Source organism: Malaclemys terrapin, chromosome 1 (assembly GCF_027887155.1).
Source record: "Malaclemys terrapin pileata isolate rMalTer1 chromosome 1, rMalTer1.hap1, whole genome shotgun sequence".
Lineage (NCBI taxonomy): Eukaryota > Metazoa > Chordata > Testudines > Emydidae > Malaclemys > Malaclemys terrapin.
In genome coordinates, this window is record NC_071505.1 from 188,573,798 (window position 1) to 188,679,014 (window position 105,217).

Sequence of the window (105,217 nt, forward strand, 5' to 3'; positions counted from 1 at the left end):
CATGCTATAAAAACTCCAGGTGGGTTGAAAATATCTACTCAAGCTCCACTCCAGACAGCTCCAGCTGAATTTAAGCCATGGTTATAGGGCTAGAAATGTGAGCTTTATCTCATAGGAAAGGGAAGATTCCCAGCTTCCCAATGGGACATACAGCCCAGGAAGGTCCCTACATATTAAATCATAAAAATGTGAATGGTTAAGTATAGAAAAGCTATTTTAGGTCATTTTAGAAGTTTTTATGTCTCCCTCTGAGTGTACATTGGACTCATGATTGCTGAAGCACCTGGCTTAACAGGCAGAGGGATAAAAAAATATGGTACTTAAAACATCACTGTCCACTGGTGCCTTGCCTATCTTATCACTCCCTTCATTGCTAACAGCAGCAGAGCTGAACCAGTGCTATCCACTGAGTGAAATTTTAGGGAAAAAATCCCAGCGTAGACAAGGTTGTTGAGTCAGTCAGTCAACTGAGAGCAAGGTAGAGAGTCAGGCAAATTCCACAACACATTAGGAGAACTGGTTCAGTTACAAGTAGTTGCTTCAGAACCAACTACCATCAATGCCGTTCATGCATGGCTAGCACTAACATATTTTTATCTTATTTATCTGAATTCAGTAAAAATTAGTGGAGTGCTCACAACCACAGGCAGGTTAGTGCAAAATTTAATTTGCTTTTATCTGCCTAAGACCAGGGAAGCATGAATATAATGTATGTGGTAATCAACTGGTGTACTCTGTATGCGTGTAAGAAACAACGAAAGAAAGAAAGAAAGAGAATTTTCTGTTAGAGATGGGCCTGAAATTAGGATATGTATTCAGAGCCAAATACAAACTCTGACAAAGTTCAAACTGGTCAGATATGATGTTCCAGTTTGGCCCACTTCAGAGAGATGCCAGAGCTGGGAAATTCAATCTGGATCTGGTCTGAACTCCTGCAAAGATTGAGGTGTGGGATTGGAATACAATCTGCAGTGCTAGTTTGGTCCCATCTCCTATTACATACTCACCCGTGTCATCTAACAAATAAGTTGTAGAGTGTGATTGTGCATACTAAGCTACAAACTGTTAAATGCTCATGCATTCCCACTTTCACATTTATCTCTGAACACAACACCAGTGCAGGGAGTTGATTGCAGATGCTTCCTTATCATATTTCCAATATTGTTTCTATTCTCCTTCATGGTGGCAAGCCTTAAAGGGGCTGCAGAACTAGTGCCCTAGCTTAATTATTACTTAATTCATCCCAATAATGTCAAAAGGAGATGCACACAGACTAAGCCATTTTCAGCAATTCCTTACTGATGGGCTTAAAAGAACTGGAAAGAATATTTGAAGGCAGTATAGAACATTGTAAAGGCAGTTTTTGGATCCCTTACTTTCCACTAGTTTTTTTTATTCCTGCAAAAGAGACTGCAGTCCCCCTAATATTTTCCGAGTGCTCATTTAAATCTTTAATGGGACAAAATGGGGGGGAGGGGGGACTCTATCTGCGAAACTGGACATTAAATGAAGCAATAAAATATTTGCTAAGAGAAGGATTTAAATTAGCAGAGAAATCAGGGAAACAAGATTGCTTTGATACGTGTGTTGGTATTGTTTCTTAAAACAGATACACTTCAGCTGAATTCCTTACATCCTGAGTTTTGATCCTGGGAGGAAATCTGTAGATTGGTTGGGTTTTCCTCAGAGACCCATAAGACGGGCTAAAAAGCAGTGCTCTGCTGGGTTAGACCAATGGACTCGGCAGATTCTGCTTTGCTAATGATCGTGTCAAAAAGTCTGAAGTAGAGAAGGAAGAAAAGTGTGGTGCTCGCTTCGGTGCCAAGGGGCGGAGCGGGGTTCTGGGAAGGCTTGATTGAGCTTGGTGAAGACACCCGGGGGACAAGTACCCACGCGAGGTAAAGCGTGCGCGTGTGAGGGCAGGGGTTCTCCTGTCAGACAGACGGGGACGCCGCGCACGGGTGCTACCGAGCCCGCCACACTGTGGCTAGGAAGGAGCGCTGAGCTCGGCGCGCGAGGAAGCAGCGATGTGTGTGAATCAGGAGGGAGGTGCCGGGCCCTAGAAATGCCCAGCCGGGGGTGGAGAGAAGGGGGGGCACTTCGGGATTGACTCCCGCAGGCTCTCACGGTAGCCGTGCCTTGGGGAAAGGCTCGTCCCTTCCCCTCACACACACATACGCAGCAAAGCGCTGTGCCAGGGACTAGTAATTGCTGGGACTTCCTCTTGGGGGAAACTGCGCGGAGGCGCGGGCTCGGTCACGGCGGCTCTCGGCTCCCTCCTCCCCGCTGGTGCTGTAGTCCCGGGAAGGACGGGGCGCTTGCAAGGGAGGTGGCTGCTGGGGAGGATGCGCTGCCAGCTGGGGGCCGGGTTCATCATGTGACTCTCCCGGGCTGCAAAGACCCCCCCGCCTCCTCCCCGCACCATGAGTGAACTGGATGCTGGGCAGCATCCAAGCCGGAGACAGGTAGAGCCTGGGCTGCTTCTCAATCTCCTGTATTGCGTGTTCCTAGTGGGGACCAAGGAAATCGAGGCTCTGACAGACTTCTCAGGTAAGGCAGCATGGCCATGCCCTGCCCGGGGCTGGCAGAACCCTCCTGGGGCTGGGAGGAGACAGGGACACTGAGTAACAGGTGGGCACCTCACTAGCATGCACTGGGGGAAAGGGGGTAGCTTGTCTGCCTGCCCAACAAGCAGGGTGCCAGGCCAGGATCAGGGGGTGTGCCTAGGAGGGGCTCCTCAATACAGTGCGTGCCCAGCACTGGCTCATCAGTAAGGTGCATGGCCAGGATTAGGGTGCCCAGCTCTCAGCTCAGCGAGATATGTGCACAGGGTGTGTGCCCAGCAGGGATGTGTGCATAGGATTAGGGTGCATGTCTAGGAGTAGTTAGGTGAATGTCTGGGAGGGGCTCATGAATAGAACATGTGCCCAGGGTTATGGTGCACCCTGGAGTGGTTCCTCACTAGGGTGCATGCTGGGGATTAGGGTGCATGCTCTGGTATAAAGGTATAATGATAGATAGATAGATAGATGAGAAGACTGGAACGTTTTACTTTGGCTAAATTGTCTGATTTACATTTTCCATTTGAGCTATTCAGGTCATAAAGAATAATTTTGGAATCAGTGAAACTTCTAACTGTTACCATTGCTTTGGAAATCACATTTAGGAATTTAGTTTTAGCCTTTGGGCCTGCACTGGGCATAGATGTTAGCTGTACAAAGCCCACACTTAGACACAGGGCAAAGATTAGTCAAAGGGAGAACACTGGCTACCTCTTCAACACAGATCAGTTAAAAGAAGAGACCCATTAACTCTGTAGCATTGAGCAAGATCATGCCCATCCCGACAGGCTGTTAGGCCAACACCACAAAAGTTAATAAGAGCATGATTCAGACCTTCTGGTGCTGTAGAATTACTCAAAGAGGAGGATATAGGAAGAGGGAGTTAAGGGTTCCAGGGAAGTGGCATGGGAAGCAGTGTGACAACTTTAACTATTCAGTACCATCAATCTCTTTTCAAGTAAAACGATGAGAACACAATTTGGTAGCGAGTAAGGGCCTGTGCCAAAGTCCATGGGAGTCAATGGAAAAACTCTCACTGACTTCCATGGACTTTGGATCAGGCCCTAAGTGAAGATATCATACAAGGGCAGTTCTGAGACTAGTGGACACACCAGTCCCCCATCAAAATGACATGTGGCTGATAATGCAAAATTTAAATAGCTTTGGAAATTGTACTGATGCTGCTGCTTATTTTCAGCAGAAAGAAGGGACAAAATTTCTATTGAAGATTACTATTTCTGTTTAATTTCTTTTGTTATATGACATAGGACATTTCATTGTTGTTATGAAAGTACTTAGAAGATCAGCTGTTTGTCTTTGCATATTTAATAATATGCTTAGTATTCCCCTCATAGTTGCAACCTTACCAAACTGTAAGCCAATGTTTTCTCCTATGGCAAAAGGTAAACCTCACAATTAAAAAGCAGAGTCTAACTTTCCAAATCCTAATCAGGTTCCCTGGGACAAAGTTAATACATCATCAATAATATTAATACATTATTATAAATATTAACATCGTTAATGTTAATACTCTTTAAAATGCTGGTGGGTGGTTGTGCAGAGGCTGGACATGTTTATTTTCTCAAATGTAGGAAACATAGTTTGTACTATTGTTTCAAATTGAATAAAAGTGAAAATCCTTTTCCTGAACAAGCACACCTAAATTGTAGAGAACAAAATAACAGATTTATATGTTATATGACTACCCTTAGATTCCTTTCACATGTAAAAGGCTTTTAAATACTTGTTATCTTACTCTTAGGTGTTTTGTGGCTTGACTCCCAGTTATTGGTAGTAGTATTGGAGTTACTAATGTAACTGTATATAAGTAAGAAAAAATAATAGTAATAGAGTTCACATTTTCCATTTCTAATAGCAACTGAATTCAAAAATATCCCTAGATCCTCTCACAAAAGATTATTCAAACTTGAAATTAAGTTATGTAGATAAGGAAATCCAAGATACATTTCAAAAGTACTTATGTATTCAGTATTTCATTGTTCATAGAGCTATCCAAATAAATGAAATGAATCAAGACAATCCCCCCCCCCAAACCCAGAATCCAGCATTACAAATATGCCATACAGACAACTGTGTAAGTAAAATGTAGAAGAGCCTCTTAATTGCAATCTATTGCCAGCAGGAACTGGTGACATTTGTAGGCATTACAATCTGCTCACATTTTTTCTTAATGCAGGCATGTAATCCGTAGTGATAAAGAAAAAAATCAAAATGTTAGCAATCCCTTTAAGGGAAAAAAGAATGCTATCCAGAACAATCCAAGCAGGTTTTTCACTAGCTCCGAATTAGTGAAACTTACAACAGGTAGTGCAGGCCAAAAGCTGTCAGAAAATTCTCAAGAAGTAAGATGAAACCTGTAAATGCCATCCTGAGTCTGCTTAAAACTAATATACCTGTTAAGGAGCTGCAGGCTATGCAACAGCAAACACAAGTACTGAGCTTCTAAAGTTGCTGACTTTCCTTATACTTTCCCTTCCTTCCTCAGCAAAAGCACACAGTAGATTTTCTTAAGCCTTGTTGAGTTTGTGAAAACAAATCTGCCTCTCTTAAAGAGACAGTACACTATTGGCACAAAGACTCGTAAGAAACAAAACAATCTCTCTCTGGCAGAGGTGAGCTGTGCCTGCTGATAGGCTCCCCTCCTCTCTCCCCCCCCCCCCCCCCCCCCCCGTGTCCCCTCTGCTCTCAAGGACAGATGTTAAAAGAAGCTGTGCTGATTTACTTCAGCTGAGGAGCTGGCTCTCAGTGTTTTGTAATCCACATGCATGTTCACTTTTTGGTAGGGTGACCAGACAGCAAGTGTGAAAAATCGGGACGGGAGTCGGGGGGTAATAGGAGCCTATATAAGAAAAAGCTCCCAAAGTCGGGACTGTCCATATAAAATCGGGACATCTGGTCACCCTACTTTTTGGAGAAGGTGAATCCAACAGCAAAATCTCCATGCGGCCTGGTGCGCATTTCCTTTTGAAAACCATGTCACAGCAAAAGAAACTGAAAGAGTCAAGGGGTCATTTAAGTGTTCCGTACAGTTGGATCCAGTAGTGAGAGATTAGTGATGCACACAGAGTTGGAAGGAAAGTTGCTTAAGCTTTTTCTCCTCTTCACAGATCTTGAGCTTTTATACTCAGATTATCAGGTGGCATACTTTCTTGGTTCACTGATCTTTTCACTCTATGTGATTCTAGCATCAGATCTCTACCTCAGCAGCCCCAAACTGGGCTGTCTCTCTCTCCTCCTTCTCCTGGCATTCTGATGATTTCCTCTAATCACTTCCCAGCCTGCTGTGAGAGCCTGCATGAAACAACAGTACATTTACCCTTTCCCTTTTTAAATACATTAAATTGTGCTGTTAGTACTAACCTGGAAATTGTTCAGTCGTTTGTTGGTCACAGGACCTAATTCTCCCCACCAGGGGCGGCTCTATGTATTTTACCGCCCCAAGCACAGCAGTCAGGCGGCCTTCAGCGGCACACCTGCGGGAGGTCCGCTGGTAACGTGGATTTGGCGGCATGCCTGCGGGAGGTCCGCCAGTCCCACGCCTTCGGTGTTCCCGCCGCCAAATTGCTGCCGAAACCGCGGGACCGGTGGACCTCCCACAGGCGTGCCACCGAAGGCAGCCTGACTGCTGCCCTCACGGCGACCGGCAGGGCGCTCCCCGCGGCTTGCTGCCCCAGGCACGTGCTTGGTGCACTGGTACCTGGAGCCGCCCCTGCTCCCCGCACATGCAAAGGTTTGGAGCATAGAGTTGGACTTATACAATGGAAAGATACACAAAAGAACAATAAGAATGAGGAGTACTTGTGGCACCTTAGAGAATAACAAATGTATTTGGGCATAAGCTTTCGTGGGCTAAAACCCACTTCATCGGATGCATGCAGTGGAAAATACAGTAGGAAGATATATATACACAGAGAACATGAAAAAATGGGTGTTGCCATACCAACTATAACGAGACTAATTAAAAGACTTTTCTTTTTGCTGTTACAGACTAACACAGCTACCACTCTGAAACAAAAGAACAATGACATTTTAGGCAAAACAGGGAAGGTAGGGGTTTATTTTTTAAAAAGTGTTCCGGTCATTTTCAAGAGGGTCGCTACAGTAGCTCAATGGCCTCCAGAACTATCCTGCTTTCTCCATACCTTACAGGGCCAGCCCAAGCTGCTTACCACAGCCTTGACACGGTAGAGGCCCGAGACTACACCAGGGTCAAGGCAGTCATCTCACATGCTTTTGATATCATCACCAAAATCCACTAGCAACGTTTCTACCAGGAAAGATTTCCCCAGGGTGCCAGTCTGCAGGCTATGACCCAGCACCTTAAGGAACACTGCTGGAGGTGGCTTCAACTTGACAAGCAAACTGGGGAGCAGATCAAGTAGAGTTGGAGCAATTTACACAGATTCTCCCCACCAGCAGCTGGGAATGGGTGTTATGACACCAGTGGGGCCTTGGCCGATGCAATTAGGTTGGTGGAAAACTTTCTGGGGGCAGGTGGCACCACAAGAGCTGGGTGGTGACCAGAAGGCCCTAGACACAAGGTCTCCCTGCAGTATGCCTCAGTGAACTTGGGATTCTACCCTGACCTGCAACCGTTACCCAGCCACAGCTTGGATGGGACCTGGGAGTCTGGGCTCAGGGGCCTGAGCACCCGAAGGAGAAACCCAGCCCTGATGGGGAACCATCCAATGCTGGGAAGGGATAGAGCGAGCCCCCCGACCAAACCCTGCTTCTTGTGCGAAAGGCCTGGCCATTTCTGTCAAGAGTTCCTCTACATGGACTGCTCCTATGGGCAGGTCTGGATGGCGGATACCCAGGCCAGAAAGAAAGGGCCAGACAAAATCGTAATTCCTGTGCAGGTTAATGGGGTGGCTGTGCTGGCGTTGATAGGTTCTGGGTGTAGCCAGACAATGGCCCGAGTACATCTAGCCAGGCTGGGAGACAACCTACACACCATCTATCTACAGTATGTCCATGGAAATATACACCCATACCCCACTAGGGAAGTGCAGCTCATGATAGGTGAACACTCAAGGAAAGTGTGGGTCAGGGTAGCCCCTGCACTAGTTTACCCAGTGATTCTGGGTCAAGACCTGGAAGATTTTAAGAAGATTATAAAGTCCCGGGATAATGACCTGCTGAGGGAAGAAGACCCCCAGGGAGGGACCCCTGAATCCCTGTGGTCAGGAAACCTAGCTTGAGTCAGGGATGAAGAGGACTCCAAAGAGAGCCTATCACAACTGGAACCACCACCAGGGAGGCAGAAGGCCCCCCAATCTGAAGACTGGGATTTGCTCATGGCCAAAATAGATTTTATAAGTGCGCAGGAGGAGGACCTGACTCTGAGACGGGCATATGAGCACCTCGTCACAGGCGTGAACTGGGAAGTGACAGACCCATGGCTGCTGCAACTATGCCCTCACTTTGAGCTATGGGAGGAGAGAATGTACTGGATGGCCAAGAATGCCCAAACAGGGGAAATATGGGTGCTAGAGATGGCACATACAATACCCTGTGGGGGTCAGATTGGGCAAGAGAAAACCTTCAACTAGGTAACCCTTAGGTTTTACTGGCTGGGGATACATGGAGAAGTCAAGGATTATTGTGTGTCATATCCCGAGTGCCACCTGACCAGGTCCACAATACTCCTGAAAGCCCCGCTCATCACCCTCCCTGTGGTTGGGACCAACTTCGAAAGAATCGGCATGGGTCTGGTGGGACCGCTCGAGAAGACGACAACCGGGTACCAGTTCATTCAATGATAGTGGACTATGCTGAGGCCATCCCCCTTTGAGCTAGCACAGCCACTCACATCATCCCCGACCTGCTGAAGCTATTCACCCAGGTCAGAGTACCAAAGGAGATCTTAACCAATCAGGGGCGCAATATGACATCAAAATTGACGAAAGAGCTATGTGATCTCTTAAAGATTAAGACCTTAAAGATGTCAGTCTATCACCCTCAGATGGACAGGCTAGAGAGTGCTTCAATAAAGCCCTAAAAGGGATGCTGAGGAAGTTCATCGCCTAGGACCCACGACATTGGGATCAGTTGCTCCCCCTCCTTTCTACTATCCGTGAGGTGCCTCAAGCTTCCATGGGGTCCTCAACATTTGAGCTTCTGTATGAGAGACTACCCCATGGGGTGCTAGATCTCCTCCAGGGGATGTGGGATGAGCAGCCACCACTTCAACACAGTGTGGTCCAATACATAATCTGCCTGCAAGAGGATTTGGAGAGGTTAGGGGCATTTTCCCTGGGAAAACTTGTTGCAGGCCCATGAGGACCAAGAATGAGCCTACAACAGAAGGGCCCGGATGACAGAGTTCAGGCCCATGGATAGGGGTCCTGCTGCTTTTTCTGACCTCAGAGTCGAAACTGATGGCTCAATGACAAGGCCCATTCAAGGCGCTAAGGAAGGTAGGGGCAAGTAATTATGAGATACATCAACCCGCTAAAAGTCTGGCTTGAGTGAGAGAGCCTCCTTATAGCATCATCTCTGCCCGAGCTGGAACTCGGCTCACACATGCCCCCAGGACAAGACACTGGACTGATTCCACTGGGAGAAGACTTTCAGCTGGAGTAAGAGCACTAGCTGTGGCAGTTGGTGGAAGCCTTTGCCTCGGTGTTCGCTTCGCTACCGGGGCATATGCACCTGGCACAACATCACAGATACCAAGCCAGGGAAAAAGGTCCAGGAGAACCCCTGGCTCCTGCCAAGGAAGATGTGTGAGGCAGTCCACTAGGAACTGCTGACAATGTTGAAGTTCAGGCAGGGCCAGCTCCAAGTTTTTTGCTGCCCCAAGCAAAAACATTTTCCCACTCCCCCCACCGGCCCCGCCCCAACTCCGTCCCTTACCTGCCCCATTCCAACCCCTTCCCCAAATCCCCGGCCCTGCCTCCTCCCCCGGGCACGCCGAATTTTCCCTCCTACCTCTCCCTCCCAGGCTTGCCTGGGGGGGGAGAAGCAGAGCGGCAGCGCACTCGGGGGAGCAGGCAGCAGTGGAGCGGAGGTAAGCTGGGTGGGGGAGAGCGGTTCCTCTGCCCCCCCGGGTTACTTCCTGCGGCCGTCCCCACACCCCCACTGCCGCAGCTCACCTCCGCTCCGCCTGCTCCCCTGAGCACGCCGCCACCGCTCAGCTTCTCCCCCTCCCTCCCAGGCTTGCTGCAAAACAGCTGATTCACGTGGCAAGCCTGGGAGGGAGGGGGGAGAAGTAGAGCGGCGACGAGCTTGGGGGAGCAGGCAGCAGTGGAGCAGAGATGAGCTGGGGGGAGAGCGGTTCCTCTGCCTCCCCCCAGGGTTACTTCCTGCGGCCCTCCCTGCGCCCCTCCCCCCCCCCCCCCCCCCCACCGCCACAGCTCACCTCCGCTCAGGGCTGGATCCTGACTTTTTGCCCCCAAGCAAAAAAAAAAAAAGGAGCCGGAGTGCCGCTCCTTGGAAAGTGCCGCCCCAAGCACATGCTTGGAGCACTGGTGCCTAGAGCCAGCCCTGAGTTGGGGTAGTTGAGGAGTCCCATATGAATGGAGGAACCCCATTGTGCTGGTACTGAAAACCAACTGGTCAATCTGCTTCTGCATCGATTTCTGGAGTGTGAATGCTATATCAAAGTATGACGCGTACTCTATGGCCCGGGTCAATGAGCTACTAGACAGACTGGGGGCCCCCAAGTATATATTTACCCTTGATCTAACAAAGGGTTATTGGCAGATTTCCCTAATTGCCTAATCACAAGAGAAGGCCGCCGTCTCCACGTTGTTTGGATTATACCAATTTAAGATCATGCCCTTCGGCCTACATGGGCTGCGGCCACCTTTCCGTGCCTAATGGATCAGGTGGGGGGTGGGAGGCCCACAAGGTCTGCAAGACAATACCCCAGCACCGGATCTGAGGGGGGAGGCTGTGTGACAGTGTGTATAAAACCCTCTCTGGACAGAAAAAGGTTAAAGAGCAGCTCTGAGCTCAGGAGGCCCTGCCCCTCCGCCTTTGCTGAGAATGCTCCACTGGAGGTGGGGTTTAAAAGGAAGCTGGACAGCTCTGTTGGGCATAGACAGGGCAGGGAGAAGGACCCACTCTGTGAGTTGTGGAGGAGGAGGACGTAGCCAGATCCAGACCAGGAGAAGGCATGCTGATGAGCGACAGCTTTTATGGGTCGGAGGCGGGTAGGCAAGCCTTGAGGTAGCGCTTGCAGGGACAAATTGCCACATGCCCTGGGAAAGAGGGAGGTAAGAAGTGGCCCAGGAAGGCTAACTTAAGGCACCCCAAGATGAAAGACGCTGGACAGGCCTCACAGGGTCCTGAGTTGACACCTGGAGCAGGAGGGCCTGGGTTCCCCTACCCATCCTATTGCAACCACTAGGTGGGGTGGCAGCAACCACTAGGTGGCGGACAGCGAACCCATTCACCACCCTCTTCTCCCAAACTCTGCTCATGTAATATTTTTGCTGGATCACCTCACAGTATGAAGGCAATATAATTTACACAGGATTTGTCCCTTCCTTTTTCATAAGAGTCACATTGGTCTTATGGCTATGGGTGGAATTTTCAATCTCCACACATTTTGTTACCACAAATCAAGGTTAGACATGGTTTTGCCTTTTCTGTAACCCCTCTAGGGTTATGTAGTCACATATGCTTGTTCCCACAGTCTTCCTAAGTCTGGCTTTCAAATACAGAAATAGGGTTTCTCTAGGTATCTCTTCATTTGGTGAACAGTGTTATCTGAATAATACATGTCGTGAAAATCCATGTCCCCAATGTCAGGGTTCTAAACCACTTAATTGGATAGAGAAGGCTGAGTATCAAAAAATGTAATGCCACATTTTGGAAACAGGACATATCTCATGTAGAAGTTGTCCACATGGAGATGTAAGATACATTGGTTTAAAGATCTACATAGTCTGTATTTCTTTAACAATTGTTTGATGCAAACATGCTTCATCCTGTATGTATCATGAACTGCAAAATAGAGAATATTTATTCTGATGTCTGCTATCCTAATGCCATTTTTTTAGTGAAATCACATCCATATATTTAAATACTGGGAACTGAATGCCAAGGGCTTGAAAAACAAATGTAGGGTCAGCTCCAATGCCCAGTAAATATAATGGGACTCTTTCTTTCCATTGACTTCCATGGGAACCAGATTGGGTCCGTGGCTAGAGAGCTCTTTTCTTCTCTCTTAGCTATTCACCAGAGGAAGTCTAAGGCCCCAGTTCTGCAAAGCATTTAAGCACATACACAAATTCATCCCTATTCAGCAAAACACTTAAGCATGGGTTTATCTTTAAGCCTATGCTTAAATGCTTTGCTGAATAGGGATGGTTTGCTGAATCAGGGCCTAAATCAGAGGTCCCCAAACTGTGGGGCACACCCCCCTACGGGGACACAGAGGAATATTTGGGGGCACGGTGGGACCTGGGCCAGCCCTATGAGGGGCGGGGAGGGAGCACCACCCAGCCCCACTCCACCCCCAGCTCCACTCTGCCCCCAGCCCTGTTCCGGCCCCACATCCAGACGCAGCCATGCTCCCAGCCCCAGCCCTGCCCCCATCTGTGGCCCCAGCCTCGGCCCCCTTACCCCTGTCGTTCCCCCTCCCCCGGAGCTACGGCCCTGCTCCCTACCCGGCTCCCTGGGGGGGGGGAGGGGCACAGACAGGGATGGGGGGGCATGACTGTGAAGAGTTTGGGGACCATTGGCCTAAATGCATATTATTTCATCAGTGGTAACTTGCAACTTTCATATCTGAGAATGGGTCAAAATCTACTTAGAAAAGCGAAGACTTTCTATTTTGCTAAATCACCCCATTTTTGAGAGCCACCATCACAAATGCTTAGTTATTTGCTCATTAGAGAATGCTGGAATTGTGGTGGGTCACAAGGGTTTCAAGGAGGTTGTGGTCATCTGACCCTTATATATGGAATGACCTCCTTACCCCAATTCATCAATCAACCACCCTCTCTTCATCCAGATCTCTTCTGAAAACCCATTTCTTCTGTGTAGCCTCCAAGAAGTAAGTCTGTAATAGAAAACCAAAAGAATCTTAATGGAACCTCAAGATATGCACACATCAAAAGGGAGTAATTGTGAGATCTTCTACCTGGGTTGGAGAATTATTTTGGGGGGTGGAAGAGGCAAAAGAAGCAGTCTATAGTTTTGCTAGCTCCAACCCTTTTTGTTTTAGTCCACTCACAAAGACATCTGTTTTTTCAAGAGCAGTTCAGGCAGAAATAATCACTGCTTTAACAAATTAGGCTTGGTCTTCTACTCCAACAATAGAGAGCAAATGGAGTCAATGAAAAGTAAACAAAAACACTCAAGAAACATCAGCTGACCATGCAATCCTCCCGCACAATAAGTTTCCATTAATTTCCATTAATTAACACAATCCAGATTCTCATAAAACACAAAGAAAGCAAGTGAATGCCATTTTATTTGGGGCTTTTAGTAAAGTGGTAAGAATTTTGATGGCCACATTGATGCAGCATTTGTTTTGTTGACTTACCGTGTTAGCAGAAGATAGAATTCTGTATAAATCCACTGAGTAAATTCTGTTGACTCACTGTGGTAAGTGATGCTTGGAACTCAACCAAAATAGTAAGAGAGATGGTAAGAGATGTAATTTCTTGATATTGTTTGAAAAGGTTAGATGCAAATGTTGGTTGCTATATTTAAAGGAAAACATTTGTTCCATGTCAATAAGAAAGGGACGCAAACTTCAGAGTTCTGATCTGAGCTGGTTTGAGGTTGTGGGATGTTGGATTTGGTTCTGTGAAATGTGAGGACTTAGTTAGATGTGGGTGTTTTCTGTCAGGCCCATCTCTATATTTTTTGAGTTTGCGTTTTAGACTGTTAACTCCTTGAGGCAGGAACTTGTTTTATTTTTGTGTCTTCTAATGCATTGAGCATATTGTTGGCACATAACAAATGGTATATTCTGTAAGTCAAAGGAGAAGCAAATTTCATAAAACAAATTTGTTGATTAGCTTCTCCTGCCTTTATACTACAATTCAAGCTGATAAACTTCTCAGTGGGATAGGACTTTCAGGTGACCTCAGCTTTATTAAGGAAAGTGGTACTAATTCCAAAGAAATACTAATCCCATTTCTTATGCAATATGTTTCACATTTCTCAGTAACGTTCTCTAGGTTTATAACCAACCACTGCCCAAGAAAATGCACTTTAATCAGTCACCAACTATCAGATTTTTTTCACCTTCCAGCCGATCAACAATTATAATTAAAATATTTTTCTTTGTCACCAAACATAGAAAAAATATTGTATTGTCTTAGAGAGAGTTAGAGAGGCACAAGTAGGCATGGTTGTGCCTTATTTGTTCAGCATTGTGAGTCACTTCATCTGAATTTCTGTGCATTTTAAGAGAGTTGTTTAAAAGATCCATTGTGCAGCTTTTGGCAACAAAAAGAATACCAGCACTGTTTGGACACTAATTTAGAATTAATTTTAAAACATAAGTTGTAACATAAGGCCAGATGCAAATATCCATTGAAGTCAGTGGAACAATTCCCAAGGATTTCAGTGGGCTTTGGATCAGGGCCCTAAAGAACTGTAGAATATTTTTTTAAATTTATCTTTGTTTTCTTTGTTCACATGCTGGAAGACACAAGTTAGATTTTCAGAATCACTTTGCATTTTTGGACCATAGCAGAATTTTTGGTCTTTCAGTTTATCCAACCTAAAGTTGAATTGAGTAAAAAAATGAGAAGCCAATTGCCGCGCTAATGAAAGTAATCCAGCCATGAACATAGCTTTTCGGCCTTGATCTAGCCCAGTGTTTCCCAAACTTGAGACGCCGCTTGTTTAGGGAAAGCCCCTGGCGGGCAGGGCCAGTCTGTGTACCTGCCGCGTCCGCAGGTTCGGCCGATCGTGGCTCCCACTGGCCACAATTTGCTGCTCCTGGCCAATGGGGGCGGCAGGAAGCGGTGGCCAGCACAGCCCTCGGCCCGCGCCGCTTCCTGCTGCCCCCACTGGCCTGGAGCGGCAAACCGCGGCCACTGGGAGCCATGATCGGCCGGACCTGTGGACGCGGCAGGTAAACAAACTGGCCCTGCCCGCCAGGGGCTTTCCCTAAACAAGCTGCATCTCAAGTTTGGGAAACACTGATCTAGTGTACTGTTAACTGACATCTCCTCTGCTGGGGGGATTGTAGGCCACCCTTGCAAGGGAATGGATTAAGTGATCCCATTCCTCACCTCTAACTCATGTGATCCTATGTCATGTGAATTTTAGAGGGTCAGATATAAACTAGGACTGTTTAAACCCCACAGGGTTTCGTTCACAATGGTGTTTGCAAACTGAACCCTGCATTGTGTTTCTTGAGGGATTGACCCCCACAAGATTGCATGGAGATTCAAGTTTACAAACCCAAATTTTCAAAGGAATATTTTCCTCCAGACTCTATGATCCACCTACTTAAAATCTTTGGGGTGTAGTGGTTTCCTGCTATCTCCTGGACATGGTTGCCCCCTTCCTCAATCTTCAGAAGATGATGTCACCAGCTATGTATTTCTTTCATCTTTTATTTACCAGAGTTCTAGCCAGAGCTACTGCCCTCATATACTTGAGGGTAAGATTGAGGTCTTGAGGCAAGTTCATTCCTGATGTAACTCCATTGGGTCCTCTATTTTGGCTTCAATGGAGTCACCCCATGATGAATTTGGCCATTGAAGTTTGACATGTAATCAGAGTTATGATATGTCAGATAATTATGATCCACAAGACATGTTCATGAAATAAAGGAAAATAAGTGTTTTCCTTTAGGAAGATGCATGTTGATAAAATATTTTACTGTAGCTAGTGACTATAATCTTCATCACTAGAGTCTACTTGGATTGCTGCACCTATGGTAAAACACTTATTTTTAATATTTGCTTATGAAAGGCCTGCTCCTCCAGCTCTCATTGAGGTCAATGGCAAAACACTCAGGATCTGGTCCTAACAAAGCAACAGAGTCAGAACTTAAGATCTGGAACTAGCATTTGCTGGTTGCACCTCTGCTGAGTTCTGGACTAGACATCTGAGAACAGAGAATTCTGTGGTCACCAGTTTACCATTGTGCTTTCAAAGCGAACATCTGCCCATTACAAAGGGTTAAGATAACACCAACTGCTGGCACAATGCCTAAAATTAAAAATAAGATGATTATACAAGCATTCTTTCCCTTGCGTGACAGCACAGCCTCTCATGCTGCCACTGTGGGAATGGGAATCTCCAACCCACGCAGCTCTGGGGGACTCCATAGGGATTCCAGAAATGTTTACAATCCACAGTGAAAACAAAATGATAGAGTTAGCTCCATGTTGCAAGTTGTGGAGAAGCGGGGGAAAGAATCGTATCTGAAAAACTAAGGAAATGGGAAAACTTAAGTAAAGCTAATGAGTATATGCAAAAATAAAATCTAGCAAAGTGGGCACTCTGGCATTATGCTCAGTGCTGTACAGAATGTGGAGTAGACAAGGTCCCTTTCCAAAGAAGATTACCATTGAATAAGATTATTAGACTAAGACTTTTTAGGGTGACTTGAACTATGCATCCTGGAAAACTGCTTTGGGGAACTTGGGGGAAGAAAGAAGCAAATTATGGAACAGACAAATCGGATTGCTCTGAATTCCTGGAAGTAATGTTTTTCATGGAGGACTTTCCCCTCTGTCCTAAGCATTAATATTAAAGAGAACCCTCTATATCTATAGAAAGAGCTTAAAGAACACCTGGGTGATGGACTAATAAGAGTTACGTTGACTCTTTGGTAGCTGAGAGGTCCCTTTGTGAAGAATATTAGCTAATTTATAGGCAATGAGAAGGAAGGTCCCTCGCTGCATACATCACAATCAAAAGAGTTAATGTACACATATAGATCCTGATTCTCCTCTCACTTTCCCACCTGTACCAGTGTAAAACTGATCTACACTGGCATAAGTGAGAGATGAATCAGGCCCTTTATGTCTGCCACTACTAATTTTTTTTCCTGGAAACAGAGCGGATGAGAGGAGCATTCCCATTTTACCTGCCAAACCTGTACTAGACAAAGCTTTCTTTTATCACTGGACACACTGCTGCCATCTCCAGCACTCTCTTCTTGCATAAAGCCTACTTCTATAACTGGTTCTTTTTAATTCTGGGTGGGGGGGAGGTTTTACACTACACACTCAGTTCCTCTATGTGCCTGACTGTTATCTTTTATTATTGTTATTAATATATATTATCTGTATTGCAGCAGTGCCTACAACATGCTAGGCTCTATCTAGATCAATATGAAGACATCACTGTCCTTAACCAGAACCTTAACTTTGCTTTGATGGGCAGAAACCTTGAAGCCGTCTCTAACCCCAACTTTCTTTCCCTCTTCATTTTCAGACCAAGATTGCATGCCAGTTTCAGCCTGCTCAATTGCCACCTACTTTGCATATGTACAACAAGCATGTGCATGCACAAAAGCAGGGATTTTCATGCCCACAGAGTTAAATGGCAACTATCCATATAGCTATCCAGTGCACACGCTCAAGTCTTTGATTTACACATGTGTATGTGGTAGTGTCTGCCGTAAGATGTCATGCACTTGAACACACAATCTCAGTCTGAAAATCAGTCCTCTAATTTCTTGAGTATGATTGTTCCTTCTTTTACATTCTTCCTAAATGCTTCTTCTTCGAACTTCAGGTGTCCAGAACTCTGCAGCCAAATGACTTTCTCACTCCAGGAAGCAGGAACAGTGTGTAACAACCTAACCCTCTGTCATTTCTGATGGCTTTGTAGTTTTTTCTAAATCCAATGTATATTGTCTCTCCATGGACATGTATTATGCTATCTCTCTATGTTTGCTTGCCTATTTCCTGTCTATTTCACTCATCTCTTCCACTATTGTCTTCCTCTCTCTTACCTCCACAGGTAGGGAATCACTCATTCATTTATGCTGTCCCTTTTATGGCCCTTTCCCCCTCATTCATCCCCTCGAATGACTTCCCCACTTCAAATTTCACCTTAAATCCTTTGTTTTATTGTAATGAAGATTAGCTTTCTCTGAAAACGGTGTTGTGACATCATGAGTGGAGATCACTGTATGCTACAATAGTACTGTATCGTAGCACAGTGAAAACGAGCCAAGTAAACCTTAGCCACTTTCATTTCAGCACTGCAAAGGGATGAAGCTGCAGTACATAGTCTCTGCTGTTAGCTGGATAGAGCCACCAGAAATGGTCAAGCAGCCTGTAGAGAAATTATAATTCTTGGAGCAATATTAATCGATTAATCTAACACTGCTAAATAGCCCTGCAGTGTTCCTTGTGGGGCAGCAGTTGCCACTGCAGGCCAGCTGAAAATCAGTCACTTTCTGGTAACTTAGTGGGAGAAATCCTGGCCCCTTTGAAGTTAATGGGAGTTTTGCCATTGACTTCAATGGGGCCAGGATTTCATCCTGTCTCTCTACCTATCAATAATGGAATTTTATTGCTGGGTAGCTGGGTAGCTATTGCTAAAAAATCACCCATGAAATCGCAAGTGTCCAGAGATAATTCTTCAAGAACTGACTAATATCTCAGGCTAGGTCTACACTACCCGCCTGAATCGGCAGGTAGAAATCGACCTCTCGGGGATCGATTTATCGCGTCCCGTTGGGACGCGACAATCGATCCCCGAATCGGCACTCTTACTCCACCAGCAGAGGTGGGAGTAAGCGCCGCCGACAGAAAGCCGCAGAAGTCGATTTTGCCGCCGTCCTCACAGCGGGGTAAGTCGGCTGCGATATGTCGAATTCAGCTACGCTATTCACATAGCTGAATTTGCGTATCTTAAATTGACTCCCCCCTGTAGTGTAGATGTACCCTCAGTTGTAGTAGAGCTTATCAGTGGCTTAATCATCACTGGGAGAGTTCTCCTCTTCTGAATCTGTCGATCCTGCCCATACAATTTTTACTGGCTGTTGGCACAATTCTTGGAAAAACTGCAGGGGCTGATGGAGATTTATAAAATGGATTAGCTTTTCGGGACTCCAACAATAATATGTGTGGTATTTCAGTCTATTTTGATCTGAAATGAATTAGCATCTCTTAAAAAACAGAGAACAAATTACTATGCTAATCAAGCTACATTGAACTATGAATTATAGCCAATATAATAAACTTATATAAAGGCCTGATTCGGAGAGCTGTTAAATGCTGTGGGCCTTTCATATTCAGGCTCTAAAAATAAATGTTTGCAGAATACATTCTTGATAAAAAGGCATTCTATTAGTAAACAGATTACTTTTAATATGTGCCAGGTATTATCCTCAGAGCTCATGATTATGTTCTGACAGTGCCATTCTTCACTAAGGGTGAAATGCACCCCAGTGCAGTGGGCCTGCGCAAAGCTTATGCATCACTTTAACTTTATTTCGAGAGAGATAAGTGGTGCACAGGTCTTATGCTGGCCACCTACACAGAGGTGAATTAATCCCAAATGGAATGATATTGTTCTGGATAAGAACAAACTAATGAATTCCAATGCTTTGTATTGTCAATTACAGTATTTGTGCTATTTTATGATGCACTGGAATCGTAAGTGAGTATTTCCAGACATTCTGATGTTTACATTTGTAAACTACAACATTCCCATTTCCAGACCTTCAAACTTAAAAATAAAATTCTCCCTGAATTTCCTGACATTGAGTTTTTTAAATTAACTGCTACAGCATTCTAAGAATGTTATTTTAAATTGAGAGATCTATTTACAGTCTTAATTCTATTTAAGCAAGGTTGGTGTTTTGGGGCTGGGATTGTCTTTATGGTTGATCAGTGCCATGTCCTCTTTACAATAAGAAGTGACAGTGAGGCGCCAACTTGCCAAATCTCTAATGATCTCTTCCTAGCTAAAGCTCAGACCCAGTACTCCACCTTCATTCTCCTCGACATGCCAGCCGCCTTTGACATCATCAACCATGCTCTTCTTGACATCTTGTTCTCTTGGCTTGTATAACTCTGTCCTTTCCTGGTTCTCCTTTCACCTCTCTAGTCACTCATTCAGCATATTCTTTGGAGGATCCTCCTCATCTACCTTCCAATTGTCTGTGGGGATTCCACAGGCTCTGATCTTGGTCCTCTTTTCTTCTTCCTCCAAACCTTATCGCTGGTCATTTTATTTGTAAACACAAATTTAACTACCATCTCTATGCTAACTTCTAGATCTACCTCTCTACTTCAGAATTGTCTCCTTCTGTCCAAATTAAAATCTTGGCCTAGTTACGTTCACAGCATACACACAGAAAAGCCAAACAAAAAAAATACTGCTCACAAAAGTGTAACACTGCTTTATTTCTTAGAATGCAGGTAACATAAGAGAACCCAAAAACAAAGAGCAACAAAGCATGCTGCTCCCTAAACCAACTCAGCTGTCTGGCTGCAGACTGATTGCTGCTCTCAGATCACACACTTCACTACAGAGTTCCCTAGCCTGCAAGCAGGACCAGGAACCCTTCATTCATTCCTCACACTCTTACAGTGATAGCTTGCAATTTCAACACAGTCCTCAATACACCAGAGGCCTCTCTTTCAGATATCCCGTCATTGATGTCTAGCCGTCAGCTCAAGCTCAACATGGCTCAGGTCAGGTGGAGCTTTGAGACTGCTGGATGTGGAGGCAAGAGTGTGACTGGGGGGACTACAGCAGCTGTTGCAGCACCCGGGCTTGGCCTGGGGAGCAGGTAGGAACCGGGGTGATCAGGCCAGGGCTGGGAGCAACTACCCCTGGCCCAAATCCCCAAGATCCTTCTTCCCAACCTGGTGCCAGCTGTCTCCCTCCTCCAAATCTTCAGTAGCTCCCTTCACATGCCATGCAGAGCACCACCCTGCTCCCCCTCCTATCCCTGGCACCCCAACTGTCTCCCTCTCCCCCACAGAGCACCCATCCTAACGTTCCCCAACATCCCAACTTCCACCCACTCCCTCTGAGTCTCCCCGCTCCCCATGTTAGTACATTTAGGTTTCCATGTGCACCTCCATCCTTCCCATTCAAAGCGACCTGCTACCTTTGGATGGTTTTCCTAGTCCGTTGCTTTGTATCCCTCCATTGGCTCCCCCTTGTCAATTGCATCAAACATAAGCTGCTTGTTGTCTTTTTCAAGGTTCTTCACAATCAGTCCCCCCATCCATCATCTCATCCATCATCATGGTGTCGATGCTTGCCTCCACTCACCCGATAATAACAGCCTTCACTGCTGACTTGTTACATTGTCAAACAAGCACCTCTGTGCTTTTTCCCATGCTGCCCTTTTTGCTTCGGAGGTGCTCCCCATAAATATTCACAAAGCTACCTCATTGTCCCCCTTCAAATTCCTCCTTAAAACTCTCCTTTGCCGTGATGCCTACAAAAAAATGGACAATGGTTAGGTTGCTGGTGTGCTAAAACCACACCTTTTCATGCTGGTCAATACTGTGTCATTATTTATTTGTGCTCCCTCATCTGTCTGAATCCAGCTGTTGTCTCTAATTGTATACTTAGACTGTAAACTCTATGGGGCATGGATATCTTTTTGTTATGTTTGTACAGAGCCTAGCACAATGGGGTCATGGTTCATGATTAGAGCTCCTAAGTGCTATGGTAAAAATAATTAATAATAATAATAATTAATAACATAATACTGTAGTTCAATCTGCATGTATTTCATGCTTTATCTATGTAGTGAATTTTAGTCAGAGTTCTTTGTCAACATGGTGGACACTGTAACTAAGCTGGTCAATTCTGGAAGAAAGGATTCAGCTTGGATTTCACATATGCTTTTTGAGTCCTAGTAAAAAGTTGCATTCAGTTACTGACTTGTGTTACGCAGTAGGTCACACTAGATGATCACAATGGTTCCGTCTGATCTTAAAAATCTTTGAACCTATAAATCAATTTATGATGCTGTGATTCAGGCTTAACTTCTGAGTAGGTTTGTACAGATTTTTAGGTTACTTTATACACAGTGTAGCCCATATAATGCTTATAACTGTATGCTTTGAGCCAATGGGAAAAATCATTTTCCTTAAAGCCCCAGCTGCGGGAGTCATGTTATTACATAGGAATCTCTACTTTCATTTGTGGGCAGGGGGAAGGGAGAGGGAGGAAAAGGATGTTTCTAGCTCTCATGTTTCAGAAAAAACCTTGAAAATGTGAACCCTGATGTCTCAAAAACCAGAAGAAAAATCAAAAGAACCCAACATTTATTATTTTTTAAAATCTTGATTTTTAAGCATATCTCATGATTTTGGGGGCCTGACTTGTGAGTTTTGTATGCTCGGGTTCTGCAATACTATCCCCGTCAGGTTGGCTATGGCTCCCAGTTTAGATGAGTTTTTAAAATATACTTTTATAGAACATACAACCAATAGAAATACTTCCATCATATTAAACAAAAAAGAGACATCTTGTAACACAAATAAACATTCCCCTGTAATGTTTGTAATAATTCAGACAACACTGCAGAGCCTGTATCAGAACCCAAACCTAAACAACTTGACTCTAAAGCAACGTGAAACTGACTAGTTGCCTTTGTTCATTGTCCCAGCGCAGAGAACTGCAAAAAAGTAAACAGACATCATAAAGACTGGCAAGTCCATTCAATTGCTAAAATGATCTCTCTCTGAATAATCCCAGCTGTTATTAGTTAGAGAGATAAGGACATTTTTTCTAATCTGACATTGCCCTTTGGTAGGAGTAGTTGCCTTTAGGAAAATTGGTCTCTGCACAGGATTATGTAAACAATATAGAAGCACATTTTGTCACTGAGGCACAGGCCGGCATTAGAGGTGTTATGAAGTCACACTTCCTGGGGAAGTTGAAGGAAGCAATTGGAAACTGCTACTGTCTGCATGGTCTGCCTGGGAGACAGCAGCTTTCCTGGGAATGTTAGTCCCCTCCATGAGCCAGTGGATGGAAAGTGCGCAGAACCATGCCCCCCAGGCACAAATCAGTGGAACTGAGTCAGCATGAGGGGGAGGTATGCTGCACTTTGTAAAGGACTGCAGTGACTTATTTCCTCCTGGAGTTAAGGAGAAGCAGGGAGATAATTGTGGCTTTCTGAATCACCATCCCTTCCCAGGGTTGCTGTGTGCACCACCCCTCCTTACACAAGGCGAGACATTCAGTCTCAGTATAGCCTCTAAGAGGTGAAAGGCTGTGTGTGTAGTACTCTGTGTAATAATAAAAATGCACGTCTACATAGTCTACCATGTGAGTAAAACAATCCAGATACCAGTACGTCACCAGTTTTCTTATCAAAGGTTAGCAGCCAATTTCCATGACTATTTTTATCCTTTATTGTGTGCAAATATACAAGCATTTTAAATGCCACTTTGAAGGCTGGAGAGCACGATTTCTTTTTGTGTCAGTCCCTTTAACATTATTTTCTGAGTGAATTGCACCTGCTTATATAAAATCAGAGCAGATTTTTAAAAAAGCATTTTGAGAACTGAATAGTTGTGGTTGTTGCAGAAAGGTGCTTAGATACTGGATTAGGAATTTGCAGGATCAAAGGTGCAGTTAAGATGCCAGGGAACTCATCCAAATCACACTGTCACTAATATTCTTTAGGGAATACTGGGCTGTTTTGTACACAGCACATTTGGTTCCAAGTAACTTAAAACCTAAAGGATTGAAACGATCACACTCTGGGACCAAACCTTTCATGGTGTTGAGCATCCACGATGCATGTTGGGCCAGGTATTCATTCACACTATGGCTCCTTTACACCACACTGGTAGTGTAAAAAGTCCGTAAAGTAGCAGTAAATTACATTTAAGGCCCCTTTACAATATTAGAGTGGTGCAAAGAAGCCACACTGTAAATGAGAATTTGGCCTATCCTCAGTACAAGCCCAGCACCTCTCAGGAGGCCTCAGCACCTTTTGGCATTGGGCCCACAGAGAAGTGTCTCAGGCAGGGAAGATACTTCATTTTTGTACAGTTTGAGTAGAGAAAAGCTCTTGTTTAACGAGAACAGCAGAGTCCAGGGAAGGGGTAGGGACGGTTTTGTGGCCTGCAGCATGCAGGGGGTCAGACCAGATGATCATAATGGTCCCTTCTGACCTTAAAGTCTATGAGTCTATGAGTCTATGAGAATGTTTTAAAAGAGAATGTAGAGCCTGATCCTGAAAACACTTTTTCATGTGAGCAGCCTCGCTGACCTGAAAAGGACAGCTCACACAAGGGAGGGGCTGCAATGATGGGGTGAAATCCTAGGCTTCCTGAAGTAAATGCCTAAGCTCCCATTGACTTCAACAGGGTCAGAATTTCACCCCATGTCTTTGGTGCTATGGGAGATGCCAGACTGACAGCCTGGCAGACTCATGTAGGGTGACCAGATCACAGGGATGAAATATCGGGACGCAGTGGGGAGGCGGGGGGCGGAGCAAAAAAAAAAAAGCAGTTTTGCAGGGGCCGGGGGCACACTGCCTTCCCTGCGGAGCTGCCCGCCCAGGGCGCATGCGGCGTGTCCCGCTGCCGGCGGGGAGCCCCGCGCCTCTCCCGCTTGGCTGCACTCCAGCAGCTCCTTCCCGGTGGGGCGAGCCACTGGAGTGCAGCCAAGCGGGAGAGGCGCAGGGCTCCCCGGCAGCAGCGGGGAAGTTTATCGGTTCGGTGGACCCCGGCCGGCTCCTTGCCCCTGTCCGCCGGCCGCCCCGCCTGGGACAAGTCTCGCCCCCACAGCCCCTCTCCGCCACGTGTCTCTGGCGGGCGGCCCACGCCTCCAGGCTGTGCCGCCCACCCGGGCCCTGCCCGCTCCGCGCTGCCCCGTGGGCTGCAGGGCTGGAGCAGCCTCCACGCTGCACTGCAGCGCTCCCGGCCCCAGCCGGCCATGGCCCATGCGCCCAGGCTGCTGCACAGGGGTGTCTCCTCCCCAGGCCCGGCTTGGGATCTGAGGGGGCGGGGCTGGGGCGGGGATTTGGGGAGGGATCTAAGGGGGGCAGCAGGGGACGTGCGCCGGAGCGGAGGGCAAAATTGTTTATTTGTCCAGTGTCCCAACCAAACATCGGGACAAACAAGCAAAAATCGGGAAGTCTGGTCACCCTAGACTTATGCCCTCTGTTTACCTTACAGTAAAGACAGTGCAAACTCCCCCATGCCTCAGACTTTTTCTGGACTTACCAATTCTAGTCATGAGAGGGTAGTTGAGTCTTCATGTCCCTACATCCCTTGGCCGGTATGCTGAGATTGCCAACAAAGGTGTCAGTTCAGATGTTTGTCCTTAGGAATTAGATGAAGAATGCCAAATCATTTCACATAAGCCACCACACAGCCAGAAGATAGCAATGGCTTTTGCTGGCTATTAACCTACATTAGATTTGATGCAGTGACCTAGATGTGAAGGGTCTCATATCTCTTCTATAAGCCATCTATTCCCTTATGAAATCTATCCCTAGGGCAATTAAATATAGAGGCTTGATTTGTTTCTAACCAGGGGTTTTCTACCATAGGCTCTGATTCTGCTCAAACTGAAGTCAATGGAGCTTTCAATGGAAGCAAAATTGCGCCCTTAGTGAGTTCTAAGGGTGAAAAAAAGTCAAAATTAACAAAACTAGGGGAATAAAACTTCAGAAAATACCAAAGCAAGACTGTTGGCTATTTTTAGTGGGTAAAGAGATGACAAATCAAGGAAACTAGATGACTTAGAAGTTTTCAGCATATGAGAATATCGTTTTGAGTGTGTAACACTCTTTAATATTATAATTCCTGTCTTTCTAGAGGTGCAATTGTTAGTAACTTTTTTCATGTGTCTCAGGGGTGGCTGCATTTCAGTAGTTAGGTGAATCCCTACATAAGTATAGGTTAATATTTTCAAAAGCGCTTTTGTGCCTTAGAAACCTAACTCTCATTTACAAAAGTGATCAAAGCACTGAGGAGCCTAAACCTCACTGAAAGTCAGTGGGACTCTCATGGGCATAGTCCCTCCACCACACCTCCCTGGGATTCGATGGGGTCCTGTACTCAGCCTCTTGTCATCCAGGTCTGGAAATGGAAACTCAGCCCTCTGGTTGGGGTCTGCCGGAGCTTGCTCCTTCCAGGGCTTAGGAGAAAAGGAACAAAGGAAAGGAAAAACAAATGAACAGGCTCAAACGTCTCGCAGGCCTCCCTTCCATAGAGGAACCTTTGGTGAGTTGCAGTCAGCATTTTTGAAAATCAGTCAAACAGGGCTGATTAAAAAAATGTTTTAAAATAATTCATGCAAATTTTGGAAAAAATGGTCATGGAAATTAAAGATGTTGATGAAATTTGACACTAAAAAGAATTTGACTATCTCAGAGTTGGTTGAAAAATACACCGAAAATAATAAAAATTTGCCCCCCCAATTTTTTCCATTTCAAATTTTGATGAAAAATGACAAAATTAAACTTTGGTAAATGTTGTCCAGCTCCGTCTAATATTAAAGTAGAGCCCAGATGCTCAAAGGTATTTAGGCACCTAACTCCCATTGAAATCCTTGGGAGTTAGGCACCTAAATACCTTTGACGATCTGGACCATAGGAGCCTAATTGTAGGTTCCTAGTTTTAAAAATCTTAGAATCATTATGTTTACAATATCATTTACTCTCCGTGACTAACAGTCACAGTGGAAGTTGCTCCTTAGAGCTCTGACCCACAACATGTCACTGGACCAGTCGTTAACACTCATGTTGTCATGTTGCAACCACTATTATATATTTGCAACAAATCTTGTACAAAATGTGGCATGTAAGATATCTATAAAAAGGTTATGATTTGCTGGTTATGATTATGCTATCTGTATCCATGTATCATTTTGGTATTTGAAGTTATGAATATTAGCTCTATACCTGGATTTCAAATGTTTGCTCTTGGGTTAATGCCCAGGAAGTAGTTAGCCAGCACGTCTTGGAGGGACTATTCAAATAGAGTGGCCCATCAAAAGGACACTTAACTCATAATGGACCATGGGAGGCGCCTATCTCCACTGAGTGGACTGTCCTGTAAATGTGCTGTCTGGAATATAGGTAATGGCTTCCTGAAATGACTGAGTGAAATTGGGCATGAACATGTGACTTGCCATGTGACTCCAAACACTATCTGATCACCTGTGATTCTCCACTAGCTGGGTTGAGGTTTTTCTTTAAAACAATGGGTTTTCCTCCACATGGCAGAGAATATAAATGGCCCTGGAAATCCCTCTATTTTGCCTCTTTCTTGCCCAATCCTCTGGACTATACTAATGGGAGCATTCTAACCAATGGACTGAGGTCCTTCCAATGATTTGGAAGCAACCAGAGACTTATTAATTCAGCAGTTTATTCCATAACTGCTACAAGCCTGAGCCAAGAACTTTGCAATTACTGTATGCATTTGACAGGTTTCAGAGTAGTAGCCGTGTTAGTCTGTATCAGCATAAAGAACGAGGAGTATTTGTGGCACCTTAGAGACTAACAAATTTATTTGGGCATAAGATTTTGTGGGCTAAAACCCACTTCATCGGATGCATGCAGTGGAAAATACAGTAGGAAGCTATACACACACACACACACACACACACACAGAGAACATGAAAAAATGGGGGTTGCCATACCAACTCTAACGAGACTAATTAATTAAGGTGGGCTATTATCAGCAGGAAAAAAAAAACTTTTGTAGTGATAATCAGGATGGCCCATTTCAAACAGTTGACAAGAAGGTGTGAGTAACAGTAGGGGAAAAATTAGCATGGAGACATAGTTTTTACTTTGTGTAATGACCTATCCACTCCCAGTCTTTATTCAAGTCTAATTTAATGGTGTCCAGTTTGCAAATTAATTCCAGTTCTGCAGTTTCTCATTGGAGTCTGGTTTTGAAGTTTTTTTGTTGAAGAATTGCAACTTTTAGGTCTGTAATTGAGTGTCCAGAGAGGTTGAAGTGTTCTCCAACTGGTCTTTGAATATTATAATTCTTGACATCTGATTTGTGTCCATTTATTCTTTTGCATAGAGACTGTCTGGTTTGGCCAATGTACATGGCAGAGGGGCATTGCTGGCACATGATGGCATATATCACATTGGTAGATGTGCAGGTGAACAAGCTCCTGATGGTGTGGCTGATGTGATTAGGTCCTATGATGGTGTCCCTTGAATATATATGTGGACAGAGTTGGCAACGGACTTTGTTGCAAGGATAAGTTCTTGAGTTAGTGTTTTTGTTGTGTGGTTGCTGGTGAGTATTTGCTTCAGGTTGGGGAGCTGTCTGTAAGCGAGGACTGGCCTGTCTCCCAAGGTCTGTGAGAGTGAGGGATCATCCTTCAGAATAGGTTGTAGATCCTTGATGATGTGCTGGAGAGGTTTTAGTTGGTGGCTGAAGGTGACGGCTAGTGGCGTTCTGTTACTTTCTTTGTTGGGCCTGTCCTGTAGTAGGTGACTTCTGGGTACTCTTCTGGCTCTGTCAATCTGTTTCTTCACTTCAGCAGGTGGGTATTGTAGTTTTAAGAATGCTTGATAGAGATCTTGTAGGTGTTTGTCTCTGTCTGAGGGGTTGGAGCAAATGTGGTTGTATCTTAGAGCTTGGCTGTAGACAATGGATAGTGTGATGTGGTCTGGATGAAAGCTGGAGGCATGTAGGTAAGTATAGTGGTCTCTAGGTTTCTGGTATAGTGTTTATGTGACCATCGCTTATTAGCATTGTATGCATTTGATTCTTTTAACCAATTTTAACTCTCATCTTTCTTTCTTTCTTTCTTTCTTTCTTTCTTTCTTTCTTTCTTTCTTTCTTCTATGAATAACCTTTAGATTTTAGATACTAAAGGATTGGCATCAGCATGATTTTTGGATAAGATCTAAGTTATATATTGACCTGGGTGTGTGGCTGATCCTTTTGGATCAGAAAAACCTTTTATTTGATGAGACTGGTTGTAAAGAACCACTCATCTCTGAATCCAGTGTTTTTGGTGGTGATATAAGAACTGGAATGCCCAAGAAAACTGCTTTTATGACTTCTTATTAGCCAGTGTGGTGAAACAGAAGTTTACTTTCGTGGCTGGTTTGGTGTATCCTATGGGGGATTAGCCACTAGTCTTGGGCTGTATCTGCCCTATTTCTCAGCAGTTCGTCCTGAATTTGGCATTCTCAGTTGTGACCCACTAAGGCACAGTTACAGATGTACTCATATAGAGTACAGAAAATGCAACATGGCTTCAGTGTTCTCACCTTTTCAGAATGTTTTTCAAAAGAAGCAGATTGGTGAGAGTGGATAGTCTAGGTAACAACATCTTCTGTGTGTCTCACAGATAATCTACCAGATAAGGACTCATTAGCTGTCCTCAGTCTCCTAGAACTATTTGTGTATTTCTAGTGAATGGGCACATGATAGATAGATGGTAGCAGTGGCTGGGATTTTCAAAGACCCTAAGGGAGATCAGCACTGAACTCCTATTGAAAATCTGGGGGAGTTATGAATATTTTAGGGCTCTTTGAAAACCCCAGGCCAGGTGCATATAGTATCATGCCGTTATGTCTATTTACTGTAATAATTTGACATTAAACTATTTAATAATAATAATAAAATCCCATACTAAGTCTCTTTTGTTTCTTGTTCCTTTTCGTCACTTTTTGCCTCTTCTTTACTGTATATCATGGTGTATTATTTTTCCTCTGATTGTTGGTTCTTTCCTTTCCCCCCCTTCCTCTCATTCCTTGCACTGTGTGCTTTCCCTCCTGGCCCTATGTTCATTCTCTCCTCTCTCAATAATCTCTCACACCTCACTGCACAAGCACATAAATCCTTTTTCTACACATACCCTTTCTTCCCCAAATCGACTCATTGTATTAACAGGCAGACACACATCCAGATCCATCCCTCTGCTTAATCTCCTTAAAGAAGTGTGAGTAAGTTGTCTTAGTGCTGGGCTGGCCCTAGCTGGTGTGTCTGGCTTATAAGGATATGTCTACCCTACAATGGTGCTACAATGGTACAGTGCTGTAGTGTATGTAGACATTTACTACAGCGATGGAAAAATTATTCTGTTGACCTTGCTGCTTCTAGCAGGGGTTAAATTGTCCTAACTACATCACACAGGGCATGCAATTTTTCACAGACCTGTGTGATATAGCTGGGTTGACCTAAGTTTTAGGCATGGACCAGGCCTGAGAGTCTGTTCCCCAGTTCCTTCTGTGGAATGGAGGGGACCCAGAAGCAGAAGATGTTTTTCTATCAGTTCTCCCAGAGAGGATGGGGAATCTTCTTTACATCTTCTCTGGTGCGTCATCTTTCCTTCCACTTCCTTGAAGGGCGGGTCTGGTCGGGCTCTTTCTTCTCTCTTCTCTGCACAGACTAAGATGAGGAGGCCTCCAGGAGCTATGGACACTTGAACAGATTTTTCAGTTGGGCTTCAATGTTGGAACTTTAAAATTCCTCACGCTCTTTTTAGTTCACGCTGGAGCACAAAGCCCTGGAGCACATGATCTTTGAACTGAGGGCTTGTCTACGTGGGAAATCACCTGGAATAGTTTTTGAGGAATAATTATTCTGCAATAGCTGCTTATACGGCCACTCTTATTTACACTAAAAGTTTCTTTTTATACTTTAGCTTAATCCACCTCCAAGTCTGTTTTGGAAGTAGATTAAGCTAAACTGCAAAATGGCACTCTTAGTGCAAAATAAATGTGTCCACATGGGCAGTTAGTACAGAGTAGCTGTTGAGCTTTACATTCACACTCTTGTTTATTTTGCAATAGCTTTCCCCATGTAGACAAGCCCTTGCATGCAGATCAACAGAATTAAGGACAGGGAGAGCTATGAATAAAGACAGAGGGAAGGCATCGGTGCAGGTAGGCCTCAGAATGATTATGCTCATTGTTTCAGTGTGTGTTGTTCCAGATAGCTACTCACAACATGTGGGTAAATTAAAAGCAAGGGATCTCAACCTGGGGTACGTCACCACCCTGCCCTTCTCATGTTGCTAAATGGGAGAGAGGTCTCAACATGCAGAAGTTGAGAACCACTTATCTACAGTTTCACACCTCAGTGCCATGCCTAAAAGAAACTGTGGCAAAGTAATATATTGTGCCTGTTCAACACATTCTGTTGAGACTTACAATTTGGTTATTCCTAAATCAGACTTCTTTAATCATGTCTTAGGCATGTGTGTTTATTGACATCTAGAGCCATGACAAATGTGAACTTTTAAAATAAAGCTGTTTTTGAGATATAAGAGCACAGAAAGCTTCTGAGTAACTTTCTTAATGTGTAAAATCCACCATTTGTTGTGCTCTGGTAACTCAAAAATGGCCAAACTGAATTTTACCAAACTTGCAGAAAGAAAGAAAGAAAGAAAGAAATGCTTTTGAGTTAGTAACAAGAATGAACATTTTCAACCCAAAGGGTTATTATTTTCAGATTTATAAGCATGTGAAAAAATGGGCTGATAATTAAACTTCCTTCTTCTCATTCCAAACTTAGTGCTGCAAGTGGAGTTCTACAAGGGCTTAATCCTAAATTCACTGACATCCGTGACAAAGCTCCCACTAACTTTAATGGTGCAGATTCAGAATTGTAGTCGGTTTTTTGTAACAGTTACATTCTGGCATTCTCAAATTTCCCAAGTAGGCCAGAACATAAAAAGTGGGGCTAGCTGCTAGATGTGGCCTAAACTCACCAAATCTGTACATCATCTATGAACAACCAACCTTAATTTTAAAACAAAAAATCTAAATGTGGAAAGAAATATCAGACTGTACTAACAAACATACAGTATTCAGCTGTTATCATGGTAAGGGATTTCCTGTTTTCCCCCTGAAACTTCTTAAAAGTTGTTTGTAGAGAACTGAATTGTGTATTGAAGAATTAAAATGACTCAGTTGTGTTATTTAGTTTGATTTTTAAAATTCTGTTTCTCCTAGTTTAAAACAAATAACTCACTGGAAGCGGTCACTCATTATTAAAAATGTTGCGGATGTTTTTATCAGGAATATGTACTGTCTTGTTGCTATGGGGTTGTAGGTTTTGATTTTTTTAGGGAACAAATATATAGAATTTCATGGCCATATAAAGATAAAAGTTCAAATGTTAGGCTTACAAACTTCCAAGTGCTCCTTTAAATACCACTGTTGTATTCACATCAACATAAGGGTGTGTTAAGACTGGATAATTAAAACAGAAGATAATTAGAGATAATTTTTAAATGTAGCAAATGGGACATTAGTCAAACAACTCTTTTTTAAAAAAAACAACAACTGTGGTTCTGATTTCTTGGCCATTTCATTTAATTATTCCCCTATTTTTATTTTATAACATTTTCTTTGTTTAAATTTAAATGTGAGAAGAAAAATACTTAGGGGTGCTGAGTGCTGAACATGCATTAACTTTCAAATGTGTGATGTGGAAGGTTTAAAATATAGGAATTTGTTGCATTTTAAGACAGTAGGGAACATGGTCATGCATATTACCCGAAATCACATGGTAAATGCAGCTGTTATGACTAGGGTTACCGGGTGTCCAATTTTCGACCGGAACGCCCAGTCGAAAAGGGACCCTGGCGGCTCCAGTCAGCACTGCTGACTGGGCCATTAAAAGTCCGGAGGGCAGCGCAGCAGGGCTAAGGCAGGCTCCCTGCCTGCTGTGGCTCCGCGCAGCTCCTGGAAGCAGTGGCATGTCCCCCCTCCGGCTCCTACGCGTAGGGGCAGCCAGGGGGCTCGGCACGCTGCCCCCACCCCAAGCGCTGGTTCCGCAGTTCCCATTGGCTGGAAACCATGGGAGCTGCAGGGGTGGTGCCTGCAGATGGGGCAGCATGCAGAGCCTCCCTGGCTACCCCATGTGTAGGAGCCGGATGGGGAACATGCCACTGCTTCTGGGAGCAGCCTGAGGTAAGTGCCGCCTGGAGTCTGCCCCTCTGACCCCCTCCCGCACCTCAAACCCCTCATCCCCAGCCCCACCTCAGAGATCGTACTCCCAGCCGGAGTCCTCCCCCACGCCCCAGCCCTGATCACCCTCCGAAGCCCTCGCTCCCAGCCCAGAGCACCTTCCTATACCCAAACCCCTAATCCCCACAGCAACCATTTAAGAGTACGGTAAGATTACACCTCAGTTTAGGACAGGAAATAAAGAATACCTTATCCAATTGAGACTGCAGGGGGAAATAGATCAGAAAACTGAGGAATAACACCTTGGACTTTTGAGAAAGTGCCTTGGGATCTTTAATGACCACAAGTTGCCATAACCTAGCTTCAAGCCTCATCTGAAAAATGGCATCTCCAGCAGCACAGTACCCCCTACTGGAGCATTGGTTTAGTACTGACTCAGTGGGAAGGGTGCCACCTACTGGATCACCAACAAGATTGCCTGTAGCATCTGGATATTTTTGAGGCCTGATCCTGACTAGGTTGTAAAGGCTGATAAGCTCATAGTGTCATATGGTATGGCCATGCTTACAATCCTGATTTTATGCCCTTTCCAGAAGATGACCACGGTTTTCATATTACCTAAAGAGTTTATCATTTCCTGTACTAATTGTAACATAGCTAAATATTTTCTAGGTTACCTAACCAAACTTCTGCAAAATCACTCTGTGTATGCCTGTGATGGCGATCGTTTGAGCCTGCAGTGTCCTCGACATTCAACAATAAGTGTCCAATCAGCATTTTATGGGCAAGATTACCAAATGTGCAGTACAGAGCAGCCTGAAACCGCGATGAAAGACCCCTTAAACTGTGTGGCGTCTACCACTTTGCAGGTATCACACATTGTAGATGATTTTTAAAAAGCAGAATGTTTTTAGATCAGATTTCAGTTTTGTGACCCATATTCTATGAAAATGCCAAGTATTCACAATGTTAAGTGAATTCCACAATGTTTCAACTGGTATATAACACAAAATGGCACACTTGGAAGCACTCATTAGACCAGCAGAGATATCAGGTGAATAGGTTTTATTATTCCTGTAGGCTTGAAAAAGATTTTCAGGGTTCCTTCTATACTAACCTCCCCATTTTTCCACACTTAACCCCCCATTTTTGAGGCCCTCAACACCCATCCTTTTAGCCAAGCCGATCTGGTCAGAATAGTCTTAATCAGTCTCAAGGACCCCTGACATGAGGCACGGCTTACCCCAGCAGCTGAACATACTGAGCCAAATTAATCACCCAGAGTGTCAGATAACAGCACTTGAACCTGGATCACCAGCATGGCAAGGCTGAGAAAACTCTCTGGCCACAACAACCTACTTTATCATAAATTTGACAGGAATATTGAGGGTTACCAATAATATCCTAGGAGTTGCTTCACATACAGAGTAGAGTATGGCTTACACTGCAGTTCATTACTTGCTGTCATGGGAATTTCTTTACATAAGTTGAGGAAGTCCGCCCTTCGAGTATAGTCAAGAGCTTGTTTCAGCACAGTAAAGAAGGGCTAGAGTTCCTCGGTTAGGCTATGCTTCAGCAAAGCATTGTCAATGGGAACTCAATGGGATTTAAACATATGCTTAAAGTAAAGATGTGTTTAAGAGCTCTACAGAACAGGGGTACTTTGCAGAATCAAGGCCTTAGTGCTTATAGCTGTTCCATTTAGGGTGACCAGACAGCAAGTGTGAAAAATCGGGACAGGGGGTGAGAGGTAATAGGAGCCTAGGTAAGAAAAAGACCCAAAAATCGGGACTGTCCCTATAAAATCAGGACATCTGGTCACCCTAGTTCCATTGCTTCATGTCAGCAGGGAATCTACATTCCATCCATTAATAATAGTATTAATAAGTGATTTAGTATAACATCCTTTTATAAAAACAGTGTTGTGACACAGAGTTTTAAAAACGTGGCTTGTCCATGCAAACTGCAACTAACATCTAAAGATATTCCATGAATGACCTTGGGGCCATGTGAAAGTACAGCTGTCCACTAAAAAAATGTGGGGCCAAATGCATCCTTGGTGTCATTTCATTGACTTCAGTAGAGTGACACCCATGATTAATTTGAGTTCTTGAGTCCTGAAGGTCTCTGGGAGGTTTCCATGAACAATTTTTCTTGAGTACACTACACATCTCAGCTGACAACTGCATTGTAAAATAATATAAATTTTTACAGATCTTTTCCTTTTTCACTGTTCAGAACTACAGATGTGAAAGTTAAGTGTCTGGCTTTGCATCCCAGAAAGCTCTGACTCTGTCAAATAGAAAAGACACATACTGTAAACGGAATTCTTGGAAAAGAACGCTGATGATCTCATTCTGTCCCTCTCTGTGGAACACGGTCTGAGATCTGCATAATCAAGCATAGTATTATCTTACAGAAAGGAGAAAGAATAGCTGGCATTTTATACAGTAGCCTCCTAGTGAAAGGATAAAAGCAAAGTTAGATCTGTCCCAGTAGGTTTATAACCTTACTAATAATGCTATCTAATTATGATAATATAAGAAGATGGATGTTTTTGCACAGCTGAGTCAGTGCAAAATGTGAGCACTCTTTGTATAAAGAGATACCACTATAAAGAGATTTACAGATGATGGTTCCGCTCAGGTGTAAACAGATGCAATGTTCATTGAACTCAATGGGAGTCAGTTATGCCCACTTGTTCAAGAGCTAAATTTCTTCTGATTTTGTTTAACTGACTCTTTCCTGAACAATTCCAATGAAGGTGTGCCATTTGACTTGAAACATTTTAAAAGAAAAATTGAGTGACCAAACTAAGTTCTCAGTCCTTTTTCTTCTCCTTTAAACAATTTAATAGCAATGTAATGCTCATGAAAAGTGTTGGATTTAAGTCCTTTTTCGCCACAAAAAGGAACAAAAGGGGCCAGAACTTTATAGGATCATTGTGATATGCTGCCAATGTGCATCATTTCTGTTCCGGAGGGATTGTGTCCAAGGATGATGATAGTTCAGCTATTGGCATCTTTTCTGAAAGTGGAAACAAGAGTGTCAATTAGTGCAATTGTTGTGATTTGAACACCTGGTTTAAATTCATCCCTGGTGTAAATCCATTGAAGTTGGTAGAGCTATGTCAGGGATGAATTTAGCTCCTTCTGACTAGAAACTGGACAGTAATGGTCAAAGCATTTTTACATTGGCACCTACAGCTATCAGAGAATAATGCTTTTCAGTCACTACTGTCTTGGACTGGATTAAGATTGATGACCTAAAGAGAATATACCAAATATCACAATTTGCTGCATTATTAAGCATAAGAAACCATGGAGATAATACAGATGACTCAGAAATAATGTTTAAAAATCCCTGTCTACATTGGGTTTTTTACCATGTTTTGAAAACTGAGTTTTAAGAACATAAGAACGGCCATACTAGGTCAAACCAAAGGTCCATCTAGCCCAGTATCCTGTCTTCTGACAGTAGCCAATGCCAGGTGCCCCAGAGGGAATGAACAGAACAGGTAATAACCAAGTGATCCATCCCCTGTCGCACACTCCCAACTTCTGGCAAACAGAGGCGAAGGGACCCCATCCCTGCCCATTCTGGCTAACAGCCATTAATGAACCTATCCTCCATGAATTTATCTAGTTCTTTTTTGAACCCTGTTATAGTCATAGCCTTCACAACATCCTCTGGCAAAGAGTTCCTCTGCGTTGTGTGAAGAAATACTTCCTTTTGTTTGTTTTAAACAAACTGCCTATTAAACTTGGTTTAAACACAGTTACACCCAAACTTAAACCCAAACTGTTTTCAGACATGATTCGGCATTGCAGAATTGTATTAAAACTGGATTCAAAACCATCTTTGGCAGTGTTTACACTGTCCTTTTTTCCTTAAGATTTCCCACCATTGCTACCACTGATACAGCTCCAGCTCCAGCAGCAGTAGCAAAGTGTAAGTGCTACTGTAAACAGCTTCTGGCCTGCCAACCACCATGTTCTTTCACCCTGCTCAGAGCAGTCTAGTTGACAACATGGTTATAACATTGTAAGCCTTTCTACTCTACTCCTCTTACCCTTACAATTACTGATTACTTGCTGGAGCAGCTCAATAGGAATAGTGGGATATTATTAGAAAAACCAATTGATGTAGATAAAGGTCTGAGTTTTTTAAAAACAGTTTTAAAGTAGCTTGGTCACATCTATACTGGCTAACCAAATCAAGTCTGAAATGGATTTAGGCCCTGATTGAGGAAGGTATTTCAACATGTGCCTAACTCTAAGGACACGAGTAGTCCCTATTGAGTCTACTCATGTGCTTAAAGTTCATCATGTGCTTAAGTACCTTGCTGCATCAAGTCCTTAGTTTGAACTGTGTTTCAAAGGAACTCACCCAGGATTTTCAACCACTAATCAAAGCCCAGCACAGACATGGTCTTATTCCTGTCATATATCTTTTTTTTTTTTTAATGCATCTATGACAAAAACCCAGTGCCACTGAATAATTTCTTTCATGTATAGTAAAATACAGCTAAGAGTTTTTGTTGCTGTATAGCTTCATATCTTGTTTTCAAGACTATCCTTTTTGCCCGTTGTTCTAGAAAGTACTGGATGAATGCCAGAACCAGAGAGCCTGCCAACTCCTTGTCAATAGTCGGGTTTTTGGACCTGATCTATGTCCAGGAACCACTAAATACCTCCTTGTCTCCTTTAAATGCAAACCTAGTAAGTAATTTCTACAACAGGCGAGTTCATTTTTGTGTTTCATTTGTTTTGGTTATAATGCCAGTGCAGAAAGCTTTGCATAAATCTACATGAAGTTTTCGGATTTTAAGATTAATAGCAGATTGTATTTCTACTTTATCTTAGCTTTCCATCTTGTCTGCAATATTCACATGCTTGCTACCAATGTAACTGCTAGTATAGTTTGTCAGAATCTAAGACATAAAGTTAAAAAAAAAAAAAGGCTGAAAAAGCTCATACTTTAGAGAGGAATATTATGACCTTTTTCACAAAAAGTGGTTTGGATTAAAAGCATACAAATGTCAAAAGGCTAGATACCATGGTGATGAGTGTGGGAAAAAATGCCTAGATAGCTGGAACAAAACCTCAGAATCTTTTGAAGTTCAGCCATAGCCAGTTTTTGTGCATAACAGAGATTTGTTTTCAGTGGACACATAAGAATAAATATACATGATAAACTATTTATATTTCAGTAGAACCTCAAATGCTGGTAGGTTCTTACAACAAATGTAAAGGGACAGTCGTTGCCTCAATGGGCACTCATTGTACAAACACAAGAGAAAAATAGGAAGGGTGGAGAACAGGGAAACAACAATCAAGAGTTTGGATTTTTTTTTTAAGTTTTATCTTATTAATTAGAAGAGTGAATTCCAACTCCCCAGACCCTAGCCATTATTTGCTAGCAAATTTTTTGTATAGTAGAAATGGGTCTTCGAGAAGGTATTTGCATTTTCAGAGGGTAGTGACTTTGCCACGCAGAGAAGATATTCCATGTATAGAGAGAGCATCATCGAAGCACAAGGGGGATTGTGGAAGGAGCAAGGAAACAGAGCATCAAGACTGGCAATAAGGAACAGGAGAGGGGAGAGAGGGGGTGATACAAGATACAAATAGGTGAAGAGAGACTGAATTGTGTAGGACCTCAACGTCAAGGACAGGAAGCTCAGATAAGGAATCACTAACTGTGAAATAGCACCAACACATTGACTCCCATCACTGATATTAATAGGTGAACCTGTCTTCAGAAAAATAAACATGTGCCTGCATACTTACTTTCTAGGATTTCTATCTGTTATATTTGTATGTATCCTGGATATTATATTTAGGTCTGTCATTAAAAAGCATTTTCATTTTATGGATCTCAGTGGATTGGGATTTTCTTTGTTTTTTTAAAGTCACTTGATATTTTTCATCTACTGTAGTGCAGATATTTCATATATATGATTGACTTTGTGATTTCACTTTTACAAAAGCTATCTAAAAGTATATTTAATGGAGTTTCCTGTCTGCAGAATTGCTTTAAGTAATAGGTTTCAAGGTGAGTGCGAACAATCTAATCTATCTCAACATAAGATTTATACTTCTCAGTATGATATTAACATTCTTAGGCCTGATTTTGGAAAACATCCCTATATTCAGGAAAGCTCTTGTGCATATGCATAACGTCAAGCCCCTGGGTCTAGACAGGGATAAATAACCTGTCCAGGTCAGCTGACTCAGGCACCGGGGCTGAAAAATTGCTGTGTAGCTGTTCGGGCTCACACTGGAACCCAAGCTCTGGGACACTGCAAGAGTGGAAGGTCCTAGACTTCGGACTCCAGCTCGAGCCTGAATCCGAATGGCTACACAGCACTTTTTAGGCTCGCAGCCCAAGTCAGCTGATCTGGGCCAACCGCAGCCATGCCAGGAGTCTTTTATCCCTGTTTAGGTGTACCCATTGTCTTCAAGCATGTGCTTAAGTACTCTTCCTAATTCTTAGATTTCAGCTTCATGTAGTTTTTAGTCTCCTAGAAATGCTATTTTTTCTTTATTAGTATGGTATAGCTACAAAAGTCTTCATTATATTCTTATCCTAGGCAACTGGGTTGGCTTGTCCTGTAGTATAACAGCTTCTGGTTTCTTTATTATTTGTATTGCGGTAGCCTCTAGGAACCTCAGTCATGGACCAGGATCCCATTGTGCTAGGTGCTGTACAAACCCAGAACATAGTTTTAGGCTGTTAGCCCCCCAGATCAGAACATTTTTTGTTTGCTTCACACAACTTTCCTGTTGTGCAGCACCATTTGCACTTCTAAACAACTAATAATCAGCGAGTCAATACAAAGAATGTTTAAAAGTGACTACTTTCTGTCTGCTCTAGTGCGGGGAACTGGATTATTCCCAAGGAAATCAAAGCTATGTCTCTTGTATTTCAGATGAAACGATTAAGTTTGTTTTATGAATAGATATGACGTTTTCGTCTCTCCAGTCTGATCTTAGTACTTCACATCAACATCCCTGATAACAATAAGGTTTCCCTTTGCCCCTTTTCAGCTGTGTAACCCCCTTTTCCTGTTTTCATGACCCATTTTGAAAGATGTTTAACAGAATGGACTAACCTCCGCTCTCAGTCAGACCTGTGCAAACCCATTGCCTTCACTGGAGTTAAATGACTGTGGCTGAGACCAACATTTGAAATCGAACCATTCTTATACCACAGTGCCTAGAATTCTTTGGCGCTCACTTCAGCTGTATGCTGTGGCACCAAGTGATGCAGACCATCTATATTATTAATGTGTGGGCTGAGCCACTCAGCAACGAAGCAGTGGAGAATGTGGCCATGTCCTTTGGAGAAGCAAAGAGAGATTAGATTTATTGTAATGAGTATTTTTATAAAGCAGGCCATAGAGGATGAGCCAGTGGGAGAGAAGAATGGGAAAATTATTTTTTTAATTAATTTAAAATGAGGGAACAATCTTGAAGGAGTTAACTTTCCCCTCTGCTGTTTGGTTGAGTTCCTCCTTGTAGGTATGCCACATTTCATTAATTAACCATTAACAGTCCACCTCGTAATATAGCATTGTTATTGGTTTCTATTTTAGCTGAACATAAAACCAAATCAGCGTGTGAAAACGAAGAACTGAAACTCCACTGTAAAGAGTCAAAGTTTCTTAACATCTATTCTGCCACATATGGCAGATCAGCACATGAGAAGGACATCTGCTCTACAGAAGTGGGCCACGCCCCTCAATTTGGTAAGTTTTAGTGTGTTTATACAGCCTTCTTAAAAGAAATGTGGAAATGTAGAAAACAGATAGAAAAGTTGATATGCAAGATCCCACTGTTCTTTGGAATAGCATCTGATCAGCTGTTAATGAGAACTAGTATTTTTAAAAAACACAAAGTGTCCAGGCTGAAGAACAAAAATTACATCAGAAGTGTAGCTGAGATATAACATTTGCAGTCTAGAAAATGGTCCAGCAATAGTTTTAAAAGTTCTACTCCTGATGTCTGTTGTGAATCTAATTAACTTGTAGTAAATATCCCTGTTTGCTTTCCCTTTCCCCCTAACCTCTGTCTGCTTCTGACAATGGTTAGGCAGCCAATGTGCTGTGACAGCTGCTTATAATGCTTGTCTTATCCTTGCCCTGTGCTCCCTGTCTGTCTGTACTCACTGTTGGCTCTTGTCTTATATTTGAATTGTAATGTCTTGGGCATGGTCCATCTCTTTGTTCAGTGTTTGTATAGCTCCTAGCAAAACTGAGTCCGGGTCCATAATAGGGGTCTATAGATGCTACTGTAATACAAATAAATAATAGTATTTGTCCTTAGACTGTGAAATTCCTTCAGGCAGGGACTATACCCTTTTCAAATGTATAGAAAGAAGGCAAGCAGTGGGTGCTACTGTAAATAATAAATAATAACCGGTCAATAACAAACTCATCAACTCAGCTGAGGCATGGCAGGAAATAGACCATTTAAAGTATATTATTGCAGCTGCCTTTAAGTTAGATAACCTTAAACTGTAGCTATGTGAGTGCTTAAGGCTAGTACAAACCATTGAATAAATGAAAGATATTCAGTGGGTGACATTCAAGATGTTTGGAGAGAATTTCACTCTGAGGACTAGCACAAGATCTGTGCACCAGTCAAGTCCCACTGAAGCCCTGTATTGAGGGGTTCAGTGGGATTTAACTGATGCATAGAATTTGTGGTGGCCCTCTGCACAGAGGTATATTTCATCCACTAGTGAGAAATACTTACAACATTAAGAGGGCATCAATAATTATTCTACAAAACCATTTGTCTGCAAGCCAATATTTCTATTTAGCTTTATATGTACTATTAAAAAGTGTATTAGCTGAAAATTATATTCAGTGCTTATACAAAAACTCAGTAAAAAATCAATACCAATAAAGCAGATAAAAGCTTATGATTATTTTTATGCAAATGGTTCAGATCTTCTGGTGGTACTACAAATCGGCAGTGCATGCGAGGTCATGTTGTGTGGAGGATGCCATTTTGCTCTTCAAAATGGCATCCTCCATGCTGTCTGGGATTCTGGGAGAAAATAATTCATTAAAATAGTGTCATGCCAGCAAAAAGTCTGGGAACCCCTGGTCTACATGCAAACTTGCACCAATGTAATGAAATTGATTTCCTAAAACTGATTTTGTTGTGGTCAGTGCACCTCTGTGTGTGGCTACACTAATGGCAGAACAAAAAAGGCTACAGTCAATTTAGCTAAAGTCAATAACAAAATGATTTGGGCTCAATTAATTTTTGCTATTTTTATTAGAAAATAAGAGTACCTACACACTGACTTGCAGCACAATAATTAAATTAGTTTTAATTTACACCTGTTGTTATCTTTGTTTGACTTTGTGTGCAGATCAGCCCTAAGACCTTTGAATCCTACAATTTCTTTCTTTGCCTCATAGTGCAGACATGAGAACCTTTTAGTTTACATCAGGGAAGAAATTACCTGAGGTGAAATGCTGCCCCCACCGAAGTCAATGGCAAAACTTCCAATGGAGCCAGGATTTCATCACCATTCAGTCGTTCAGTACTGGGTCAAACTGCCAGTGGTGTTGGGTACTGAATTAATTAGAATCTTTTCTAGGTTTTGGTGACCTTGCATCCCATTGAATAGAGTTGATAAGTAACTCATTACAAGAAGCAGCTTAGAACTGACACTATTATAGAACTATTCTAAATTCTCCCTAAACTTGTAAAGCCGATTGACTGATTTTCAGAGGCTTGATTCAAATGGGGCCCAGATAAAATACATAACACTTTAAGAATTAAAAACAGATGCAAAAAGCATATTCTCTCATACATAAATACAAGCTAAGAATCCTCTAGGCCAGTGTTTCCCAAACTTGGGATGCTGCTTGTGTAGGGAAAGCCCCTGGCAGGCCAGGCCGGTTTGTTTACCTGCCGCATCCGCAGGTCCGGCCGATCGTGGCTCCCACTGGCCGCGGTTTGCTGCTCCTGGCCAATGGGAGCTGCAGGAAGTGGTGGCCAGCACATCCCTTGGCCCGCGCCATTTCCAGCAGCCCCCATTGGCCTGGAGCAGTGAACCGCGGCCAGTGGGAGCCGCGATCGGCCGGACCTGCGGACGGGGCAGGTAAACAAACTGGCCTGGCCTGCCAGGGGCTTTCCCTACACAAGTGGCGTCCCACGTTTGGGAAACACTGCTCTAGGCCATGCTGAATGTTCTGTTATTGTTTAGTTTCCCCAGCCCCGAAGGATGAAAATGAGATCTAAAGCTGTTCTTGTTCCAAAGTTTGAGATGTTATTGCCCTGATTCTTTGAGTTGCTGAGCCCCTTTATCAATTCTGCACTGCCACTTCTGCTTCTTGGAATGAGCCCCTCTGAGGGCCAACTCCAAAGGCACTACTTGAGCAGGAGTGGCAAGGGGTCAGGGCCTCTGAGGATTTGGCCCAGCTGAGTTGATGGGAATGCTCAAAGTCATGCTTACCAGTGCAGTTTAGCTTCCTATGCCTTTAACAAGGGAACGCAGGAATTGCCATAGGTCAGACCAGTGGTCCTTCTAGTCCAGTATTCTGTCTCCAACATTGGCCAGCACCAACTGCTTCAAAGGAAGGTGTAAGAAACCCTGCAGAAGGGCATTATGGAATAACTTGCCCACAAGAAAAATTTCTTTCTAGCTTCCATTAATCAGATGTTGGGCTTATGCCTTGAAGCCTGAGTGTTTATACCCCATACATCTTCAGTGGGACACCAGAAGCATTAGCCTAACTCTACCTCTTGAAGGTCATGGTCCCACTGACTTCAACAGGAGCAGAGTTAAGCTAGCACTGAGTGCTTTTGAAAATCCTACCCTTCATGTGTTCCAAGAGTAGAGTCAGTTCAGATCTGAGGGAGGAATGCAGGGCTTAATTTGTAATGAAAGAGGTGCCTGGGCTCAAGTAATTTTTTTTATATTCATAACTGATGCAGCAAGCCCAGAGGTGCCGGGGCTACGAACTGCCAAGCCTCGAGGTGCCAGGGCTCAGCCCTGGCACAAATTAATCACTGGAGGAAAGGGGACAAACTCCAGAAATATTTGAACATTGTATTCAGAAAAAAGCAAAGATTTTCATTTCAAGCAGGACTATTCAAACTCCATATTGACAATAGTATTTAACTTAGATACCCAGGGATCATGGTGAGATGCATGGTATAAAACCTAGACAGATATTTTGATTTAGAAGTGTGTGTGAATGTCTATATCTACAGATGTACACGTGATTATATCGCTTGTGTCTGCATACATATCAAAGCATCCGAATTGACGGAAAAAAGTTAAATCCTATTTTGTGAAGGGGTGGGGAGTAAGAGTGGATGAATGAACAGAATTAAAATCAAAACTGGATCAAAGGGTCTTGTAAGTGAACGCCCTAAAAAGCTGAAAGGGAAAATGTTGTGCCTTTGGTGCTGTTCTCCCACTCTGCCTACAGCCTCAAGAGAACACAGGGACGCTGGCTAACATGGTTACAGCTGTGTTTACAACACAGTCAGCTACTGATTTCAGACCTGCTCCCATTGAAATAAGAATCCTGTCCTGGATCTTGGGCGGAGCAATATCAGGCCTCTTTTTTTTTTTTTTTTTTTTTTTTAAAAGAAAAAATGACAAGTCAAAAGATATATAAGAAGACAAATACTTAGAACTTGTGGGCCCAATCCTGCAGTCCTTGCAACCCAAAATTTCCATTGATTTCAACAGGAGCTTTGGGGGTACAAAGAACATAGAAGTAGGTACTGTATATATGATACACATAACAATGGGGAGGGAGGAAGGATGGTCTAGTGGGGTAGGACACTGGGATATGGGAGATGTGTGTTCAGTCCCTGCCTCAGGTATTGTGTGTGACCTTGGGCAAATCACTTAATCTAACCTGTTCCTCAGTTCCCCACCTGTAAAATTAAGCTAATACTTCCCTGTATTATAGGGGTGTTCTGACAAGACAATCCATTTGTGACTGTGAGGAGGTAATATACTATGGTGACATCATTATCCAGATAGAAAAGAAATATCTGTGCAACTGCATTTTAATTATCTTTAACATGTTTCTACATTGTATGGCAAATATATATTGAAAGTCACTTCCTTTTTGCACTAAGATTATCAAAAGCATCATAATAGAAATGAGAACTTGTTGAGCTCAATTTAGTGAGGCACAATTTTGCTTAAAAATTCATGGTGCCAGATATTTTTAAAATACTGTAACTGGGCTCAGCCAATCCAGAAGTTTGTAGCAGTTTCTTTCTGTATACAGCATTGTCTTTTCTAACATGTTCTGTTCTTTTCTTTTTTTTTAATTCCTAGTAACATGTGAATGGGAACAAGATGTAATAGAGAAAATTTATTAGCCAAAGGAAAATAAAGCATTGTGCCAAAACATAGGTTACCATAGAGAGTGCAAGGAAGCTTCAGGTCAACAAACACTCCTAAATTCATAAATTACTCTTATTAACACATGAAAGTACTTGAAAGAAGGGTTGGTGCATAATAGATAGCCCCTAGCTGAAATGTTCAAGGTAAGATACTAAAATGTACTTTTACACAGATTACATCTATTCTCCCTTATTGATCATACACATACATTTCCTGAAGCACCAACAACCTAATTATGACCTTGGATATGTGTGCTCAATTCCCACTGAGGTAAGTGGGAGTTGTGTGCATGTTGCTAAGGGAAGAACTTGACCCTAAATCGTTTATTCATTAATAATCATCAAAAAGCTTGTGGCTTACATAGTAAGGGGTATGTTGTCCTCTTGGTGTGAGGGATTTCCACATGTAGCCCTCTGTGCACTGAGAGGAGAACACCCCCTAAAGAAGTAAAAGTACAAATCACTGCAGGCAGCTCAAAGAATACGCCTACACCGTTGTAATTATACCCATTATTAATTATACACTTTTAATTTCCAGAAATCATGAATAGTTTAATGCAACCAGAATCTATGAAATTGCTAGACATTTAAATACCAGCAATTCAGGAATCATTCAATGTAGGGTGACCAGACAGCAAATTTGAAAAATCAGGATGGGAGTGGGGGGTAATAGGAGCCTATATAAGAAAAAGACCCAAAAATCAGGACTGTCCCTATAAAATCAGGACATCTGATCATCCTAATTCAATGTAATAAAGGAAACCTTCAACCATTTTGCTGCAAATTCAAGAGCACTTCTTGTCAAGAGCTGACGTACAGAGCTATGTAAAGGGAAGCAATTTACAGTACACAAGTCTTATTGCTCCTACAAAACCCAGGGACCATGCTACCTATTTTTGAATATCATCTACTAGTAATTTATGTATTAACTAATTATTTGCATGCACATAGACATGGAGCACTCTTGGAGCACTTCTCACCATGAACAAACTGGAAAAAATACTTAATGCTCAGGGCATAGTATAGACACTGCCAGGAACTGCTGCATGCCCACAATCAGATTGTTTCATGGAACTAGGGTTACCATTCGTCCGGATTTACCCGGACATGTCCTCCATTTTGTGCTAAAAATAGCGTCCGGGGGGAATTTGTAAAGCACTCACAATGTCCGGGATTTCCCCCCTCCCCGGCAGAGCAGAGCGAGCGGCTGGGAGGGCTGCAGGAAAGTCCCAGGCTGGACTCCGGAGCAGCTGTAGAGGAGCCGGATCCGCCCTGCATTCTGAGCAAGTGTCTCAGCACAAAGTGCTGCCCTCCCCTTTTGCAACTGGGAGCGGTTTCTGCCATGCAGCGTAGCAAAACGGGAGCGAGAGCACTTTGTGCTGATACAAGGGCAGCTCTCCCCTGCAGCCCGGTCCGGCAGCACTGTGCAGGGCCAGGGACCGGGTTTTGTTGTGTTGGGGAGCTTAGCCACGTGTCCGGCTCGCACAGAGCCCAACACCCTGTTCTGAGCAGCAGGGTAAGGGGGCCAGGGGGCAGGAGAAGGGGCAGGGAGGTTCTGGAGGGGGCAGTCAAGAAACGGGGGGGGGCTTTTTGGGGGGAGTGGAAAAAGTTTTGGGCAGTCAGGGTACAGGTAGGGGGTAGGGTCCTGGGGGGCAGTTGGGGGGGGTCTTAGGAGGGGGCAGTTAGGGGACAAGGAACAGGGAGTCTTAGGTAGGGGGTGGGGTTCTGGAGGGCAGTTAGGAGCAGGGGTCCCAGGAGGGGGCAGTCAGGGGACAAGGAGCGGGAGGGTGGGGGGCTGGGAGTTCTGGGGGAGAGCTGTCAGGGGGCAGGAGTGGGGAGAGGGATCGGAGCAGTCAGGGGACAGGGAGCAGAGGGGTTTAGATGGGTTGGGAGTTCTGGGGGGGGGCTGTCAGGGGGTGGGGAGTGGTTGGATGGGGCGTGGGAGTCCCAGGGGTCTGTCTGGGGGTGGGGGTGTGGATAAGGGTTGGGGCAGTCAGGGGACAAGAGGCAGGGAGGCTTAGATAGGGAGTGGAGTCCTGGGGGGCAGTTAGGGGCAGGGGTCCCAGGAGGGGGCAGTCAGGGGACAAGGAACGGGGGGAGGGTTGGGGGTTCTGGGGGGGCGGGAAGTGGGAGGGGCAGGGGCGGGGCTAGGGCGGGGCTCCTCCCGTCCTCTTTTTTGCTTGCTGAAATATGGTAACCCTAATGGAACAGCTGTAAAAAGGGAAAGAAAAAGGGAAAACTTAAGAAAGTTGTGAGAAGAGAGAGATCCACAGTACCGGCAGGAGATTACTGGTGTTATTTAAAGGCAGGAAGAGAGCAGCAGCCATTTGGAATCCCCTTCCACCCCTCTCAGTGCTGGGAGTTGGAGAGGGAAAGAGATGACGAGTCATTAACCAAACTTTTTGAACCTCAAAAACAGTTTGAGATGGGCAAAAATTGGGGGCCAGTTTCCCTTTTATGTGATTCAGTTTGCACATCCCTAGTTCTAAAAGCTATTGTTTCTTGTTTTCAGTTGGTTATACATGTATTTCAATATGTTTCCCTTCAAAAAATACTGTCATTGCAATCCAAGCAGAACTACTGAGAGGAGGAAGTCCAATCCACACTCCTACCTGTTTATTTTCCAGACACGTGCTCTTTGATCTATTCTCCCTCTGAATTTAATTATAAAGTCAGGATTTGCCCTTTTTGAGGTGAGAGCACCTGGTTAACTGCTCTTGCTGTAAACCCAGGTTACAAACTCAACTGTATGGACGCTAGCTGTGCAGTAATGTGTTTCATTAATGTATAAAGGCTTTCACTAGGAGGAGACCAGCTTGAGAATTTGTGGGGTTACAACTACTTCTTCCAATGACTACAAATTTAAAGGAGTGGTTTCCTGTACTAGCCTAGATGTCTTTGTTTTTTGCCTCCTCCTAGCAGCAGACAGAGATAGGAAAAGAACTTGTTTGCTGCATCAGCACCGTTGTTTGCTGTCTCCAGCAGGTGGAATCAATCTTGATGCTGATTTTGCTGTAGACACCTGATGAAGGTTAGGCTTTGGGACTGGCACAAATCTGCACCATGTCTCAGAGTACTGGATTTTGCATTTGAATTGCAGCACTGTCCAAGATGTATGAGATCAGAAATATGAAAATAGCTTCCTATTGCCTATGCTGTTTTGTGTGGCTCATGCAGTATATTAGATGTGAATTTGCCACCAAAAGGCAGGAGAGACTTTTGATATGGGGAGAGGATACATCTTCTCTTTCCCTTCCTCTTTTGGCTACTGGAGTTGACTTTACTCTTGGAAGTTGCAGAGAAGGGGAATGAATTGAATTTTTCCCTTCCCACCCCAGCAGTCACAGCCTCTCCCACTGCAGCTTGTCCAAATGCCTGCTGCTACATCCAACCACTCTGGAGAAGTTTCTGCTGAAATAATTAGCAGTAAAATAGTTAACAATTATAATGTTTAAAACATCTCATTAGGCTTCAGAGTTGACATCCTGTTGAGTTGAATGGGCAGATTGCATCCATGCTTTGTTTACTCACGTACTTGGATCTGAAACTGAAAGGTATCAGGAATATGTTTTATGAACACAATGTATTCTATGTATTTGCTACAGTTAGCAACATAGCTGAGTGTCTTCTGATGCACAAGCTGGGCCCCATGTAATATGCTCCTGCATAAATTGCCATGTTATTGTCCTTCTTTTGGAATTTCCAGCATTAATGTGCTCCTGAATTGCATTGTTTCCCCCAGTCAATTCCTCTCCCCAGAGTGACCTTTGGGCTCTGCAAAGCATGAGCCATCCTGGTTTGATAAACTGAAAGCAGAGATTTCACACTATTTAAAATGCAAGTCCTGACTAGCTCTTTTTATTGAGGAGACAGCCTTGAAAACATAAAGTCATGAAAACCAATGATCAGGGATGAAAGGTACAAGCAGCTGGGCTCTATTTCTGCAGTAGGAAGTTGGCAACAACCTCCTCTCCCCATACGCACATGTATTAATTATTATTTGTATTATCGTAGCACTTAGCACCCCCAGTCATGAACCAGGACCCTATTGTGCTAGGGGCTGTACAAACACAGACCAAAAAAAAGACAGTCCCTGCCTCCAAAAAGCTTACAATCTAAGTAAATTGGGTCTATGTTTGAGGTGCATCCCAAAAAACCATCTCATTAACCCTCCCTATAATTGCTAGGCCGGCTCTGTGCATGGCAGTGGGATAGTACTGGACAGCAATTAGTAAGGAGTGACAGAACATTGTTTCACAGGCTTGGCTAAAATTGCTGCTACAGTGAGCTCTGGCCAATCCATTGAATTGCAGGTTTTGTGTGCAGGAAAAGAGAGTACAGGCTGAAATGTGAGAAGCTTTAAGAAATCAGAAGAATTGCTACTAATTAAATCCTGAACGATTTATGGCTACAGCGGCTAGATGTAATTTGCATGCCAAAACATTTCTGACTAGAGCTAATTACAAACTGAAAGAGTCCTTCCTCCGGAAACAAGACTTTCTAATTCGTTAAATAACTGAGGTCAGAGCTGATATTTTCCTGCTGTATTAAACCCCCTTTTTAAGGCCCCATATTCCTCAGTTCCACTCAACTAAATGTCCGCTTCACAAAACCCACCACCCAACACTATTGGCACCTAGTTGGCAATCTCAGCAGAGGGGCCTGGAGAATTAACTGTCTTCACTTTCTTGAGAGGGTCCCTTCAGAGAAGGATGAGGTAAACTGGAAGTGTGGGGATGATTATACTGCTACTTTCTATATTGTCTGTGTTCTGTGGATGGAAGACTTCAGCCTCCAGCTCCATCGATCAGCCACCTTTCACAAGCAATTCATTTCAAACATTTAAGTACCGGTTCAGCAAGCTATGCAAGCACATATCTAATTTAAGCATTAAGGCATTCCAGAAAAAAAAATAGTATGTGCTTACCTTCAAACCTTAGTGCATGCTTAAATTCAATTCTGTTCAGGAAAGCTCTTACACATGTGCTTAGCTTTATGTACACACTTTAGTCCCACTGAGTTCGTGGGACTATTCACTCATATGCTTAAAGTTAAGCACTTGTTTAAATTCCTTGCTGAACTGGGTCCTCAAAGAAAAACTCTTTTTGAAGTAATGCTCTTTAGCTGGAAAACAGATCCTATTTTCAGAATACAGCCTACTTACTGTGTTTAAACCATTGTTGCCAGAAATATCATAAGGTTGCACAATCTTGAATTAATCTCTCTCATTTGAAAAGTGCGTTATTCTCTGCTTTCCATTATTGAAGGAAAGTGATTTATTTTTCTTGTTAAATAACATGGACATAGAAATGAATTTTTCAAGTATAATATAATATACAGGTCAGATGAGGCAGAAATATTTTAGACTGTATTTTACTTTATTAAATGTTCCCTTTGAATGACAAGTGAACATATTTATTTATACATACGCCTACCCATCACAGATGTGGTAATATGATAAATTGCATTTATTATGTATCTTTAACTGACTCACCTGCACTTTGCCCACTAACCCATCTCCCCTATGAATACTTCTCATATTCCAAACCTCCTTTAAACTATGCTTATTCTTCCCCTCCCTTGAGTAATGCTAGTTGAGGATGATCCCCATAGTGTTTGTGACAAGAGACATACTGCAAAGAGCCCTGTAGCACTAGCAATTCAGGGAAAGAGACCTTGTTTTCACTCCTTAAAAAAGTGTGTTTTTTACCTCAGGATACCTAATGCTGTGACATTTGGGGGTTCACACAGGCCAGTGAGGGGTTCAGTCACCATTTGCCTTGTAATCCTGGGTGCCTTGTGGCTGTGCAGCTTTGGTCCAGTGCTCTGACCTTATCAGTCTGCCAGCAGCCCACAAGCGTCACCTGGACTTTTTCTAACTTGGTTAGTCCTTGCAGGCCAACCTTAGGACCCTTCCAGCCCCAAATTTGCCCCAGAATTGTCCTATTGCAGGAACCAGTCCCTCTCGTGGACCCTCACAGAGAAAGCCTTGGGTTTGCTGCCTTTACAGAGACAGTAAAACAGTCCAGCCTGTTAGCTTTCTGGAAGCACACACTTTACTGAATTTACCCAGTACTGATTGATAATGAAAGCAAAACAAGTTTATTAACAAAAGAGCTTGTATTAAGTGACGCCAAGTACAAGGGGGAAAGGTAGAAATGGTTACAAGCAAATAAAAGTGAAAACACACATCTAGAAGACTAAAACTTAATCTAGCAAGATAATCTTTGTTTACGATGGTTTCTCTCACCCCCAATCTCCTTTCCAGCCTTTTACTGGCCAGGATCCATCACAGAAATCAAATCGTTAGTTTCATTGTCTCCTAAGGTGAAGGATCAAGATGGAGTCTCTCTCTCTCTTCCTTATATCCCAAAAAAGATGCCTTTGTCATACTGGGGATTCAGTCTCCTGTGTCTCTCTGGGGTGCACAAGCTGTGTTCATTCTCTGTTTCTTGAGTTCAGGATCAGGTTAAACCAGGGGTTCTCAAACTGGGGGTTGGGACCCTTCAGGGGGTCGTGAGGTTATTACATGGGGGGTAGCAAGCTGTCAGCCTCCACCCCAAACCCAGCTTTGCCTCCAGCATTTATAATGGTGTTAAATATATTTAAAAGTGTTTTTAATTTTTAAGGGGGGGTCCCACTCAGAGGCTTGCTATGTGGAAGGGGTCACCAGTACAAAAGTTTGAGAACCACTGGGTTAAACCCTGCTGGTTTAGCTCAATGGCTTTGATTATTGCTAATATGTGAATTGAGGTAAACCCACATTCTTTTGTCTAGGACAGACCAGTTTATCACCTTTTACCTAGGCTAGGCTGTCTGGTCTTAAACATGTTCTAGTAACATCATGCAGACGGAATTCTTAACATTACATATAATGTTAGCATATGCATTGTAAAATTATATCAATAACCAGCATGTTATTAGTTTTCATATTGCACCTCACAAGGCATATTTTGCACAAATATTATTGCAGTAGTGTGGAGGGTATGAAAACAAGGGGTATCTAGGGTCACAAATGCATATGAGCCAGGGGTTCCCACAACAAATTTTGTGGTGGCCTCAGACTGTGGCCACCAATTCTTGCTGGTGGCTGCTCTGACAAACCCCTGTCTCTGTCCCTGCCTCCGCCGCCCTTGGCCCTTCAGCAAGAGCCCGCCCCGGGGAAGGTGGGTCTGGAACTCACTGGCTGCCTGTGGAATCCCAGGCTCCCAGTGCCCTGGCCAAGTGGGAGTGTGTGAGCTGCCAAGGGAGTGTCCCAGCAACCAAACACCATAGCCGCCTCCAGCGCTGCACACACCAGCCCCACGTGTATCCAGACGTGTTGCCTGGAGCCCCCAGGGAGGCTGCGCGGTGCAGGGCACCAATCCCTGCTGCCGATGCCAGCACAAACACCAAGGCAGCGTATCTCGCTGCCCTTGGTAACAGCTATTCTGGAGCAACAGCGGAGTGCTGGAGGGAGAGGCTGTTGTTTTGCCCCCAATCTCCGCCCAGGCTTTGGAGGCAGTTGTGGCAGCAAAAAAAATGTCCTGGTAGCCACGTCAGCCACAGTGGCCTCATTTGAGAAACGCTGATATGAGCTATCCTGCAGTAAATGCACAGTGAAGACAAGGTACTTTAGTTTTACCATGAGGTAAACTAGTTGAGTGATATAGAATTGGGGATATAGAATTGACTTCATCTAGTTTACCTCAGTAAAGCTAAAGTGCCTGGTCTCTTTTATTTTAGGATAGCTCCTACATGTTAGCTACCCTGAGGTAAAAAGTATACCTTTATTAGCAGTGAAATAAGGCCTGAGAGAGACCATATAGCAGTGGCAGCAGAGAGGGAGGGGAAGAATGGCAGACTGAAGTGGGGGAACTTGGAGACAAGCGGAGGACAGAGTGGAATGAAAGGGCTAGCATGAAAAAACAAGGTAAAGGACAAAAACAAAAATGAAGGATAGAAGACAAAACTACTAGAAATATACAGGGGGGAAAAGAACACAGAGAGAAAAAGGCTCAGAATGGACAGTGGAGAGAGAGAGGAACTAGGTGAGACAACCGAAATACAGTGTGATAACATGGCGGAAGAAGAATAACTAGGCACCAACTACTACAAGTTGGCACTTCAATCAAGAAAAGGATGGACTCACTCGCTTGAGCCAAATTTTCAAAGATACCTCAATCCAGTCCCATAATTTTCACCTGCTATTCTGTGTATTCAAAAACCTGAATTTGAATTTGAACAGCAACCGCATATGCAGTTCACCTGCTTATGCATCTGTTTTAGCTGTGTAATTTCTGCTTGAGGAGGTTTGCATGAGCAAAATTGCAGGGGCACATTTTGAGCCTGTTCTTGAAAATGTACTCTTTAATATTAAGTATACAGACTTCCTGCCAACTGAACCACATGTTTGCCAGCATCCTAACTGTGGGGAGTTATTGGAAAGATAACAAGCCCACACAAAATGTATACATGAAGTTGTAGAACATTTTGAACTGAATTGTTTAGCTGTTAAACATTGGATAGCCTATAGGGAGCAATTAAATAGTTTTCTTTAGTCATAACACTGTGCATGTAAGGCCTAGAAAAACTACACCTTCCTGTAAAAGAAAAAAGGACAAATAATTAGCATGAAAGGTTGGAATGGATCCACCCAACATGAAACCAGGCAGATTCTGGAATTTCCTCCAAAACATTTAGATGCCAAGAGCCTATCAATCTATGTGATGTGCCAAGAATGGCTCAGGTAGGGGAGCCTAACCCAAAGTCAACATGAATATGAACTAAAAGGAGCTATTAACTTCAACAGCAACATGAACCAACACCTAAAAAAACTGAAATAAAACATGTCCTCATTATATCATTGTACTTGAATGAAACAAGCAGGCCAACAGCTTGAGCCTCATATAAGACACCATTCATATGAATAAGATTAACAGCAGAGCAAGAAAGGTAGTAGAAAATATAATTAAACTTTCAAGGACAATATTATTATCATGAACAGTTCCCATATGGATCATCTGATAGCTCCTCTACAGAACGTTCTTTAGATTCTTTCTTACTTGCCAAGATAAGCTATTTTGCTGCCTAAAGAGTCCTAAAAATGTCCACCTAATCTACTCAAAGAATATGTCTACACTACAAAATTAGGTCGAATTTATAGAAGTCAATTTTTAGGAAGCGATTTTATACAGTCGATTGTGTGTGTCCCCACTAAGTGCATTAAGTCGGCGGTGTGCGTCCAGAGTACCGTGGCTAGCGTCGACTTTCGGAGCATTGCACTGTGGGTAGCTATCCCACAGTTCCCGCAGTCTCCGCTGCCCATTGGAATTATGGGTTGAGCTCCCAATGCCTGATGGGGCAAAAACATTGTCGCAGGTGGTTTTGGGTACATGTCGTCAGTCGCCCCTCCCTCCATGAAAGCAAAGGCAGACAATCGTTTCGTGCCTTTTTTCCATGCAGACACCATACTGCTTTCAGCAGATGGTGCAGTAGGAGTCCTACTGTAGAACTGCTAACTGTCATCATCCAACCACCACGTCCGCTGCAACTCTGCTCTCCTGCTCTCCTGGTGCCATGAATCCACCTCACAGGTCCTCTCGTCATTCGTATAAATATCTATTCTCATGGCATCCGTCGTCATCCACCGCTTACGCTGCATCTCTGCTCTCCTGCTGATACCATACCACGGCAAGCATGGAGCCCGCTCAGCTCACTGTTGCTGTTGTGAGCATTGTAAACACCTTGCGCATTATCCTGTCGTATGTGCAGAACCAGAACCTGCAAAAGCAGGTGAGGAGGCGATGACAGCACGATCACGATAGTGATGAGGACATGGACACAGACTTCTCTCAAAGCACGGGCCCTGGCAATTTGGACATCATGGTGGTAATGGGGCAGGTTCATGCCGTGGAACGCCAATTCTGGGCCTGGGAAACAAGCACAGACTGGTGAGACTGCATAGTGTTGCAGGTCTGGGACGATTCCCAGTGGCTGCGAAACTTTCGCATGCGTAAGGGCACTTTCATGGAACTTTGTGACTTGCTTTCCCCTGCCCTGAAGTGCAAGAATACCAAGATGAGAGCAGCTCTCACAGTTGAGAAGCGAGTGGCGATAGCCCTGTGGAAGCTTGCAACACCAGACAGCTACCAGTCAGTCGATAATCAATTTGGAGTGGGTAAATCTACTGTGGGGGCTGCTGTGATCCAAGTAGCCAAAGCAACCACTGAGCTGCTGCTATCAAGGGTAGTGACTCTGGGAAATGTGCAGCTCATAGTGGATGGCTTTGCTGCAATGGGATTCCCTAACTGTGGTGAGGCAATAGACGGAACGCATATCCCTAGCTTGGGACCGGAGCACCTTGGCAACCAGTACATAAACTGCAAGGGGTACTTTTCAGTGGTGCTGCAAGCACTGGTGGATCACAAGGGACGTTGAAACATTTGCAGCTGCAGGAGGAATAAAAGGGAGAGTAGTATTTAAAAAGACACATTTTAGAGAACAATGGGTTGACTCTTTCACAGTGAACCAAGCTGTTAACATTACATAGCACATGTGCTTTTGGTACAAGGTCGCATTTTGCCTCTTATATTGAGGGCCTGCCGGTTTGGTGTGAGAGATCACTCATGCAGTGCCAGGCAACAGAATTCGGCTTGCAGGCAGCCATGGTAAGCCACAGTCTTTCGGCTTCTTCAACCTTCATAACATGTGGGAATGGTTTCAAACAGCAGCACCCTCCTTTCCCATATCAAGCACCCCTTTAGGTTGGCCATTTAAAAGGAGGGACTGTACTGGCCGCGAATGCATCCCAAGTCTTGAGGGCAAATTAATCATTAAACACGCTTGCTTTTAAACCATGCATTATATTTACAAAGGTACACTCACCAGAGGTGTCTTCTCCGGCTTCATGGTCTGGGAGCCTGCATTGGGAGGATTGGGAGGGTATTGGCTCCAGGGTGATAAACAGTTCCTGGCTGTCGGGGAGAATGGTTTCTCCGCTTACGTGCTGTGCGCTATCCTCATCCTCCTCCACCTCCTCATCTTCCTCGTCCCCAAAATCCTCATCCCTGTTGCATGAGACTCCCCCCTTGCAGGTGTCCCCGGATCGGGGTGGGGTAGTGGTAGGGCCTCCCCATAGAATTGCATGCAGCTCATCATAGAAGTGGCATGTCTGGGGCTCAGACCTGGAGCGGCCGTTTGCCTCTTCAGTTTTTTGATAGGCTTGCCTGAGCTCCTTTTCACACGGCACTGCTGCAGGTCCCTGTTGTAGCCTCTGTCCATCATGCCCTTGGAGATTTTTTCAAATATTTTTGGCATTTCATCTATTGGAACGGAGTTCTGATAGCACGGATTCGTCTCCCCAAACAGCGATCAGATCCAGTACCTCCCATTTGGTCCATGCTGGAGCTCTTTTGCGATTCTGGGACTGCATGGTCACCTGTGCTGATGAGTTCACCATGCTGGCCAAACAGGAAATGAAATTTAAAAGTTCCTGGGGCTTTTGCTGTGTACCTGGCTAGTGCATCTGAGTTGAAAGTGCTGTCCAGAGCGGTTACAATGGAGTACTCTGGGATAGCTCCCGGAGGCCAATACCATCGAATTGCATCCATACTACCCCAAATTTGACCCGTCGATGTCGATTTCAGCGCTAATCCCCTCATCGGGGAGAAGTACAGAAATCGATTTTAAGAGCCCTTTAAGTAGACAAAAATGGCTTCGTCGTGTGGATGGGTGCAGGGTTAAATCGATCTAAAGCTGCTAAATTCAACCTAAACTCGTAGTGTAGACCAGGGCTAAGTCTTCCAAAGTTCAAGTTCACCAAAGGGAAACTAAAACAGCTGAGTCATTGAATCAAAACTCTTCCTTCTCTTTTTCAGCTTTGAGTTTATAAAATTCCACTATGACAGATATCATATGTAATGTGGTCAGAAGATTTTGAAAACTAAAGTATTTTGTTTCTTATAGTTTTCTGACTTGCATCAAAAGTACAGTGCTGGAGTTAAGAGTCACCAGCATTTTCTTATAGCTAAGAATTGCTTTCCAGGGAATATGTATCTCAAGATTACCAGTCACTAAGCCATTTGCCAAAAACAAATAATGCAGTATCCTCAGACTGGCTACTCAGGTTTACAAGTTACTCATAGTTGCTTAAGTCTAGTCTGCATTTAAAAGTATTAAATCTATAAATTACAGATTTGTTCTATCTCTGGACTTCAAATTTTGAATTTTTATTTTTGTCAAAAACCTCAATATGAAATCTCTGTTTTCTTTTCAAAGGTGACTAATTTTTGCCTTGTGTTAAATCTATTGTGAATCCTATTTAAACTCTTTGCTATCATGAGCATGTTTCTTCTAAAGTAGCACTAGCCAACCCATATGGAAATGAAGAGGAAGAAGATAATGAGCTACCTTCTTTGTCTGATATTTGTGGTCAAAAGGAATGAAATATATTTCTTATCTCTTAAAAGTCCCCAGCTGGTGACTCCAAAAAGAAAGCATCCATCATTCATGGAAAGCCACAAAGGAAATGAAATAATATTGGTTGGGAGCAGAGAGCTCCAGAAAACAATGACCTTCTCCTTACTTGCAATTTCAGAAGGTTTCATATTTAAAAAACAAGACAAAAATGCATTTTTTCCTGTTGGATTTGTGTTTAGTGCATATGAGAAATTAGTAGCATTTAAAGATATTCTGCCTTTTCTGAAGTAGATTAAATCAGGTAGGTACAGTACATAAACTTTCCTATTCAGTTCATTTCACCTTCAATGTAGAATCCAGGTGGATGAGTTTATTTTTATAAAATTACTGCGCATGGCATGTTATTGAAACTGGGAGCACATTTTTGACCTGCAACAGAAATATACAAATCCCATCTCCTAACAAATGCAAGGCAAATGTAGAAGTTAGCAAGGTTGGTTTATATTCAATGAACAAACCTAAGACCTAATTCTGCAGTCCTACTCAGGGAAATCAATGGGAGTTTTGACTGAATATGGATGACAAGTTCAAGTTCATAAGTACACATGTAGTAGATATTGTCTTTGATAATGTAAGTATATGTATGTACTCAACATTGCAGATTTTTTCTTTCAGACTGTTTGTCCTATACAGCTTTAGAAGTATTATCAAAGAGGTGTTATGGGAAACAAAGGTGTAAAATTATTGTCAACAACAACCATTTTGGAAGTCCGTGCCTGCCTGGAGTGAAAAAATATCTTAATGTCAGCTATACATGTGGTAAGAGCAAATATGTGATAATTTTGAAGATCTCATTCTACTTGCAGAGCATAATACTGCAAAGTTGTGTATACATCTATGAACACACACGCCCAGAGCTGGATTCTTCCTGGCCTTCCTGTTAGCATCTGTAACCTATTATATTTACATGACAAAATACCTGAGATGTAGGTACAATCACATAGCTAGAGATCTATACTCACTGAGGGAGCATGCTCTGTGCCCCCTAGAAGCCTGCACATGTCATTGCACCTGAGCACCAAATAATTGGGGCTCTGCATTTTTGGCAGCCAGGTAAAGGTGGCATCTAGACAGAAGGGAAGTAGCTAGCTCCTGTAGGCAGCCTACATATAGTCTGATCTGAGTCTTTCCAATGACTTCTTCAGAAGGCTTTGGATCAGGCCCCTACTGCTACACTACAGAAACTGAAATAGTCTCATTAACTCCTCCTAGGCCTGCTCTTCCTTACCCCCTGGCCTGCGCACTGAGGTAAGACACTGGTATAAATGGTGAAGCCAACAGCAGCAATCTGTGCTGCCAGTCGAAAGGAGGTGTTAACTCTTGGCAATATCACCAGAGATCCTTGGGCTTCATAGGTTTGACAGCTGTGCACCCTGCCCCTTCCTCTCTGTGCAGCTGCAATCTCCTCCCCTCCCTGTGAAGAATATGCTGAACTAACTCTATGGGGAAACACTGTGGAGTTTTCTGAGTCTACCTCTGGCAAGTCTTTCCATGGGAGCGGCCCAAATAAGCGGTACTCGGAGTTTACTTACATGGTTGGCAATAAGTAGCCATTTTGGGATTGATTCTTATCTTAGTTGTACAGTGTCATATATCTGAAGATCAGAGAAAACAATAATCATCTATGGATTATCTAGAAGGCAGGTTCCTTGTAGGCACAATAGGGGATTTCTCAAGGTATGTTTTAGAGCTTTTAAGAATCTACCCTCATAAAAGACGGCCTGTTAGCCTTCAGGTAAGAGGAATTAAACTAAGATTGATATTTATTTTTATGAAGAAGGAGCTGGAGGCTTGCCATGGAGCTAATACATAATATGCTTAGACAGTAAATGCTGTATTGTTGGTCCTTTTATAAAAGTGAGTTATTGGAATTCCCTTTAATTACTCTATTAATAATTATGACACCTTGTTCTTTATTTGTGGGCTGAGGGGTGTGTAGGTGGTAAGATAACTCATACTATTAATCGTTGTAGTGGTTTTGCAAAGACACATAAACCAGGTAGTAGATAACATTCTTCTGTGTTGCTGGCACATTTTGCAGGTTTTTTTCTGCCAAACAATACTAAATTGTGCAATCTGAAGCATTAGCAAGTGATTTGCAGCTCTTATTATTTTATAGATCATCTAGTAGCCATGAGAAAAGAAGAGTTTTGGAATTCTTGAAATTCCACACACGGGGTGGGAGCTCCTGTTGATAAAAGACTCCCAGGGGATAGGTACTGTAATGTTTTTAAAGCAAACGTCTCCATAGAAATTTCTGATTATGGCAGTAAATCAAGTTTTACTTTGCTAAAGCAATTTGCCTCTTGCAGCCAAACTGAACTGAATTGATAGCACATCACAGTGATAAGGAATGCCTACCTTCAGAAATAGACGGCTTTCTCAACTGTAAGTCCACTAAGGACGTACTTTGAGAGATGTTCCTGATCTTGCCTCATAATTTCTTCTCACCTCCTCCTCCTCTATGAGCTGGTGGTTTCCCCTCACTCGAGATTTGGATTTTAACATAGACAATATCTGTCCTGGTTACAGGGCTAGCTGCACCTCTGTCCTCTTTCAGATCTCTCTGAGAGCACCCACCTCAGGGTTTGGTCCTTTAAGTCTTTCCCTGTCTCAGGGTGGAATCTTGTGATTCTGCCACTCTTCGGCTGGGACCAACTTCTTATCGCTGACCGCTACTCAGCTTGTACCAACTTCTTATCATCCGACAGGTCTGACTGGGCTCTGAGCACCAGGGTTTCCTCCCGTTGGGAACCTGTGACCAGTGGTAGTGATCAACAGTCTTCTTTAAAAAAGTATTTTTATTTAGCATATTATATATGCTAAATATTATATTTATTTTATTTAGTTGTACCAAAGTATCAGAGAAAAAGGATTTTAGCACAAGAAATTGCCTACGTGCATATACAGGGTTTGTCTTAACTGCATCGTTAGTACAAGCTGTAATTCAAGTTTTGTACCTATCTTAACTCCTGTCCACACACAAAAATTGCTAGCGTGTCTGTCAGGGCTTGGGGTGTCTGAAACTTGTGCTAATGGCGCTAGAGCAATAATGCTGTGGGGGATGCCACAGCCTGAGTTCCAGCTGCTTGTCCAATCATTCTGCTAATCCAATCACTCTGTGTAGCTCAAGTGTTTGTTTGTTTGTTTGTTTGTGCCCTGTGGTCACTCTCACTGAAGCTAAGCTAGCTGAGGTGGAGTAACTCAAGTGTGCTAATTTGAGCCACAGCCATGTCTACACTACAGGGACTATAGTGGCATAGCTATGTCGGCATAACTCGAGAGTGTAGACGCTGCTTACAGTGACAGTGGTATTTCCATCGGGCAGGCTTGTGCTCAGGTGGCTAGCCTGAGCTGCCGGTCATGTCGCCATGGCCACACTGGGTCTGTCTAACCACACTGGGAAGCACCCTTGCAGCTGCTGTGTAGACATACACTAATATAGAGGTGAGTTGACATAGGAACAAAAGGAGGAGGTAGTACGAGGGCCCCATTGTCAGAAAAGGAAGTTGGATATGAGGCTTTTCAGTAGAAAATGACTGTTGTTCAGTTATGTGGGAAACTGAGGTGATTGCCACAAGGGCAAGGTGAAGGAGAGAAGTTTTCTGCAGAGGCTTCATGAAGGTTTGAAGCAGTTAGGTTGGTTAGAGAAGAGCTGACGTTTCATGTTGGAAACTGTTTTGTGGAGACAGGAGATCTGAGAGAGCCTCGCTATAGAGCCTCACTATAGAGACTGGCCTCTTAGCAAAGTCCAGTGGAGCCAAGACTGAGACCTGATTCTTAAGACGAGTGAGATGAAGACATTTATGAAACCATCAAGAAGAAACTCTAGAAGTGCTTTGCTGGATGCTTGGCTAAGCAATGGGAGCTTGATGGTCTTCTTTATTTTTGGAACTCAAGTGCCGGGTTTACTGGTATTACTGCAACAATGAATAGAACTTTTGATGTAGCACAGGCTTTATTGACACTGGTGTGCTTGCACTAACAGAGAAAGATGAGGAAATTGGCTTTTCATGCACTTTTGTTGTAGTAATAATTAATTTGCATTTTATAGCACCTTTGATCCCAAAATCCTTCACAATTTTCCTACTTAAATCCCAATACAGCAAAGCACTTATGCACATGCTTAAAGTTAAGTATTCCCATAACGCAGTGCTGAATAAGGACAGACTTAAGCAAGTGCTTATGCACTTTGCTGAATCAGGGCCTCCTTATGTACTTTGCTGAATGAGGGCCGCACTGCTTATGCTGACAAAAAGGAATGGGACAAAATATTATCCATCTGTCTTCCCCTACTCAGAGTCAACAGAAAGAGAGAGAGGTGAGACTCGGGCTGTGAATTACTTTGCTTATTTTAGAAAGAGAAAGGTTCCCAAACTAGGAGAAACCAAAGATTGCTGATGGAGAGATCCTTCACTTGTGATTTTCATTAGATAAGGCATCTCAGCATGATCAAATAGTAGTATACATTGTATTAGTTTTACACCTCAGTTCTTTCCAGAGAATCCCAAAACCCATTTTCTGTAAAACCCAAGTTTTACAGAAAATGTAGACCCCCTTTTCTGCAAATTTCAAGATAAATGATTTATGCTTTATGCATAAAATCTTAATGGCTGATCTCTGAAATAAAAATGTAATACAATATGTGATTTTTTTCTGTCTCAGCAGTGCTGGGTCTTTCCTTTAGAATATGTTCCATATTTCCTTCTTTCTCACCACCTGAGAGTCTCTCTAAAAGAAACATATAAAAATACTCCCTACAGATGCATCCTTTGTGGTAATAGACACCACAAGGCCTTTGGCCCCTTTGATCCTAAGTGTTATCCCAAGAATCTTGCCAGATCTCATTTAAAATGCACTTTGAAAACGGAATTTATAAAAACAGAATCATGGTGTTCCTTGTTTAGTGTCTTTCATTATTTCCAGACCAGCTATTACAAATTAATAAAGCTACGTTTCAGTCACGGGTATTTTTGGTAAAAGTCATGGACAGGTCATGGACAGTAAACAAAAATTCATGCCCTGTGATCTGTCCATGACTTGTACTATAGACCCCGACTAAATCTTGGGTGATGACAGGGGGGCGGCCTGGGTGTGCCGCAGGTGCTCTGGGGGTGGCCCGGGGGAGCTGGGCGCCGCGGGTGCTGGCGGGAGGCAGCATGTGGCCCGGGACCTCTGTGGGTGCTTGGGGGGAAGCACAGTGGCACGTGGCCCAGGGCCCCCACCGGTATTGGGGTGGGCAGGTGGCAGTAGCTCGGGCCCCCCACTGCTGCTGCTGGGGGAGGGGGCACGGCGACCCAAGACTGCCCCAGCAATGGCCAGAAGTCACAGAGGTCCTGGAAAGTCACGGAATCCGTGACTTCCGTGATCTCCATGACAGACTCACAGCCTCACAAGTGAACACACAGATTTTTTTTTTTTTTTTTTTTTTTTTTTACACATTCCAGCCCTCCAAATTCAGCCTGGAATCTGAAAATCAAGCTGTTCATTTTCTGGCTCACACATCCAGGGCCGGCTCCAGCATTTCTGCCGCCCCAAGCAAAAACAAACAAACAAAAAAAAGCCGCGATCGCGATCGGCGGCAGCCATTCAGCGGCAGGTCCTTCGCTCCTAGAGGGAGTGAGGGACCTGCCGCCCCCGAATTGCCGCAGGTGCCGCCCCTCTCCCTTGGCCGCCCCAAGCACCTGCTTGTTAAGCTGGTGCCTGGAGCTGGCCCTGCACACATCAATAATAAAAATTCTGCCTCTGGAACTCAGTTAACAAATCTGATGATGCACAAGCCAAAATAGAGGCCAAATTACTCTTCAATATCCGTGTTGGCTTTGCAGTATTTAAAGGAGTCAAAAGTACTAAAACTTACTTTAAAAACTTTACCAGGAAAGGAAACAGATATGACTTTGATCGCACACCTATGGAGAATGGCTGGGCAGTAAGAAGTGCCATTTTTACAGTTATTTTTCAGAGTAAAACTGTACTTCAACCCCTTGCACTGGACCTCCCTCTGTTCCTGTCAATCTTCTTTTACATAGTTTATTGGCAAACATTTGTTTCATACCTGAAATGTCTTCCATTTTCCAAATGCGTGTGAAACTCCATCAGTCTGTCTTTGTATAGTACAGAGAATAGGTGCCAAGATCAGGATAACTGAAGGACCCATTCATCTGACACAGGATTTGTGAGCTCTTAACATGTACACAATATGCCTTCCTTTTAGATCATTTTAATCCCTGTAAGAAGAGTGTGAAAGCTTCCAAATTAAATCCACTAAAATGCACCAGAAGAAAAAGAAGTTAATTAAAAGGAAACAGTTCTCTGGCCACTCAGACCAATGCTTAGTCTACACTTAAAATTTCGATCAACCTAGCTGTGTCACTCAGGTGAAAAGTTCACACCCCAGAGGGCTGTAGTTAAACTGAAATTAGGGTAACCAGACCGCACGTGTGAAAAATTGGGACAGGGAGTGGGGGGTAATAGGAGCCTTGCTGTAACTGGAGTTTTTCAAGTTGTGTGGTCCCTATATTCCACTGTGGGTTCTCTGGCACATGGAATGCATGCACACCCACAATGGCATACCCATAGGGTCCACCACTTGAAGTAGAACAAAAACTTCTAGTCAGGAAAGTTACAGAGCATATCACACAGGGCTTCAAACATTTCTTTACTGATCATTACAGACTTGGTCTATTTTCCTCATCAAAAGCAGTGATTGGCACAATTTAAGGTCTATCAAAAATATGCCTCATTATTTCCTGTTCATTGGCATTTCCTTTTGGGCCAGAAAGCTGGATCTAGCTATTAGATAGTTATCTCTTAGGGAAACTATGCCCTGTGAGACAGATCTCTGGCAGGAGTCCAGACCCTGGCTCTCACCTGGAGCTAAGGGATTTAACAAGGACTTGTTTCTTGTACCATCTATTACTTTTGACTACAAGTAGGAACATAAGAAGAGCAGCAGAAAAAGCAAGAACTTGCCCCTGAAAGAAAGAAAACTTCTGCTCTCCATTTGATTCATCTTTTGTTATTAACAAGAGAAAATTAGCTCTTTTGGTACCTGTGGCTCTGGGAGCACAAACTCTGGCCCTAGTCCTTCAGTCCAACCCAGAAGAGCAGATCCTAACACCCTCATGCAGTCACATTGACTGCACTTGAGCTGCACGCAGGCACAAGGGTCTGCCTCTGTGAATCCAGTTGCAGGAGTGGAGCCTCTGTATGAATGTTCTTTAGTAGACAAGGCCGGCAGAAAATTACAGCCCTGGTCGTTTGTGTTACAATGATCATAAAGGTGTTGATTGTGCACATTTAAAATGTACTAATCATGGGTTTGATTATTATTCTGGACCATAGTTTATAGTGAATTTTCCTTATTTGCAGTGTGATTAAGATAACAACTCAGATAGTGTAACATTCTTAAAATTGACGGTATACAATTTTTCTTTTTTCTTTTTAGTGCCCAGAATCATACTTACAGCAGTTGATCCGATGATTTCTAATCTAAATCCTTCTCTAAAGCAGAACGATGGTAAATATGGTAATTTTTATGGTTTATTACCATCATTTGTCTTTAAGTCAAAATAGGAAATATGTTTGATCACAGATGGACATAGTTGTATTAGAATAATTAGAGGGGGAAGTAGTAAAATCATGTGTTAAAACTGGCTCTGACCACTGAAAGTTGTAAAAAAAAAAGTGTTTTATCATCAACAGAATGAGTTCTACACAATTAGATTCTGATGATACTGTAACGTGGGAATTTCACAATGAGAAATCCATTCAGGAACAAAGGCAAGATTCTGGGCCTGATAGTAAATAAATTATTGTGGGCCAAATCCAGAAGTCCTTTTCTCAGGTCAAATGCCTGTAAAAATATATGAGATGTTGGCTCGAGCAAGGATTGCAAGATTTGGTCCTACATTTGAGAGATGAAGCGGGTAAGCTTGCAGCTGAGGGGTTACGGCATGCTTCCCACACCTGTTCCTGTGGAAGAACCTGTTGACTCAGTAGATGCTCAGTGGCTCTGGTAAGTGAGGAGCTACCCATTCTCTCCAGGACCTTAGTGTGCCAATCGCTGCCTTGTTCTGGCCACCTTTTACAGAGGCACAGCCTGGAATTTTGGGTCTACTCCAGAACGTACATGCCCAATGTGCAGTGTAGTTCACTGCCAGCGCTTCTGAATATTTAAAGGGGTGCCTTAAAGTGTGGAGAAGTCATTTGCCTGAAACTGCATGTTCAGACCAAACAAGCTACACAATGTGGTTGTTTATACACAGAGCTAAAGATTTTCTGAAAAAAAGCAAACTTGATCAACGTTGTGTTTATACGCACAAGGTTTCCTCAAGAATCAGAGTGGCAACACTTGTACTGTTAATTTTCATCGCTGTTCTCCTCAGTTGCTTCTCAGTCTGGCCACTTTCATTCCCTGGGAAGTAGCCATGCACAGTATAATCTTAATATTTCTTATCATATTTCATTCTTGTCTATTAATTTATTAAATTTAGATTGGAATAAGGTGGAGGGGAAACTGCAAATAAAAAACAAGTTATCTGCTAACCATCCCCTTACACTACATACTGTGAGCTGTGATCTTTAATTAAGCCATTGAAGTCACTTTAAACAGAACTTTAAACATATTGCATTTTGACATTTCCATCGCTGGGACATTGGCACATTATGGTTATCCATAACTTTGGTACATCTTTCTTAACTGTGGTCAAGAGATGTGAACAGTAACAGTGAGTATATGATGGTTTCAGACTGGATAGCCATGTATGAGTAACGCTGAAATGTAATTTTGTGAACAACAGAGAAAATGAATGGTGTGGCTAGCACACATCCTCTATTGCCACCATTTCTAGGATACTGCAGAGATTGCTTTGGGAAGTGATTCATATAGGGTTTGATCGAAAGCTCAGTGAAGTCATTGGGAATCTTTCCTTTGGCCTCTTTGGGCTTTGGTTCAGGCACTGGAATTGGTCATAGCTGCTGTTTAATAACAATTTTATAGTTTTCTAACTATCCATTATGTTTTGTTTGTAGATCATAGGTTTGGGTGTTACAATCTAATTGCATTTGTTTTGTATTTTCACATTACAGATATAAACATTGACCCCAGGGAATCAAGGCTGCCAAAGAAAGATGGAATTATTATTAGCAACTCTTTGGCTACATTTGCTTACATTAGAGGTAGGAAAATGTTGGGTTTTTTTCCTCCTTATATTCTATTTGGTAAACCTGTTACTTCGAATAATTGTGCTGATAGAGCATTACCACACTGCCGGGAGGATGAGACAATAATAACATAACAACTGACATTTATGTAATATGTTCCAGCCCGAAGGATCCTAAACTCTTTTAGAGGTTGCTGCCAAGATTTTTTAAATGAGTGATTTCAATGGGAGCTGCTGGGTGCTCAGCACTTTAGAAAATTAGGCACTTATCTAGGAGCCTGTCTTTAGGAATCCATTTTTGGAATTTTTGATCTGTATATATAAGGATTATTGAAGCACAATTAAAATTCAACCATGGGATGGCACATGACAGGAATTCTGACCCATTGCCACCACCACCACCACCATCAATCATCAAGGCAAATCCCAAAGGGACGTGGCCTCCTTGCAGATTAAGTGCCACTCAGATCAACCTCTAGCTAGATCTTTAAGATGGTCTAGTTGGATGATCAGTCTGTGTCTAACATTGGCGATGTGGGAATTCTGACCCAACAACTCTACAGAGCAGGATTTAGGAAAATACATGTAAGATCATGTTGCCCCTTTTAGACCTGAGTGGCTAGTCAAAGTTTAGGACCCTGTAGATATTCCAGTTAGAAGCAGAAATTGGTGATAGGTGTTTCTTTGATCCAGTTTTGTTTATTTACAAAGACTGTACGAAGTCCTGTGTCTTTGAATGCAGAGGGGATCAAATAGCAAGAAACAGCTTCTTTTGCATCCAGCACCAAGAGTGCTCTTTTAGCCTGCACCCATAACCCAAAAGCCTCTTCCCAGGTTTCTTCCAGAGTCAGCCACCTTCAGCTTTCAGCTGCTCCTTTCAGTTGTCTTTCATTCTCAGGGCTGGTCTACACTGAAAAGTTAGGTTGACCTAGCTACATCACTCAAAGGTGATGTCAAAGGTATAGATGTCGGCCGGCTCGCCCGGCCAACATCTATATACGCTCGTGTATAGATCTATAGACACTTCCTGGATCCCAATAGGATCACTCAAAGGTGTGAAAAATCCACAACCTTGAGTGACATAGTTAAACCTAAACCATAGTTAAATCTAGCACTGACCTAAACCCCAGTGTAGACAGTGCTAGGACAGAAGAATTCTTCCGTTGATTTAGCTACTGCATCTCAGGGAGGTGGATTAACTATAGTGACTCTCTTCTCACACACACATCCCTACCCAAAACAGTATTCAACCAAAAACTCCTGAGTGGGTTTACACACACTTTTTGCCTTCAGTGGGGCTTATGCTTACAGTTATGTTAACTGAAGGATGAGTTCACATCTACCACTCTCAATGGGCTTTTAACTCAACCCATAACAAGGTATCACCCAGCTCATAACAATAATATCACCAGCTAACCGAAAACTCAGAAAAAAAATGTAGGTAGACAGAATATAACACCACAAGCTGAAATGTGAGAGCAGCCCTGGAGCCAATATTTCTACTCTTTCAGAAGAGGTCATGGGATCTGTAAATGAGCACAAGCAATTACGGCTTTGGTTTTATAACGCATTTGAAACATGACACTGCTGCAGCCCAGTGTCCCCTAGCACCGTACTGGGAAAGTCATTAAATAGTGAGTCAGACAGAAGAGTTTTCCCTATTGAGTCACCATCACACCTTCCTGTAGCACACCTTTGCTTTAGAGGTCTCCCATACAAGTACTGAGCTGATGTGATGCTCCTCAAGAGTGCCCGGGTGTGACTGGAGGCCTCAGGGTCCTGCCACACTCATCCCAGAGAGGAGCAGAAGAGAAGTCCTCCAAGCAGCCAAGCGTGATTGCGGAGAAAGAGCCAGTGAGAGAGGCTGCAGGGAGCAATCAATCAGGGCCCAGTGGGACCATATAAAAGGAGCTGCAGAACAGAGCAGCAGTCAGTTGCTGTCTGGAGTTGGAGGAGAGAGGACTGTGTTCCTGACTGTCTGAAGGAGAAGTAGGACCATGGACAGCTCAGTGTGGGAAGGGACTGGGGGAGTAAGAGAGAGCTCCTGGCTCGCTGCTGGGGCTGAGCCCAAGACAGTCTGCGGGCGGGGACCGGGGGAGCAAAGAAGGCTCTCCTGGCTGGCAGTTGGGACTGAGTACTGCTTTACATCTCAGGACTGCTTTACATTTGAGCTCACAGGTGCTATTCTCAGCTGAGATAGACGTACCCACATTAGTGCTGCTTATGCTAGAGCACTAAAAAGAACAGTGTATCTGGGGCTAGCAGGGCCATGGTTTTGGCTAGCCCCCAAACATGTATCCGGGGGGCTGGGCAGGTATGTACTCAGGCGGTGAGCCAGAGCCGCTACCCTTGCTACCCTGGCTGCGCTGCTATTCTTAGCATGCAAGCTGGAGCAGAGCTAGCATGGGTACGTCTGCGCTAGCTAGGAATCCCAGCTCCCAGCTCAAATGTAGGTGTACCCTTTGTCAAGAAGGCTGCAACAGCCCGAGGGACTATTCTGGCAACCAGAGTTTGCCAGAACACAGAACCTCTCTGCCCTGCCCCCTTTTCCCAGGCCATGCCCACTATGGCAAGAGGGCTAGAAAAGGGAGGCATGGCCACCAGCCAGTGGTTAAGAGTGCTAGTAAACTATTCATAAAATCCAGCATAACACTTTTAGGGGCAAGTCTTTTTGCCCAGTAATTAAAGAAATTGACTAGGCAGGATTTAGATGACAAGTACACAAACTTTTTGTTGCATGGCAGATAATGCCAAAAAAGCACCAAACTTACCCAACATCACGTAGGGCTCTTTGGAAATGACTGCTGACTTTTGTATCTGTTCTCGGCTTTTGTTTACAGATGTTTTAAGTCTGGCTTTTTGTTTTGAATTTTAGATCACCCTGAAAGAGCTGCTCTCCTGTTTGTGTCTAGTGTGTGTGTGGGCTTAGTCTTCACACTGTGTGCTTTGGTGATACATGTGTCATGCACTAACGACTTCCCAAAACTGCACAGAATGAAAGACCATTCAGTGCTGGAAAGCGACAAAGCAGATGATCACAGTGATGATGAAGAAGAGGAAGATTCTTCAGATTCAGACTTGCCAAATGAGCGAACAGGATTTTATAGGACGTATTACTCGGGTTATAATTCAACAGAAGCAGCTGAACTGGCTGAAAGAATAGAGCGCCGAGAACAGATAATGCAAGAAATTTGGATGAACAGTGGTTTGGATATGTCTCCTACTAGAAATATCAGTCCATTTTATATTAATGAACAACAAAGTGTTTATTTTGGATGATACAAGCTTTTTGTTTTTAATGTACCTTCTGTGAAGGGACATGTGTAACTATATATAATTATTTGTAAAGTAAAAAAATATATAAATAATAAAAGGACTGTTTCAAACCCCTGATTGCATAACCCAGTGTGGAACAAATTCTGCAAGGATTTATAGTTTGTTGTTTTTCTTATTGACTAGTTGAAGATGAATTCCTGTATATAAGTGGAAAACATACACACCTCTGCAGAAAGAAAAGTAATGAAGCAGCATAATAGAGGATTAGGTATTTGTGTTCCACAAGGACATGGCATTTATTAGTTAACAGGTTAATTAGGGCAGGCTTCTACAGTACTTTGGAACTGCCATGTGCTATAGCAATGTAAAATATTTGTATTATTAATGAGGCAGGCGGGCTAGACAAAACCATCCAGGGCTCCCTGTGGCCCTTCTGCTATTGCTCCAACCCATCCTTACTCAACCTTGCCCCCCAGTAAACCACTATATAACTGAGCTCAGTCTAGCTGGAGCTAAAATCCTGCTAGCGTTAGGCAGGTTAACAGGTTTGATTCTTTAGGGTTGTATGCAAAAGAGGTAAAAAGTGCCGGAGCCCTTGAAGTTAAGCCACAGCGAAGTCATGTGTTTTCTCAAAAGTGTGTTGTATTCGTTCAGAACCATGGTTAGCCAAACCCCACCTTAATGCTCATGCAGAAAGCATACAGGCCTAGATCACGAGTCCCTGATGTATGCTGAAGCTTTACTCCTCACGTAGGTCTATTGATGTCAATAGCAAGAGTAAGGTGCTATTCAATATGAGTAGGAGCTTCACAGTTTGGCTCTTTTTTTTGCATGCAGGTAGCAGGCACATATGCCCTCCCCACTGGAAAAAAAATCCACTTGCAGGGACGATACACATGGGTAAGACGTGTAAACTGGCATCAGGACTTTTAGTGTCATGTACTGTTGAGAAAAGGATTAAAAATAAAAGTGTCATAGAGCACTTACCTGAGGCATATTGAGTTGTTACATCTGTCTGTCCTTGAGTTTAGCAACCTTTTAATTCTGTAAGAGCCAAAATAAATCCTTCCCCCCCCTTAGGATTGGTAGCATGTTAGACAAATATTTTTGTGAGTATTGTGGCCATTTATTTGACTTCAGTTCATTTTTGCTAATGTGTATTCTTAGAGCCTGCTGATTTGATTTCAACTTATTCTCCATGAGGTTCTTTGATAAAGGTCACAATCTTCACTTCAAGAGTGTTCATGGACTAATCATGTTTGATTTAGTTCAATCACACAGAAAATTAAATCAGAAATTTATCTACATTGAAAATGCAGCCTTCCTGCCTTTAAGTAGAATGTCTCCAATATTTTAACTATAGTCTGTAGGGACCTAGCAGAACAAAAGGAGGAAAAATGTCACTTCCTAGTGGTAATACTTATGAGGTCACTGTGCTGTCCCTGTTCAGTCCCCATGTACAATGTAGTTATATGAAGCCTCTGAAAGAAAAAAATGTGGCTTGTTTTAAACTCAAAATTGAATTTGGGGAAAAATTTAGAAAAGAGAAGGGGGACTTGCTCAACTGGCTTAGCAGCAATCAGATTCTGAACTGGAAAAGCTGAACGCTGATTAGTGTCCTGTTGAGGGAAGGGGCACAGATTAAGGAGATGGGAAAGGATGACATTAACCCACTTCATTTAGCTAGGCCACTTTTCCAAATTATGCACATTGTGTTAAGCATGCAATACAGTGTAAATTTGAGATAGCACTAGTTTTTCATTAGCTGGGACTTGAGAGCCCCCTTTCCACAGCAGAGTTATTATGGTTAATGCATTTCTTTAACAGGGTTTGGTTTGGAAAAGATTTAGTGAATTACTTGGTCTTTTCAAGGTGAACTGCAAAGTGAAAGACTTTTGTTTGTTTGTTTGTTTGTTTAGCCTAAAGAGGCCAAGTTTTTCTGTTGCCCCACCCTGTAAGTAGGTGTTCTCCCACAGGGAAATGCTGCCTGATTCCAGCTGTCTCAGGGAGGCAGCTGTGGTTCATTAACTTTACCCTGCCTATGAAGAGATGGGAGTAGTTCTTTGACCAGATTAAGGCCTACCCTGCACTACGCTAGGAAAGAGCTGTGGTTACAGTTATTCTGGTATAGCTACATCAGCAAAACCTCCTAGTGGAGAGGCACACGATGCTGGCAAAAAAGTGCTTTTGGCGGTATAGTTTATACCAATTTCTCACACTAAATAAGCTGTGCCAGCGAAAGCATTTTAAATGCCAGCATAACTGTGTCTGCTCTAATGGTTTTGCCAGTATAAAAATGTCTCTACATATCATACCATTAAGAGACAATACTCTGTCAATAACAGTTTCAAGTGTAGACCTGGCCTAAGACAGAGATGCACCTGTAGGGAAACCCTGCAGACAGCCAAGTGCAAGGAGAGAGTTTAGACCCAGGTTTATGTTTTCATTGTTGTTAGTTGAGTCAGCCCTAAAACCAGTTCCCAGGAACAGCTTAAAGTTTGGACTAAAGACAGGAGGCCAGATCCTCAGCTGCTATATATATCAGTGCAACTTCATTGACATCAGTCAAGCTATGCTGAGTTATACCAGCTGAGGATCTGGCCAGTGTGTTTACATTGTCCCTTTCTGCTGGATTGCAATGCATAAAGACTGCCTCAAAGCAGCCCCAGAGTCTTTTGGAGCCCTTATTCCACTGAAGAGTTTCAGCACCCCACACCTCCTTTCCACATGTGTAATTTAGGCTACATTAGAAATGGAACCCCCTCAGCCCACCACATTTTTCATGACAGGTTAACATTCTTCAAACCTTTTTACTTCCCAACCTCTCAGTGTCTCTTCCTTTGATTCTTTTCCTACAACTCTTTGGCTCCGTACGTGACTGCATTTGACATCATTCTAAAGCGCAGGGCTTAGTCCTTTAAGCCAGATTTTTACTTAGCATCAGCATAGTTGAAGGAGCCCTGTTGACACGTCTGACTGTTGTCCCTTTTATTTCTTCCATAAGCATTTGACTTTTGACCACACATTTTCCTATTCAAGGATATTTTGTACATTGAACACAAACTATGCCAGTCTCTCCACAGCTCAACTGGTAGCCATGATCATGCTTGACAAGGTAACATCCAAGATGGCAGCAGACAAAGGAAAGCCAATGTGTTACCTGACAAAGCCCATGTGAGTCCAGCAGTGGTCATTTTGAAGTGGCAGTTTGGCTAAGCAAGATCTTAGCTTCATCATCATTGTGCTTAGTTAACCTCTTACCAGAATCAAAATTCGGAGGTGGTTTATTTCTTACAGGCTGCCAATTCTCTGCTCTGCTAGGGTGAAAATCATCTCTATCAAAATGAAGGTTAGTAATTTCTTCTTCGCTCTCCTGAGAATACTTGCTCCTAATGGATTTAGCAGACCTGATTTCTTCCAGAATTTCTGATAAGGAGGTTGAGTTTTCAATTCACACATTCTTCCCAAGGATGAATGAGAGAGTTTTGGACCTTTCAGGTGTTACTCTCAATGTAGTTAATGGTATCGATTACTGCTCAAAGTTTAGCCAAAACCAATCAATGTATGTTGCAAGTTGCGGGGCAAGATAAGCAACCTGGTAAGTTTAAACTAGGTTTATTTAGAAAATCATGGGGCCGATTCCCCAGTGTGTTAACACAAGTCTTGGGCCACTGTGACTCCATTTACTCCACTTTCACATCTGTGTGACTCAACTAGTGTAAAATAGCAGCATTTCAGGCCCTTGGTTTCCTTAGAAGAGTGATACATGCCAAGTGGTAGCTTCTAGTGGCCAGCAAGGTCATCATCATGCTCATCTTATGATTTATTTATGGTGACATCTACAACATGGAAGGCACTTTCCAAACAAAAGGTGGCCTGGTCTTTGCTTAGAGGTACAGCATACAAATAGAGTGGAGAGTTGGCCACATCTTGGTAAATACAATGTTCTAATAATAATGGGGTTTATGCCATTTGAGGCCTAACAGGTAACCTTGCTGCATATTATTCAGCAAAAGGATACTTTAAAACCATCATACGCAACCTTAACACCGAAAGAGCTACTTTATCAACAGAGTCACAAAGTGCTTCTACCACACAGCTACCCTTTCCTCACACACACCCTCTGTCTCTTTTCTAAAGTGATGTTAGCACAGTCATGTGCCTTGCCCCTGTACCAGGCTCTCGCGCCCCTCCCCCAGACCACTCCCCTTGCTAGCAGCTTCTCTAGCCCCCACCACCTCTTCTCCCCAGCGGTCCCATTACCTGCCATCTGATGTTTGGCCTCCCCATGATTCTCTTTCTCCACCTGCAGCTTTAGCTTTCCACATATACTTCACCCTCTCAACCTAGCCCCACTTCACCTCTTTCCTGAACTGCTTTTCCAGCTTTCTCCACTAGTACCTCCACCACTGCTTGAGGAAATGCCAGAACAACAATCCCTGCCTTCTCCCAAACTTAACCCACCCCCTGATTCCCCTCTCCCCCAACTAAAAATAAAGTAGAGGAGTTAAACCTATTTAGAGCAGAAAAATATGGGTACCAAGATTATAATCCAATAGTTAATGCATTTTTCAACACAGCTAACTAAAGGCTACAATACACTCAGTGTTATTTAGGGCTCCATGAGGGACCTGGTATTTGAAATCTGTCACTAATTTTAAGCAGTGGTTCTATCCACTTTTGACTGCATGTGCTTTAAACTGCTATATCTTCCTTATGGCAACCACCACGTATCATGGTCAGGACATAGCAAGGATCCTGAAACCTAAGAACATTGCTGAATGTAGGACTTAGGGAGAGGTATGTGACTTGGGAGCCAAAGGGTAAGTATTGCTGCTTTAAATTCTGGCTTTGTGCATTGGCAGATGGGTATGGTTTGTTCAGCTGTGTATAAAAGCATGGATTTCAGCAAACCCTATTTAACACGTGAAGGAACACTACAGGACCTAGTATTTCCTTGGAGACAGTATTGGTGGGACTAGAAGGATCATCCAGTGGTTATGACCATAGCCTAGAGCTTGGAAGGGTTGGGTTCAACTCTCTGCTCTGTCACACGTCCTGTGTGACATGGACAAGTTCTGTCTCTTTGTGCCCCAGGTTACCATCAACAAAATGAGGATAATAGCACTTCCCACTCTCTGAACTGATGGTAGCAGGGGCCATATCAAATTCTTAGATCAGCTGTAAATATTTAAATTATGATAACACCCAAAGGCCCCAACTGGGTAAAAGCACTTCCATGGATCGGAAATGGCAGCTGTTCCACAATCCACCACTGTCTCTGTAGAGCCACACCCTGAAAATGTGCTTACATACAAGCATTTAAGTATGAGTATTTAAATAAAACATTAGAGGGATACATTTGTTTTAAGTCGGTGTGACAAGTGATGATGAGAGAAGAAAAATCAGGATTGCCTGGTGTAGAAGGGGAAGGGTTTTTTTGCATAAGATTGGAAACCATGACTCACTCCTGCTTGAGGGAAGTTTCCCTTTCTTGTTTATAATTTGAGTTCAACTTGCTACTTCATTTTTATTTAAAATCTAAATCTTCACAGCGAGTAGATTGGGTGAAATTTCAGTGAGTCTCTCATTTGCTTCCCAGTACTGTACTGTTTGTTGTTTAGTATCACAACAGGAGAAAATTAATCAGCTTTGAGTTCACTGCTTTTTCCTGAACGTTTTTGGTAGAACTAAGATGCAGCGAGCAGATCGTTTCAGTTTCATTGATGTTATAGCTCATGCTGAAAACAAAATTTGGTGTAAGAAACTGAAAATAAATGAGGAACAAGTGTAACAGATGCTATAACAAATGACTTACAATTTTTATAGCAAATACCAATGTAGGGTAATTAAACATAAAATGGTCTGTACTGAGAAAGCCACTTTCAGTACCATTCCTATTCTGTTTTACCATTGCAGGAGCAATGTGAAAAAGCAATTGACTCGTTAGCTAGCAGAGGGATGCATAAGCTGAAAAAATATGTAGAAATATAGCCAATACCTACTTTGTTTGCAGGCTAAAGGCAGAGACACAATTAACTGGTGTGACATAGGTCACCAGCATCACTGCGGGAGGGATCGTCCAGAGTTAATAACAAGATGAAGTCTCAGCCGTACACTCCATGCTGCTACTCAGTGGAGCTGCATAAGAAGAAAATATTACAAAGGAGACCTTGCAAGTAAGTTAGCTGACTTTGTGTGTCTTGAAGGCATCACATATTAGGTTTATATTACATGCCTGTCTATGTGAATGACATTTGCATTTGAAAACATTGCATTCAATTACAACAAACATGAAATATTAAGTTAGCTGGAAGGTTTTGTTCAAAGTTTGCATGGATCTGTTTTAAATCGATAATTTGCTCCTTTGAAATAACTAGGCCACCCAGGAACCCAAAGTTTATTATCAGAAATCCCTGTGCCAGGCTTGAAAGAGGTTGAAAATGAATCCTTTTGAAAGCCAGGCCTTTCATCAAAATCCATTCAGTGCGTGCGTGTACGCTATTGTGATCAGCCAAGCTGTGCACCGCTGCTTGAAAGGTGGCATGAAGAAGACGACAATACAGAAGGTGTGGTGCAGCATTAAAATAGTTTAGAGCTTTTCCTTATTCTCAAGTGAGAACCTGAAGCACTTGAGAAAGCATAAAAATGTGAGTGCCTGGGAGGTAAGGAATGAAAACAGAAAGGTTTAGAAACCATTCAACTGACTTGACTTCAGTATAAACATTGTGAAGGTTAAAAATCAAACACGTAGAAACCTTGTGTAACCTCTCTCATAGTCACATGGCTGAGCACAGACAAGCTTGGAAGTGATCAGTTCAACCACACAATGAAAACAATTTTGCAACATTTGTGAAGCAGACGTCTTGTAGCATAGATTTTCTAGGGCTCTCACAGGCCCTCCTCCAAAGCTCATTGATGTCAATGGGAATCTGCCCAATGCCTGTAGTGAATTTTGGATTGAGCTCTAAGGTTCTTTGTAAGTAAACAGTCACATGTCTGCTGGTTTTCCACATCAAACACTGTGGCTTCAATAGCACAACTGCCATAAAGCTGAAATTCTAACTCAGGAGCAAAGAATATTTTTTTTGAGGCTGTGCAAAAATTAGCAGCCTAAAGTTAAACCATTAAAACTCCACATAACCCTTACAAGAGCTGGGTTCAGTGTTCTTTGACATGCCCAGAACCCTGGGAGACAAGGTCCGCTACTGTCCCAGTATCCATGACCCTGTTTACAGTGACCTGTTTTGCCCTATGAGAGGGATACCCCAAAAACCTAATTAAAATAAAGTATATTAACTAACCATGCCAGCAACCACTGATGACTATATTTGATTATACTAGCATCCTCATGCACACACCTACCACAGGTGTGTATATCATGATGGCTGCACCTTCTGATGCATATACCTGTGGCTACATGAAATGAATACACATACATTCAGTTGTAACAACCACAGGTGTATGTGAATGATTGCACCTTCTGCTACGCACACCTCTGGCTATTTGATCTTAATACCTGTACACTCATGAATATCTGAAATATTGCACATGCAAAATGGTTCATTCACACTAGCTTGATTTCAGTTAAGTATGGCAGCTCATATAGTTTTTTGTTTTGTTTTTTTAAAGGTACACACAACCCACCAAGCATGTGCTGATTCTTTTCTGCTCTGTTGGACTTTGTGCACTCTACCCCACTGCTAGTTTCCCAGCATGGGCGGAAAGGGTCGAGAGGGACAGTGAGTGTGAGCTGGCTTGTACCAGAAGGAAATTCAGAGGAAAGAAGGCTTCGTAATGGAGGAGGAAATGTGGGTTGGGATTCATTCTAAGCAAGTCCTGATCTGGGCCAGACTCTTGGTATCCTGGCAACTCCTCCTTAATCCTTAGGAAAGAAGGAATTCCCCTAAGGATAAAAAAATTGAGATCAAGCGCAGAGAGAATGGCAGAATATTCAACTCCTCATAGACTATGAGCCAAATTCCGACTTGAGTTACGGCCCATGCAATCCCAATGACTCCAGTAGGCTTGTACAGATTATGAAATAGGGTAGAATTAGATCCTAAGAATTCAAGTTGACATTCACACTACCCCACAAAGCTATGGTTTAAGATCAAATGCAATAGCAAATAGCTGTTAACAATTCCTATTACAGAACAAAGGTTATATAGAATTTATTAAAATCACAGAGAGTAGGGAGAAACTGAAACAGTGTTTGTTAGTCACCACCAAAGACTTCTGTTATGTATTTTTTTTAAACTTGACAGTAAGTGATGGCCCCTCAAAGCTATGATACACTAATGATGAAGATTCACCCTCCAAGATGGAGAGATTTTAATTAATCACCGCTGCAATTTTTGAAAGTTTTAAGTTCTATCAGTTTCACCCATGTTTGTTTGTTTGTTTCTTTCTCTTTCTTTTTTTTTTTTTTTTTTTTTTGGCAGTAACTCTTGTGAGATAAGCAGACTATTCTGGAGAAGAAAATAAACATGCAGCAGGTCAGCTGAAGTCTGTAAGGAGTTCCCGTTACCCTGTGTTTTTTCCTGCCCTCTCAAAATCAGGACGAACTATATTCAGAATTGATAAATGAAGAGGTAGCAGTTCTTGCTCTGAATGGGAGGCAAAGTGGTGCTGAGGGAAAGACAGGGAAGCAGAGGGTACCAAAAGCAAAAGTGATCACTGCAGTATGGAAAAATTGTTGGATTAATTCTTAAAGTGTAAAGGTTATGTTTCCATACCAATCCAGCATAACACACTGAGATACCAAAACACTTATCAGAAGAGACAATGCCCTAAAAAAGACTCAAAACTAGTAATGAGTAGCATTTTTGTGTTGATTGAAGAAAACTCATAAACCCCCCAAAAATGTTGCAACTAGGAATTTTTAAATGCATAATTATACTTGGCTTTTATTACTCACCCTCTACTGAAAATCTCTCTCACAATCCTGGGAATATATTAAAAAAATAACTGCTACAGTTTTTTAAGGAAGTGCTAAATTTCCTATTTTTGCTATATACTTCCTCTAAGTCCAAAACATTTTAACTGCTGCATAGTATGTACTTGTTTCACTACAACACGAGAACAAGTCAAGTCCTTGAAAGACACAGTTAGGTGTTTTATGGTAAAAACACAGGAACTCTCCCCACTCACTAATTTTGTTTAACTTTACTGAGGAAAGGGTTTTTTTAAATTATGTTTTAGCCCATTTATGATGTCCTGCAGTATCCTGATGGGGACAGGAAGTGGGAGCTTTAGGAATACAAGTCTTCATTTCTACTCTTGGCGATCGCAGAGAGAGATCGTCAAGCTATTTACAGCTTCTGAAAATGTTTCCCGGAGCTGATAACGCTGCACGCTCAGAGACTGTGTGCCCAATTCTCTTCTCACTTACACTTAAGTCAGAAATAGTTTCACTGAAGTCAATGGAGTTACATCACTATAAACTAGTATGAGATGAGACTCAGATCCTTTGTTTTCACCCAGTTTCTGACTGAATTAATGGCAATGATCTGTCAGTCAATAGAGTGGCAAGTTAAACTGATCCTGAAATCCTGTGTGTAAAACACAGCAGATAAAACTCCTGCATTTTGATTCTTCTTGAGACCCTCATGTCCTTGTAAGGATCCTGAAGATCTGCTCATTTCTGACCAACCTTCATGGCCTCACATCATCTCCACAATTTTCTGGGCAAGTAGAACTTGTCAGGGCTCCCTTGAGAGCTTGTCAGCTCCACTCAGTAAGTAGAGCCATTGCTCACTAGAACCCATCTCCTTAGGGGCTGAATTCATCATCTTTGCCATGCTTCCAGTTCCTGCTGGCTCAGGGAGCAAGAGACTGGAAATAATCAAATCCAGGTCTCCCAAATGGCAGTACAGAATATATTTCCATTAGGTCACTAAGCAAACCCACAATTTAACTCAACTATTTGAGTGGGAGAGTGGTTCGAGAAAGCAGCTAAACCAAAAAATAAACCTATTTTAATGCACAATTTGGATTAATTTATTTTTACCAAGGCTGACTGCAGTGTAGCCTTCCATTGTGCCAACTGTCAATTTCCTCTGTTGTTTTTGTGGGTTTTGCACACAGCAACAGGGAAAGATCAGACACACTAACACAACAAAAGAAAAAATGTGCTCGTAAAAGCATAAAAATGAGCAAGGGGATGCAAAGGCAAGTAGATGGCCTGAAATCGCTTAACTCATTTTTAAAACATCATTAGATTGCAAGTTGACAGTAACCCTTGAGCCCACCCCCAAATCCTTCACACTTTTATTCCATAAGCTCAATGACTGTTTGCTTTTTCTTAAAAACATTAAATTTTAGTATATTGTAAACAACAAAATCAAAGGCACCATTTCAAGTGCTCTATGAGCTCCGAGCATACAATGGTAATTAAAAGGTCTCTGTCGGGGTTTCACTGAAGTGGCAACTCTCAACGAGACATGGAACTATAGCAGAGCTTCTTAGACTTCTTTGATAAGTTTGCCAAGTGTACGGAGGAGTGTTCTTGGAAAAAAGGACACTAGCACTGCTAATGAAAAACTGCCATCATAAGCAGCCAAAGTAGTTGTACAATCTTCTCAAGTTTTAATGCAGAAATGTGTAGCGTGCAGATACCATTTTACTGTACGGTTATTCATATGTTGATTTTTTTTTGTGATGTTGCCTCGTCCTCTGTTATACTTTCACAGCATCATAGAAATTAGTGAAATGGCTATAAGCCAACTGTGGGGTTCCATGCGGAGCGGATAAAGCACACGACCAATGTGGTTGCAAGCTGAATCCAATTCTGTTTATTACAAGCTTTCTTTTATAGTTTTTCTCAACATTACATAACACAATTAGGCTATAATAACACATTTACGGATTGGACAAGAAGGAGAATCATGTGTTTATCACATGTATAGCCCCACTCCGATTGGTTCAACCATTCCTTACATAAGGCCATGATCATTTTATATAATCCTAGACCACCAGGGTACTTACATAAGGCCATGATTTGTTTACCTGGCAAGTGTCCCATCGTGACCCTTACCTCCTCATGGAACTTTTCATTAGGTTGGTGTAGGGATGATACATCCCCACACCTCCCCCCTTTTTCTTAAATAAGGCCTATAGGAGGGTCCAACTAACATTAGGACAATTACTAGCCACCTTACTACTTTTTTTTTTTTGAACCTATAAAACTGACGACAGATGATATTTAACAACTGGGAAATATATGGAGAACTATTAAAAAACATAACATTACATAAATATCCACGAAAACCATTGGGGTGTAAATAAGGATAGCCAATAAGACATGTTCTAAAGGGATCCGATGGGGTGGCCATGGACAAGCAAAAAGGGCTTCTTGGCCAGTCTGGTTCGCCCAGGTGATCCAAACATTTTGTCGTGGGTTAACAAAAGGTACAGAGTTTGGACATACAAAGACCCCTGCTCCTATAATAAGGAGTCTGAACAAATAGAAGTACCACATTATCAGGTGTCTAGGCTGTGACAAACAATAAGTGCAGGTCCGGTGCTGCGGGGTCCTGTGGATCCGGTGTCACTACTGGATAAGCCTCGGGCGCAAATTCCCCCTCTATATGGGCTTCCCTAATAAGTCCATGCCAACGCCGTACGGAGTCTGGGGGGCCCGAGCCGCCCGGGATATTGTCCGAAGCATGTCGCAGGGTGGAAACATCGGATGAGCAAACGGGTTGGCGACATCCAGTGGCCGGTGCGTGGACACGTTATTCCGTCCAGTGCACCCAATTGCGCAGCCCCACAAACCACAACGAGGACAGGGGGTAGCTACATCATTCGCCGGAGGGATCTTATCCGGCGGTTTTTTCCTATATGTCCTTTCAAAGTTAGATAAGCCTGGCTCCGCCATTCTTTTCAACCTATTCCGCAACTTTTCACCCTGCCCCGGGAACTCCACCCGGAACTTTGGGGTACAAACATCATTGGTGACAGGAAAGCCGGGCTGGTTCAGGGCTCGCAATGTGTGGGACTGCGGGGGATGGCTCTTACCGGCCAAATGGGACAACTGATTCAGCATGTCCTGTAGCTGAAGGCCCTGTTTGTACATTTCCGCCCGAAATTCTTGTAACTTATCCCCTTCTGGGCTTGAGACCTCCATTTTATTCGCGGGGTCGTCCGGTAACGGGACGATACTAGGATCAGCTTTGGGTACACCGGGGATGAGTGGTATGATAGTGTCCTTACCCCCAAAGAACTTACGGGCTCCCACCGGCAACACATAAGGCGGCTCCTCTTTTGGCCGAAAGAGGTCATTAATGGCCGACTGGACCTCAGCTTCTGCCGCAAGCGTCTCTATCAGTTTCTTAGATTTGCACCATATTTGGCTTAATGACACGGCCTCCTTGTTGCCGTGAGAGACTGACTCCCAGAGGTCAGAGCCTAGACTTTCCCAGACTGCCTTATTAAAGACAGTATCAGGAGTAACAAAAAACCCGCGTCTCTGCCCCCATTTCAACAAACGGGACAACGCGTTAGAGGGAAGCTTCTCTCCCCGCTTTTTAGCGATGCGTAATAAAAAATCATGCACCGTCTCCTCCTCTGCAGACAAAGCAGAGCCCATTTTATTAAATGCAGCCGCTCACCTGTGAGCTCACGAACGTCTCTCTCGGACGACCAGGAGCCGGTATCCTCCGGTACCTCCTGCCGCGGCTGCCACCTCCGCCTTTTCTCACCGAACGCTTTAGTCGGCTGTGAGCTCACGAACGTCTCTCTCGGACGACCAGGAGCCGGTATCCTCCGGTACCTCCTGCCGCGGCTACCATCTCCGCCTTTCCTCACCGAACGCTTCCGTCGGCTGTGAGCTCACGAACGTCTCTCTCGGACGACCAGGAGCCGGTATCCTCCAGTACCTCCTGCCGCGGCTGCCACCTCCGCCTTTCCTCACCGAACGCTTTAGTCGGCTGCCTCGATGTCCAAGCCGAATCACGTCGGGGTCACCATTTGTGGGGTTCCATGCGGAGCGGATAAAGCACACGACCAATGTGGTTGCAAGCTGAATCCAATTCTGTTTATTACAAGCTTTCTTTTATAGTTTTTCTCAACATTACATAACACAATTAGGCTATAATAACACATTTACGGATTGGACAAGAAGGAGAATCATGTGTTTATCACATGTATAGCCCCACTCCGATTGGTTCAACCATTCCTTACATAAGGCCATGATTTGTTTACCTCATCTTATATAATACTAGACCACCAGGGGGCCTTACATAAGGCCATGATCATTTTATATAATCCTAGACCACCTGGGGGTCTTACATAAGGCCATGATCATCTTATATAATCCTAGACCACCAGGGGGCCTTACATAAGGCCATGATCATTTTATATAATCCTAGACCACCAGGGTACTTACATAAGGCCATGATTTGTTTACCTGGCAAGTGTCCCATCGTGACCCTTACCTCCTCATGGAACTTTTCATTAGGTTGGTGTAGGGATGATACATCCCCACAGCCAACAATGACTTCAGTTATTTATAGACCTGGAAACTAACAGCACAAACTATTCAAAAGAACGTTAATCTAAGATGAAAGTCCTATTTGTAAGAATGGAGTCATTTGGCTATTTTCAGGCATCCATTAAGACTGATCCAAAACATTTGTGAAACATCTTGCCAGGGACACTGATCTCAATGCAGTTTTGACAATAAAACTAAAAAAAAGTTCCTTTTAACCCATGAAGCACAGACAATCCCTTTGAGGAATTATTTTGGAATAGAGCCGTACTCCCTAGCATTGCCTTTGGGTTATAACATTGTTTTGGATACATGGTACATTGTGCTTAAAACTTCATAGAACTCTCAAATTACAAAATACTTTAAAAACAGCAACTGTAATGGGACTGCAATTCATGTGTTTTTTCTGACTCAAAAAAAGAAACAAAGATCATTTCAATCTCCCCCCCCCCCCCCGTACATTGCATATATCTAAAATATTGTTAGAAAAAAGGGAAAAAATAGATCTATTTGCAATGATGGTGAATTATTCATTTACTAATTCAATTATCTGAATTTTTAGAAAACGTACTTCAGGTTAAAACTATCAAAACAAGGAAAACAACAATCTCATGGAATAATTGACGCTATAGAATATTAATATTTCCAAACCATTGTGGCTTGGGATCCTATTGGCACTAAGAAATCAAATATGGCTACAACTTTTGAATTCGGGCTTTCCTGCACTATACCCTTGCAAGTAACACCAAGTATGTATTTTATGTTTATAGTATGAAGACTTTTTATGATCTATGTGAATGGGTTATCACAGGTCACAGACGTTCATCTGAAGAAATGAGATTAGCAACTCTTTTATAACCTACTGCATTCTTTGAATGTATTAAAATAATTCCAAATTAGTTTTTCTTAAACAATTAAAAGACAATATGTTTTTAATTCTGAGACAAAGACCATAGGGTGTATATATAGTGTCTCCTTGAGACAAACAACTTCCATTAATGTTCAATTGAACTTTATATGAGAGTCTGAAGAACTATTTTTAAAAATACAACTACTGATTGATGGTCAAAGTAGAAAGACCATTAACAATCTATTAAGTAGCACAAGTACTATGTTGTGTTCCAGCTATGTGAGCTCAATCAACATTTTGATGTAGCCTGATAATTATATATAATCATTGGGGAAAACACTTAAGCCCCTTTGTTTTCAGCTTAAACCGATTTTTACCAAAAAATTCCTGAGTTTTACAAAAAGTATTATTCAATTTTTTCCAATTTTCACCCTACTTTTGTATAATTCAAATATATGAAAAATAACTTGTTTCATTAGGAAAATACAATAAATTGCATAAGCTATATGTATTACGATAATACATTAGTCTGTGTGTATCTGCAAAGCTGCCAGTTGAAGTAAGGCTATGTATTAGGGTACGTCTATACTTACCTCCGGACCGGAGGTAAGCAATTGATCTTCTGGGATCGATTTATCGCGTCTTGTCTAGACGCGATAAATCGATCCCGGAAGTGCTCGCCATCGACGCCAGTACTCGTGCTCGGCGAGAGGAGTACACGGAGTCGACGGGGGAGCCTGCCTGCCGCGTGTGGACCCGCGGTAAGTTGGAACTAAGATAGTTCGACTTCAGCTATGTGAATAACGTAGCTGAAGTTGCATATCTTAGTTCGAAGTGAGGGGTTAGTGTGGACCAGCCCATAGTCTAGAAGATACACACGATACACAAGCACGCAAGCTCTGAAGTGCGTGCACATCTGAACATACTGATTAATCTCAAGCCCACCACGTACACATTTCAAGATATCAGTTTAAAGATTTGACACACTAAAATGGGAAGAAAATGAAAATCTGTATCAGAATACGGTTCAGAACACAAGGAAGTATTCAAAAGTTTTTAAAAAAACAAAAACAGGAGAAAAAGATGAAGTTGAGGGTATGCGCTGCACATGTGTGGCCCAATTATTAAATGTAACTATTTATAGGCTAATAGTTCTAAGTCTACAACAGTAAACTGTTTATTCAAGTGAAAAAAAATTATTTGGGGACTAGAAATATATTGTTTTTTTAAACTCAGAGGTGGCCTTGTGTTTTGAATTCTGTTTTAGTTCTTCAGCAAACCCCATTGAATTTCATTTATTAAAGCATTAATCTACTGAATACCTTTTTCCTGCCTTTCCATCCACCAAAATAAACCCAGAAAAATTACTAATAGTTTTTTGCACTGATTTTCACCTTTTTTTGTTGTGGTGGTAATAAACACTGATAAATTCCCAGGAAAAACTAAATAAAATAAAATCCAAAAATGAAGGGTCCTATACATAATGGAATATTAAATATTAAAATGATAATGTAGAAATATATGGAAAATCCCTTCTCTCTGTCATATTGCAACTATTCAATCAGGTGAGACACCTTATGCTGACTGTTCCCAGATTTGCATGTCTGGGCCTTGGTAGCCAGACTTTTTGTGGGGAGTTACTGAACCTGGAATTCATTTCCTCCTTGTTGCAATAGATCTCAGATCTGTTGACTTCTGAACATGTTGCAAAGCCAAGGAGCTGGCTGAGTAGATAAGATTTTTGGAGGTCAAAAAAATGTTTAGCCAATTTTGTCTCTGAGGTTTTTATTCATAGAATCATAGAAGATTAGGGTTGGAAGAGACCTCAGGAGGTCATCTAGTCCAACCCCTTGCTCAAAGCAGGACCAACCCCCAGCTAAATCATCCCTGCCAGGGCTTTGTCAAGCTGGGCCTTAAAAGCCCCTAAGGATGGAGATTCCACCACCTCCCTAGGTAACCCATTCCAGTGCTCCACCACCCTCCTAGTGAATAGTTTTTCCTAATATCCAACCTAGACCTCCCCCACTGCAACTTGAGACCATTGCTTCTTGTTCTGTCACCCCGGAGAACAGACTAGATCCATCCTATTTGGAACCCCCCTTCAGGTAGTTGAAGGCTGCTATCAAATCCCCCCTCACTCTTCTCTTTTTGCAGACTAAATAAGCCCACTTCCCTCAGCTTCTTCTCATAAGTCACGTGCCCTAGCCCCCCTAATCATTTTTGTTGCCCTCCACTGGACTCTCTCCAATTTGTCCACATCCTTTCTGTAGTGGGGGCCCCAAAACTGGACACAAAAATCACTTCCCTCGATCTGCTGGCAATGCTCCTACTTACACAGCCCAAAATGCCGTTAGCCTTCTTGGCAACAAGGGCACACTGTTAAGACTCATATCCAGCTTCTTGTCCACTGTAATCCCCAGGCCTCTTTCTGCAGAATTGCTGCTTAACCAGTTGGTCCCCAGCCTGTAGCAGTGCATGGGATTCTTCCATCTTAAGTGCAGGACTCTGCACTTGTTGTTGAACCTCAGATTCCTTTTGGCCAAATCCTCCAATTTGTCTAGGTCACTCTGGACCCTATCCCTACCCTCCAGCATATCTACCTCTCCCCCCAGCTTAGCGTCAGCTGTGAACTTTCTGAGGGTGCAATCCATCCCATCATCCAGATCTTTAATGAAGATGTTGAACAAAACTGGACCCAGGACCGACTCCTGGGGCACTCCGCTTGATACCAGCTGCCAACTAGACATCGAGTCATTGATCACTACCCGTTGAGCCTGACGATCTAGCCAGCTTTCTAGCCACCTTATAGTCCAATTCATCCAATCCATACTTTTTTAACTTGTTGGCAAGAATACTGTGGGAGACTGTATCAAAAGCTTTGCTAAAGTCAAGATTATCACGGCCACCACTTTCCCCATGTCCACAGAGCCAGTTATCTCATCATAGAAGGCAATCAGGTTGGTCCAGCATGACTTGCCCTTGGTGAATCCATGTTGGCTGTTCCTGACCACCTTCCTCTCCTCCAAGTGTTTCAAAATGGATTCCTTGAGGACCTACTCCATGATTTTTCCAGGGACTGAGGTGAGGCTGACTGGTCTGTAAGTTCCCCAGATTCTCCTTCTTCCCTTTTTTAAAGATGGGCATTATATTTGCCTTTTTCCAGTCACCCAGAACCTCCCCCGATCACGAGTTTTCAAAGATAACGGCCAATGGCTCTGCAATCACATCAGCCAACTCCCTCAGCACCCCAAATGCATTAGATCCGGCCCCACGGATTTGTACATGTCCAGCTTTTCTAAATAGTCTTTAACCTGTTCTTTCACCACTGATGGCTGCTCACCTCCTCCCCATACTGTGCTGCCCAGTGCAGCAGTGTGGGAGCTGACCCTGTCTGTGAAGACTGAGGCAAAAGAAGCATTGAGTACTTCAGCTTTTTCCACATTATCTGTCACTAGGTTGTCTCCCTCATTCAGTAAGGGTCCCACACTTTCCCTGACCTTCTTCTTGTTGCTAACATACCTGTAGAAACCCTTCTTGTTACCCTTCACATCCCTTGCTAGCTGCAACTCCAATTGTGCTTTGACCTTCCTGATTACACCCCTGCATGCTCGAGCAATATTTGTATACTCCTCTCTAGTCATCTGTCCAAGTTTCCACTTCTTGTAAGCTTTCTTTTTGTGTTTAAGCTCACTGAAGATTTCTCTGTTAAGCCAAGCTTGTCGCCTGCCATATTTGCTATTCTTTCTGCACATCGGGATGGTTTGTTCTTCCTTTTGTCAAGATCCTGAACTCAACCATCTCATGGTCACTGCTGCCCAGGTTACCACCCACTTCTACTTCCCCTACCAATTCTTCCTTGTTTGTAAGCAGCAGGTCAAAAGAAGCACAGCCCCTAGTTGGTTCCTCCAGCACTTGCACCAGGAAGTTGTCCCCAACACTCTCCAAAAACTTCCTGGATTGTCTGTGCACTGCTGTATTACTCTCGCAGCAGATGTCAGGGTGATTGAAGTCCCCCATGAGAACCAGGGCCTGTTATCTGGAAACTTCTTTAGTTGTCCAAAGAAAACCTCATCTACCTCATCCTCCTGATCTGGTGGTCTATAGCAGATGGCCACCATGACATTGCCCTTGTTGCTCTCGTCTCTAAACTTAACCCAAAGACTCTCAACAGGCTTTTCTCGTTTCATACTGGAGCTCTGAGCAGTCATACTGCTCTCTTACATGCAGTGCAATTCCTCCCCTTTTTCTCCCCCGCCTGTCCTTCCTGAACAGTTTATACCCATCCATGACAGTGCTCCAGTCATGTGAGTTACCCCACCAAGTCTCTGTTATTCCAATCACATCATAGGTCCTTGACTGTGCCAGGACTTCCAATTCTTCCAGTTTGTTTCCCAGACTTCTTGAGATCATGTACAGGTACCTAAGATAACTAGCCGATTCATACTGAGAAAGTAGGCAATCAGGAGGCCTCCCCTGTTGCACTCTCCTCCTTGTGTTTCCTCCCAGTATCCCACTTCCACACTTACCTCAGGGCTTAGGTCACCATTCCCTCGCAAACCTAGTTTAAAGCCCTCCTTACTTAGGTTAGCAAATCTGCCTGCAAAGATGCTCTTCCTTCTCTTTGTTAGGTGGATCCCATCTCTTCCTAGCAATCCTCCTTCCTGGAACAACATCCCACGATTGAAGAATCCAAAGCCCTCTCTCCGACACCACCTGTGTAACCATGCATTTATCTCCACAATTCGATGGTCCCTACCTGGGCCTTTTCCTTCAACAGGGAGGATGGACGAGAACATGACTTGCGCCTCAAACTCCTTCATCCTTCTTCCGAGAGCCACGTAGTCTGCAGTGACCCGCTCAAGGTCATTCTTGGCAGTATCGTTGGTGCCCACATGGAGAAGTAGGAAGGGGTGACGGCAGCCTCGGCAGACACGCCGTCACATCCTGAATTCTAGCTCCAGGCAAGCAGCACGCTTCTCAAGTTTCCCGGTGTGGACGGCAGATGGATGACTCTGTCCCCCTTTGGAGAGAGTCCCCAACCACCACCACCCATCTCTTCCTCTTGGGAACCCCCATCCCTAGTACAATGCATCCCATGCCTTCCGGTCGATGGGGTCTCCCTCTGATCCCAGATAACTCTTCCAAACCATTCTTTGCAGTAGTACCTGTGCAGACAGCCTGAAAACGGTTTCTTACCTCTATCTGCATTGCGGTTACATAGGTTCTCCTCTTTTTTCTTCTGGAGGTCACATGCTGCCAATTTTCTTCCCTGTTCTGCACTGCCCTCTCTGATTCTTTAGCACGCTGTGCCTGCAGTATCAAACGCTGACTTCTATCTAGAAAATCTTCCTTTCCTCAGATGCAATGCAGGGTTGATACTTGGGTTTTAACCTTCTCTTCCAGTATGGAGACCAGTTTGCAATTCATACAGACGAAGTTGCTTCTATCCTCTGGGAGATAGCCTGTGCAGGTCACAACAGTTGATCGCTCCCTATCCATAATGTCTTCCTTCTGTGAGCAGTAAATCCAACATCTGAAGCGGCTCTTAGAAGCCTGAAAGGCAAAACAACTTTGTGGGAACTTTCCGCAGGCGAATTCCCAGGCAAACTCCCTCTGTTTCCCTGTCCCCTGTTCGCCACTCCACGACCAAGTACCTAAACCAGTGACATGCACATCATATCATCTGGGGGAGGAGGGAATGTAGAATTTGACAGTGGTAACATATGTTGACTGTGGCCCAATATATCAAACCTGGGGATACAGACACCTAAATAAAACTGGCCTGATTTTCAAAAGTTGCTGATCAACCTTGGCTCCCCTTTACATCAATACTGTATACACACCAGGCTTAAATCAAAAGTGGTAACAGCTTACAGGTGTGATTTTATACCAATTAATTAAAAACTAGTACAACTGTGTGGGTGGACACTCCTGTCTTTTTAAACCTGGTTTGTAGCAGTTTAGCGTGTCTTGGTGAATGTACAGATGCAAGCTAAACTGATATAAGGGCCATGCACAAGAAGTTGCATCAGTTTAACTAACCCCATTTTAATTAATTTGGTGCAACTTTTCTGTGAAGACTCTCCCTTAGGAGGTGCACAAGAGTGGGGGCTCCCTTTCTGGGGACCTTGATGTCTGAAAAATGACATGCATTGCCCTGCTTTCCTATGGATATCTTGACATACATGAGGGGAAACCTACTCCTTGAGACCTTAGGTGGTGCATTCTGAAACAGGGCTCCATCCAAGTAAATTCAGCAGCCATTTGACAAGTCAGTAGTCTTTTCTGTCTTTGTAATCTGTAAATTATTAACTAGAAGATGCATGCCTCCACAACCTCACAGGTTTTGGGATAATTCCTGGAGGGACACAGCCCCCAACTCCTGCAAGCCTTAGACCAGTTAGCCTCCAACAAGCTAAAATGGATGATCAGACACATGAGCATGTGCAATCTTGTCAGTCTCCCAGTGCCCCTGTTTAGGCTTGTAAGGGGATCGCTGGGTCTAATAAAACTCCCAAGCATGTTGAGTGATGAAGAGGAATTTAATTTCCTCAAGTCTGAAATAGCCTGAACAACATAAAGATCAGCACATGCTGCAAAGCTCATCCTTTTCCCCAGGCATTTGAAATCAATGGAAAATGATAAGTGTGGGGAATTGATAGAGAGGGGAGGGTAAGCGTTTGTGTTGGTTTGCTGCTAGTAGATTATATTTAATTGTATTGCTGCAGTTTAGTTACACCTGGATAATAATTTTATTGTATTTCTTAAAATATGTCAAGGGCACCTATAGTGTATGGAAATACCTGTTTTTAGTATGCACAAGTCTAAATAAATATTAAAACTTGTGGTGTATGTGGCGGTGGGGTGGGGCAGGGGATACGATCTGATGGGGTTATAAGGATCATGAAGATGGGGGAACCTTCTAAAGTTTGCAACAATGGTGGAATGTCCCCGATTCTGCTACCCCCATGTCCCTTTTTATATTCTGTCTGCTCTGCTGGACTCCTCTATGCCTCCAAGCCCTTCCCAGCTGTTTTCCTCCCCTACACACCACATACAGAACCATTCAGAGCCAGGGGAAATGAACATTTTAGGAAGCTGTGCAAGAGAAGGGTACTAAGGCTAGCAGGGAACTGGAGAGGGGGAGACACCATAAAAGGAAGTCATACTTTACCAATTTCCCATTGAGTAGAGTAATCCAATTAACCTGATTTTGTGTCTCATTTTGTTCTAAAGCGAGAAAGTTATGCAATTCTGATTTTGATAAAGACTGCCTGCCAGTAACATGGACTCCATCACTCAAGAATAAAACGTGCTAGTTTCATCACTATATTATTTTGTTTTACAAAAAAAGAACAAGGAATTGAGAATCTACGATGGGATTTTTGTTACTATTGTAAAGGAGTACTCTATTCTTTTTGCTGACATATTTAAATACATACTTAAGATTCCTCAATAAAAATTGGTTACTGTGGAGACTACGTTCCTTTAAAGTGGGTTAATTTACAAACAGGTTGTCTTAACTTCAGTCTTGGTGAAAAAAATTCTTCTCCCATTGGTAACCCTCCCTAAATGAGACTTGAGTTATATATTGAAAGGTAAGAAGGGCTATACTTCCTTTCAAATGTTAGTTAAACAAATGAAAGAACAGCTCTCCAGCCGTCATTTGACATCCTAAACTTGTCAGAGCCAACGACCCACAGCAATTTTCCTACTGAAAAAGTTATTACATTTTCAAATTTGATTGTAATTAAAGAATCTTTAGTACTGTGCACTGGATTTCAGCTAGCAGAATCCAATAAACTGGGTTTTATCTTCCTTTTCTTCTACCACTTGACAACAAGTAAACTCTCGTGAACATCCCTATTTGAAGGGTGCCGTAATTCAGAAGCCCCATGTCCAGTTCACTTTAAATCTAATAAAAAAACCCAACAACCACCCTGTAGCTTGAACCCAGACTTACTGTTATGAACTTTGAGAGTGATATTACTATTTGTGGGGATTTCAGAGATGGGCTAAAATCAAGCTTATAGTGGAACCTCAATTATAACTGGCCACTTTTATAATAAACGTTAAAATAAAAAGTATCTGTTTGAAAGAAAATGTGATGTTGACATAACCACTGTAACATTTTCCAAAGCATAGCTTGTTTTACAATCTTAAAAGCACTTACGACTATTGCATTGTCTCAATCCTATTCAGAAGTGATGCTTACCATTTACAATTGGATTTCCTTCAGTCTATACATGAAAATGATGAAATATGAAAACAAGATAATATTAACTGGGCTCAGTTCCTTGCTTGCCATTTTAAAAGAAAAATAAGTGTAAGTGAAAAATGAGGAAAATGTGGAGTGAAACTGAAGCACACAAAAAAGTTTCATTTTAACAGTGTTCAAACAAAACTACTTTGTTTAAATAATTGCTAACAAAAATCCATTCATTTAAAAACAGCTTAAAATTAACCTTGGTAAGATACGAACAAATAATTAACACCACTGAATTTGCATTGATTCAAGATGGTATACATGAAAACTGATTTTCAAAATAAAGAATAAAACTTTAAGGCTACCAGCACAACCATCTAATTATTTTTATTAGCTATGAATGCTGTCTGCAAAATAATTTAAGATTAATTATTCCAGTTACAAACATTTGTAAAAAATAGAATTATGAAAACGTACAATGTGTAATCTACAGAGTCATCCTACAGAAGAGCCCGGCAATGGACAGTTAATAGAAATGTGAAGTTTTCAATAAAAAACTCAAGCTTAAAATGAACCTCTACCATGAAACTGGAAATTTCAACATTTGTCACAAATACTAACTGAGGTTTACTAATGTGCTTGTCATATACATAACAAGGGTGGGTCATTTATTTATTTATTTCTAAAGAGGCAAAGTCTGTTTGGAGAGCTTCATCTCGGTCCCCACTTAATATCTTTTACACCATGAAACTGTCTTTTCAAAGCATGACTGTCTGCCCATTCTGAATTTAAATAGGAGTCGTCATCATTTTCTTCTAATTTCTGCAAATAAAATTAACAAAGAAGCTTTTATGAAATAATTGAAAAGACACTTAGTTATATTTGCTTCACTCTATTTGTTGTGTCATGTAACACAGTAGAATCACTTGTTACCTTGAGTTCCTCCTGCTTCCTGTGATAATACAGCATCATCTGTTTTTGCTCTTCATTACTTATCACTGGTTCACGTGATGGGGCACCTTGTCCTTTCTGGAAGTAAATTGATAAAGTTTATTCATGATGGTATGTTCAATACAAAAACAAAAAAAGTACACAAGAATCTTAAGGTGCTAAACAAATATTTCCTCAAACAGTAAGTCTTCAAGTTTCATGGCTTTATATAAGACAGAAGAATCAACGTTAAAGTTTAATTTAACTGAGAAATATTCCTCTACTTCTGGGCCCAATCAGTTACATTAAAGTCAAGGGAGTTGTGAACTTGATGATTAGGCCTCTATTTTATTTATGAACTTAAAAATATTGAAATTTCTATAATAGTAATTAACAAAATCTTTCAGAAAGCTTTAGCCTATAATCACTGACATCAATGGCAAAGTTGTCATTGGCTTTAATGGTGCAGGATGAGGGCTGCAATTCTTAAGGTTACAAAACAAACTCAATAATAAAACATTTTTTTAAATGTCTTGTTTAAATTCTATTTTTTGGGGGGGAGGGATAGCTCAGTGGTTTGAGCATTGGCCTGCTAAACCCAGGGTTGTGAGTTCAATCCTTGAGGGGGCCACTTGGGAATCTGGGGCAAAATCAGTACTTGGTCCTGCTAGTGAAGGCAGGGGGCTGGACTCAATGACCTTTCAAGGTCCCTTCCAGTTCTAGGAGATGGGATATCTCCATTATTATTTTTTTTTTATTATTTTTTTATTTTTCCACAATTTAAAATTCTTAAAGATGTCTCACTATTGTCCTCATATACATAACAATCTTAATATCTAAATTTGTGAAGCACATGATGTGCTTTCCCCCCCAATTATGTTGAATTTTAAATTCAAAGGGTAGGTCTACACTTACCCAGTAGTTCGGCGGCGAGCGATCGAACTTCTGGGTTCGACTTATCGCGTCTTGTCTGGACGCGATAAGTCGAACCCGGAAGTGCTCGCCGTCAACTGCGGTACTCCAGCTAGACGAGAGGAGTACCGCGGAGTCGACGGGGGAGCCTGCCTGCCGTGTGTGGACCGAGGTAAGTTCGAACTAAGGTACTTCGAACTTCAGCCACGTTATTCACATAGCTGAAGTTGCGTACCTTAGTTCGAATTAGGGGGTTAGTGTAGACCTGGCCAAAGACTAGTTTTATCCATGTTCAGTTTGTCTATGTACACTGTACTCATGACACTGAAACAGTTTAATCCATGAGAAGCAATTAAAATTTACATTTTAACATAAGTATACTTAGATTTCATCTTTAATCATGGATACGAAGCTTTTTGGGTTCTTTGTTTTGCAGTATCATCTTTGTGGGCCTCTGCTGTCTGCTGATGTCACTACCAGTGACCAGGATCTGGGTATATGTAAAAATCATTTAGATCTCTTCGAGGGGACTTGAGCTACCGTATCTGGTGATCTTGAGTTCCTCCCACCACTGGAGCTGAAGAGCTGTCTAGTACTGTAGCAGTACTACTAAATAATGAAGTAAAACATGTTCTATTGGCTGAGAAGAGCAAAGGTGACTCATGTTGTGTAGTCTCTGCAAGATCACTTGGTACGGAGAAGAACGTCAGTATCAAGAAAGCTGGTGCCAGAAGCATTTGCACTGCAGGGGTCAGCTCCTCAGTCATGGTGCCGGGACCACATGTGCTAATACTAATACAGTTTGGTACTGAGAAGTTGGTACCAAGTCAACTGCGGACTGCTATATCAGAGGGTACCATGTGTACTTGGTGACCAGATTTTGCTAAAACAGCCAATAACCCAATCTGGCTGTAAACTGCCTTTTGGGTGAGTGACCTGAAAAGATCTTTGCCTCATTTTACTAGGCCCTGGGAAAGGTGACGTAGGCCTGTGCTCACTGTGGGAACAATGTTCCTGCCTGTGCCTTTCACATGACTGGGTGGTGGTGGAGGACTTAGCTGACAGTCGTGGGCATTGAAGGGTTTGGATCTCTTTGAAGCGACGTTGGAGTTGAGCCACAGCTCAGAGGAGCATTAGCCGAGGAAGAATGTTCAAGCCCTTTTTTCTCTGTTTCCAAGGAAGCTCTCACTGAGTACTCCGGAAGAGTTTAAGACAGGCCTCTCTCACCTTGTGTGTCCTCTTGGTGAAGGAGCAACACACTAAGCATCTATTAGGGATGATGTGCCCCTCGCCAAGACACAAAAGGCAGCTTGAGTGACTGTCATTGAACAGAAAAGCCTCATCAAAGGCGAGGCAAGTTTTGAACCCTCCGGGCTTTGTTTCAGCCATAATCCTAGATGCATCCCGTACTGGGGAAGTCTCTAGCACAAATAAAGTGTTTTTTTGTTTGTTTGTTTTTTTAAAAGTGAGAGGGCCAATGGATATAAAAGAGGAAAAATTAAGCTTACCACATTATCTATTTTCACACAATACACAAGGAAAGTCACACAATACACAAGGAAGTAGACACTGCGGGGGTTCTGTCTAGCAGCCACAGTCAGTAAGAAGGAATGGAGGAATGGTTGGGCACACTCCACCCTTTATGACTTCAGGTGTGAGGGGATGCGGCGAGGGCATTCAAGGTGCAGATGCAACCCCAATGGACACTGGTGGCCAAAATAATCTGATCTTGCACATGGGATGCAAATGTATCAGAAAGAGAATCCATGAGGACAATTCTCCACTTCCATCAAATGACATTTTTATTTCATTTTTAGTCTTATGTGAAACTTAATATCTGCAATTTTTGGTTGTTCTTTCAAAAGTATATTCTGTAGTATTGGCAGGATTTCACTTTAACTCAGTTTTGGTTTTATAACCTTAAGAGATCCAAGCTGAAATTAACTAGATCCATTTTCTAAACCTATTAGAAATTCTCTGTAAAAAAAGTCAGTGCTGAATCATAAGTAGAGACTGACAGTAATACTCACTTTCTGTATCTTGACAATGATTTTAGTTTTTTCATTTTTTCCCACAAAGTCTGAAAGTTTGTTTGTTCTTTTTAACTCCTTTGCTGCCCACCACAATTGTGCTTCAGACTCTTCAATAACCTCAAGTCCAGCCTGTGACAATTATAATTTGCAAGAAAAAAATTACACTAGTAATTTTTGCATAAACAGACTCTTGCAGCAACCTTCCATAGTCAGTTTATAAGATGATCCCTCTAGGATTAACAACAAAAAGCTCAGTTAATATTTAAAATTCTCTTGGTTTTATACTCTATCCTTATTAAAAAAGGGTTACTGCTATCTCTTTCTTCCTCTGATCTCAATCTGTAGTGTCTTGGTCATCCAACACAGTACTATCCTCCTCAATTCTGACTCCAGTTTTATCACTCAAAATGTTTAATTATCATAGGTGTTTAAAATGGACAACCAAAGAAACCCACATGGACTCACATTAGGATGGGGCATTTTAACTGAATATATGTTTGTTCATCTTATTTTTAATTAATTTATTGACACTTCATGTACTTTTAAAAACCATTAGAGACAAAAATATTTAGAAACCAACAAGAAATCAAATAATCGCTGTCACATAAAACGAAGACTTTCTCTTTCCTTTCCTTGGAGAGCATAAATTAAACCCAGACACTGTATATAACCCAAATATGTTACTACATACATGAGTTCCCGACAAGTCTTCTTTATCTTCAAACTCCATTCTAATTGGATCATGTGGAGGCAATCCCATCGGATAAACAATCATTACAGCTCCTCGGAGCTGGTCCAGTGCATCTTTCACCATCTCCATATTAACACATACGTTAGCTTGAACTTGTTTCTGAGATACAGACAGGAGCCATTGTTAAAATTTAAACAAAGTAATTAAGTTAGGAGGAAAGCATCTGTTTTGCAATCAGTTCATAATGTTAAACAGTGTGATATTTAAATGAAGCCAACTGGCTAAACAGAAACTTATGTCAGAGCAAATCACTCTTAGTTCTCTTTATCCTGATTCATAAAACAGCTGCACATAGAATAACAAGACAAAAGTTTACTGCTATTTGCTTTTATTGGCAAAGAAATGAAATCTCAAATATCCATTAAATGCCTGCTACACAACTTAATAAAATTTCTGCTATAGCTGTCTATTGAACACAGGCATTCAAATAAGTGTGCCGATGACTGTAGAAACTGGAGGGGGAAATCTCTTATTTTTACTATTTGTGATTCATGGACAAAAGTAGTAAAAGTCAAATGAGGGTTAGAAAGGGGGTCCTATGGACCTGAGACTTCAGATAAAAGAGCACCTGCAAATGAAAGACACGAATGAGCAAAACACAAATGGGATCTGCTCTAAGGCAATGCTTAGCACTCTGTGCAGCTCATACTGAGATTTGTAGCAGCACAGACACTTAATTGCCGTATGACTGGAAGAGAGACAAGGTAGATGAGGTAGTATCTTTTATTGGACCAACTTCTGTTGGTGACCTGAAGAAGAGCTCTGTGTAAGCTTGTCTCTCTCACCAACAGAAGTTGGTTCAGTAAAAGATATTACCTCACTCACCTTGTCTCTCTGGGACTGACGCAGCTCCTACACTGCATACAACATATGATTGGAATAATCATTGCACAGATGAGAAGAAACAAGAAGCAGCTGAAACAAACTTTTATAGTTCACTAATGAATTTTGCCTCACCAAAGTTTTCAATACAGGGAGTTATAAAAAAGAGACTAAAAGAATGATGCCTCCTTGTGGACGTTATCAGCCTCAATAGCTGGTAAGTACAATATATTGCTCCCCAATCTGCAAGACCAAACTTGGCAAGAAAAGTACTGTGTGTGTTCATTTTCATCATTATGGACTGATAATTTGAAAACAAATTAATCTCCAAACCCAAGGGGGGAGAGGGGTAGCTCAGTGGTTTGAGCATTGGCCTGCTAAACCCCAGGGTTGTGAGTTCAATCCTTGAGGGGGCCACTTAGGCCTGGTCTACACTACGAGTTTAGGTCGACTTTAGCAGTGTTAAATCGAATTAAGCCTGGACACGTTCACACGACGAAGCCCTTTCTTTCGACTTAAAGGGCCCTTTAAACCGGTTTCTTTACTCCACCGCCGACGAGGGGATTAGCGATAAAATCGGCCTTAGCGAGTTGGAATTGGGGTAATGTGGATGAAATTTGACATTATTGGCTTCCGGGAGCTATCCCACAGTGCTTCATTGTGACCGCTCTGGACAGCACTCTCAACTCAGATGCACTGACCAGGTAGACAGGAAAAGCCCCGTGAATGTTTGAATTTCATTTCCTGTTTGCCCAGCATGGAGAGCACAGGTGACCACGCAGAGCTCATCAGCACAGGTAACCGTGATGGAGACCCAGGATAGCAAAAGAGCTCCAGCATGGACCAAATGGGAGGTACGGGATCTGCTCGCCATATGGGGAGATGAATCAGTGCTAGCTGAACTCTGTAGCAGTAAAAGAAATGGCAAAATATTAGAAAAGGTCTCCAAGGCCATGAAGGACAAAGGCCGTAACAGGGACGCACAGCAGTGCTGCGTGAAAATTAAGGAGCTAAGGCAAGCCTACCACAAAGCCAGAGAAGCAAACAGAAGGTCCGGGGCAGAGCCGCAAACTCCGAAAACGCGGAGCTGCATGCCATTCTAGGGGGTGCAGCCACCACTACCCCAACCGTGTGCTATGACTCCCTCACTGGAGGGACACACAGGGAAGAGGGTTCGAGGTACGAGGAAGATGAGGATGGAGGTAATGTAGATAGCTCACAGCAGCAAGGAAGCGGAGAAACCAGTTTCCCCAAAAGCCAGGATATGTTTGTCACCCTGGACCTGGAACCAGTAACCCCCGAACTCACCCAAGACCCTGAGGGCACACAGAGGACCTCTGGTGAGTGTACCTTTGTAAATATTACACATGGTTTAAAAGCAAGCATGTTTAATGATTAATGATTAATTTGCCCTGGCAATCGCGGCCAGTACAGCTACTGGAAAACTCTGTTAACGTGTATGGGGATGGAGCGGAAATCCTCCAGGGACATCTCCAGAAAGCTCTCCTTAATGTACTCCCAAAGCCTTTGCAAAAGGTTTCTGGGGAGGGCTGCCTTATCCCGTCCGCCATGGTAGGACACTTTACCACGCCAGGCCAGTAGCACGTAGTCTGGAATCATTGCATAACAAAGCACGGCAGCATATGGTCCTGGTGTTGTCTGCATGCCAGCAAACATCCATTTCTTATTGCTCTTTGTTATCCTCAGGAGAGTGATATCTTTCACGGTCACGTGGTTGAAAGGGGGTGATTTTATTAAGGGGACATTCAGAGGTGCCCGTTCCTGCTCGGCTGACCAGAAATGTCCCCCGCTGTTAGCCACGCGGTGGGGGGGGGGGGGGGGGGGTGAAGTGATCATCCCAGAAAACTGGGTGTGGGGGGAGGAGGGGGGTTAGTTGGGTTTGTGCTGCACGTTAACCCGGAAACTGCAGCCCCTCCTTTTACATTGCAAACCCATTTTAAATGGCCAACCCAATTCATCCTTGATATGGGAAATGAGGGAGCTGCTGTTTGAAACCATTCCCACATGTTATGAGAGTTAAAAAAGCCAAAAGACTGTGGCTTACCATGGCTGCCTGCAAGCCGAAATCTGTTGCCTGGCACTGCGTGAGTAATCTCTCACACAAAACCGGCAGGCCTTCACTATAAGAGGAAAAATGCGACCTTGTAACGAAAGCACATGTGCTGTGTAATGTGAACAGCAAAATTTAACGTGAAAGAGTGTACCCATTGTTCTCTCAAATGTGTCTTTTTTAACCACCTCTCCCTTCTCGTCCACCAGCTGCAAACATTTCTCCTTCACAGAGGCTAATGAACATTAGAAAGAGAAAACTGAGGACGTGGGACAATATGTTCACGGAGCTCCAGATGTCCTCCCACGCTGAAAAAGCACAGCAGAATGCGTGGAGGCAGTCAATGTCAGACTTCAGAAAAGCACAGTATGAACGAGAGGAGAGGTGGCAGGCTGAATCGCGGGATGAACAGAGCAAGTTACGGGCTGAAGATGATAGGTGGCGTCAGCTTGCAGACAGAAGGCAAGAGTCAATGCTCCGGCTGCTGGAGCATCAAACTGATATGCTCCAGCGTATGGTTGAACTGCAGGAAAGGCAGCAGGAGCAGAGACCGCCGCTATGGCTGCTGTGTAACTAACAGCCCTCCTCCCCAAGTTCCATAGCCTCCTTATCCAGACGCCCAAGAACACGGTGAGGGGGCCTCCAGCTACCCAGTCACTCCACCCCAGATGATTGCCAGAACATCAGAAGGCTGACCTTCAATAAGAGTTAAAGTTTTAAAATGCAGTGTGTCCTTTTCCTTCCCTCCTCCCCAACCCATCCTGGGCTACCTTGGCAATTATCTCTCTAGTTGTGTGATGAATTAATAAAGAATGCATGAATGTGAAGTAACAATGACTTTATTGCCTCTGCAAGCGGTGCTCGAAGTGGGGTGGAGAGGGTGGGGTGGTTGGTTTACAGGGAAGTAGAGTGAACCCGGGGGGACAGGGGGGGAGGAGGGTTCATCAAGGAGAAACAAACAGAAGTTTCACACCGTAGCCTGGCCAGTCACAAAACTCGTTTTCAAAGCTTCTCTGATGCGCACCGTGCCCTGCTGTGCTCCTCTAACCGCCCTGGTGTCTGGCTGCGCGTAATCAGCAGCCAGGCGATTTGCCTCAACCTCCCACCCCGCCATAAATGTCTCCCCCTTACTCTCACAGATATTGTGGAGCGCACAGCAAGCAGCAATAACAATGGGGATATTCTTTTCGCTGAGGTCTGAACGAGTCAGTAAGCTGCGCCAGCACGCTTTTAAACGTCCAAATGCACATTCCACCACCATTCGGCACTTGCTCAGCCTGTAGTTGAACAGATCCTGACTCCTGTCCAGGCTGCCTGTGTACGGCTTCATGAGCCATGGCATTAAGGGGTAGGCTGGGTCCCCAAGGATCACGATAGGCATTTCAACATCCCCAACAGTTACTTTCTGGTCCGGGAAGAAAGTCCCTTCCTCCAGCTTTCGAAACAGACCAGAGTGCCTGAAGACGCGAGCATCATGTACCTTTCCCGGCCATCCCACGTTGTTGGTGAAACGTCCCTTGTGATCCACCAGGGCTTGCAGCAGCATTGAAAAGTACCCCTTGCGGTTTATGTACTCGGTGGCTTGATGCTCCAGTGCCAAGATAGGGATATGGGTTCCGTCTATGGCCCCACCACAGTTTAGGAATCCCATTGCAGCAAAGCCATCCACTATGGCCTGCACGTTTCCCAGAGTCACTACCCTTGATATCACCAGGTCTTTCATTGCCCTGTCAACTTGGATCACAGCTGCCCCCACAGTAGATTTAAATTAAATTTGCCCACTCCAAATTGATTCCCAACTGACCGGTAGCTGTCTGGCGTTGCAAGCTTCCACAGGGCTATCGCCACTCGCTTCTCAACTGTGAGGACTGTTCTCATCCTGGTATTCTGGCGCTTCAGGGCAGGGGAAAGCAAGTCACAAAGTTCCATGAAAGTGCCCTTACGCATGCGAAAGTTTCGCAGCCACTGGGAATCGTCCCACACCTGCAGCACGATGCGGTCCCACCAGTCTGTGCTTGTTTCCCATGCCCAGAATCAGCGTTCCACGGCATGAACCTGCTCCATTAACACCATGATTTCCACATTGCTGGGGCCTGTGCCTTGTGAGAGGTCTATGTCCATGTCAATTTCCTCATCATTCTTGTCGCCGCGCTGCAATCGCCTCCTTGGTTGGTCCGGGTTTCGCTTTGGCATGTCCTGGCTCTGCATATACTCCAGGACAATGTGTGTGGTGTTCATAGTGCTCATAATTGCCGCGGTGATCTGAGCGGGCTCCATGATCCCAGTGCTAGCTATGGCGCCTGGTCTGAAAAAAGGCGCAAAACTAGTATCTGATGGACCAGGGTAGGGAGGGAGGGAGGGCCGAGTGACGACATGGCGTACAGGTACAGGGAATTAAAATCAAGAAAGGTGGCTGTGCATCAGGGAAAAACACAAACAACTGTCACACAGAATGGCCCCCCGCAAAGATTAAACTTAAAACCCTGGGTTTAGCAGGCCGTTGATTTCACGGAGGGAGGGGGAAGCTAATGAATACAGAACAAATCTATTTTTTACATCTTAAGCTGGCAGCCGACAGTGCAGCATGACTGATAGCCACTGCAGTATGATGACGACGGATACCAGTCGTAATATACTATCTTCTACCAAAAGGCAAGGGGCTGATGCAATGCAGCCCTACGGCTACCAGTCATGCTGCACCGTCTACCGCCAAAAGGCAGTTTGCTGCTGTGTAGCAATGCAGTACCACGTCTGCCGGCACCCAGATGACATATGGTGACGGTGAGCTGATCTGAGTGGGCTCCATGCTTGCCGTGGTATGTTGTCTACACAGGTAACCCAGGTAAAAAGGCGCGAATCTATTGTCTGGTGCTCTGACGGAGGGGGAGGGGCCTGATGACATGTACCCAGAACCACCCGCGACACTGTTTTGCATCATTCAGGCATTGGGATCTCAACCCAGAATTCCAATGGGCGGCGGAGACTGTGGGAACTGTGGGATAGCTACCCATAGTGCAATGCTCCGGAAGTCGACGCTAGCCTCGGTACTGTGGACGCGGTCCGCCGACTAGAGCACTTAGAGCATTTTATGTAGGGACACACACAATCAGCTGTAAACAACCGATTTCTATAAAACCGGCTTCTATAAATTCGACCTAATTTCGTAGTGTAGACATACCCTTAGGGACCTAGGGCAAAATGAGTACTTGGTCCTGCTAGTGAAGGCAGGGGGCTGGACTCAATGACCTTTCAGGGTCCCTTCCAGTTCTATGAGATAAGTGTATCGCCATATATTATTTATTTGTAAGTTGACCATATTTTTAGGCACTTAGCTATAAATAATGTATATGCAAATAAAAAACATGTTTTCACCTTTCATCCAAAAGCAACCCAAAACACTTCACATAAATACAATATATAAACAATTTCAACCCACTACTTACATGCAGCATCCTCCAGGATGAAACACAGCAATGTTATGTAATAGTTATGGTCAGGAAATGAAAATACAGTATCTAGCTGCAAATTTTATGCAGGCTGTCCTCTAGAGCAGAGACCAAATCTGCAGGATTCAATTTAGCAAGGGACACAAAATTGCATCTCAGCACTATTCTAATAATCTACCTCATATTTAGAAATGATATTGCCAAAAGGCCTCATATATATGAGCTGCTGAGATGTTCAGTGTGACCAGAATGGCCAAATGGCAGTAATCTAAAACCAGGAGATCATCATTCATGGCTCTCATAAGCAGGGTCACTACAAGGGGATTGCTGAACCCAAACTGGAACGCATGTAAAGATGTCAGTAGTGTCTAAACCTTGAATGGAATGGTCACCGTTTTCCAAATCGCATCACGGAAAATGGGGAGGTAGGAGACTGGACAACAATTGGAAAAAATCTATAATCAAATGGCAGTTTCTTGAGGACAAGCGCTGCATGTTTGCAAAATGGTCAACATCCTTGCTAAGTGGAACACTGATAATCCCTATCAGCGATGATATTATAGCTACATCACCTGTTTTGAACAACCAAGATGGATCAGAGTCAAGTGATGCAGGCGGGAAACCCAAAACACCAGACACATCAAAATAAGAAACCAAACTGAACATGACAGGAAATCAGGAACTCCTGACTCTCTTAGTTATAGACTCAGAGACCAATTCTGAGTTCTAGTTTAATGTTTTCACCCCTCAGCTAAAAAAATCACAACAACCAGCTGAAGGAACAAACATGGAGACGGATGGGTGAAGAGTCAATCATGATTAATCAAACTGCTCACTAACAAATATTTCATCTGGAAGGTTCCTTGCAATGTCCATGGACAAGGACAAGTTATATCTCTGCCTCAGTCAGTGCAATAGTGTGCCTTCATAAAATCATTGCACAGAAGACGATCAGGTTACAGACGGCTCTCCAGCCATCTTCTCTCCAATCTGTGCCCCAAATCCTATAGGTTCCTGAGAAATCATTATGGCATCTGGGAACACAACGCAAAGAGTATACAGGTTGCAAGCATGCTCCAGCACAGTGGTCACCAACCAGTTGATCCTAGAGGCTCTCCCGGTCGATCACAGTCTCTGGTGGCACAGCGTGGCTGCCGCTAAGGTAGGGTCCCTGCCTACCTGGCCCCACGCTGCTCCTGGAAGCGGCCAGTGGGCAGGCGTCTCCCTCCGCGTGCTGCTCCTGCCTGCGAGCACTGCCCCCGGAACTCCCATTGGCTTGGAGAGCTGTGAGTGCGGTGCTTGCAGAGAAGGGCAGTGTGCGGAGCCATTTGCCCCCCAACCAGGAGCCGCCGGAGGTAACTGCTGCCCAGTGGGAGGCCACACCCCAACACCCTCCCGGAGCCTGCACCCCATACCCCCTCGTGCACCCTGAACCCCAGCCCTGACCCCCCTCCCAGAGCCAGCACCCTGTACCTCCTCCTGCACTCCAACACTCTGCCCCAGCCCAGAGCCTCTTCCTGCACCCAAACTCCCTTCCAGAGCCAGCACCCTGCACCCCCTCCTGTTCCCCAACACTCTGCCCGAGCCCAGAACCTCCTCCTGCACCCAAACTCCCTTCCAGAGCCTGCACCCCCACACTTTGCCCCAGCCCAGAGCCCCGTCCTGTACCCAAACTCCCTCCTAGAGCTTGCAGCCCTCACCCCCTCCTGCACCCTAACCCCCTGTCCCAGGCTCAGCCCAGAGCCCCCTCCCACACTGCAAACCCCTTGGCCCCAGCCCAGAGCCTGCACCCCCTCCTGAACCCCAACCTCCTACCCCAGCCCAGTGGAAGTGAGTGAGGATTGGGGAGAGTGAGCGAGGGAGAGAAGGGGGATGGAGTGAGCAGGGCAGGGCTTTGGGGAAGGGGCGGGGTAGATCCTGGGTTGCTCTTAGATTCAAAACATGATCTTGGGCATAAAAAGGTTGGAGACTACTACTCTAGCAGCTAGTAGCAGTTGGTAAGCTGATCAATACCTGTGGCTAGCAAGGGGATGC

The 105,217-nt window shown here is 43.4% G+C and overlaps 2 protein-coding genes across 10 annotated transcripts in view; one reads left to right on the top strand and one right to left on the bottom strand.

Moving 5' to 3' along the window:
• The first annotated feature begins 1,802 nt into the window (after positions 1-1,802).
• Positions 1,803-69,780, top strand: EVA1C (eva-1 homolog C). Of its 3 annotated transcripts, none has more exons than XM_054048060.1 (8): positions 1,803-1,898; positions 33,043-33,239; positions 36,968-37,091; positions 39,971-40,123; positions 57,846-57,989; positions 64,678-64,749; positions 66,321-66,410; positions 69,270-69,780. In XM_054048060.1, the coding sequence occupies exons 2-8, from the start codon at positions 33,168-33,170 to the stop codon at positions 69,671-69,673; spliced, it is 1,059 nt and encodes a 352-aa protein (XP_053904035.1). In that variant the 5' UTR covers positions 1,803-1,898; positions 33,043-33,167; the 3' UTR covers positions 69,674-69,780. The 3 variants fall into 3 exon arrangements, with proteins under 3 accessions (XP_053904035.1, XP_053904045.1, XP_053904026.1); XM_054048051.1 differs by lacking the exon at positions 1,803-1,898 and adding an exon at positions 2,090-2,550; XM_054048070.1 differs by lacking the exons at positions 1,803-1,898; positions 33,043-33,239; positions 36,968-37,091 and adding an exon at positions 2,087-2,550.
• A 22,800-nt stretch (positions 69,781-92,580) lies between these two features.
• CFAP298 (cilia and flagella associated protein 298) overlaps positions 92,581-105,217 on the bottom strand; it is a 17,724-nt gene continuing 5,087 nt past the window's right edge. For all 7 annotated transcript variants that reach the window (XM_054048110.1, XM_054048119.1, XM_054048102.1 and 4 more), the window contains 4 exons: positions 96,785-96,943; positions 96,091-96,222; positions 93,152-93,247; positions 92,581-93,040 (listed from right to left, as the gene is read on the bottom strand). In XM_054048110.1, coding sequence (XP_053904085.1) covers positions 92,930-93,040; positions 93,152-93,247; positions 96,091-96,222; positions 96,785-96,943 — 498 coding nt within the window. In that variant the 3' untranslated portion in view covers positions 92,581-92,929. The remainder of the gene's footprint in view (positions 93,041-93,151; positions 93,248-96,090; positions 96,223-96,784; positions 96,944-105,217) is intronic.

What these genes read in the sequence shown, in the direction of transcription:
- EVA1C (XM_054048051.1), top strand. Translation starts at nt 2,424, where the DNA reads ATGAGTGAACTGGATGCTGGGCAGCATCCAAGCCGGAGACAGGTAGAG. An exon ending in TGGCGTCTACCACTTTGCAG is followed by an intron (nt 33,240 to 36,967) that starts GTATCACACATT and finishes CCGTTGTTCTAG; the next exon opens with AAAGTACTGGATGAATGCCA. An exon ending in TACATTTGCTTACATTAGAG is followed by an intron (nt 66,411 to 69,269) that starts GTAGGAAAATGT and finishes TTTGAATTTTAG; the next exon opens with ATCACCCTGAAAGAGCTGCT.